At 49.3% G+C, this 142,105-nt stretch overlaps 3 protein-coding genes across 4 annotated transcripts; 1 reads left to right on the plus strand and 2 right to left on the minus strand.

Moving 5' to 3' along the window:
• Positions 1-11,707: 11,707 nt before the first annotated feature.
• RYK (receptor like tyrosine kinase) lies at positions 11,708-75,532 on the minus strand. Its single transcript, XM_086618169.1, has 15 exons — positions 75,253-75,532; positions 58,197-58,318; positions 56,350-56,449; positions 55,025-55,159; positions 52,914-52,970; positions 52,090-52,234; positions 47,546-47,646; positions 44,836-44,970; positions 40,885-40,971; positions 25,543-25,612; positions 23,492-23,624; positions 21,616-21,725; positions 18,273-18,432; positions 13,610-13,746; positions 11,708-12,774 (listed from the first exon to the last, which is right to left on the minus strand). Exons 1-15 carry the CDS (start codon positions 75,530-75,532, stop codon positions 12,663-12,665), a joined length of 1,884 nt encoding a protein of 627 aa, XP_086474295.1. The 3' UTR covers positions 11,708-12,662.
• Positions 75,533-99,431: 23,899 nt separating this feature from the next.
• AMOTL2 (angiomotin like 2) lies at positions 99,432-105,301 on the minus strand. Of its 2 annotated transcripts, none has more exons than XM_086618246.1 (9): positions 104,565-105,301; positions 102,731-102,971; positions 102,102-102,246; positions 101,883-101,975; positions 100,905-101,200; positions 100,337-100,629; positions 100,020-100,227; positions 99,732-99,906; positions 99,432-99,490 (listed from the first exon to the last, which is right to left on the minus strand). In XM_086618246.1, the coding sequence occupies exons 1-9, from the start codon at positions 105,299-105,301 to the stop codon at positions 99,432-99,434; spliced, it is 2,247 nt and encodes a 748-aa protein (XP_086474372.1). The 2 variants fall into 2 exon arrangements, with proteins under 2 accessions (XP_086474372.1, XP_086474373.1); XM_086618247.1 differs by having other exon boundaries at positions 99,732-99,887; positions 100,016-100,227.
• An 18,380-nt stretch (positions 105,302-123,681) lies between these two features.
• SENP2 (SUMO specific peptidase 2) lies at positions 123,682-141,207 on the plus strand. Its single transcript, XM_086618486.1, has 17 exons — positions 123,682-123,764; positions 127,087-127,142; positions 128,172-128,290; positions 129,061-129,136; positions 129,660-129,738; positions 130,459-130,603; positions 131,501-131,604; positions 132,986-133,080; positions 133,930-133,987; positions 134,971-135,034; positions 135,752-135,901; positions 137,210-137,341; positions 137,761-137,964; positions 138,116-138,195; positions 139,469-139,553; positions 140,315-140,410; positions 140,996-141,207. Exons 1-17 carry the CDS (start codon positions 123,682-123,684, stop codon positions 141,056-141,058), a joined length of 1,689 nt encoding a protein of 562 aa, XP_086474612.1. The 3' UTR covers positions 141,059-141,207.
• The last annotated feature ends 898 nt before the right edge of the window (positions 141,208-142,105 follow it).

The following is a 142,105-nucleotide window of genomic DNA, read 5'->3' on the forward strand; positions in this document are numbered from 1 at the left end:
ACGGGCAGAAACCAGGGGTTCTGTAGCCAGCCACGTAGTCTGGTACCACGTAAGAAAACATGCAAAAATTGGTTTAATTAACTTCATTTTGTTCCTTAAAGCTCCCAGATTTCACGATTAGAGAAACACACCCAGCATGGCTCTTGCTATCCAAAGGAACAAAGGAGCTTTCAAAGAGTTCTGGTGTTTCTATAGACCCTGAGACAATATCCACAAGTTCCTTCTTGTAGCAAAACTCAGAGCTCTGCAAGTACAACCGAGGTCATTAAGCTTTTTATTATTATTATTGTTAGAAGTTTTCTTTTTTTTTTTTTTAAAACTTGTATGGGAGTCATACTTCAGCTTTCCAGTACAGATAATTGTCCGTGATGAGTCTCACTCCTCATTACCCAAGGGAAAAAGGGCAACTCTAATGCAGCTTTGCAACCAGGTGTTAGAAACAGCATTTTAATTTATCCCTGAAGACTGAGTGTACTTCCAAAGCTCCATGAAAACGTCAGCTCACTCCTTAGCGGGGAACGGGGTGAGGTGTTGAGCAGAAAGGATCGGGGGTGGGGGGGGAAATCCAACCCAACAACAAATTTCATTATACTGCTAAGTGAATCCACAGTTCACCTACACCAGGAATTAATTGTGTGTCCTGGTCCTTGTCAAATGAGTGACTGATGGCATATCCAGAGCTCTTCACACTCAAGAGAGGACTGTGTTCACATCCTTCTCCGATACGGCCACCCCAGGGTGTCAAAGGAGAGGAGAGGGCAGGTTTGGAGCAAAAAAAACCAAGAGCAAACGAGATGGTTCCTCACTCAACAGCTGAGTTGCAGAGCTCCTCGCTGCAGGACACTGGGGATGTTAAACACCCACTGGGCTTCAAGGGAAGACAGGACAAGACAAATCCATGTCTTAGGAGCGTCATTTGGCGTGGAAAATCACCCAAGCTGGAAAGGGCTGGGGGCAGCAAGGACTCACAAGGATGCGTTGCACAACCCTGCCCTGCTCCTCCTCCTCTCCACGCAGAGGTGGTGGATGCTCCATCCCTGGAGACGTTCAAGGCCAGGTTGGACAAGGCCCTGAGCAACCTGATCTAGTTGGAGATATCCCTGTTCCTTGCAGGGGGGTTGGACTAGATGACCTTTGAAGGTCCCTTCCAGCCCTAACCATTCTATGATTCTATGATTCTACGTGCTTTGACCCAGGCTGGGGAAAAGACCAGGGCCTTCGATCTGCCCCAGGACGGCTGTTCTGAAGTCTTTGACAGTAATTTTTAACACACAAGGGAATGGGATTGTATCTGCTACGTTAACACGTAGCAGAGAGGGAGCAGAACAACAGCCTTAACGTCAACATTCACCCAAAACAAATATCAAAGCCATAACAGGTCAGAGTGGAAAGGTGGATTTTTATCACCGAGTTCTCCCAGAAGAAATAGCTCGTTCTTCTGCCAAGACTCCTCACATATCCTGGTAGGGGTGATACAATTTGCTCACTAAAGCTGAACAATAAAAGCAAAATATTCCAGGGAAAGCAGCAAAGCACCTGAGAAGGTAAGCTGAGTGGAAAAACATGCAGCCCCACCAGCACCATCGCCGAATTAAAATCCAGATTATGTGGAATATCTAGCCCTGAGCACCTCTCCTGTGGCTCCATGGAAGAAGTCAGTGCCGAGATGGTCCCAGCCGAAGTGAGCATGGCTTAAGACCCGTGACATTAACGTGAGGGCAGTGTGTTCTGACCCAGGGAAGTCCTCTTGTTTCTAGGAAGAAGCATTCGCGTTGCTCCCACGTACGTCTTTCTGGCTGAGAGTCCTGGGAGACCGCAACCGAAAAGCCAAGAGCGGAGTTGCGAGCGCAGTCGGATGTTGTGCGAAGTTGGCACCGCAGGGAGAGGGAGGCTGGGCTGCAGCCAACATCATCTCGAGCTGCATCGGTACGGAAGAGTCACCAGCGATTCCCCGAGGCGCAAGAACTCCCAGCAGAAACCCCAAACTGGCTCTGACGTACAACAACATTGTTTTCCCCAAACGCCGAGCGGAGCTGGAATTCACAGCTTGTCCCAGAACCCACATTCTTTGTTCTATCCCAACACTGCCAAAAAAGAAAAAAAAAAAAAGCAAGGGAACAGGCTCCGCAGACGGGACCGAGACATCCCTGTTGAAAAGAACACCGGAAAAGGTGACTGACCTGAAGCAGCCTGAAGTTTAACTTGTCCCCCAAGAAAACCAGCTGGGATTTCTGCTGGACACACTGACACTGAAAGAGCCTTTTTGGCTGGAGATGGCCTTGAGTCACACCCAAGTTGTTGCCACCAGGCTACAAATGGTGTTTTCCGAGACCGGCTGGACCCGTAACTCAGCTTCCAGCACCATCCTGCCTGGAGAGAGGACGAACTCCAACGAAAATAGTTTTGCTAGAAAATTTTTCAAAGGGTTTTCATCACCCCGGCGTGGCGCCGTAAGAGGCCAATGCTTTCTGTCTCCTCGGTCCCTTTAATAACCACTCCTTTGTTTCGGAGGCAAAGTTTGGTGAGTTCATGATGGTGCTTCTCCAGAAGGGCCACTGGGAGATGCAGGGCAGGTTTTCCCCCTCCCACCAGTCCCAAAGGAGCTGTCAGCAATTCCCTCTTCACACGCTCCGTTTCCCCCGTGGTATTACCAACGAACTGACTACTCCACCTGGGCAGAAGTTGGGAGCAACCACCAGTTTTCTTCCATCTTGCCTTTGCTCAACACCCCTGCGACACGGAGAAGAGCCTTCCGAAGCGGAAACCGAGGTCTCACGGGTTTGAGCCAGCTGTTCAACGTGGCAGGAGAAGCACGGAGCGGAGCAGCTAAAAGAATCCAGGTCTCCAAATCACAGGTCAGCTACTCCCACCCCCCTTTTTGCCTATAGCAGCCACGGAGATTTCGGCTTTTCCCCCCCTCCCTGAGTAGCAATTTCATTCCTGATGCACTTGGCTCCGTCAGCTCTGCCCTTAGACTTGGGTGGTATGACCCAGGCTGCCTTGTACCCCCTCATTCCTCCCTGCTCCTAGAAATCCTTCGGCGAGGGAACCTCAGCCACATGTTTCTTTCTCTTCCTCATTAGGTAAAATAAAAAAGTAAATTCAGTTTTACAGCCCAACCTTGGTGATCGCTGCTTCATGGGAGCCCAAAGATTGCAACTGAGGGGAGGACTCGTCCATCAGCTGCCAGCACTTTGGTCCTTCTCAAAATCCTCCTCTTCAAAGAAAACTGGAATTTTAAAGCAAATGAAAGGAGAACTAAGACTATTTAATCTGCCCACAACCCTCCCTTTGGCTCTCCAAAGCAGACACCACCAGCCTGAGCACGATGAAGCACACAAACCAAGCAAGCTCTGCAAGAAGAGTAGGGTGGGTGGAAAATAACGGGTGCTGCGCTCTCCTCCCGGGCAGAAGCAGCCCTACCTCTCCCCTCCAGCCTGTGCTTCCCGGCTGCAGATGCTCCTGCTTCAGGAGCAGAGAGTCCTGGTTCAGGGCAGAGCGTTCTGCTGCTCCTCGGTGTCCTCCACCTGTGCTCTCCCCTCCCTCCACACTGCCATGGCCTGAACATCTCGGCACACCACCGCTGAAGGCTTCTCACAGCACTCCAGCAGCAATATCCACCCCTGAACTTCAGGAATATAGAATCATGGAACGGTTTGGGTTGGAAGGGACCTTCAAGATCAACTAGTTCCATCCCCATAGGCAGGGACACCCTCCACTACACCAGGTTGCTCAAAGCCTCATCCAACCTGGCCTTGAACACTTCCAGGGATGGGGCATCTATAACTTCTCTGGGCAACCTGTGCCAGTGCCTCACCACCCTCTGAGGGAAAAATTTCTTCCTCAGATCTAATGGAAATCTCCCCTCTTCCAGTTTAAAGCCATTGCCCCCCTTTTCTTTTCACTACACACCCTTGTCCAAAGCCCCTCTCCAGCTTTCCTGTAGCCTCCTTAGGTACTGGGAGAAGCTGGAAGGTCTCCCCGGAGCCTTCTCTTCTCCAGGCTGAACAGCCCCAACTCTCTCAGCCTGTCTCCAGAGCAGAGGGGCTCCAGCCCTCGCATCATCTCCGTGGCCTCCTCTGGACCCGCTCCAGCAGCTCCATGTCCTTCTTGTGTTGAGGACTCCAGAGCTGAATCTCCCTACGTGCTTTTTGCCTGTCGACAGGTCCATCTCCGCCAGCTGAAAGAGGGCATTCAGAGCTGGGATTTCAGCCCTCTGGCCAGCGTTCAAAGCAGGAACGAAGTCCTGCAAGCAGAACCTCAGAGCACGTTACCCTTCGGACAGGCTCTACTTTTTTCCTTAACTGCTTTTGGTTTTACACAGTTTCTCTTTTCAAAGTTAAATGCTGGTTTAGTTTGGAGTCTTTTTTTGGTTGTGGGACTTTTTTGCAGGCTGTTGGGGTTCTTTTTCCCCCCTTTTGCTCTCTTGGGTTCAGTGCACCAGCAAGGACTACAGATCTAAACACAGTTTGGCCACCGGTACACAGCAGCTCTCCAGTGATTTCACAGCTGGTCCTGTGCATCGTCCAGGAGCAAGCCAAACTGGTTTCTTTCTGGGGAGTGTTCTGTCCAGCTGCTCCATGAAAACAGCTGCTTAAGCATCAAAAAAGACAAACTCCAAACATGATTATCTACCCAACACAAAAGACTGAAGCCTCCTGCCAGGCCCCCTGAGAAGAGGACCTGTTCTCACCTGGTATTTGACTGTCTCACTGCTCATATCACCCTTCTCTTGTGCCCATCGTATCAACACTCATTCAAAGCCACCTTGGTGCCTCCTCACCTCCAGGCTTACTCCTAAGACTCCTGACCTTTCTGCAAACACAAGTGTGGTCAGTCCACTTCCCTGTTCCTTCAACCTTTCCATCCAATGCTATTATTCCGTTTGCTCTTCAGGGAGGTGTTACCAACGTCTGTCCCACTTGCATCAGTGAGGACAGACAATTTGTTTATTTTTCCTCCTAGGGCATGAATCATCCCCAGCACTGCGCTTCCCCTATCCGTGGGTTGCTCTTAACCCCCAAAAATGAAGCTTGGAGGACAGTTTGATGCAGAGTCTCACCAGCTCAGCTCTGTTTTGGTTGAGGGCACGGCCATCGCTGAGGGACAGCCTGCTTCTCGGTGGGCAAAGGGGCTTGAAGAACCAAGTGCTCACAGCAGCGGTAGACCAAGGCTGCCTGGACAGAGGTGTGGGACACAGAGGGTCTAGAGGTGGCTGAGCAGCCCTAAAGCAGGACCTCTAGAACCAGCTAAGCTTGGAGACAGGTTTTAGATGTTAGCTACAGCACTCCCTTGGCATTCACGTCTCAAGCACATCCAGATGAGATTTCCACTTGCTTTCAGCCAAGCTTTGCAGCAGAAATGAATGCACTTCAGCTTCCAGCCTTCTCTGAGTCTGTTCCAGAGGCTGAAGCATCACAAACATCCTGCAACCACTTCCCCCAACCTTCATCCCTAACCCTCACCCTAAGAGAGCTTTCGTCGGGCAAGCAAGCCTGGGACCTGCACAGAATTTGGTATAAAAAAATAAAATAAAATACTGAAAATGCTTCTTTTGAAGGTGTTGGACAGCTCCAGGAGATGATCCCTGAGCAGTCGGACTCTGCTGCAGGTCTCTCCCGTGCAAGCTGCACAACGCCATGCTTCAGCAGTTCTCAGCCTGCCGGACCCGAGGGAGCCACCGACTTGCGTGCCACGGGGCCACAAAAAAGCAAGCAGGCTTTTGCTGCAGTCTGAAGAAGGTATCTGAGGAGGAAGGGGAGTCATTCTTGCGTCTGCAAGCAAGAAGGATTCCACCAGACGCAAGATCTCCTGCTGGAGGACAGGATGGGACACAGGGCACATGGCGGCAGGCCAAGGGACTTCCATCATGCAAGGTGACAGGGAGCCACCACGTACGTCCCCATCACAGTTGCGATATGTCTCTGGACACAGGTGCCGACATGCACCAGGACATAGGTCCGAGCCACTTCCATTGTCATCTACAGGATGACATGAACCACACCACATAGGTCCTTCTCTTACGAACTACAGTTCCACTAAGTTGACTCTTCTCTCACGAACGAGCCCAAGTTCTCGGATTAGGGGACCGCTTGCAGCCAGTGTCAGGGTTTCTGGTTGCTCAGTAAGTGTTTGGGCTCCACAAGGATGGATGCAAGGCACAGAGAGAGCTCTTGGATCTGAGAGGGTTACTCTTACAGAGAACCCTGCTTGTCCAGTCCAAAGCCCAGGAGATGGTAACGCAACAGGAGACAACAGAAGAGGCTGATCTAAAACTTGGTAAGCAAAGAAGAGCTGGGATCTACTAGGACGAAGCGCGTGGCGTTTGAGCGGGGGGAAACCAAGGTGGAAGCTGACACCATGGATGAGACTGAGCTGAAGAAGCAGCTTTGGGGCAGGATCAGGATCATCATTTGACGCATCCAGCCTCTCCCACCTGAGGAATGCACAGAAGCCAACAGCTGAATCAGACATACACTTGGGGTAGTTATTTTGTTTCACTTGGCGGATTTCTTGGGTTTCTTAGTGGAAAAGCGTTTTGATTTGAAGCTTTTACGGCTCGAGCAAGACAGTGCAACCAAAGGAGCGTTCAGCTGGTGCAGCTCTGCTGGGGCTGCAGGACACCAATGCAAGTCAGGACGCGAGAACACATTCCAAGCTTTCCCAAATCCTAAGCTTCACATACTCTCAGTCCCAATCAGGCTAATAATTGACCCCCAAACCCACCAAATTTCACAACCAAACCTCACCTTCTGCTACGGAGCTACCACACGGTAATACAAGTCGCTCCTTTTTATCGAGCGGGCAATTATTAGCAAGTGCTCAGCAGCACTACGCACGAGATGTTGCTCCAGGGCAAGAGAGAGGTCAGGAGAGGCATGGTCCACTCCTCATAGGAACAAGATGAGCCATCAGAAATAAAGTATGTTCCCTCCACCCCCAGCCTTTTCCCTCCCTGTAATGATATTTCAAGCTGGTATTTGCAAGGCGGCAACCCAGAGAGAAGATACCTTCTCCGCATCCTTACCGGGGAGGAAGCAGCAGCTACCAAGAGCATCGCCGCGTGGAGCGCACGGATGGCTGCAGGAATGTCCTTATCGGGTTGCAAGAACCTGGATGTGCAAGGGAGGAAAAGCCTCACTCCCCCAGTTGGATCAAACCTCCCTCCCATCAGTCCTCAGCAGGCTGCTGTCTCAGGAGGCAGCGTGCCCTTTTTCTTATTTTAATCAGGTTTCTTTTATTTCTTCCAACGGCTTCTCGCTAAAATTCCTGTGCCAAGATCAAAGGCTCGGCTGGCCTCACCTCGCACCCTGCAATGACCATCTGCCAACAGCCAGAGGAGGTGACAAACTCACCTGGCAAACAGAGGAATTGTTAAGGTAACACAGCCCTGAACACGCACGACCCTCGGGTCACAGATCAGTGGCACTACAACTCGCGTGGAAAAAACACACCGTGTGGGAGCAGGAAAACACGCCGAGGGCGCTTCCCAGGGCACGACGGTGAGGCTTGGATGAACATCCTGCGTGGATGTTTGCTTCCATTCGTGTCAAAAGAGGGGTTTTTTAACACTGGCATTTGTATTTGTGTGCGAGCTGGCACCATGGGATGTCAGGACTGAACTGTAGAAGATGGGCAAGTTCATACCTGGCCCCAAGTATGCAAATGTACCCATGAGGAACGTTACTGATGAAAAAGAATCATGGAATGGTTTGGGTTGGAAGGGACCTCAACGATCATCCAGTTCCAACCCCCCTGCCATGGGCAGGGACACCCTCCACTACACCAGGTTGCTCAAAGCCTCATCCAACCTGGCCTTGAACACTTCCAGGGATGGAGCAGCCACAGCTTCTCTGGGCAACCTGTTCCAGTGCCTCATCACCCTCAGAGGGAAGAATTTCTTCCTTGGATCTAATGGAAATCTCCCCTCTTCTAGTTTAAAGCCATTGCCCCTTTTACTTTCACTACACACCCTTGTCCAAAGCCCCTCTCCAGCTTTCTTGTAGCCCCTTTAAGTACTGAAAGGTGCTGGAAGGTCTCCCCGGAGCCTTCTCTTCTCCAGGCTGAACAGCCCCAACTCTCTCAGCCTGTCTCCAGAGCAGAGGTGCTCCAGCCCTCGCATCATCTCCGTGGCCTCCTCTGGACCCGCTCCAGCAGCTCCATGTCCTTCTTGTGTTGGGGACTCAAGACAAGGTTGATGCATTCATATTGCTCTGTTCACAGAGGGGTTTGTCTTTTTTTTTTTTTTAAATCTTCCTTCTCTTCAAAATGATTCATATCCATCAGCTACCACCAAAATGCTCAAAACTCAATGCCCTTACACAAATTCCAGGGTCTCAGCAATGTTTCCACTTTCTTCTGAAAAGCCCCAGCTGACTCAAGCCCTTTCCACACACATAGTTTAGAGCACACCACACACGTGTCTTTCCACAGCAAATAGTTGAAAACCTTCTCATAAATCCAAGGCCAAAGGTTGTCAGACAAACACTCTGGGTGGGGTGCCAATTCCTAGTGCCAAAGCCAAGCACAAAAAATTAAATAAATTTCAATAAAACAAGGTCACCTCTAGTAAAAACAAACAGCACCATCTTCACGTGCGCTTCCTTTTGCCATGTCAGCCTTGGCCTTCGCTGAAAACCTGGAGAGAGTTGCAACTGGAAACAGAGGGCAACCTGAATGCGAAGGCTGGCCAAGACAGCCAAGAAGAGTGCTTTGATCCTCCAAGGCATCTCTTGAGTTACCAACCACCATGGAGCAGCCGTCCTCCCAGCACTGCTTCCCAGGTGCCCTTCATATCCCTTCTGTAGCACCTCCACGGCTCTCAGCCCACCACTGTTGATGATTTATCCACTCTCAGCCTTCTCTTCTCTTACCATTGTTCTTTCTCACCATGACTTGATCCCCTCCATCACTCTGGAGCACTACTCCATCATAAGCCCTCCCAACCAACCCTGACCTCTGCTTCCACAGAGAGTCCCAGGACACCCTGCCCTTAAAGCTCAACACCTCTTGCCTTTTAACTCATCTTGCCTACTTTTTTCACTCAGCATCACACCCACCAACGAAAAAAAAAACCTAGAAGCCACAATCGTTCCTGTTTCCTCCCTTTCCTGTAGCCACAGGTTTCTGGTTTTACCCCCTTGACTTACCTACCAGTCAAGCTCCATCTTGCTCTCCCAAGGGTCACTCTTGTATTATTTCCTTTACTGCTCTACTCAGCCTCTCCTTTGGCTTTTCCTTAATACAGGAGCACTGTAATTTCCAAAACCCACCCTCATTCCACATGGTTTACTCGTTTTTTGTCTCTATGCCCATCAACGGAGCTACTGACAGCTGCTTCCCCAGCCCTCTCCCCAACACCTCCCATACAGTTTCAACATCTGCTCTCCAAGTGAAATGGCTCTGGTGAAGGTCTCCAGTAACATTGTTTTACAGAGGATCCACAGCAAGGAGCTATCATACTCTAGAAGGTTGGGTGCACAGAGACCTGGTCCACTCTCACCCTGTTATTTTCCCAAAAAATTTGATTAGGGCTTTCTCAGCTGCTTCTTTCTCCTCTAGCTCCCACCTCCTGGCTCTCCCACATAAAAAACATCTTTTCCACACATCAAGTCCACAGGTTGTACCTCTCCGCCAGACCGTTACCTCCTGTTCAAAGTCAGAGCTGTGGAAAAAAGATTGGAGAGGACTATTTGATATGTTTAGTATGGCCAAAACAGCCACTTTTCTTTCATCCTCTTCTTGTCAACACAAAATACACCTCCATTCTAGTCTGCCACTGGAGCTTGTAAAGCCTGAGGACTATCATCAACGTGCTCTTGATGCCCCTCCAGCATGAAGCACCGTGCCATACCGGAACTTGGTAAGAGGGAGTATATTTGTACTCAGGTAACAGGTATTGATCAATCCAAACTTCAACAGTGAGACTGTTATCAGTAGCTTCTCCTCTTACAGTCTCCTGCCAGAAAGTCTGGGTTTTCAACCTTCTACCCAAGTGATCTGCTCCTCAAGAGCTTTCCTACAAGGCCATGGAGCCAGGATACATCACATGCAGCAGTGAAGACAGATGCCAGCACAAAAGCTATTTGCAATCTGAGGTACCATAAATTCCTGCAAGGCACCTACTCGAGGCAGCTCTATCAGCAAAATCCCTATCTTCACTTTAACCCCTGTAGGGGAGGCGTGATTAAACGAAAGCAGAATTTCCAAAATTGATAGTTGTATCTATACCTTAAGACTCGGTCCCTACTGATGCGTACGCTCATCTGGGAGTGGATGAGACAGAGGCTATTGAAGGGAAAGCTGACATCATTTACCATTCCCACCGCCAGTGGTACCTGAGTGGAGCTGCTTGAAGCGCAGGACATCCCTAACCCACCTTAAGACTGTAGGGTTAGATGTCACGTCAGATACCTGCCAGATGTGAGCAGATTGTGCAAGATAAACGCCTTGTACGCACGTGACTACCACAATGCAGCCAGTGAAGGGTATGCCACCCTCTGAAGCACATACCACAGCATTTTCACCCCGGGCTGATTCCCAATCCCAAGTAAATCTTACGGCTATGACCTCTGTAGATCCCATCACAACACAGATCTGGACACGATAAACAGTGCCACTGATAGCTTGAACGACCAAGGAGTGGTAAACAAGTACTGACATTGCGTAGTTGTCCTGGGTCAGAAAGGAAAGAGGCCACAGAATTCCAGAGAACCAAAGCCTGGTTCTCTGGACAAAAGAGAATGACCCCAACAAACTCAATGACCCCAAAACCAACCGAATGAAAACAAGTTTCAGTTCAAGCAAACACAGCTCATCCTAACATGCCCAAACTGGACCTATATTAGAGCCAGCAGGAAAATTTCCTTCTAGGATAAAGCAAGACTTGCTTCACCAGCCACAGGCAAATAACACCAAAATGCAGCCAGGAAAGCTCCTGTGTTTTGAGGGATGCTCCATTTCAGCTCGGCAAGGCAGCGGGGCAGCCTGCGGGACTGAAAACAGACTGCACAGAGCTCTGCCTCGCATGGCACTAATTAAAAAGGATTAATTTTCTTTAGCAAGGTTCAGAACTCTGGAAAAAACCAGAAGCTGCACATCTGCATGACACAGCCAAATGCAGCTGCTCGTACTTGCAGACCCAAGTCTCCTAAAATGCTACAATTGCTACGGAGCCTGTCAGGGCAACGCTCCCAACGATGCAGTTGCACAAACACTGGAGGCTACGGGTGCTCTGCTCTGCAGACGGCGTGAGACAAAAGGCAATTTTTCACCTTTCACATTGTGCTGAAGTTCAACCTGCCACACGGTGCCACCACGCAGAGGATGAAACCTGCAGATCACTTGGAGAACTGGAAGTTATTCTACAAATAACTTTGGTGTATTTAGAATATGAAAGTTACTGAGGCTGAATCAATGGATCACCACACATTTTCCTGAAATACCTTGTTCATTCCTCTTAAGCAATGTTGAGCTCAAAATAACCTGGGGTGGAATGGTTGTTTGGGTTAAAGGCAGCAACGGGACCATATATTAAGTCTGAGGGACTGGTTTTGCAGGGAGGCAGGCAGACAATCCACCTTGTCTTCACACCAGCTCCACATGACAACCACCAGCCTGCACGTTCAACACACAGGGCAATGCGAGGGACCAAGCTTCCACATGAGATGTCATAGAAAAACATTCTTTACTCTGCAAGTGTCTTTACAAATATATATTTATATATTTAAGCCCATTTCAGGCCATAAAAGCCCATAAAAAAAACAACCAGTACCTTTTTGAACAAGAGAAACTGAGATCCAGAAGTCTGAGGTGAAAGACTCCCAGACAAGGGCTGCTTTGGCACTTCTCTGAAGGCCTCTATTTAGCACATAAAACCATCTTAAAAATCACATCAGCCTTTTATCTGCAAGGAGGGGCCCCATTACTACCCCACCTTTACTACTCTCTGTATGAGGTAAACTGGAATCACTTTTACATAATCACTTACTGCTTTAAAAAGGGGGTACTGTATCCTGAAGACCAGCTTTTCAAAATTAAAAAAAAAAAAAAAAACCAAACCAAAACATTCATGAATGGGTTAAAAAACGTAAGATGCCGCTTGTGGATCCAACCACAATGTGCTGTTGTCTCAAAATAGAAAAAGTTGATACTAAAAAGCTATTCCAGATACATACAAGTACAAACACTAGAGCTGGTCAGAAAGATTTAGTTTCAACAATTTTAAAAAGCAGGGAAAATTTGCTGCAGTGTGGCTTTTGCATTCATTTCCCCTATCCTCACTTTTCTACCAGTTCCATACACCCTTCCAAAAAAAAAAAAAAGAAATCACGTGTCTGTTGTAAGAGTGCAAAGTCCATCCAAATCTCGTGTTTAAGTTCACTATCACTACACTTTAAAAATCCTGATGGCAAATAAAAACGTCTCGATTTAACTTAGCAAAAGTGATATCTAGAAAATAGTCAACATCAAGAGGTCTTACAAAAAAAAAAAACAAACTTGAGACTACTAAAGCATTCTAAGGCACAGTGTTTTGGAAGAAGTGCTTTCTCCCTTTAGTGTTGCTTTATACACATCACGTGTGTGAGTCCGAGCGACGCGCGGAGCCGCGGACGTATGCCATGCCTCCTCCCCATCAGGGAATGGAATCTTCTGCTGCAGTTTCAGACGTAGGCTCCCAAGGCCGCGTGAAATTCAGTTAGACATTGCACCAGCTGCTGAAACTTGGGTCTTTCCTCAGGATCTAGGGCCCAACAGCAGGCCATCACAGCGAACCTGCGAGACGGAGACAGATGGAAGACGTGAGAACGTAAGGCAGGTGACCACCGCCCCAGCTTGAAAATGAAAACCAGCATTTGCCACTAGGAAAACCTGCTGATGGGGAGAGAAAAGGAACCCTGTGTCTTCCGATGCTGGACAACTCCTCCAGAAGACAAGACACCTGGAACGATCAAGAAGCGTGCTGCAACTGGAAGCGCTGGTTTGAGTGAGGACACGAGTCAGAGGCAACCCAGGAGGAGGCAATACATAGTTGATCAGAAATTGCTCAACTGCTGTAAAAGCATAGATCAAAGTGTTTCCGTGGTAGGTTTATGGGAAGGGGATTTGGAAGAAGACGAGGCAGAAGGTAGCGCCTGCGCACTTGCATGCTTGGACACCATCAGGATTACCCATAAACACCTCAAGCACTGCTGCTGAACTCCATTACACGCAGTATTTCGCTGTAGTCTTGCTGAGAAAACCAACGTTCTCCCTGCCCACAAACCAAGTGGCTTCCTACACTGCAGCCCCACAAAGGCAAAACCTGAAAGCTCCCAGCCCCTTTGCCTCCCTCCTCCCATCCTGCTGATCAATCCCATTTCTCCCATGTGTCAGAGTTGGGTCAGGATTAAGTGAAACTCAACAATAACCAAAAAAGAGTATTTCGTTTTAGCCTGAGTTCCTTGACGTAGGTCATTGAAGCCACAAACACCTCCATGAGGGTCAGCCTAAAAGGCAGAACAAACAGGCAGGGGAAGACAAACTGGGCTCTTCCACTGATCACACCGCCTCAACGCGGTTACGACCTAGACAATCACAAAATATCCTCTCTCCCAAAACAGGCACTTACAGTTCATCAGGGCAGTTGATTGGCTGAGCTATTCGATAGCCATCCTTTAAATAAGCAGCCATCTCGAAGGGGTCGATATCGACGTACGGAGTCTGGCCCAAAGTCATCAGCTCCCACAGCGTAACTCCGAAGGCCCACTGAAAACAAACAGCATCCAGCGTTAACAGAGCGCGCCGGGATTTTGAGAGCTCCTTTGGACATTCCACAAAATCAGGCACGAGTAAGAAAGCTTTACATAAATGCTATATACACCCCAGTTCACCATGACAATACTTTGTCTTGAATAAGAACAATTAAGAATGACAGAAAGGGTGTTAAGTTGACCGAAAAATCAAAATCTTAGTGCACTAAAATTTAAGTGCTAAAAAAAAAAAATAGTAACATATTTACTGCATTTTTCCCATATGACATTTCAAAACACTTGACAAATCTAAAGGATATTAAACACTAAACTCACTGTTAACAGTGCTTATTGAAAAATTTTATCTTACATTTTACCTCTCCAAAACACTACACAATTCCTCAGAAAAGATCTGTGAAATTCAAAGGTTCAGAAGAACAGACCGGTTTTTAAAATCACTGTTTTTTAAAAAAACACTGTTTTCTAAAATCCGTCATCTGTATATTTTGAGTATATGCTCAGAAGTAGGACTCGTGGGAAAAATAAAGATTTCATCTAAGCAAACCTGACAGCTGGATCAGCATCCAACACATCATTCAGCCGACAATACTTGCCAAAAGGAGCTTAAAGTGATGAAAAAAATAAAATAAAATCAATCGGTTCATGTGCAAGAAGAATTATTTACTAGCTGGTACGAAGAGACAAAACATCGATGGTGTTGATTCTGCACCCTGATGATTCACTGCTGAAGCTCCAAGAGCTGCAAACATGATTTATTAAAAAGGGGCAGAACTCCACAAGACTCAAGAGGTTTTTGGTTTGAATCAAAAGAAACTCTGCCCTCCTCTCGACTAGAGCCTTAACCTCTGCTCTGCTCTCCTGAGACCCCACCTGGAATACTGCATTCAGCTCTGGGGTCCCCAGCACAAGAAGGACATGGAGCTGCTGGAGCGGGTCCAGAGGAGGCCATGGAGATGATCCGAGGGCTGGAGCACCTCTGCTCTGGAGACAGGCTGAGAGAGTTGGGGCTGTTCAGCCTGGAGAAGAGAAGGCTCCGGGGAGACCTTCCAGCACCTTCCAGTACCTGAAGGGGCTACAAGAGAGCTGGAGAGGGGCTTTGGACAAGGGTGTGTAGTGACAGGACATGGGGCAACAGCTTTAAACTGAAAGAGGGGAGATTTAGATTTGACAGAAGGAAGAAGTTTTTCCCTCTGAGGGTGGTGAGGCACTGGCACAGGTTGTCCAGAGAAGCTGTGGCTGCCCCATCCCTGGCAGTGTTCAAGGCCAGGTTGGATGAGGCTTTGGGCAACCTAGTGTAGTGGAGGGTGTCCCTGCCCATGGCAGGGGGGTTGGAACTAGATGGTATTTAAGGCCCCTTCCAACCCAAACCATTCTGTGATTGTATGCTTCTATGCTGTTAGTGGGCACCGATGTGGAGCGCAGAGCTAGAGAAGGGCAGGTGCGGGGATGGGGCCCCGCTCTCAGCCAGCTGTTAGCAGAGTGGGAGGGCAGGGGAGGACAGCCTCTTTATTTGCAGTCAAAAATGTCAAGGGACGAGTGGTGGTGCACCTGGAACACGAGAACAAAGGGAAATTCAAGCAGAACTGCTTTGAGAATACAGCTATTTCTAACGCCGTAAGTAGCCGCATAAAAACGGCGTAACGAGACACAGAGCTTCAGGTCCAACAGAGGGGGAAAAACCACAGAATTAAAATTCAGCAGGAATTGTGTTTTGTTTTCCTAGGCTTTGGCTGACTGCTGTGACTGTTGGCAGAGGAGGAACACATCAGGAATGCTTCAAGCCAGCAAAACCATTTTGAAGGGATGCATCCACAAAGCAAGCGCAGAACGCGTGCCAACGGCATCTCAACAGACACCACCTAAATGGTTTGTAACAGATTTCACCACCGATTGTAAGCGACGTGCACTGGATTCCTAGATTTGTTCCTAGCAAGCAGAAAAAACAATATTAGACCATGCAGAATCATGGAATAGTTTGGGTTGGAAGGGACCTCAGAGATCATCCAGTTCCAACCCCCCTGCTATGGGCAGGGACACCCTCCACTACACCAGGTTGCCCAAAGCCCCATCCAACCTGGCCTTGAACACTTCCAGGGATGGGGCAGCCACAGCTACTCTGGGCAACCTGTGCCAGTGCCTCACCACCCTCAGAGGGAAGAATTTCTTCCTTGGATCTAATGGAAATCTCCCCTCTTCCAGTTCAAAGCCATTGCCCCTTGTGAAAAGAGCCCAGGTAAATGCAAAGATGGCAGAGAGTTGTTTTCCTCACCCAGAAAAAACGTCCATTTTTGCCCACTGCAGAACTCCGCTACGTACGCAAAGTTAAGAATTACATTTTAGAGGCCGCGTTGTTGCATTTTTCCCTATATAATGCCAAAAGGGGTTCAGCATTAACCAGCGTGGGCTGGACACTGAGTTGCACCAGTTTTCTGAAGCAGTTCTGATGCTGAGGTGCCTTCACCCCAATCAAATTCCACATTTCACTGCCAGCGGTACATAAGCTTCTATTGCCAAGTCCGGTCTTCACCAGTGAATGTGTTTGTGTCCCAGATTTAAAAAAAAAAAGTGTAAGAACTCAACATTTAATTGATCCCTTTTAGTGTTACAAAAACATGCTTTTACAGGCAACTTCTATTTCCTGTTCTGTCTTCAAGTTTGGTTTAACTAAACCCCCCACATTTTCCAATGAATACAGAAGTATTTCTGGAGCAGAGCTGACTCCTTCCCTTCCTTTTTTTTTTTTTTTGGTTTGGTTTGGTTTATGTGGCTTGAGCACTAATACAGAGACAGCAGCAATGACGAAAAAAAAAAACAACAAACAACCAGAACTTTTCAAAAGTTTTCGAAGCCAGCACATTTTAAGACACAGCTTACAAACTCTGGATGTAGCCAGTGATGAAAGCATCACCACCAAAGAAAATACCTCCTTAGCAGGAAGACATGGATCATAAGGGCAAGTGGTTTACTGTTAATTAGCACTCTAATTAATCAGCCACAGGTCTATCTTCAAGGACAAGCTCCTGTAAGCACCAGAACAGTCTGTTCTGACGGGCAGGAAGTTGAGCAAGCATGGTAGGAGGCCACCATGGATGCACTGAGCTCAGACACTACGGAAGGAAAGAGAGGGCGGAAGCAGGAGAAGGCTACTTGAGGAATACAGTGAGGATCCATCAGCGTGCAGGGATGGAGTCTGGGAAACCAAAGCTCAGCAGAGTTAAACTGCTAAGGAGAGGAAAACCTTTAGGCTGTGCTGAAGCCAAGCACATACACATCAGGCCACCAGATTGGACAAGATGTATCCAAAGGTGCCGAGGGAGCAGGTTGAAGTCATTGCAACGCTGCTCTCATCACCTCTGAAAGGCCGAGGCAACTGGGGGAGGTTGCTGACAACTGGGAAAAAAGGCACCCTCTTGGGATGGGATCCAGAGAACTGAGACAGGTAGTTTAACATCAACTCCTGCTCCCATGTGGAAGCACGTTACCCTGGAAGTAACTTCCATGCATCCGAAACATAAAGGCATCTGGGAACAGCCAGAACAGATTTATCAAGGGCAAACTGTGCCGGACCATCCTGACTAGTTCTTTGCTGAGAAGACAGTGTTAGAGGACAGAGGGTGAACAATGGATGTTCACCTCAATGTCAGCAAGACCTGTGACATCATCTTCCATAGCATCCTCATAGCCAAATTAGTGGGATGTTGACACTGAAGTGGCTGTACTGCTGGACTCAAACTGCTGCCACCAGCAGTACCAGTCCAACTAACAGCTGGTTACTAGTGGCACTACTCAGGGATCAATCCCGGTTTATCTTCATCAACAACCTGGACTTCCAGGAAGTTTGTGGATGATACCAGTCCAAGCAGAATGTCTGACAGGCTGGAGGACAGGGTTCTGCAGAAGGACCTCAAGAAGCTGGAGAAACGGGTTGACAGGAACCTCAAAGTTCAAGGAAAGCAAACGCAATGTCCTGCATCTGGGAGGGAACAGCTCCACGCACCAGGTCTGGCTGGGGCTGACCACCTAGAACATGGCTTCACAGGAAAGGACATGAGGGTCCTGGTGAATAAGCTGAACACCTCAGCAGCAAAAAAGCCAGCTGTGTTCCAGGCTGTGTCAACATGAGTGTGACCAGCAGGTCAAGGGAAACGATTCTTCCCCACCTTTCTCTATCTGTGAGACTTCAACCAAAACACTCTGTCGTGGACTTTGGATTGCATCCATTCAAATATCAGACAAGTCCCAAAACAGACTGCTCATGGAATTTAATTGCCTTTTTTGCTAACACCCCCAAGGAGTGCTACAGGGTGCAACAGACACTTTTGTCACGCAAGAAGGCTCTGCTTGACCTTTGAACTATCTGCCACGAGCAGCAAGTGCAGGAAGCAGGTGTACAGATGCTGTTCTGGACAAATCATTGTTATCTATTCAGTGCTATGATTCTCCAACGGCTGAAAAAAAAAATGGAAAAAGGTCAACAAAATACATTTACAAAACGTTACGAGGTGAACGAAACCAACTTACCACATCACTAGCACTGGAAAATTCATTGTTGACCAAGCTTTCAAGAGCCATCCATCGAACTGGTCTGTTTTCATTATCTCCCAGGCAATGGTAGTCCATGGGAAACAGGTCTCGGGAGAGCGCGTTGTCTGTAATCTTAACCTGAAGTGCATCGTCGATGCTGATGGAAGAGAACAGAGGTACTGAGCAAACTGGGCATCGCAGGTTCATAGAAAATATTTAGGGTCAACTTTTGGTTCCAGACTCAGGATTTAACTGGGGAACGCTAATCACACCATCAACGTTTCAAAGGGCTAGCTGCCTTCCAGATCAAGACACAGCTTATTCTGTGATTATCAAATGTTAGTAAAGAATGTATTTATTCTGCATTACAGATAAGCACCAGAAAAAAATCAGGAGTCTTGGATTAAATCAAAAAAAATCAAACATTTACAAGTGAAAAAAAATACAGTTAAAGCAAACAACTCCCTTGAATTATTCCTCCTCCCTTGGAGATCTCGTATCAGGTCAAATTAAGGAAGTTTTAGCTAGAGTACCTCTGGAGCAATAACGAGCCAAAAATTTAAGCGAAGCAAGATCTAGTAATATCTTAAAGCAACCAGTATAATTCGTGGCCTGCGAGCTTGTCTCTAACCAAGCAATCTGGTGAGATATTTACTCCTCTCAACAAGAGATGCTCATTCCAACTGTTGTCAGAAATAGGATACTGGCCAAGGGAAACTTACTTTTAATCAACAAAAGATGACTGGAAAAAAAGCACATGGAGCCTACTGATTTCCACCCCCCTCTGGGATGTTAATTCACATTCTTTTGAATTTAAAAAAGCACGTAATGAAGTTCACTGTTCTCATAAACAGCTGATTTTGGAACATGGGAAAGACGTTGGCTTTAACATCTGACAACAAACATACCGAAATAACGTTGGGTTGGGGGGACTGGATCAAAATGGTGTTTGCTGTCTTTTCATCTTGTCAATTTTTGCTTTATTTTGATGAGAGACATAGAAATGCTCGATTTGTGTGTGTCCTGCTTCACCATCTTCAGTACCTTCTGATTTATCTCATTTCTATGCACCTCCAGGTGAGTTCACTGCCCTCAAAATCTATAGGCCAGGAAATTTCCATATCTAATCACTCCTAAGAGTTCACAGGAATTCCTAAAAGACCTGTCTGTAAACAAATACAATACAAAGGGTAATTTTCCAGTGACTAGAGAGCTCTGACTTGTGTAATCCATATGTCCACTCTCACTGGGCCCAACTGTGCCATGGACATTCGAGACCAAAGGGAACTAAGGGTCAGATGAACAAAGCCCTTCAAGGAATTCTGGCTACTGGCACCCACTTTTTCTCTTTAGGCTAGCCCAGGCTTTTTCGTACTGCAGCACAGACCAGTAGATGCTCAGCTCCTGCCTGCATTTCCCATGAAGAAGTGGTGCCAGGAGCACTATGCATTGACTTTTATTGCCAGCATTCCGGATCACACACGGCAACTAAAGTGAAGCTGGACTCTGCTCCAGGAGGTTACGGAGTCAAGCTGTGTGGACTGCCCATCCTTCACACAGCAAGGGGACGAGGCCATTAATTCACTGCACAGAAACGAGAGGTTGTCACAAGGTGATCTTCCTGGAGCACTATGATCTTTGCCTCCTGTGGTACCGCTTCCTCAACACGTTCACCAGACAAGAAAAGCAATAGGAATAAGGAAAAGAGTCTCTAAGGAACTGTATCAAACTGAGCATCGTTACGTAGCACGAGAGCCAGGAAAGGTTCTCCTGGACTAGCTCGGTGGCACCAGTTCAAAAGCACAAGGGATGGCTTCAGGGTGGATCTCACCGCTCCCTCTGTCCCTGCGTTTGCCACACCAACAGTGCCCGGTGCAGTAGATAAAAGAGTATCTGCGGAGAAGCATGAGTGCTTGAGTGTCTCCCAGCTTTCTCTCTCAGCCCCTCGGATGCAAAATCAGAAGCTTTGTTGGCCCTGGTTGGGATGTTTGAAGAACTGGGCCAAAGACTGCACCTAAGAGGACCAAGTGGTTTTGTGGACAAAAAACGTAGCAAGAGTGACTGCTGACAAGGCTGAGGGGCTCGAAGGGGCACGCTGTCCATGAAAAGTGCAAAGATGGAAACTTGGGCTTCCACTTCAAGGACGCTGTGAGAACAGTCAAAGCAAACCCCCAGTCAAAAAGGGGCACAACAAGGTGGTTCAACAACTGTGCCTTGAAGATATTGGAGGGACTGATGCCTTGAGGATCCTAGGAGGTACTTCCAAGGGTATACTGGAAAACATGTTCGCAAAGAAGGAAAAACACAAACCTGGCAAAAAGTTGAAAGAGATGAAAGTCAAAGAACCCAAACTGAGACAGCAACCCAGTTGCTCCTGCTGCCTGGGCAACTGAGAACCCTGAAGATTCAGGAGCGTGCTCCAGTCTTTACACCCTTGCACTGGCTGAAGACAGGGCCTGAGAAAATCCTGTAGGCACTGCCCAGAGCCTTCTCTTCTCCAGGCTGAACAGCCCCAACTCTCTCAGCCTGTCTCCAGAGCAGAGGTGCTCCAGCCCTCAGATCATCTTCGTGGCCTCCTCTGGACCCGCTCCAGCAGCTCCATGTCCTACTGATGTTGGGGACCCAAGAGCTGAACTTGAATTCAAGGCTTCAAACAAGGTCTTGATTCTGAAGAGTAACTGTGTTACTTGAATCATGGCATTATTTGCAGATACCATAAGACTAAGCTCATGGACTAACTAACTGCCCCTTTAGGTATTTTCAGATGCAGAACTCTATTTTCTATGTTTCCCCTTAGTAGGTATGAAAGCAGGTGGCGAATGAGCTCAGTTGGTGGTGTCCGAGTGATTTGGTTTCTAGAAAGCTACCAAACACCTGAAACAATCTCTACAATTTGAGGGCATATCCCAGTCAGAAGATGGTCTCAAACCCTGCTTTGGCATTCCTACCATCTACAGAGCACATTCATATCTATCCATCATTTGACATCAACTGATCAACTATCCATCAAGCTACCAAAGTCATTAAGTTATTTTTTTAATGAAAAAAGATGAAGAAAACCAACTTCATACAAAAATCTATCCATTGGTAAACAGCCAAAGATATTCCAAGTTTTTATTAAAGTTTAAGGGAAGCATTAATATTTTTCAAGCCTTTGAAAAAATAAGGGTAGACAAAACCTGGCAAAAGCATTTAAGATGAGGATATTCTGCTTTCTTGAAAACCACACTTTCTGGTTCACCTCACGTTTAGAGGAAAACAACTTCACTGACAAGAGTATTCACCCAAAACTTGGAAAAACCAACCCAAACAGTGGTATATTTTGAAGTTGAGCACTCACACGCAGTTTCTAGCAGCCAGGTCTTTGTGAATGACCTCCCGTCGGGCCAGATAACTCATCCCACAGGCAATCTGAATAGCCATATGTACAAGATCCTGCTGGGAAATGGCCTACAAGAAAACAGAAGAACAATTACTGCAAAATTGCACGCCCAGTGCCTGCTAGGTTAGTATTTTTGTTGTATTCCAGCGCCCCTTCCGCTCTCCTTTAGTGCCTGATGCTTTCTAGTAGCTTATGACAGACACTACCACCTGGTGAAAACTTACCGAGACTCCTTATTCTAAATTTTAAGCTTTTTTTTGACATGCCAGGGGCAAATGTTTCCAGTTTTCCACTGCCTCACTGCTAAACAGCTTTTTCCTTTGATTAGTGATGAACATAGGCAAGAGTGGTCAATTTTACCCCCTTCTGCCACACTTTCTTCACTTTGTTTCTCTTGAAACCAACTCATTTTCAGGCAGCAGAGCAGAAATTCTTGATGCTATCTATTGCTGAAAATTAGTATTCATCTACTTTTACAACTTCACAGTCCTGTATAACTTAAACCCTTGAACATATTTATACCCTGGGTTCACTCTTCCATTTCTACAGTGTTTTCAGAAACTTCACTGTGTAGGTGGACACACCGAAGTTGCAAGACTGGCGTTAAAACAAACCAAATATTAAATTAAAACAATAACAAACTGGCTTCTTCATTAACAGGTTGTTATTAATAGCCAGGTATTATTTCAGAAAACTCAATAGTTTGCTTTAGGTATTTGTAGAAGAGTTCCATCTTAAAATTAAGTTTTTAGGACACCAAATGTCCCATTTTTGATAGTTAAGTATGGTTATACCTAGCTACTATGAGGCAACTCCTGTTTGACATAATACAGATTATAAACACAATTTTTGCTTAAATTCTTGGAAATGGATATTAGTGCATTGCATAGGGATTTATAACTTAGATTAAGCAGCAAAATAAGTAAAAAAATCAAATTTGAAAGATCCTAGCAGCTTATCACAACCTGTAAATTAACAGAAGTAGGTGGTCCTTGCTAGTTTGAAATCTGGTACGTAACAGGGACAAAGACTGACCTCAAGAAGCAAGATTTCATTTTGTGGTTGATTTAGTCTAAAGACAGAAGCCAAACCAAGGTGAAGTGGAAGAAAAGACACGGTAATCCTACAAGAGGGATAGTTTTCCTACATATACACATCCACCACTCAACACTTACTCAGATTTTTAGCACTAAGCAAAACATGTTCTCATCTAGGAATATTTTCTTTCTCACTTTTGATGAAACGTATGCAACAGCTTCCATGGAAACACAAAGTTATGAATGCTAAAGAGCACCTTACAGTAGCAAATAAAATCCAAATAAATATTGACAGGCTGCTTCCTTTAGTACCTGAAGTTAAATAAATCCAGTTATTTTACTTCACAGCAGATCTGCAGCAGTACCTTAAAAGTTGAACAAAAGTGCTTGATGCTTAAGAAATAATTAAGAACAACAGTAATTAAAGGGATAATCTATTACACTAAAAAATAAATCAATAAATCTGAGATTTCTCCATACGTAATTTTCCCCTGTGTATTCTAACTTAAATCCATTTTCTCTATTTTTTTAAGTATTTTTTAAAGATGTATTACCAGCTACGACCCTCATCAGAGTTTAACTCAGCTTAATGGTCTCTGAATGCTGGTGACAACGCAGCCAAGAACGTTCTCCTTGTATGAATCAAGACAAACACCTACCAGGGAAGCCACTTATCAATTCTTGCATTGTCACAACAGAGCAGGTGAATACTGTAACTGTTTCTTTTAAGGCACATACACAGACAACAAGCCAAGTCTAAGTTTGATGGGCAAGAAGTCACAGATTTCTGAGAGTACCTGAGGATTGTTGGCCTCCACCAGCTTGCACTGTCGCAAGAATAGTTTAAGGTTCCCCCAGTTCATGTATGGCAGCAGCACCATTGGTTTCTCTCCCTCTTCTATACAGACATGAGTGATAGGTAGCAGATTCCTGAAAGACAGGGAAAGAAGTTCCTCATTTTCTGAAACAGAAATTTGATAAAAATTTTCTTGATCCCCAAAGACATTAAGTGAAAGTAATTCAACATTGAAGAAAAGCATTAATCTTGCATTACAAACTGCAGAGCACAAGGTCTCCTTAGAAGAAGGAAGCCTTAGTCGTTTGTTGTGTTTGGTTTTTTTTTTTTGTTTTTTTTTTAATGAGATATTTGAGTACTTTCCCACTGGGAAGAACTCTCCACATTTTTTCACCTGGTCCAAAAGGGCTGAAATAAATTTCTGTGAATACAGGTTATCATTTATATTAGGAAGTGATACACCCTCAGCTTGGAAGTGCATCATTCCAAATGCAACTATAGATATGAAACACACTGCTTCATCACAGAGTGGTTTGAGAAAAGTGAAAACATCATGTTTGATCCACTTCAAAATGACAGAGCAGAAATTTCTAGTTTTCAATCAAGCAAGCATTAAATGCAGAAGTATCCCAGGAGTTTTGCCACAGGTATTTAACTCCTCCTTCCAGCTCAGATGACCCCCATGCTGCATTGCTTCAACATCTTCCTATAGTATCGACGTAGGAATGTGTAAAAACTTGAAACAAACTGTACATAAGAGTCATTTAAAAAAAAAAAAAAATCTATCTTCTATTGAAAACATATTAGGAAGTCTTCAATGCATTGTTATGGTTTTTAAAAGGGAATTTTGAGATTTCCTGTTCTTGCTCGAAGTCGTCTGACAGTCAGGTGTCACACCCATGAGCTCAACCTTCAGCCAAGACCAAGGTCCCAGGTTTATAGGCACTGCACAAAAAACCCACCTTTTCAGACTTTTTAAAGAGTTTGACTTGTAAGAGGGAGGATAACAACTGATTCTGAATGATGAGATGGGGCCAGGGGGGGGTTCATTTTGTTTCAATTTTAAGTATGCTTCCCCAAGAACCTGCTACTCCTCTTAATAAAATAATCCTGTATTTTAGGCCAGGTCATAACTATAATAATTCTTAGAAAAGCAGCTTTTAAACACACTGTAGGACGAAGAACTCTGCTTGAACTCTTCTCATTCCCTTCACATTATAAGCAAAACAAGATCAATTACCAGCCCAGCAACTTGACAATGAGCATCAGTTTCTTCTTACCTGCATCCTTGCCGGTAACGAAGATCTTTAAGGCCAATTTCAGCCTTTAATCGAAGCTGCAAAAACTGCCACTAACTCAAGCTGTTTAGGGCATCAATTTAAAAACTTAAGCCATCACCCCAACAACCCATGCCATTAATTCTTCAGAAATAAACCCATCGGTGATGTTACGATGCCGTACCAGGACAACATGCGTGCAGGAGCCCTAAAAAGCGTTCCCTCGTCTCCATGTGAGAAGGTCCCTAATCCCAGTACTTTTCTGTGCCACGCAGAAAATTCTGAACAATATAAACCAGAGTAGTAATTAGCTAGACCTGCACACATACTTCATCTCCTCATCACTACAATCCCACCACGCTTAACGACCAGCCTGTGCAAGAACCAGCACAACCCAACACATGCCCGCAGCGCCTTTTTCTGCAATAATTAAGATTCTATAAAAGGAATATTTACTCCTATTTCACTGCGAGGCTTGGAACACCAAACCAAAGACTTGCCCCATTTTCCAACATGCTGCTACTATTTGATTTTATTGAGTGTGCAGCTAGGAAAAAAGCTTATAAGCACTCTTTGCAGTAAGCAGCGTATCTAGAATTCTGTATTTTAAAGTGACACAAAAACAGTTTCAGCTCTTTACCACTTAAAAAAAAAAAAAAACAACAAGCAACTTCAAATGTCCAAAGTGTTGCTGAATTCCCCCTAGGAAACTTTAAGCACAAGTATTTTCAGCTGGCACAGATATAGTTTTGCTTATAAACACTGCGGAGCTTACCTGTGATGAAGGCCTCTGAGTTTACAGCTTTCAGTCAGCATCATCGTCACCTGTACCTCTGAGGCTTGATCTAATGAAAAAAAAAAAATAAAAATAAAGGAACCACAGATAGAACTTTGGAAACAAACCAATACAGTGCTCAAAACGTGGTCCAGCTTCGCAAGTCAGCTGAGGTCATTTGAGCACAAACAGAACTTGTTTGCCTGCTTTTGAAAAACGGAGTTTAAAAACCCCGAACGAGCGAGCCAAGTTCTAGGAGGTATTTCTGCTCAAACCAACGGGGTGAAGCTGAAAAAGGAAATCAAACCCACTCCAGGTGCTGACAGACTGTACTTTTGCCACTTCCTGACAGCTTCTGGGCAGGCATGAACTGCCTGTGCCTGGCACAGAAGTGCTCAGAAGACAGCGAGTTCTGCTGAATTACCAGTATCGGCTGCTGCAGATTGCTTCCACGCTGATGGAGACCATTTATTTCTAGATTTACTTATTTATTGCTCTTTACTTGAAACACTGGACTCTTGGTAACCTTAGAAATGTTTGCTGTTCTCTTCCCTTTCAAAAAGAAAAAAACAAATCACTGCTGTCAGCTAAAATTCAAGCATCTGTGATAACTCCAGTAACCCACAGCAATAGAAATATCTACTGGGCAGAAGTGGAAGTGTTGCTTGTAACCCCCACCCCCGTCCCCATCGACATTTTTGTTTTGGTTTGGTTTTTTATTTCTTCTCTGGTGGCAAGAAGCAACAGGGAAGCTCGACGCGATGCAAATCAGAGCTCTCACCATCCCACCCTCCTCATACCCGGGCGCATTTTCTGTCCCTTTTTCGTGCTAGAACTGGTACCAGTGTGCCTAGGCAGCAAGCTAAAACAGGAGAGAGTCCAGCAAAGGCCCATCAGTTTTCTTCCCCGCATTAGGATGGATTTACATATGACAGATGAGTCAAATCAACATTTTACAGCCCTGGGAAGAAGAGGGGGAAGAGAACTCAGCTGCTCTTTTCCCTTCTTCATGGTCTTACCCTCCTCCCCATCCCAGCTCTGACCCCTTTTCCTGATTGAATCCAAACCCTGCAAAAGAAAATATGACTTTTGACTGAGTTAAGAGTGGTGAACGTGGGCAGTGCAGATGGGCACAAGGTAGGGAAAGACAGCACAGATCCCAGAGGGAGAGCACAGCCTCCCCGCCATGGCAATGGCAAGCTACGTAGAGAAGTTCTAACCATAATATGCAAATTAGCATTTAGCTTTCCAGATCTGCTGGAAGCCGAGACAGCTTCAGGCACAACACAGCTCCTGCCTAAGAAGGGTTGATCAAAAGAGAACAACCTGTGAGCCACAAAACATCGGCTGGATTGAGAAAGTTCCCCTAAGCCAGGGGAAGGAATGATATCCCAAGGCAAACTACTTCAAAGGCTGCGTTACCACCGCAGCTCAGGAGAGATTAAAAAGGAGGCATGCCTTCCCAAAAGCATTCCGGTACCAAAAAAGGAGGAGATGAGAAAATGGAGGTTATAACTGCAGGTACTAGTTCCATCCAGAGCCACTGAACCCTGAGCATCCTTGGAAACCCCTACGGAGCATCACTGCCTAGACCATGTTCAGGCTGGAAGGACCAAGACCCCCAAAAGCCAAAACACAGCGCTCTAGAGAAGTCCAGACATAGAGGTGCCATGAGATCAGTGACGATTACAGCTGTGGTATATTATGGGATGCAGCAAAACGGTGCGTTTCCTTGTATTTGATAACAAGTCCGTACGGCGGGGAGGGTATGAACAGGTTCTTGCAGTGCAGGAGACATTTAAGCAACGGTCGGCCACAGCCTCGAGTTTGCACTCCACCACAGAGGCACGAGAGAGAAGGTCCTACCTACCACGCAGCACCAGCACTTGAGTGTTTTACACGTGCTGAGTCTGCCACGTAGGAGACAGGCTCCAAAAAGCTCGTAAACAAGCATGGAAAACCAAGACACTACATTAAAAAGAAGTTACGTAGGCTGAATCATCCAACTGTTATAAAGGGCAAGAGGCATTAAAAATAGAGGTGTAAAAGCATGATGACAGGCTGAGAGAGTTGGGGCTGTTCAGCCTGGAGAAGAGAAGGCTCTGGGGAGACCTTCCAGCACCTAAAGGGGATACAAAAAAGCTGGAGAGGGGCTTTGGACAAGGGTGTGTAGTGACAGGACAAGGGGCAACGGCTTTAAACTGAAAGAGGGGAGATTTCGATTAGGCATGAGGAAGAAATTTTTCACTCAGAGGGTGGTGAGGCACTGGCACAGGTTGCCCAGAGAAGCTGTAGATGCCCCATCCCTGGAAGTGTTCAAGGCCAAGTTGGATGAGGCTTTGGGCAACCTGGTGTAGTGGAGGGTGTCCCTGCCCATGGCAGGGTGTTGGAACTGGATGATCTTTGAGGTCCTTTCCAACTCAAACCATTCCAGGATTCTGTGATTCTATGTTATAAGGAGTCAGAGGAAGTGCCAGCAGGCTGCTCACACACAGCTTCAGCTTTAAATGCATTAATTACTAGAACTCAAAGGCCACCACCTCGTCAACCCAGCACATGACGAAGGGAGGAAAGATACTACTGGGTGTGAGTTCAAGCCGATTAACTCGCTTACACGCTCTCTGGCCCTGTGCTTGCTTAACTGGTTTGCTTGTAATTATAAGAGCCACCATGCAGTTAAGTCGAAGCTCTAAACCAGAGATTATTTAAGGCTGGCTTTGAACTCTACGGAACGAGTTCCTCTGGTTCGGACAACGCACCCATTCTTCACGCTAGTGCTGGAAGAGGTGACACTCTTCTGCCGATGCCTTTCCCTTTCCACCACGCCGGGTGTTTTCCAGCAGGTCACTGTTACCTTTCTTCGTTTCCTTCCAGCTCGGAGACACCAGGCGATAGCCGTTGAGCGCCCAAACGGATGATTGACTCCCAGTCAAGTATATACAGAAACCTACATCTTATCTTGTGAAACAGTCCCAGCATCCGTATTGTGTTTTCTTACAAATATTATTTCCTTGTTTTCTGTATGGAAAAAAACTTACACAACGCTAACAAATTCAACCTGCTCAGAACAAACAATAGCAGTACAAGGCCAACCCTCCTCTAGCTTCGACCGGTGCCAATTTACAACCACCACACAATTTGAGTATTGTGGTTTTGTACCAGATATAATTCAAAACAGAATATAAATTACTACTACTTTGAGTGATTCCAGTCAAAAGGGAGTCAAAAAAAAAAACCCAGAAAATAATGCTACTGCAACAGTCCCCATCACAATTAAGACTTCTTTTTATGCCCATTTTCTTTAGTTACATAACAAAAAGTACATTGAAACAAACTCTCAGTCACATTTAGTAGCCTGGAACCACTTTAGAGCATCCAACAGAGAGGTTTTCATAGATTATGAAGGTGATTTTGATAACAAAACATTTTCTTGTAGAAGACCTAGTGAATCCCACCATCCTGCACTGAAAACCCTTAAAAGCAATTCAGAAAAGCCACAGTGTTTCTGGTTTTGATACGAGACACACGCAGTCCCAGAACAGAGCTGCGACTGCCGTGACCCAGCGATTCCGGCTCAACGAGACGCTTTCATGAGGACATCCTAAAGTGAATCCCATAAATTTCAATTTTCCTGCCTGGGCTGGAGCGGAGTCCTGTACCAAAACCGTACATCAAATCTCTCCGAGCATTACGTACAGCACACGCACGTGGGCGTTTTATTCACAGAACTGTTTGCGGAGCCACACAAAAGGAGACGTGGGCAACGATCTCGTCAAACACGCAAGCGTGCCCACAGGCTTTTGTGGCTCGTTAGTTCTGTACCGGATCTTGGAAGCCATTTGATATGAACAACAGCCACACACGCAGCTAAAGAGGTGGGAATGGGGCGAGGGGGAAGCCTCCCACAGAGCCAGAAACCTCTTAAATCACAACAGCAACTTAAAAGCCATGAGAGAGGGGGCTGTCGTCTCCCATATATTAAATGTGCGCATCAGGAAACAGTCCCCAGTTGAAGTCCACCACCCCAGGGCAAGGCAACGAGGGCTCGTTGGGCAACTTCTTCAAAGCCCTCAAAAAGCTCTGAGATATTAACGCTATTTGTGATGAAGAACACGTCAGTGCTCAACAATTCATGCAGTTGCAGCTTGATGATCGCCAGGTGTAGCCAGGTAAAGCGGTGCTTAGCCCGGAAAGAGCATCACCTATTTCCACACCACTCCACCAACGGCTGAGTAACAACGGCAAAGACTTCAGGTCACAGGAGTTAGGAAGGAGATTTAACATCCAGTAGTAATTCTAGATGTTCAATTCAGACCAGAAAGATCCAACTTAAAACCAAGACTATTTGAGATAGATGAAAATGCATTCCAGAACTATGAAGATGCTTTTAAAGCACTGGTTTTACCCTTTCTGTGCCAAGATCCTGGCTGTGAAAGCCCACCCGAAGGCACCGAGCGAGAACGAGCTAGGATTTCAAGCAGCTCTGATAGGCTGCAAGTTTATCTCATGACATGATGTTATTCGTATATAGCCAGGCACAATGGGGCCCTTGGCACCGCTATTTTTATCCCAGAGGCTAATCTCTCCACACAGTTCTGGCACACGTCGTACGTGCTGAGGCCCTTCCCGGTTCACAGGAAGAAAAAGCACCTATTTGGTTTTTACCAACTTCTAAAAGGCCACCTGCAAAACTGCATTTTAAGACTTTGTTTACCATCACTCGTCATGATGAGTGATTGTATGAATCATTGTGACACTCACAGATTCACAGAATGTCAGGGATCGGAAGGGGCCTCAAAGGATCATCCAGTCCAATCCCCCTGCCGGAGCAGGACCACCTAGATCAGGTCACACAAGAACGCATCCAGGTGGGTTTGGAACATCTCCAGAGAAGGAGGCTCCACAACCTCTCTGGGCAGCCTGTCCCAGTGCTCTGTTCCCCTTACTGGGAAGAAGTTCTTCCTCATGTTTAAGCGGAACCTCCTATGTTCCAGCGTACATCCATTTCCCCTTGTCCTATCATTGGGTGCCACTGAGAAGAGCCTGGCTCCATCCTCAGGACAGTCACTCTTTCCATATTTATAAACATTAATGAGGTTCCCCCTCAGTCTCCCCTTCTCCAAGCTAAAGAGACCCAGCTCCCTCAGCCTTTCCTCATCAGGGAAACCATCGCTGGGACGTTTTGTGATGACACCAAGGTTGCAGTGATTTGCTTGCCACGAGCCTGGGCGCCTGTAACAACCGCCGAACGTCACGCTCGACGTTCACTAGGTCGTAGTGTATCGGGAAGAGAGTCACTCCACACCTCCAATTACCCACCAGAGATGAAAAGCAGCAATTACCTGGATATTGCAGTGGGTTACCCCATTAGCTGGATGACTTTCAAGAACAACATTTTAAGTCAGACCTCCTAGAATCTCAAAAGAGCAAAGCACAGCATTACAACTCCAAGATTTTAGATTGCAGCATGGTCACTGAAACCTGTTTCTTCAGACAGACGACACGGCAGAATCTTAAAAGCAACATAACCAAAGGTTTTCAAAACTGAAATATGCCATTCCAGAGCCCTTTCACAGCCCAGTAGGGGTAGTAACACACAGCAATTTCTTCCAGCACTCCTATCAGAAGCAGCTCCGCAGATACTATGGCTAGGAAGTGTAAGGCTTCTGATAAACACGTTTCCTGACAGCGATATTTGAAAAGATGTTTTAGCTGAAGCTTTTCTCACCTTTGGACCATTTGTAACATCTTGTTCCCACGCGAACTTCCTTCTGTCTCGTATTGCAGGCTAATATTCCCCAGCATCAGAACACTTACGCAATCCATTTTCTACATGGCTACCTGTTTTCACAAAGCTTGTCTTACCCTTATTAGCTTTCAAACCCACGGGCTTTGCCAAATATACTGTGACAAAGTCCACAAGCTCAGCTTCTTGAAGGGTGAAAAGCATCCAGGCAGCACAACAGTCACAGACTCCATGCCCAGGAGTCTGGAGAACTGGAGAAGAGGACCAGAGAGTGTAGTACCAGAACTGCCCTAAACGTTCAGCTTCAGGTAAGAAACGCTCCTAGCATCAACACATCCTTTTTCATTACTGTTGCTTCTGCAGAGCAATTCACGATGGAAAAATCTTTCCCAAGGCGGAATTCAATCCCAGTTCAAACAGAAAACATGCCTGAATACTGCTTTAACCCTTCCACACAGGTCTTTGGGGTTTTGGATGAAATTCAATGCTCAAAGATTATCCTGAGTTCACGCCTGTTGTACCTGATATTTTTAATGCTGCTAGCAGATATTTTCAGAACTTTCCTTCAACGGAAGGATGAACTGCTCAAGGAACACCAGTAGTCATGATCCAATCTGCTTTTTTACAGGTAGAATCATAGAATCGTTAGGGCTGGAAGGGACCTTCAAAGCTCATCTAGTCCAACTCCCCTGCAAGGAACAGGGATATCTCCAACTAGATCAGGTTGCTCAGGGCCTCGTCCAACCGGGCCTTGAATGTCTCCAGGGATGGAGCATCCACCACCTCTCTGGGCAACCTGTTCCAGTGTTCTACAACTCTCATGGTAAAAAATTTTTTCCTAATATCCAACCTGAATCTACCTCCCTCTATTTTAAAACCATTACCCCTTGTCCTATCACAACTGGCCCTCCTGAACAGCCTCTCCCCATCTTTCTTGTAGGCCCCCTTGAGGTACTGGAAGACCGCTATAAGGTCACCCCGGAGCCTCCTCTTCTCCAGGCTGAACAGCCCCAACTCTTTCAGCCTGTCCTAAAGAAGTACAAACACAAAAACATTTACGCTTTAAAACTTCAAGAGGTCCTAACAGTTAGATGGTGACAAGTCACCGTGGAAGCCAGCAGCACATCTGATCACCTTCTGCCTCCCCCAGCAGTGAAGGAAAACCATCCCGCTCCCATTTAGCCACTCTGTTGCGTGCACAAGTCCTAGACAGGTGCAGAGGCATTCAGGTAACGGCTCTACTTCCACGCATCGACGGCTACCTGCTTCACAAGGCAACCCTGCATCCTGCAGGATCCCAATCTTCCGTACGTTAAGGCAGACATACACAAATGACAACGGAAGGAGGTTACACCAGGCTTAGTCTTGTGAAAATTTCAAGAGAGCGGGATTTCTCCTCCAATCTTAATATCAAGGCTATTTATACTGAAACATTTGTTTCCACCCAACGACCACGCAAGTTTATTTTCCAAAGCAACCCAGTTCATATTTTCAAATTCAAGCCTAATTTTAATATATTCTGGAAATGATTCAACATGACACTGCTAGAATGGGGAATGCTGTTCTGGTTCTCCTACATGACGAACGCACACGCAGTTTGAAAGCAGAGAAGAAGGGCTATTTCCCTACATAATAAGATTAGAATCCAAGTAGCAGCAGCAAAAAGCAGCAAGGAAAAGGCTCCTTGCTCACTGAAATTATGCTGAAAGTGTAAGACAACATGAAGTGGAACTGGAGAAGACACAACTGATTTAAGGTTTCAAAGCCTATCAACTGCTAAAGGGCAGCAGCTAACAAAATTGAAATACAAGTTGTGATTTTTAACTGTACGTAACTGAAAGTTCACTGTAGATTCTGAATTTACTTTTTTTTTTCCTGTAGAAGCATCTGGAAAAAGCAAAATCTTTACCTTCAGAAGCGCAGTACTTTGGACATCAATCTCTGAAAGCTGCTACTCAATATTTTTAAAACATATATTGTACTATTTTAGCTCTCAGGATACTTGCTAATGAACTATTATGAATGACAAATATATTTTCTTGACTTCTTTTGTCAGAAACTTTCTTCTACAGAAACCGGATCCCATACTCTGATTTTGGGATGTTGAACAGTTTTAACAATTAACTTAAATACCGTACATTTCAGGCAAGAACTTAAAACTTACAATTCTTTTCATAAGGCAATCCTTTGACGAATGAAATGCCCAGAATATTAAATTAAATGCAATTTAAAAAAGGAACCTTTGGGACAACTGTGCGTGCTCCCGGCTGCGGTATGCTGTATGTTCTAATACAAACAAGAAACCCTTCAGCTTGGTTAGCCCTGAGCTTCTTACACCCACGTAACTCACTAACTACACCTGTCACTTCTCCTGCTTTGCACGGCCTCAGTTCTCAGGTCCTCCATTCCCACACCTCTGAAATGTACTGAAGAATCACAGAATCCTGGAATGGTTTGGGTTGGAAGGGACCTCAAAGATCATCCAGTTCCAACCCCCCTGCCATGGGCAGGGACATCTTCCACTACACCAGGTTGCTCAAAGCCTCATCCAGCCTGGCCTTGAACACTTCCAGGGATGGGGCAGCCACAGCTTCTCTGGGAAATCTGTTCCAGTGCCTCACCACCCTCAATGTAAAAATTTCTTCCTTGGATCTAATGGAGATCTCCCCTCTTCCAGTTTAAAGCCATTGCCCCGCGTCCTGTCACTACACACCCTTGTCCAAAGCCCCTCTCCAGCTTTCATGGAGCCCCTTTAGGCACTGGGAGGCTGCTGGAAGGTCTTCCCGGAGCCTTCTCTTCTCCAGGCTGAACAGCCCCAACTCTCTCAGCCTGTCTCCACAACAGAGGTGCTCCAGCTCTCAGATCACTTTTGTGACCTCCTCTGGACCCATTCCAGCAGCTCCATGTCCTTCTGATGTTGGGGGCCCCCAAGCTGAACACAGCACTGCAGGGGGGTCTCAGGAGAGCAGAGCAGAGGGGCAGAATCCCCTCCCTCGCCCTGCTGCCCACGCTGCTTTGGGTGCAGCCCAGGACACCGTTGGCTTTCTGGGCTGCCAGCACATGGTGTCGGCTCATGTTGAGCTTCTCATCCACCAGCACCCCCAAGTCCTTCTCCTCGCGGCTGCTCTCCATCCATTCTCCACCCAGCTTGTACTTGTGCTTGGGATTGCCCCGACCCACGTGCAGGATCTTGCACTTGGCCTTGTCCTACGAAGTTCTAAAGGGTCATCAACTTGCACTCAGCTAGGTCGTTAAGCAGGCCAAACCAGACATCACATGAATGACAGCAAGAACAAGTCTGTAAGCTATGGGTAGTTAAGTCACAACTGTTTTAACATAAGGCTTTTAACATCCAATGGGTTTTCTCCCGTCTACAACACAACACACTTGCACTGCCGGGCCTGTTTTGACTCGTACTAGAAAACTCTTGCGTACTACAAATACTCTGAAGGCACCTGCAGTCCTGAGATGTACCAGATGAATTCATGGTAAGGTCCTTCTCCAAGGCTTCCACTACAGCATCATAATCTGTACTATGCACACGGGTGCACTCTGAGCATCCCCCTCTTATTAACAATACATAGAAATTTTGAAAACTACATTGTTGGAGGTAGCCAAGAGTGCTGAAAGAGTCCTTCAGCGACCTATAACGATATGAACAAAACTGAAAACTTTGTTAAAGTTGGTAAAAAACGATGAAGTCTTAAAAGTTAATCTTCACTTACTCTACGACTTTGTTTCCAGTGCTTTTCATGGGTGGTTTGTTTTCAAACACTCCTTCCTCGTACGTAAGAAAAATTAAGTGGTTAGAAAATGAAATGGAAGCAGTCAGGTTATCTTGAACAGCACGATCGGTTGTTTTTAACAAAAATCTACCTTGGCCAGAACGTACTAAATGAGTCAGGGCTCAGCACAACTCACACTCATGGCGTATGTTCCTGGAATAATACAATTCCATTTGTTCTGCAAAGAACTTTCTCCTTCACAGGAAAAGCCCCATTAAACAATGTGTTCTTTAAATCAAAGGTGAAAACCTCTGTTTTTTTCCTCTTCTGACATAAGATGACCTAAAAGATTCACAAGAAAGTCTACTTCACACCATATAAAGGCAGAGAGATCTGTCAATCACTGCCAAGAGATGCGATGCCAGCTTGGAGAAACATGCCAACCGAGACGCTTCGCCAAGTTGAGAGTGATTGGAAACCTCCTATTGGAAAGGAAAGGGAAGCATTACAACCTCGTAAAACAATTCTACTGCAGAGCAAAACACACAACGAAGAAAGCAAACGCCAGCAAAGTCTCTTGTCTTTCTAACAAAGAACTTATTCAGGTTGTGCTGATCCACAGATTCCAATATCCCAAATACAGTACAGACAACATGTTCTTGTTCTTACTGGTAATGAGACACATCCTTCACCTTCATCAACGTCCATCTACAGACACAACAAAGGTGAACTATCCATAGAAAAGTCTAAACATGAAAGAAGCCAAAACTTCTACGAGGATGACTGGCAAATTAACACACAGTGAAACTGTAAACTGCAAACTAGAGAACACGTGGATGGCCAACATGAAGGATCCAGAGAAAGTGCCACCTTTTGCCCAGGACTTGTGATCTTTGTACTCCCAAAGTTATTAGAGCTTCCAGAAACCTGGCTCTAGTCTTGCCAACTGATAACCATTTTTTTCTTTTAAGCTCTCCTCTTTGGCACAGAGCGCTGAACATAATGGAAGACTCCGGCATCCAGACGCACTCTAAAGTGTTAGATGATACAGCATTAAAAAGCAACATTATAAATTACTGTATTTCATGAACATGCAGGTAGAAGCTTTGTCACTACCCAGGGCATGTTACAACTTTTGTCTGGAGTGCTCTACAGTTAGGTGAAAGAAAAATTTCTTCCAAGGGATCTGTCTGGAGCGAACTTCTGGCACTCAGGGATGAATTCTGCCTTCAGATTGTATCTTTATAAAAAGAAAGACGTGGCGTTGAGATCTCAAGAGAAGTGTCTCCAACTTCTCAGTCATATCAATTTACAAGCTACGGAACAAGTCGTCACTGAATCGACTGAGAAGCACTTCAAAGACTTAATGACTGGTTCAGATGAAAGACCTCAGACAGTAGGAGGAACTAGACAAATAATGCTAAACAAGCAAGCAGACTCCAATTTATTTGCCTCCTGCACTGATGTTGCTTTATTAGGATCCAACTTGTCTTTTGAGAGTCGGGAGTCTGACCTAATAGGTCAATCCCAGCTTGAGAAAACAGGGAACACAATACATTTGTGGAAATTAGTCTCACACTCTCTGAATGGCCTCTTTCACTCAAAGAGCTTCTCAGGACAATGGTAGGCAAGTCCAAGCCTTCTCAGTTTTTAGGTATTACTGGTTCCTTTAACAGGAGATCACTTCAGAAGGGAGAACGAGTACTAGGTTCAGAAAAATCGAGGCTTCCTGATTTCAGCCAGCATTCTTCTGGCTTATAGTAATGCCCAACACCTTGCCAGAAGGCTAGAAAACATCAGAGAAAGGAAGTGGGAAGGGCTGCTGCAGTTAACTGCCATAACCAGGCAAGTATCTTTGCTTTTTGATCATTTGGGGAAAAGGAAATACTGACAGATCTAACTATTGTCTGATGAGCATGTCAGCCACAACATTCATCTTCTCCAGAATATGAAATGAGAAAACTGACAGCACATTCTCCTCCATCCACATTATTAGGAAGTAACCCATCCTGAAAGGTTATGGATTTTATAAAAGACATTAATATGAAGAAAGAATATAAGAAAAGAGATTTATTATGATACACGCCTGGTGTTCTATCTATAGCACAACCTTTCTTCACAGGCTTTCTTAATGAGAAGTAGTCAGAAACCATTACTCAAATGGCACAATAACCCTTCTTCGAAACCTTTCCTAGCACAGCAGAGGTCCTCTCCTAAAAGCCAACGCACAAGAGCTGCCCATGGCTCAAGGAAGCCTTCCAGTCCCATGTACGCTACTTGTTGGGCTTTCTTGGGCATGTCCAGCAGAAAATTCAAGCGTTCAAGGTCAGGTTCTTCAGGGCGTTGAGTAACCTGACTTCATAAAAGATGTCCCTGCCCATGACCTTTAAGATCATCTTTAAAGGTCCCTCCCAACCTAAATGATTATCATTCTATGATGTTAATATGAAGTTCTAGTTTGGGCACAAGGGTACTGATTGTATTCACCACATCCAGGCGTTCTCCTTCCAAAGGGTTTCTTCTATTGGCAACTCCAGATTTAAAGCTGTAGCAACCACCCTAATATCAAAACAGCCAATGAAATGTCTTAAGTTTCTGGAGTTCTGATCCTGCTGAGAAGGTGTTTTTCCTCTAAAGAAGGTTAGTCTTCCTCACAGCACCTGCTGAAACAATTTCAGTTCACGTTTTTCAGAAGATCTGGATCATCCCACACTTTTCCCCCATTATTTTCTGCCATTTGGGGTACCACTGGACTTTATTTCATCAGAGCACGCCACTGGGTAAAACAAGACAGCTCGGGAGCAGCCCATACTTTTGGGTGGGGGGTAACTTGGCTACATAGCCAAAGCCTTTTTCCCTTGTTTCTTTTCCATGACCCTCAGGCTCCTTTCTTGCCTTCAGCAACAGAGATACTTAAGTCAGTTTAATAGTTCTCATATCCATCTCGCTTTTGTGGTCCTGCCCTACTCCTGTGTTTGTGCCAAAACAGCAGTGTGTGTGTGGTCACAGAAAGAATGAGATCAAGGAAAAAAAGTCTGCTTAAGTGAGAATTTTTGCAGGTTTGTTTTTTTTTTTTTTTCCTAGCAGATCAAATTCCCAACTTATTACATGACCCAGCTGCACACACAGTTATCACAGCCAGGGTACGAAGATGGAGCTGCTTAATATTAGCACCACGAACGAACTGCTGCGCGGAGAAGTGGGGATGTTTATGGTTATTTTCCTAGCAACCTTCTGCTGCCCAAACCAGTATCAGCAAAATCTACTCTCAACTTTGTCCATATAGATCCTTTTTAAAGCTGGGAAATTCTCTACAGACAACAGTTATGTGAATACCATTACTCCCCTAAGACCACGCTCCAGTTCAGCGCAGCCAGCAAATCTTGCACTGCGAAGGGAAGGGCTGGAGAAATCAGGATGTGCGCTGTGTCAAAGATCCACGCCGCTGCAAGGGAGAAACGCAGCTTTAAGAGCAGCTTGGAAGCCCCTTTTTGGTAAAGCAATTAGACAAGTGGTGATGGGAGGCAGCTAAATTCAGATCTGTTCTCACAAGTGTTGCCTTGCCATTTAATCCGAGGCTATAAAAAGAAAGCGTGCTTGAGTAGCGCGGCACGGGTGTCAAACTGCCCCAGCTCACGACCATTTTGGGGCTCACAAGAGCCACAGCGTTGGTTGACTCTGAATCAGGGTAGAGAACCACCAAATAACACCGTGGAGGAGGTCACAAGTTAAGGCAATATTGGGGAACGATGCCCCAAGTTAGACAGCCTCGTCATACACAGAGGAGCATCAGGCTCACACGATATGGGATAAGACTTTTGGAAACTATGTCAATCAAAACCGAAACGATAGTCAGAACTGTTTGGCAGGGAGGCGCAACAGAAGAGCGCAGAATTCGGGAGAAGTTCTCCAAATACTGCAAAGAATACACTTTTTTTTTTAAAAAAAAAAAAAAGAGGATGGTCTTTTACTTCTTGCTAGAAGTCACTACAAGAAAATACTTCCCGTTGTACAGGAGGACCGTTACTTTTGTTATGGCTTTGACTACTTCAGCAGACGCAGTTCTAGCTACCACCACCATGCTAACTGGTAGCTACCAACGTCCTCCAAAGCGGCAGCGTATCTACTTTTCAGAAGTCCTCTCTGGATTCAACAGGGAGGAAGAGTGCTACAGAATGAAAATGTGCCACCTTGGAGGCACTCCTGAAGAAACAACGGAAGCATCTTGTGACGAGGAGAGTAACCATCACTCTGAATCTAGGAAAGCCCACGAGGATGTGCAAGAGAAGCGTGGGGAAAAGGACAGCAGCAAATCCTCACCGTTCAGCCCTCCATGGATCCCATTAGCAGAAACACAAGCGATTGTCCTAAAGAACAGATCGAGCTCTGCTGGTTGACTCGATAGTGAGACAGATCTACTCACAGGTTACCCTCCTGCTGCTCACAGAGGAGTAGCTCGGCACGCATCCCACCGAGGTGGAGGGACCTCACCGTTCAGGCGTACCAGGCTGATGAGGAGGTAAAGGATGTGTCAGGCAGGAAAGGAGGGCAGTTTCACACTGCCCCTGTCCATTACTCACAGCTGGCACCTGGCTCACAGCTGACAAGTTGGACCTTTTCAAGTTCAACAGATGATGTCAGAGCAGCAGGTATGATACCAGGCACTGCCCTGTCTTCAGGGCCAAAGCACACCATGCTGCTACGCCTACATCACGAACAACGTGGAGCTGAAGAAAGCAAGAGCATCCATCCCAAACTGCCACTTCAGGATGTTTCAAGAAGTATGGACTCCTTTTTCAGCTACTTGGATTCCAAATCAGGCTAAGAAATTCCTCCCCTTGAAGAGAGTGTGAACCATTTCCCAAGTGGCTTTCCACCTAAACTTTTTTTTATCACAAGCACACAGGATTTGTGTGAGAAACATATCCAGAATAACAGAAGGTCGCTTTAAGCAATGTATTTTTCTTAAAAACAGCACAGAATAAATGGGTACCAGCAAGATTCAACGAGAACAAAACTTAGCAGCTTCACCAGTTCCCACCTTCTTTAGAATAAAAACTACTAGCTAGGCCAAAAAAAAAAAAATAAACCAAATTGAAATTCTTACAGAAGCCTTTTTTTTTGTTAAAGAAAGAACCGAAGAAGTTGTAAAATGGAAAACCAAAGGCAATAATACACCCAATAGAAATGGCAAGTGAAGCAACTACTGCGCAGGGAATTCAGCAGAACTGTTGTGAGCTACTGAGAACTCTCACAGCTCCGAGTGCAGAGCAAGGGATACGTGCAGGATACAAGTAACATCCACATAGGATATGTAATACAGTTTTCATCTCTATTTACTTTGTTTAACTCTACCTATCGTGATTTAAACGGCTCCGAGAACTATTCCACGAACAAAGACATTATATTTGTATAAATTAAGTTTTAAATGATAATTCTCACGCTTCACTAGAAAAGTTTAAGGACCACAGGAACTATGGCTCATCTTTTGTACAGCCACACATGTTTATAAAAGATTTTAAGATGTATTGCAGGTGCCTTTTTCAGCAATTTGCAGGGGAAAAGGCTGTGGACAGAAAGAACAATGACATCCCAGGGGAAAAAAGCAAATATAGTTTTTACTTAGGAGAATAATAAGCAAAAGTATTCAAGATGAAGACACTGGTGGAGAACACATGCATTTTTCTTCCATATAAGATTTCTGCTCTCTCTGGCTGAAGGCAGCATCCAAATTGCTTCTGCTTTTTAAGCAGCAGCTATTTGCATATTTTGAAGGAGGAGGGGTTTGTTTTTAAAGACAGATTTGACACACTCCGTACGCACCACAGTCCAAACAACTGGACACAAACCCACTCCTTTACGTCAACATACCTTTAACAGTTTTGACAAAAACTTGTTTCTCTTTACTGGGGTCTTTTTCTTCTATTAGAATCCCATGGAAAATGCGCCCAAAGGTGCCTACGAAGAGAACATACAATTAGTGAGTATTACGTGGTTAAAATACACTGATAACATTAATAGAATTTAATATTTATTACAAAAACACTACCTTAAAACATTCTCAGCCACAGCAGAATGTTAGGAACAACAGCAGTTCAAGCCCAAGTCCTGAATGCCCTGTTAAGTCAACAATATATAACCCAACCACCTCTCCTGCACCAGGTGGACTCAGAACTACACGGAGAAAACACTGAAATTTTTAGGTAGCTAAAATTTAGGGGGACAAGTCTGACAGTGAACTAACAACAGCAGCAGAATCCAGTTAAATTATCAATCCTGATGATGGGTTTTGCTTGTGGCAGTTCAGTCTGTCAACTGTCTGCGCTAAAAACTCCACCTCCGTCCTTTTCTCATCCAGCAGGTCTGGAGTTCTCCAGGTGAAACATTTCTCACAAAGATGAAATTGGTTTTGGAAACGTTCATGGGGAAATACTGGTTTCAGCCAACGTGTACACATAGAACAGTTGGAAAAAAACACAGCAGCACACATTCAAATGTTTCACCTCAGCTGGAAGGTGTTGGGTTGGTTTGGGTTTGTTGGTGTTTTGGGTTTTTTTTCAGTCTCTCCAACATTTTTCCATTCACAAAATTTTAACGATGCCATCGCACAAGAGGAGCTACACTGACCAGCTGCTGTAAGAACAGGTGCAGCATGGTAACACGCACAGAACTGACTTTTTACACCACTCGGGTTGGCAACGCTTTTCTGTCACGCTATCACCGCGACACCAACGCGCGCATCGTCTTCACGCAGCCTGTTCATACGTCACATCCCTTCCCCGTCCATCCATCCTGCCTCACAAGGCTGAAAGATCTTTAACAGGGATTGCCTCAGCCTGGCTGTACATCTCCTGGCAGGAAGCATGGGTCTCATTTGGTTTCTAAACACTTAACAGGGGACAGTGTGACACCTCTGTCATCTGCCCTGGGACTGCAAGTAAACCTGCAAGACGGGGACCGTCAAACTGTAATCTCATTAAAAAGCTATTTCACTAGAGACTACAGGCAACCAAAGATGCACAACGTGAGTTATTTAACAGAATCACAGAATGGTTTGGGTTGGAAGGGACCTTAAATACCATCTAGTTCCAACCCCCCTGCCATGGGCAGGGACACCCTCCACTACACCAGGTTGCTCAAAGCCCCATCCAACCTGGACTTGAACACTGCCAGGGATGGGGCATCTACTACTTCTCTAGGCAACCTGGTCCAGTGCCTCACCACTCTCTGAAAAATTTCTTCCTTAGATCCAATCTAAATCTCCCCTCTTTCAGTTTAAATCCATTGCCCCTTGTCCTGTCACTACACACCCTTGTAAAAAGTCCCTCTCCAGCTTTCCTGTAGGTCCCCTTTAAGTACTGGAAGGCTGCAATAAGATCACCCCAGAGCCTTCTCTTCTCCAGGCTGAACAGCCCCAACTCTCTCAGCCTGTCTCCAGAGCAGAGGTGCTCCAGCCCTCGCATCATCTGCGTGGCCTCCTCTGGACCTGCTCCAGCAGCTCCATGTCCTTCTTGTGTTGGGGACCCCGGAGCTGAACGCAGTATTCCAGGTGGGGTCTCACGAGAACAGAGCAGAGGGGCAGAATCCCCTCCCTCGACCTGCTGGCCACGCTTCTTTCAATGCTCCTATCCTGGTTCTTGAAGGCATCATAAGAGTGCCTTAACCACACATTTCCAAAATGCAGATATATGTAGAAGTCAAACGGAAGACAGACAGCACCTTCTACTGCAACATGTTATGGTACCAGGCTATCCATATCTTTTTAAATGCTGGAAATGAAGAGAATGGGGAAGTGTGTACAAGCAGTTACGACTAGAAAAATAATTTTCATGCAATGCAATATCCAGACACAATGAGACTTTAACACAGCATGCTTGTATGGTCCTTGGGTTGGGGTTTTGTTGGTTTAGGGCTTTCTCATGATACCCTGGAAGACCTCTATCTTAGCAGAAATCATGTGTCACAGGTGTGCTGTGACATTTAAAGACAGTGCTGTGAACACGCGACTTCTGCCTCGCTCTCCTCTGGGCTTTTTTGCATATTATGCTGTTTATATTCCAGACTGGACATCTAAGTCATTTCTCATCTTCACCAGAAAATGGTAAAGGTCCACTTACTGCTAACACTGGCTCCGTGTGCTAAAATGTAGCTATTCCATTAGAAATATTTTTTTTTTCTTTTTTAAAAGACATCTACATTTTTGTCTCGCATCTAGAACCATAAGAGCTTGATGCACGTTCAGAACCAGGTGCTGCACGAGCCCAGCAATACAAAAGGCAGGTCCCTCTTCCTTCGCACGCTCTCTGACCTGGTGCTTTGCATTTTCCAACTGGTTACACCACAGCAGAACCATCATCTCCTACATTTATAGAAGGTTAAAGTAGGTTAAGTTATGGAAGCTTCTTGAAGTTTATAATGAATCTCTGGCCAAGACCTGTAAAATACTTTTAAGTTCCATTGGCAGCACTTTGGAATTCTTGAAAGTGTTATGCAAACATTTCTATTATTCGCTTCTTCTCCTCTGGAGCTCTTTTGTTCTTAGTTGACAGAGGCTCAGCTCTGCTCTGATCCTGAACTAAAATTGTTGATTGTTCATCAGGATCTGCTTTCTAGTCCTTCGACTTAACTTTTGCAGGTTTTGACGCACTCATACACCAGCTGGAGGCCAAGAAACAAGATCCCAGCATTAAAAAGGTCCACACTGCATTCGACAGCCGCTTAAGCCGCATCCTGTGGAACAGGGCAGATCTGTCACTTGGTGCTAAACATCTGAAGCGTAGCTGGGGTCCTGAGTCACTTCTGTGGCAAAAAACAGCACAAAGGAACACGAAGCACATCCCACGCGCGAAGGAAGCTTTCTGCAGGACTGATGGTGGAGTTGAGCACAAAGCTACCTCCTTAGAGACACACATTAAATGGGGAGTGTTAGCATCCTCCCATTGTTCTTCAGACAGTAACGCAGAATGTTTTACAGTTCTACCTCCACAGGATGAGCTTCTCAGATCTCCAGCTTTGCAAAGTTTGATTGCTCGTGAGGCTCAGGGAACACAGATTTGAAGTTGCAGCAGTAAAGAATAATGACAAAAAAGTCCCAAATATTTACGCCTACTTCCTAAGTTCAACACCAACAAGAATCAATTAGTGTTGTGCATGAACATTCCCAAAGTAAACACTGAACAAAACATAAGAATCAGGTAATCGCTGAATTTTTCATATCAGAGCTGTAAATGTTGCATCTGCTGATTAGATTTCCAAACCAGAAGCTATTAAATTGAGACAATGAGTTTAGACAACCGAGGTTTTTGTGGGCTTTGGAGGGTTTTTTTGTGGTTTTGGTTGTTGGTTGGGGTTTGGTTTCTTTTGTTGTTTTGTTTGGGTTTTGTTTGCTTGTTTTGTTTGGGTTGATTGTTTTTGTTTTGTTGTTTGTTGTTTTTTGTTTGTTTGTTTGTTTTTAAGAGAAGCTCTCCCATAGTAACTTACAGAAGTGAGTTACTTTGTCACTTACAGCCCCAACTGTTTACCTCATTCCTTAGCAATCTAACCCTTTCCTTTATTTAAGGGACGAGATTATTAAGACAGACAAGCTGAACGATTTACTGAGCACAATTAGTTGCTCCCTCTGTTCTAATGAATTCTGGAGAGTGCTTTCCTCACCCCCCTACACCCCAAATGCAAACATCACTCATCATTCTTCTCCTCTACCAAAGATCAGAAATGTCATCCATGATTAATTTCAGAAAAAAATCTAGCTATGAAATATATATATATATATACACACACACACTATGCTGTAGCCAACAAGTGTTCGAGACCCACAAATACCTTCTTGGAGCACATCTTTTAGAGTTATCCTCTCCCTGGAGATGGCTATGTCCTTCACTTTAGCTTTTGCTTCCATTAGAGTGACACTTTTAAGATCATTCTTCTCTATCCGTAACGTAGGATAACCTGAGGAGCCAGCAGAGCCAAACAAACCAATATAAATACCCTTATAATGAGAACACAAGCACACTGCTTCACCTCAGCACCACCTACAGGTATAAAGACACGCCAGCAGCATGTGCTTAAACAGATCATGTATTAATTTTAAAAAGATTATAGTGTTAAACAACGAAAAAAACATAGGAGTCATATGAACATAATCATCTGCAGAAAAAAAAATTAATCACACAGGAATTCTATATAGTGTCATGCAATCAAGTCTCATTATGACCATCCAGTAAATAAAACTCCTCCTTACATAGGGAGCTGATTAACATGGCACTGCACTTCCCTGACAAGGAAATAAAGATCAGGGATCAGACTGTCAGAAGATTTGTTGGAGTGAGGAGCATGCCTTGCCCCAGCAGGACTAAAACTACCAGTGCCCTCTTCTGGCACTTCTAGATATCCAGATACACCAGTACAGGCAGAAAGGCCTGAACACTTTTGTATAAGTTTATGAATTATTAGAGAAATCTTCAGAATTATTTTGATTAAGTTTTTTTTTTAATTTATTTAAACAGGAAGAACATTATTAGTCCTTCCACAGTCATACTAACTTGGTTTTCAGTAATGTTTATTTCATGCATCCAACCTTTTTTCTTCTTATATTTGTTTTCACCGTTACCTGTGCTACCAGGGGTGTCCCAAAACAGGTAAGAGACATTTGGAAACACCACAGATGGAACACAGCCAACAGGGGCCATTTGGGCACAGTGGCTACAATGCTCATCCAGGTGAGGAGGGGTTAATCATCACTATCAGCTTCGTTTGTAGGCCACCTTCATGACAAGTCCTCCTCTCCCCTTTCGCTCACTAATGAGTTTCCAGGGGTCATATTTTAATTAACCAAACAATGCCAGCTAGAGGGCCAACCTAAAAACCTGAGGTTGAGAGAACATCAACAGCAGGACGTGGTCTGGGAAAAGAGATGGGAAATAAAAAGGCTGGGGAAGGACTTCAGGTGGCAATGGAGAAAACCAGCTCAAGAATTAGTTGCATGCTAAGGTCTCTTCCAAACTTCGTGAAAAGGAATTTTTGTATCTATTTATACTTTACAATTAATGCTTCTAAATAAATTTTAAAGGCAGTTTTTTGCAAGGGAAAGATGAACTCAGATGACAAAAAAATATCCCTTTTGTTTGTTTAAGGAGATACAGTACAGTTTAGAAGAAAGTCAAAACTTTGCCAGAGTTGCAGGAGTTCAGTCTTAGGTAAAGCCCTGCTTCCACACGTGGGGATGAAATAAGAAAACACAGTCAGGCTGAACCATCATGACCTTTGTGCTGTGCTCCCTCGTGAACTGCGATGGTCTGTATCACTATCAGAAGAAAATGGGAGAGATTTTTTTGTCTAAAGCAACCAGTAAGACCCAAAAAAGTCAAGTCATTAATCATTATTTTTACCTAGCTCTAAATGAAGGACCTACATTGACATTTCGACTCATTAGATCACTGAACAAAGTCTCTTCAGGCAATTTACACAAAACTATTGAGTATTGTGGAAGAGAAAATCAGTGGTGGCAGATGAAAACAGGGCCTGTTTAATTGATGCCTTCTGAAAAGGTCAGGAGAACCAGGGTACTATTTCAGCGTGGCAGTTCCCACTCCATTGAGAAAAAACAGCAATTTAACAGCCAGTTCATTCCTCTGGCCGGGCCCTCCTGTTTCTCCCACTTTGTCATATAAACCCTTTTACCTCACTTTAGATCTTTTAAAGCAGGTTCTCCAGCAGTAGCTTAAGCTACCTGAGTTTGGGCTAAGTCCTGCCTTCCTCCAACGCTCAGTCGCATGGACCCTGTAGCCTCTGAGCTCTGATCTTGGTGCTCATACAGCCAGAGACCCGAGTCAACCAAAAACCCATCACTCTACAAAAAGAGGTCACTTTTTGGAAAGAAATCACCAGTTTTGGGCCCCTCACTTCAAGAAGGACGTTGAGGTGCTGGAGCAGGTTCAGAGAAGAGCAACGAAACTAGTGAAGGGTTTAGAGAACTTGTCCCATGAGGAGCGGCTGAGGGAGCTGGGACTGGTCAGTCTGGAGAAGAGGAGGCTCAGGGGGGGACCTTCTCGCTCTCTACAACTACCTGAAAGGGAGTTGTAGGGAGATGGGGGTCGGTCTCTTCTCCCACGTTAGGAATGACAGGACAAGAGGGAACGGCCTCAAGTTACGCCAGGGGAAATTTAGGTTGGATATCAGGAGAAATTTCTTTCCAGAGAGGGTTGTGAAGTATTGGAACAGGCTGCCCAGGGAGGTGGTGAAGCCCCCATCCCTGGAGGTGTTTAAAAACCGTGTGGATTTGGTGTTGAGGAACATGGTTTAGGGACCCTGACAGTGCAGGGGGAATGGCTGGACTCGATCTTGAGGGTCTCTTCCAACCAGACGATTCTATGATTCTGTATCACCCTTGTAAAGGCTTTTTCCCCCCCATTCATTTCCTTTGCAGGTTACAGCAAGAAGATGAAAAGACTAATTGGTGAGACCCCACCACCAAATACTCCAGCTGTGTCCCAGAGGGTCCGTTGCAGGGGTCTGTAATTAGATTAACACTTACTGGTTACTGGCGTTGCGTTGTTTGGCGTGTCAGCTCGCAAGTACTGGGTCGTCTGCGTGGAAGGTTGGGATAAACCTTGGGAGCTGCTGCTGTCACTGATGCTGTTTTAAAACAAAAATGGACACAAACATGACTGCCTGCCACTGTAATAAACTCAAAAGTAATGTATCAAAGTTAAAACTAGAAGATTTTTCCGGCTAGACTTTGAAAGAATGGCATTTTTTAAGTCTCTCCCACATTAAAATGTCCATCAGGTCATTCAAAAATCTTAGTGCTCCTGTCCTTTGAGCGTAAACAACCTCCTCTTACGTTTCACAGAATTTGCTCTCTTTTCCAGTACTTTTTCCCCACTTTTGAAAAACGGAGGTGACCAAACATTTATTGCAAGAACCATCCTGTCACAGCAGAAACAACAAAACTATTACACTCCAGAGAAGACTCGTACGCGTTTGCTTTGTGGTACCAACACCCCGCTGAGAACCAACGATGACGACGGAAGTTTGGAAGCAGTGCCCTGAGCCAAACGGAGAGGCACCGTAACACCCTGCAAAGCTTAGCCAGCTTTTTCGGCCACAGCCATCTTCTCTTGCCTGCTCTGGGCATGCCACCTGCTGCCTTTTAGCTCCTGTGCTGGAGTAAATATGGGAAAAGGCATTCCCTAGCTGACTGTGCCAACGGTTGTTTGCTCTATACCACTGTACCTGTCCCAGCTCTCCTTCACAGAACAAACTGCTCCAGCCTACGTTGTCATTCCTCTCTCTAAAGGATACTTGTTCCCCCTTCCAGGGCGACCTACAGTGTGTTTTTAAGATATTTTCTTTGGGTAAAAGGACCATAACTGCACCTAGTATTCAAGAGACAGGCAAATCACAGCTTAAACCGTAGCAAGATGTTTTCTGGTTTATCCTCAGACAAAACCCTACAAAAAGAGTTGTTGTAGCTGTAACAGCCTAAGAACAGGTAAGAAAGTTTGCAGGCAAAGGCAGCACCTGTTACTAGCTCAGGTAGCAGGGCTGGAAGAAGCCTTTTTGATCTCCCACCCAAATACACACAAACATCCCCCCTCCCCTTCTTTTGAAACTTAAAAGCTTCTCCACTTCTGCTGACTGTATTGGAAGAACAAAGAGGAGATTGTTTTGGGGTATAACCACCTGCTTTGCCAAATAATCAACATTCCATTTACTTCTTGGACTGCTATTGACCAGCCTTGTAGGATTTTTAGAAATCCTTAGTGATGCCCTCAAGGACCACTGTTAGTTTTGAAGCAAGATTTCCTTTAAAATTAAAAAGAAAGCCAAGTCAACTTTCCCAATTATACCCCGATGACAGAGGTATCTACTGATTTTCTTCTTTAGAACAGAATTTACCGATTCTCACAATACAAACATCAGGCTTACTGATTTATAGCCAGCCTCGAGCCCTCTGGAAACCTTTCCAGAAGTTATTCCCACATTCACCGTCTTCCAGGTGTAGCGTTCCAGCAGTTTTTAGCACGAGGTCAAGAGCTACCATCTTGCTACTCCACTTAACCTCCTTTAGAGTTAGTGAACGAATACTCTCTGGTGCTGGTAACTTATTACTGCTTATTTTAACTGTTTGCCCTATTGTGTCTACAATCTGCTTCAAAATGATCCACTCTCCAATGGTTTCCCTGGAAAGAAGCATCCTGGCACAGTCGCTGCATTAAACACCAATGGGGAACTTGCATTTCGTTTTCCTGCTACGGCTGGAAACTCCTTTTGTAACTTGATCATCGAGCAGTCCCACAGATTTCTTTGGCTGGCTTCCTGCTGCAGGCGAGTTTGAAAAAGGAATAATTCTTTTTAAGCCTGTTACAAGTTTGGAAAACTACATTTTTGGTTGGCTTCATTCTGGTTTTTAGGTTTAACTTGCTCATGTTTATGAGCTTTCTTAGTTTTCTCGCTTGCATACTACGTCAGTTCTTTGAATGATGCCTTCTTGCTTTTCCTAACCTCCATTATCCCGCTGTTAAGCCATGCCAACTTTCTTTGGCACTTTTTCAAGTGTCCTCGATAGGAGGAACACAAGCATTTGCTCTCAACTTCCAATACAATGTTCTTAAACAGTCCATAAGCAGCCTGTAAACTCAGCTGTCTGGTTTTAGCTACTATTTCATAGAATCACAGAACGGTTTGGGTTGGAAGGGACCTCAGAGATCATCTAGTTACAACCCCCCTGCCATGGCCAGGGACACCTTCCACTACACCAGGTTGCTCAAAGCCTCATCCAGCCTGGCCTTGAACACTGCCAGGGATGGGGCAGCCACAGCTTCTCTGGGCAACCTGTGCCAGTGCCTCACCACCCTCAGAGGGAAAAATTTCTTCCTTGGATCTAAAGGAAATCCCCTTTTTCAGTTTAAAGCCATTGCCCCTTGTCCTGTCACTACACACCCTTGTCCAAAGCCCCTCTCCAGCTTTCCTGTAGCCCCTTTAGGCACTGGAAGGTGCTGGAAGGTCTCCCTGGAGCCTTCTCTTCTCCAGGCTGAACAGCCCCAACTCTCCCAGCCTGTCTCCAGAGCAGAGGGGCTCCACTCCTCGGATCATCTTCGTGGCCTCCTCTGGCCCCGCTCCAACAGCTCCATGTCCTTCTGATGTTGGGGACCCCCGAGCTGAATGCAGCACTGCAGGGGGGTCTCAGGAGAGCAGAGCAGAGGGGCAGAATCCCCTCCCTCGCCCTGCTGCCCACGCTGCTTTGGGTGCAGCCCAGGACACGGTTGGCTTTCTGGGCTGCCAGTGCACGGTGCCGGCTCACGGTGAGCTTCTCATCCACCAGAAGGATTTAATTATTATTTAGTCCTGGTTTTTGAAACGAAGAGCAATGGCAGTGGGTTTTTCAGCCTCTGTTGCTCCTGGAAGGTCATAAACTCTAATGGCATTATCATCTTCGCTTCGGAACCCCTTTACAGCATCATTTTGAGCTTGTTACTCAAAACCAAATCAAAAGTCGTTTCTTGTCTCATGAGTCGCCACATCAAGCAGCCACTGATCGTACGTAGCACTGGTGAGTAAGGCTGGGACTAAATTCTAACACTGAAACATCACCTCACAGTCTCTTTGCTGGCTCTGTGCACGCTGCGTCTTCTGACTCCACAGATCCTGATCTTCAGGCACATTTTGCCTCTCTGTTACACCTTTGCTACACTCTAGTTGATCACAGCTCCTACCCAGGAGCCCATCCAATGTTTTGTCAGCTCTGGCACCTTCAGACTCAAAAAAACAAGCCACTACCTGGGCTCTCTGACAAACTAACTCCCACTACCTGCACAAACTTCACAGAAATTATCAGAAGGCCACATACTGATTTAAAGCAAACTCTTTAATACCTGCAAACCACAGAGTATTAACATTAGATGAATTTTTAGCTTGTACCTCCACAGAAATCAAGGACAACGAAGTGGATGAAAGGACATTTGATCATACTGCTAGGCTGAGATGGTCTCTCAAAAACTCATAGATGATACTATTCACGTACTCTATAAACATAATGCTTTTCCTTTCTGAAGTAAAGCAAGCTGCACATCCTTTAAGATCTTCTGTTGATGAAAAACCCTCAGTAGACAACAAGGCACAAACAGACTGAGGAAAGCTGACAAGTCATTTGGTTAGTCAGGCACTGAGAAACCATTACTACTTACTACACTGACACCCTCCAAAAATCAAGTGCTCTGGGGACACCAGACAAGTAAATTGTAGAAAGAAAAACACAAACAGATGAACAGACAGAGAAGAGGATGAAAAGACAGAGCTGCTCTGAGAGGCTGCAGGCAGGAACAGAAACTGTTCAAGATATCCTTTCAACAGGGGTGACCACCCACAGGCCCGACTGTTTTTCCAAAGTATTTCGTTTCCAAACTGCCTGTGTCTGAGCAGTTGCATCTGATGCAGATTGTTCACGCAGCCTCAGCCCACCTGCTTGTTCAGCCTCAGTGTTTAATCCCCACTCAGCTGACCGTACTGCCCTTGGGTTCATGTTACAAGTTCTTTTTGCACACCTGTGCCAATTTGGTTTTTCTGGATTGAAAATACATTTGGGAGAGCGCCACGTTTTCAGCTTTACAACCAATCAGTTGTAATTCCCAGACCTTACCCTAAGGCCAAAAAGTGAATACTGGTAAATCAATCAAAATAGAGAAAACTGAAATTCAATCTCCTCTAGAACCCAGTAAAAAAAAAACAAGTATTTTCAGCGTGCCCAGCTATCCATCAAATAATCTTCCTTCAATCCTGACAATCCTCGTAGATCTGATTCTGTCAAAATTTCCCCACTGTGTGTCCTCCACACAACTATTCTGGCAGAAACCCAACAGCCACAACCCTCCCACCCCATAAACAGCGGAGCACCTGCAACTACTGCCTTTCTGCAGTACAGCACTTACCACAACTCTACACAGGTAGTAACTGCTACGGCTTGACATCAAGGGCAGAAATTGCATGCTACTACAGAGAGCTCATTTTGAGACCAGGACTCCCACCAACCTGAGTAATCGTGTCCCAGAAATGCACTTGAAAATCCTGAAGACATACCTGTCATCCAACTCGATCCTCTTCATGCTGTGGAGATGCAAGACAGCTAGTATTATTGCCACCAGGAATATAACAGCACAGCACACGCCCACGCTGATGTAAAACACACGGGTAGAAGTGGTGGGAGCTGCGTTTACAGGATCGACTGAAACAGAAAGGTGAAAAGTCATTGAGCCTTCCTCAAAAACAACCCACAAACTCCACAATAAATGACATTTCGTTAGCTCCCAGCGGGCTGACATGGCAGGAGGGCAGTGCTGCTGTCCCCAGACTCGCCCCGGGGGGCCCTGCCACCCACATCCGACAGGAGCGGGGAGCTGGAGCCAGCGGAGTTCTGCAGTGGCACCTCGGCAGCGGAGGGCTGTCTGCTGCGGGGGCCTTCAGCTGGTGCTGAGCAGCAACACGGGCACAGGGACTGGAGGCACGGAGGGGCAGCAGCCCTGGACATCCCCAATTTTAAATGATTCATTGTGGAGAAGGAGCAAAAGAACCACCTCATTCAATCCATTCAATACTGACAAGTCACTACAGTGAGATAGACAGGTCCTAAAGTCAAGAAAATAGATCAGAATCACGTACAGAAACCAGAGCTCCTCAGATGTGATAAAAACCCAAGTTGTTAGGAGACTTGGAATAGGGTTTTTTCCTCTAGTACATACTCTTAGTTAAAATAATTAACTACAATAAAACCCTACTAAAATACTGGGTATAGTACAGACTACATAGGGAGTGTTTTCATAAGGAATGCTGTGGAAATTGAAAGAATACCGTACGTTTTTCCATATTTTACACCGAAATTAAGTTGTACACTCAAAATTACTTACAGATAGCCTTGCTGCTGTTTTTGTCAGAGGCTGGAGATTTTACTTCTGGTTCAAGCTCTAAACAGATGAGAGAAAACGATACGTATTTATTATTGTAGTCCTTCACAGGAAGGCAATTGCTTCATTTATGGAAAAACAAATCTACTTTTCCAAACAGGCAAGTTGACTATAGTTATCCCTGGATTTTCCTTTTAAATACCTAACCATTCTATAATAAATATCACACTTCAAGGCACATGGGTCAGACATATTTCATCACCGATATATACATCCGGCGAGGCCATGCTTGAACCCACTGAATCTACCTACCTCCAAAAACCCTCTGGCTTGTCCACCAAAGTCCAAAGCAGCAGAAAGAGGAGGTGCAGAGTATGTGAGTGTATGCTAAGACACTAAACAACAAAGACCTCACAGAATCAGTTATTACAGGACAGAAAATACAATTTCTTGAATGTCCAGTCAATACTACCCTGACCTTTTGGCAGAAATTCCAATTCTATTCATCCTAGGAAAATGGTGGAGATGCAGCCGTGGGCACTGTGCCTTCTCAGCTGATGCTACAGCCATGAGTGTTTTTAAAACTGAAGGATGAAAAAGGTAATGCCTATTTAAATACTTATTAAAAGGGAACTAAAGGTACAAGGACAATACTCAGGGTCGTGTGTGAAAATGGTCCTTGAGAAAGGGAACAAATCTTCTCTAAGCTTACTACAAGTCTGGTCACTAAGAGGAGCAGCGCCAACCGAGGGAAAGCAGGCTGTGGAGATGGCTTCAGAGGAACCTCACTGAGGATTTGCTCCCAGTTGAGGCAATAGAAGGGATTTCTGGGGCTGCAAAGATGCAGTCCCACTTTCTCATCCCCCTTCCAGCTCCCAGCTGCAAAGAGCTGCTTCCTCCCCAGCACAGCCCCTTCCGACTCCTTGGCAAGCCAGTTCAGCCCGATAAACTTGTGAAAAAGTAATCTGGGGAAGGAGGAGGGGAAATCTGAGAATTTTTCTTTTTTTTTTTCCCCTTTTGAAACTTTACAAGGAACTATCACAAATGCCTCGAGCAAAACCACTTGCAAGTTCCTGCACATTTTTAACTTACGCACTAAATTAAATCAGAGATCCCCAGATGCTCTATACCAATCAACACACTCCAAAATTGACATTTTTATGAACCTACAGAAACACTATCTTTGTAAGAATCATTTCTCCATAACTTAGGAAGCAATCTTCGAATTAAGGAGGATCTTCCTGTAACATGGATGCAAGGAACACGAGTATCACAACATTACCTGTTAAAAAGCCACACTAGCTCTTTCCCCCACACCTTCCAGCAGCTCATCTTTAGACATTCATACTCAAGAGAAGTGACAAACTCCCCTCTGAAAAGCCAACTACTGTCCTCAAAGGCTCCAAGTAAATCAGAGATAGAAGAAGCATGGAAATAGAGAGGTGGCCATCCTCAAACGCTGCCTGAGAACAGGCTGTTTTTAAGGAGGGTGCAGTTCTTGGGATTCTCCAAAATAATTTTCTTCTGCTGCCTATGAAAAGACTTCTCAGAAGCAGCAATAGGAGGTAGTAACAATCCAAGAATAAATTGTGCTTGCAGATTCCCAAGTCAAGAGAAGAGAAGATTGACACAGAAGAGTCCATCTGGGATTTCTGAAGTCTGCATTACCTACCAGGATCATTTTGTACTCCGAGTCTGAAAGACCAACACCTGCTTACATTCACTAAAGAGCCAATTTTATCACAATTTGTAAACTAAGCAGATTTTGTTGGCAATTCTTAGAACAATTTGAATGTTCATAGCGCTGCAGTTTTGAGGAAACCAGTTCCTTCCTTCCAAGCACAACAGAGAAAATGCTTTTTGCTATATACATCAAAAGGTCAGTCGACACAGCAGAACCCTTGGGGAATTTGTTCATCCATCAGCTTCTGCTTTTACCAAAAGTTCCCATTAGTCTCTGAATGGCAAAATTTTACCCTGGTTTCTTCCTGTCCTCTCCAACATTCACTCTTGGGAACTGTTCCTCATGTCCTGCATCATACACCTTCCCACTCCTTCTTCCTACCATGTTTTAACACTAAAAGCTTTTCAGTATTTGAAATTTAATGTCTTACTTTTGTAGCACATTTTCCTTCGTTTGAAATTTAAAACTGTGATGTTTTTTGATGAATTTATGGTCAAGTTGAGCTGCATTAGTATCGTGACCTCAGAGTCAAGTCTGCCAGTGCAGGAGAGTTCGACGCGAAATACTGCAAGCAGATAAGAAACAGGAATTGCAATTCAGTTCGAGCACTTTCCAGACATTGTGGTGAAATATTTAAATAAGGGTCTTTTTAAACGATGTCCATAATGTACATTTTTAAAGAACTTGCTATTAAGAAATGCTAATTTATGCCTTGTAATTTCAGACAGCTATTAATGCATTAAAGGACACATTTAAAATTAATTTATGTGAGTCATATTAAAAGTTTACAGATGGGTAAAATTGTATTTGTGGATAAATGCCCATTAGCCATCCATTAGCTCTGGAATTAAAGCATTGCCACACGAGATATCTCTGTTATCACAGAAAACCACAAAATTTAGTTTTCCTCGTTGCTTTTCCAAATGCTATGAAGGTAAGGTTTTTTCCCACAACCATTAAGTTGAAATATTTTGGTCTCTGCAAATCTGGCTGGAATCAAAGCTTAAACTATCATGACATTATTCACCTTCTAGCTTATATTTCAGTATTATTTAGGCCAACAGAGCAGACACAACAAGCCTAATTCCGCTCCCCCCCCCATGTTTGCTTCCACAAAAAAGTGATACACAACCAAAACATCAATATATATTTTATTTTATCACCCCTTGAGTATCTAACAGAGTAGAAGACAGTGAGGAACCATACTGGAACAAGCATGAATGATGCTAATTTGCACATTTCCTGAAACAAATGCAATTGTTTCCAGTATAAATTCTACAGAGGAGCTAGTACATATTTCAAAATAGTTTTCTCAGTTTTAAACTTACCGTAAACACTTTAATGTATTAACATCTCCCACACATCTTGAAATGTCATCTCTACAGGCTAGAGAAATTAGAAGCCGTGGATTTTTAAATCCATGTAATTATTGTTTATTATTTTTGAAAGGCAACAGGAACCTCGTATGGGCACATACACATAATGTTACATTTTCTTTCTAGGAAAAATCTCTATCCTCCACTAAACGAGGGGAAAAAAAAATATTACTCTCCAACTAACAGTCTCAATCTAGAATAACCTTTTAGCAATGTCATAACTGTTGCAGAAGGCCTGTAAACACATGATGTTTACTAGAGAAAAATGATGCTCTTACACAACACTACACACATTTTGGAAAAAAAACCACAAAGTACCACCCAAAAGCATTATTAGTCTCAGCACTAGCTGTTGCACTTTCAAGGGTGGGGACTTTACCTGAAAGGGTGCGAGGAACTTCTCCTTGTAGAGAAATGTTGGCTTGGGGCATGGCCATAGCCATGGGATTATCCACCTGAAATCCCAGTTTATACTCAACCTGTAACAGTAGTTAGGAGACAGAAAACACATTAAGAAATCTCTACAGTAGTAAAAAGAAATTTTACATACTTTTCATAGTTCTTCTGAAAATTAAAAAAAAAAAAAACTATCTTATTTTCAAAGAATGCTGGTGATTTTAGGTGCCCAAATTCAAGATTTCTTATACGAAGACTAAATATCAGACTTCTGGGACAGTTCAAATTAAGAAAGCCAAAACAGAAGCCACTCTTGAAATCATTCCTGAAAATTCTGGGCAGAATTTAAAGTGCTGTATTGAAAAAAAAAAAAAACAAAACAATACCACAAACCCCACTTGCTGATACTGTTAAACTTACTTGTTCAAAAGTCAGTTTGTTAAAACCATAGGAATTCAAAAGATTTCCTCTCTTCTAGTCAGTTTTACAAACTACCCAGCCAAAATTGCTTACAAACAGTTTCTTCAATCATAGTCAAGATTTGTTTCCACTTAAGAAGCTAATTCTGCAAATATTCATTCAAAAAAGTAGAGGACATGTAACTAAGTCATAAGCTCCTGTTGGAAATTCATCCTGGCCCTCCACACTCAGTTGAATGAATCTGAGTTGACTTTGTTTTCCCTATTAGTTTCTCTTTTTTCCCCTCCTTTCTAAAACATAATAGGATGAATTTATGTTATCAATTTATTTTTCAGTCAAGGTGCCACAGGGAGAAACATAACCCAGTTTCTGAGCTCCTGCAAACTGCACTACACCCATCCTACAGAGTCAGCACACAAGATGTCGAGTGGTGTAATCCTGGTAATGGAAGCAAGGTTTCACAAACTCAAAAATTCCTATTCAAAATTCACAGACAGGCCCAAGGAAACTCAGGGCAGGGACAGCGATGCAGGCAGCTCATAGCTGAAGTGGTAACAACAAGGAAATTCCTTCAAAAGTCCTATTGAAATGGCAAGTTTGAACTGCCTGTGAGGGTGGAACGTGATATTGAATAAAACAGCTGGCCAAAATTCACATCTCCTAAGAGGTTACACCCCAAAGGGAAGAACATTGGCAGGTGGAATCTTCCAAAACTGAATTGGTGGAGTTGTTAAAGATTACTATTCCTACAGCAGTCTTTCTGACTTAAGGACAGAGGAATAACCATCACTTAAGTTCAAAAGAAAAAAAAGAAAAAGAACATCTGGCAGAGACTATACAGATCATCTCATACACAAAAATCAACTGTTAAGTAATTGGAAATCCTTCAAAATGTAAGAGCATACGCAATCTTTATGACAGCTGCTGCTGCACGCTCCAGCCATGGTGATTAAGTGAAATAAGAATCCCTTTCCATTTAATCGGAACTCAGTAATAACATACTAGATGCTGCTTTTATAGGTTCTCCTTGTCTCCAAACATATGTTTCTAGAAATCTCTAAAACATAACTGTTCTACATTTGATTTCCAGAGGCTTCGGTTCATGGCTGCCCCTTCTGTGTCTTCAACACACCACCAGAAGGGACTCCACAGCCAGTAGCGTGCATGACACGTAGCTTGCCAGAAGCAAGAAGAATAAAATACTTCCAAAAAAGTGCTTAACCTTTCTAAAACAAGAAAGGAACAGTTTGGATACTTATCATCTTAACCTCCTACCTGCAATCATATAAATCTTTTGCACCTAGAATTTGCTCATTTCTGCAAAAAGCCATTAAATCACAGCAGTGGGTATTCACTAAGCAATAGAGATCATGTCCCAAGTACTCAGGGGCAGGAGTTATTCCTGCTTACCTTGGATTTAGCATGCCAGCTGAAGTGAAGATTGTTGGTCTCGCTGGGTATTAAGAGATTGAAGGACAATGCGTAGTGATTAACCACGTCATTCCTCACGTAAGACAACTCTGCATCAAGACCTGTAGTAAAAAAGGAAAGAGTAAGATGGGAAAGAACAGGACCAGTGGTAACACACCAGAACAAACAACTCCCAGTGCCACCAGCTCCACTTGAACGTTTAAGCAAATGCTTCCCCAAGTCCGCAAATTCAACGGCAGGGTTGGAGATCAGTGCTCCAGCGTGTCAGCATCAATAAGAGCGCTTCAAATTCTTACAAAGCAACAATTTCAGAGTGTTGCCACAGCCTAATAAACAGGGAAAAGCTGGAAAGTAGTGGAAAGAAACACAAGTTTTCACACAGCCCTCCAAAAACGTCATTACAGACTCTCCTGAACGTACCCCTGTCTGCTTCTGGGTATCACAGGTCCAGTTTTGCCCTTATTTACAACTGTGCACACTCAAAACAAACTGCTTTAGATCGTCAGCTTGTTAATTGCAGGTAATTGATCCTGCAAGAGCTCATTTCTTGAGCCGGAGACACATAAGTGCTGCGGAATGAACTTCCAAGTAATTAGATCGTAACACAAAGCACCTAGTGAGAGGAGGAGTGACATCTGTACACTAAGTAATATTAATATATTTTATATCCACCCTTTGCTTTCTGAACATTTTAATAAACCTAGAGACTTGAAAGACCCACAAAACTATTTCTTACAAAAGCACTAAAGTGCATTTTCCCCAAACAAGACGCATACTCCAATATTAAAACGACTGAAGCTGCCGTTATCTTTGCTGCAGACATTGCAAAGTCCCACTGGGTGGGATTAGCTGGGTCCTGGGTGTCATTAGCAATTAGTGGTAAATTAAGCATTACAAATTAACTCCCCCATCCCTGCAGCTAGGAAAATTAATCCTCAGGACAAAACCATACTGTATTTGTGAGCAGTACCGTTTTGTCTGGTCTCATACAGCTTTTCCTCCATCACTCCCAGTTAAACTGGGAGCAGGCTATCCAGGCTCAGCAATATACTGACACGCTGAGAGAACAACTGGGCAAATCGGACACAGGTGCAGGCTCCAACCCACGCAGAGGGAACTGAGTTCAATTAAAGCACTCGCAGTACAACTGGGAACGTAAATAACGGAGTGATTTTTATTATGGCTAGAAAAATCAAGAAAACTCGAGAGGCTCTGCCTCCAAGACGACAGCATTTAAGGCATCCTGAAGTTATTCCAAGAATCTTGGGAATCATGAAAGGTGGTTTTTTTCCAAAAAGGAAAAAAAAAACCACAAACAAATCAAAGATAACTATTGAACTGTGTCGACAAGCTGCATTTGAAGAAAGGGAGAATCAGCTGCAGAGCAATAATTCCTCCTATTTAGTGCAAAAACTGGGCACGGATCAGCACGAAGTGATAAGCGCTCTCTTATTCCAGAACTTGATGTAATCCACCTTGTTTTCACAAGATACAGAAACGCAGCCAAGACATTCCTCTTCATTTTTGTCGCCGTTAACCATTTTTCCTCCCTGCTGGCTCATTAGAGTCCTGAAACTTAATCAAAACCCAAGAGTACCAAAATCAAAAATACTTAATCAAAACCTTAATCAAAACCCACAGACACTGAGGGGTGACGAGGGGAGAATCCTGGAGACTGGATGCATGAAAGGAATCAACAGAACTGAGTAATGCCAGGGAGAAATGCTCTCAAACAAGATCTTGAACAGAGCAAGACGCAGGTGATTCCTTATGTGCCAAGTGTAATCCGTCTGAGATAGCGTAAAAAAGAAAAAAAAAAGAATAAAGTTAAATCTTTCTTCTCCAATTTGTCCATTTTTCCACTTGAGAATAAATGGAAAGAGCAAACATAGTAGGGAGGAGGGGAAAACATACACACACACCTTGAACCAAAATAAAACTTGGAAAGCACAAAGAGAAACAGCAAACTTCCAGAACAGTTTGCCCAGATAACTGACATGTCTCCAGGTTTATATATGAAATTTATCTCAGATTTAGAAAACATGGGAGGAGCACCGAGAAGAGCTCACAACTATCAGACACTTGCCACTAGATCCAACCAAGAAGATGGGAAGATTTACAGGTATCAACCTATTGAAGTATTTAAATCAAACCCAGTAAGTACAAGTTATTCCAAAAAAAATTAGGAGGACAATAGGATGAGCAGGTGAAACAATGCAACTGGAGCAATGAATCTGCTTCTGGAGTAAAGAAAACCTTCTCTTGCTGAACTGTAACACTACAATATTTTCCAGGTGACAGCCCTCCATTTAATATCTTTGTGGAGAAACTGGTCACGGAAAACAACTGGATCCACAGCAACAAAACTGCCTTTTAAAAAAAAAAGTTCCAAACAAAACTGCCTGTTATAAAAACTGGCTTTTACAAAAGCAATGGGAAAGGCAACCCTAACTGAAGCTGTCCAGCATAAATATCTTGACGTGCAATAACACCTAAAGCTGTACAAAACCAAATTACCTCACAGAAGATGGATGAAATCTTGAAGCTTGAGTAGTGGTACAACACTGAGTAATTTGGTTAGAGACCACTAATGTTTTAATGCCTGCACTGCCATAAAAAGCTACACGCTAACAGGCGAGGCTAATTTTAGGAATTTAAACAGCCCTCATGTAAGAGCAGCATGAGAATCAACGTCAAGTTTTATTGCTTCCAAAAATGATGCTCTCATTAAAAGACTGGCATATAAAAATAATTTAAGAGGTTTTGCAGTACAGCTCTTAAGTCATTAAAAAAAAAAAAAAAAAGCAGAAGATTGCCTTCCTGTTTCTATCCGGGGTCTACGGAAAACGCCTGGGGAAGAACATAAAACTGAAGTAAACACGCAGTGATGCTTGGCCAGCAGATCCTCCGTGCTCCTAGGGCTTGTGGATCACAAACCTTCCTGAATTCCTGACACACTTTATCCACGTAATTTATCTCAATCAGCCCAGTAGAACACACAAAAAATTGCAGTTGAACCTGCCAGTCAAAAAAAACTCAAAGCACCTTGTCTGTGCTCCGGGCAGGCAGCCAGGCAGGAAGGGCTCAAGGGAGCCCAGGTGCCAATCCCAGTGATGCCAGGAGCTGCACCATGTCCCGGCTGTACGGGAGGGCACTGGGAAGGTACGTACAGGTAAGTAAGAGCATGGCGAGCAGTGGTGAAGGCCAGAGCCGTAGCTCACCGTGACTGGAATATTCTGGATGCAGGCTGTGCTCCTGGGCATCCTCCAGTTCCTAAGTTTTCCACTTTGAGGAAGAGAAACTCTCCCCATACCCACAGAAATCCCTCGGGCAACGCTGCAGCACTGTGCGTGCTCAAGAGCTCCACGACGGGTGGACTCCAGGCAGAATTCTACAGTCAGCACCTTCCAGCCAAAATAAGGGATGCTCTTCCCAACGCCACGCGGGATGCACGGGTTAAATTCTCACCGAGAATTTAACTGCTGCTGACGACAGCGGAGGAGGATCCCGCTGCAAACATGCTGGGCAGACCACATCCAACACCTCTCCTGCCGCAAACCGGGATCAAGATGACAACGATCAGCCTCCGTGAGACGTCAAACAGGTTCAGATACATTCGTTGAGTGTTGGCTGAGAACCATCCCTGCTCCACCAGATACTTTGTTCCTCCTTATTTACACACTTTTTCCACCTCCCCCCACACCATGACATCTGCCTCCTCACTGCTCCGATTTCCAGACTGATTAAGTGCTATTATTAACTCTCTCTGGAGTAGATATTAAAAATCGTTAAGGAGTTTGTGGAAAACCTGTTAGGCTCCATTACCTTGACAGTTTAAGCCTCACCCGGAATTGCTTTAATTCTGCACTTTTTTCTTCAGACATGCACAGTTACACCCGCCTCGTCGCGTTACTTAAATCTTCAGCAAGCCAAGTTCAGGGAGTCTAAGTGGCAAAGCAGAAACGCAGGGGGTAAAACCAAAAAGTGGGGAACACTTCTCAGCCAGTTTAACTCCCTGAATTAGTGGGGATGCTCAGGAGGGCCAGACTGCAGCAGCACTAGCTTGGAGCTTATACTAAAATATTACTGTTACCTTACACAGATAGGCTAGGCTTTTCTTCAAAGCATGCTTTGGGGGAAGGAGCTTTGAATCATAGAAACATAGAACGATTAGGGTTGGAAGGGACCTTAAAGATCATCTAGTTCCAATCCCCCTGCCAGGGGCAGGGAAATCCTCCACTACACCAGGTTGCCCAAAGCCCCGTCCAACCTGGCCTTGAATATCTCCAGGGATGGGGCATCCACAACTTCTCTGGGCAACCTGTGCCAGTACCTCACCACCCTCAATGTAAAAAATTTCTTTCTTCTATCTAACCTATATCTGCCCTCTTTCAGTTTAAAGCCATTGCCCCTTGTCCAAACACTACACACCCTTATAAAAAGTCCCCCTCCAGCTTTCCTGTAGGCCCCCTTTAGGTACTGGAAGGCTGCAATAAGATCACCCCGGAGCCTTCTCTTCTCCAGGCTGAACAGCCCCAACTCTCCCAGCCTGTCTTCATAGCAGAGGTGCTCCAGCCCTCGGATCATCTTCGTGGCCTCCTCTGGCCTCGTTCCAGTAGCTCCATGTCCTTCTTGTGTTGGGGACTCCAGAGCTGAACACAGTATTCCAGGTGGGGTCTCACGAGAGCTGAGCAGAGGGGCAGAATCACTTCCCTCGACCTGCTGGCCACGCTGCTTTTGATACAGCCCAGGACACGGTTGGCTGCCAGTGCACATTGCCGGCTCATGTTGAGCTTCTCATCCACCAGCACTCCCAAGTCCTTCTCCTCAGGGCTGCTCTCCATCCATTCTCTGCCCAGCCTGTCCTTGTGCTTGGGATTGCCCCGACCCACGTGCAGGACCCTGCACTTGGCCTTGTTGAACTTCATGAGGTTCTCACAGGCCCATCTCTCCAGCCTGTCAAGGTCCCTCTGGATGGCATCCCTTCCCTCCAGCGTGTCCACAACACCACACAACTTGGTGCCATCTGCAAACTTGCTGAGGGTGCACTCAATCCCACTGTCCATGTCTCCAACAAAGATGTTAAATAGCACTGGTCCCAGTACCGACCCCTGAGGAACACCACTCGTCACTGGCCTCCACTCGGACATTGAACCATTGACCACAACTCTTTGAGTGCGACCATCCAGCCAATTCCTTATCCACCGAGTGGTCCATCCATCAAAACCATGTCTTTCCAGTTTAGAGATAAGGATGTCATGTGGGACAGTATCAAATGCTTTTGAAAGACGGCATTAAATCAGGCAAGTCACTGTCAATACACAGCCTAAACCAGCAACCTTTTTTTTTTTTTAAAGATTTAAATCTTTCAAACACAGCAGCAGCATAGGATGTAATCAGTCTAGGTGGCAGGTTGCTGAGGAAAAGAAGATACAAACAAGGTTAGTTTTCCCAAATGTTTCCCATTTCAAGAAATGTTTAGTGAACTACTACACTAAAACCTATTGAGTGATGGAACGATAAAAGGAAAAAGCAGGTGGCTCTAGAAGAAAAGCCAGATGCATTACAAACAGCTAGAGAAAACGGGCAGTTCTTCCATAAGGATTTTCTAAGCAAAGCAGTAAAACTTAAAGGGGAGGAGAGCCTTACACAGAAATCAAAAAAAACTGTTGGGTTACATACACTGCAGAGGAGGAAAAGGAGCTTTTCAGAAATGCTTCTATAGGTTTAAGCAGCATATCAGCAAACAACGAGGAACAGCTTTAAAACACAGGCTGCTGTTTTGCTTTGGCCTTCTTAATCACAGAATGTCAGGGATTGAAAGGGACCTCAAAGGATCATCCAGTCCAATCCCCCTGCCGGAGCAGGACCACCTAGATCAGGTCACACAAGAACGCGTCCAGGTGGGTTTGGAACATCTCCAGAGAAGGAGACTCCACAACCTCTCTGGGCAGCCTGTTCCAGTGTGCTAATACCCTTACTGGGAAGAAGTTCTTCATGTTTAAGCAGAACCTCCTATGTTCCAGCTTATATCCATTTCCCCTTGTCCTGTCATGGGATGCCACTGAGAAGAGCCTGGCTCCATCCTCATGGCAGTCACCCTTTCCATATTTATAAACATTAATGAGGTCCCCCCTCAGTCTCCTCTTCTCCAAGCTAAAGAGACCCAGCTCCCTCAGCCTTTCCTCACCAGGGAGATGCTCCACTCCCTTCATCATCTTTGTGGCCCTGTGCTGGACTCTCTCCAGCAGTTCCTTGTCCTTCTTGAACTGAGGGGCCCAGAACTGGACACAATATTCCAGATGCGGCCTCACCAGGGCAGAGTAGAGGGGGAGGAGAACCTCTCTCGACCTACTCACCACACCCCTTCTCATACACCCCAGGATGCTGTCCGTATGCACGACACTGAAGGATCTAGTTTGTCCTTCCTTAGGTTTGACTAACCTACACCAACCCACGTGAAGACAGCAAGACCAACGCCTTGCTTTGATTTCAGGGCAAAACCATCACCCTTCTACCCAGGCAACTCCTAAGTCTCATTATTAACTTCCACATCTTTGTACCTCCCACCCTTGGGCGCGAGCTTGAGAGAATAAATTCAAGCTGAACACAAACAAAAAGGTAAATTTAAGCAGCACCATAGAGAAAGTCTGTCATTCTTTGCACTGTTTAACATAACAAAACATCTGAAGAAGCTCAGAAAGGAAGGGGAGAGGCCAATTTTCACTCCCAAATGCAAGAGATGCTGAGCAGCCCTTGTGTTCACGACGAAATTGGATCATGTCAGTCTAGCAGCCCAACAAAACACCTCTTTTCAAATGCCCTTGTGTAAATGCAGTCTAGCTTCAATTCTCTTTTTTTTTTCATTATGAAGCGCAATATACAAAAGAAACTTGCTGCTATCAGCATGGGAAAAATCAGATTTCATTCTTACGAAGCAAATCTATCCCACAACACGCACTAGTAGTAACACATCCTCCTTAAAGACGACAGTATTTAGGCACCCGTTACCTCAGGTAACAGACTTCAAATCATCATAATTCTGGAAGATTATGTCAAAAAAAAAAATCAAGAATGATTGTGCAACGTAAGTTAGATGTGATTGCTCTTACTGAAACAGAGCTTGCTGCAATATGAACATTAGCCCTAGTCTAATAGCAATCTGCTAACAACAGCTGACATAATTGGCTTTCCCAGTTGCCTACCCAACCCTCTGGTAGATTCCTGTCTGTGTACAGAAATGACTGAAATTAGTATCTGTTTTTTTAACACCCCAGCCTGTGATTTGTAAGTATTTCTTCATAAGCAGCTGAGAAATCTGCACAGCATGCCACAGCCCTCATGCAGCAAGCCACTCCTGCTCCTGACTCACAGCCACTGAAATAAACTAATTGAGAAGAGTTACTCAGTTAAACAAGTTATCTCTACATAAATATTCTATTTGTTCAGAGGTCTACCTGCTCCAGGGAACGATGCCTCTGCTCCCCAGCGTTTCATCTGGGTTAGCCCTCTGGCCAGACCAGACACTTCCACTCCAGGGTGAACATCCAGGTGAAAGAGTATGAACCTCAAGATTCAGCATCCCTTCACCACCGCCCACTTCCCAAGTCTGTGCAACCTACCCATAAAGACACAGGATTCTCCCAGCACTGGACAATTCACCTTGCTGAAGAAAAATATCTTTTTTTTTTTTCCTTTCACTAAAAGTACACCATAAGTCTGAAGCACTGACTTCAAATCCTAAACTTTTTTTTTTTTTGCAACAGGTTCTGCAAATATGCACTGGAAAAATTCTGCTATTTTCATACCATCAGTCTAAGCACAAGAAATGTGGCTGAAGAATTAAAAATCAGCTCTTGACTACTGGAACTTTTTTTTTCCAGGGTAGAGAGAACACTTTGCCAGAGCAAGCCTTCCTAGTTCGAATATATTTAATTAGTTCACTTCCAACAATCAGCTTGCACAGGGCAGAAACTAAAACTGGGAGTTAAAAAAAAAGAAATTGAATACAAACTGATCCACATGGATCAATTTTATTTAGAAAAAGAGTAAGCTATTAGAAACATAATACTAAGCATCTGAATATATACACAGATATAAAAAGCTCCTTATATCCTATTTGTACATATCCAGCACATACAGCAAGAGAAGCAAAGTTTCCTTTAACGAAACAAGTGACAGATTATAGCCTTCTACTTGCACTTTTACTTCAGTTTTCCACAACGCTACAGTCCACCAGTTAGAGCTGTTGGTCAGGAATCTGGGAATCTGAAATCTTGCTTTTAAATGTCTTACAGGCCATAAGGCTCTGGAAAAGGCAGCTGATTAAAAACATCACAGGGCAAAAAAAAGTTAAATTTTAAGTAACACAGAGATGATGAAAAAACAGCTTTTCACTCTCGTAACACAGGTGCCAGAGAACCTCAAAGGATGTTGTTAGGTGTCAAGCTTGACAAATCCATCTGTACCCACTAACACGCTTTGTACCTTTTGCTTATTTGAAACTTCCAAAAAAAAAAGAATAAAACTCTCAACAAAATCATCAGTCACTTCACTACTAATAGCCAGAACAGTTCACGTGAGCTACCTGAAGTACTGATTCCAAAGGAAAGATGTGCAACACTGAGATACCTAAAGGCAGGAGAAAATGAGTGATAGGTCCTGATACCAGGACCTTCGTAGCTGGTATCATGACCAGCGAGTAAGGGCAAATGGGACAGACAGGAACAGGAATGGTGCAGATCAGGGTTAGAGGAGACAGAAAGAACTCACAGGTGCTCATTCAAGTCTGCTTTACATTATAATAATATAAAAAAATGTTATTCTTCAGTTATCCCAGTGCAAAAGACAATCATAGAATCATGGAATGGTTGGGGTTGGAAGGGACCTTAAAGATCATCCAGCTCCACCCCCCCTGCCATGGCCAGGGACACCCTCCACTACACCAGGTTGCCCAAAGCCTCATCCAACCTGGCCTTGAACACTTCCAGGGATGGGGCAGCCACAGCTTCTCTGGGCAACCTGTGCCAGTGCCTCACCACCCTCAGAGTGAAAAATTTCTTCCTCATATCTAATCTAAATCTCCCCTCTTTCAGTTTAAAGCCATTGCCCCTTGTCCTGTCACTACACATCCTTGTCCAAAGTTCCTCTCCAGCTTTTCTGTAGGCCCCCTTTAAGCACTGGAAGGCTGTGATAAGATCACTCCAGAGCCTTCTCTTCTCCAGGCTGAACAGCCCCAACTCTCTCAGCCTGTCAAATAACCATCTTTAGTTTATCAACCTGCTCAGCTTCACCATCGCCACCTCTGGCATTACGTACTCAGAGCGGCTGCAGCCTTTCAAGCCTACTAAGCAGCAGCTCCCAACGTTTACGTTACCCCTCTTCTCTTTCCCAAGCAGCACGGTGGAATCAATATCCTGGTTAATTTAATTACGGCTATTCAACACCCAGAAGTGGCAGCGGAATTCTAAAGCATCGCATTAGTTTCATGCTGTTGCCTCTGCTCCCAGATCTCCAAAGCAGGCGGTGCAAATATGTGAGTTATCCGCTTGAAAGAAGGACAAAGGCAGAGATGGAAGGGAAATAATGCGTTGGAAGCCTCTACCGTCGCGCCCTTTGTAACACCACAAGGCATTTCCAGAGAGTGTGAGCATTCATTCTTACAGGGAGCTGCTGGTGCTGCTGCCATTCAGGGGGAAGAAAAAAAAAAAATTCAATTCATCAGGCACAACTCATTAAATGCACTTCACCCTTTCCGCCCTCCCAGCTTTCAGAGCCGAGACCTGAGGTACGATTTAACACTGCACACTGGAGGAACAGCCACTGATAAAAGCCTTTCCACTGCAAGAAAAATATGATCCTCAGTGATATTTCAGTCTGGGTAGTTTCAGGTAGGAATTAGTCATGGAGCAATCCCATTTCACTAGAGCTCAGAACAACCGTGAACCAAGATACATTTGGAATCTGACTCATTAATTCAGCTTTTCCAGTATGCAAACACAACTCTGAATAGCAGAAGGGGAGGAGAAAAAGCGCAAGACTTCCCCAAATGCTTCATCTTTTCAAGTACCCACATACCAGTGAGTACAGTACAGCTGCCTCCACAGCTCCCACTCTCAGCAAAATGCCACCCTGGGATTTTTCCAGGATCGTGCCTGTGAGCATGATCCTTATCTCTTGTCTTTCCCCTCTGCCCAGGTGGTGTTTGGGAGCAGTTTCAGTCCCTGCCTTCCTCCCAGGACCTTCTTGCTGGCTTTTCTCATGCATGCAAGGAGCTCTCTGCCTCCATTTCCTCCCTCTTGTTCCCATTCTGTCCACAAACTGGAGAGAGAAAGAAGAGCACGTCTTCAAAGAGGCCAAACAATCAACAATGATAAAGAAGATGCTGCCAAGCAGAACACAGGTGTAAAATCACAGCAGTGAGGAATGCAGCTTTGGGATTTTTTTTTTTTTTTCCCCCCTCCTCATCAGGCCTTCAGTCTCAGAGGTCAGATTTCTTCCAAGTCCCTGACACATGAATGTTACAAGAGCCACACGCATTTATCACCAGACAGACCTTGGCCTCCCGGGAGCTGAAATGGCTGTTTCCTCCCAGGGCTGAGTGCAGGCGGAGCAGCACAAGGCAGCCAAGCTGCCTGCTGCCCATGCAGTCCCTCCCGAACTGCCCCAGGAAGGATGCAGGCAGAACCCCCAGCATTTTTAAATCCCAACACACACGCTGGTGTGATAAAGCAGGCTCCAGAAATCAACCACCCATCTCAGCAACACGGAGTACATCAATACACACAGGACTAAAGTATTTTCCAGACTTCCCTCTTAATGGCAGTCACACGTAATAAATTATTTCAAAGCAATCCTGACCCAGGCTAGGAGCTGCCTCCGCTGGCATCACCCCCGATGGCCTTCCACTGGGGATTTCAAACTTCTAGAAGCATATTCTTCTGCTGGTCTGCAATCATCACAAATATTGCAGAAGGTTTATCTGACCACACACATCTCTGAAGAAACAGCTATCACACGCTGTTTGAACTTTGCACGTGAAGTGAGGTAATAGATGGAAAAGGGCAGAGGAACCCCGAATGCAGTTTGTTCTCATAAACCTCAAAATAAGACTGACATGAGCCACGGTATTCCATAAATCGGACGGACAAGCATCCAAGGCTCCAAAACGAAAACGGATTGCTCAACCCCGACTCGTCACCACCTGCAGCGGCTCGCCAGCGCTCTCCCAACGCCCTGCCAGCCTCACCTCTGCTCCCCCAAAGCGGGCTCGAGGGATGCTCCCCTGCAACACTAAAAAGTCCAGCACTTCCAACTAAGTGGAACAGATCAAAGTGTTTTCAGGCCACCAGCAGCAATCCAATTGCACGGTGTCCGTGGAGATCAGGAGCCTGCTTTCCATCCAGCGGTGTAATCTTTAAGTCCCTTTCAAGTGGTAAAAATGAAGCATTAACACGCAGGTTTTTGCACCTCTGCAAAGACAGGTGTGTGGACTGCAGCAACGCAACGCTTCTCTTTGCAGAGAACATGCAAAAAGCTACCATTCTTCAGAGACCAAGCACTTAGAAGCTAGAAATCAAAGATTTAAGAACATGCATACAACAGAACCAGATTCTGAACTGTAGGTCATGTACAACATCGACACTTGCTTCAAGATGTTGGGATGCTCAAACATCTGCTTTTCAGTGGACGTCTCATTCATCCTCCTGCAGCTCCACAGAGGCTCTTTGCTGTATTTCCTCTGTCCTAACAAGGCACCATGTACAAGCACCTGTAAGTCACCCATCCCACATGGGAATTTATCTTGGGTGCTGCTAAGAGGCATTTCAAGACTCAAGAAATAAGTACTTCAGCCTTTCAATAATTTGAACACCCAGCTCATCCCAGCACTCTGATTTTTCAGCTCCCTTTTCTAACAGGGACAACTAACCAAGCGACAGACAAAACAAGAGGATTTCCAGTCACTACAAACGCAGCACAAGTGCCATAAAGCACTTTTGACATCAGCTCCTGGTGCCAACTCTCCAGGACAGTGACATTAAGAAAGCTGGTCCACAGTATAAAATTAAGACACCACTTAATCAACTGCCGCAATAAGCAGATGTTTAGTCTCCATCTCAAATTCACAAAACTGTTTGGTCTATAATTTACCAGGGCTCTGCTCAGCCCTGGGCAAGGCCACACCTGCAGTACTGGGCTCCCCAGAACAAGAGAGATGGAGCTACTGGAGAGAGTCCAGCAAAGATGATTAAAGAGACTGGAGCATCTCTCCTGTGGGGTGAGGCTGAGCGAGCTGGGGCTGTTCAGCCTGGAGGAGAGAAGGTTCAGGGGGATCTCATCAACTTGTACATGGCCACCATGGAAACATGGTGCTTGTACATGGCCTACAGGATGGAGCCTGCCTCTTCTCACTGGTGCGCAGTGACAGGACCAGAAGCAACGGGCACAAACTGAAGCAGGGGAGGGTCTATCTGAACATCAGGAAAAACTCACAGTGCGAGGGTGACTGAGCACTGGCACAGGTTGCCCACAGAGGTGATGGAGTCTCCATCCTTGGAGATGTTCAAAAACTTCTGGACAACTGGCTCTGGGTGGCCCTGCTTGAGCAGAGGGTTGGACCAGAGGACGTCCTGAGGTCCCTGCCAACCGCTCTGTGAGTCAGCTGCACAATTTGGAAAAAATAAACAAACAACTCACCCTCTGCTATAACAGATTTTGCATCTCACAACTAGACAACTCATTTCAGTAAGCTGCACGCTGGCTTCAAATGAAATCCAGAACACGTAAGAAGTCACATAAGTGATAATTAATATAACTCTGTAATTAAGCAAGTGCCAATATAAAACCAACAGAAGACAGCATTCAATACGACCACTCAGAAGAAACTAGGCCAAAGAACACTAAGTTTGCAAACTCAATGCAAACACTGCAGAACTTCTGACTTTAACATTCTCCTGCAATTTTAATTTAGCAAACACACACACCCCCCCGTCACACGTACACATTATGATAGCCCTTAGTTACATGATAACGTGGTCTTTTCTCCCCCATGGGACACAAGTCTCCTTTAGTGTTCAGGCTAGACCTGTCTCTAAAAAGAACCAGACCCATGTGAGGAGGAGAGTGGCGTATCGATGAGACCAATTCCACAGCTGAAAGGTATGCAGTCTACAAAAAAAAACCTTGCAAGAACAGAAAGGATTATTGTCCTCGCTGTCTAAGCATCTTCTTGCTGCTGTGAACAATTAGATGCTATCAGATGAATGCTGCAAAAGAACTGCCTGCAATGCAAGGAAAACTGCTTAAGCCAAGTTTTCACAGGCAGCTATTGATAGTGGTCCTCATGCTCCGAGGGTGTAAGCCGGGGTCTCCTGTGAGGCTGAGCGCAGAACTGCTGGGAACTCATGGCTGAAGGTCTAAGAGATATACCATGAATGCATTAAGTGCTAAATAATGCTATGTGCTTTAAACAGATCAGGTCAAATCTTCCATTATTCAAGCTAGCTACCCAACATTAACAGACATTTTTTACCTTGTTCTCTAAACCTCAGCTCATTACCTGCCAAGCAGGGATACGTGTGCCCTTATGTCACAGGATCTGTGACAGGCAGAGCAATGGACCACTTCAACATTAGGCAAACCCCACATTCCGATTTCACAGGAAAAAAACGAATGAAAGTCACTAAATCAAGTACAGACCCTCTGCTGAATAACCTGACACTGATTTAACACCGTGTGCCCTGCATGTTCAGCACCACGGGGCGGTGGCTCAGAAGTGATACGACGAGGTGGTGGTACCACGCCACTCCGTAAGATGAACACCACTTTCTCCAAGTTTATGCGCAGGCCCAAAAAAGATTGTCCATACGAACCAAATCCAAAAAGCTATGGATCACAGTGTTGAGAGAGTTCATAGACACCCCTAAAAAGGGCTGTGGTCCTCTGGATGTCTCCTCCTCCTCCCCGACTCTCCATCACCTTGTACCTCACCCTGATCTCACTCAAGACACCTCTGGCTCCCGCTGCCATCGCTGAATTCTTCTCAACCAAGTCCCCTTGACTAAGTCCTCCCTCTCCTGCTACCCCTATCCCATCTATCACTGAATCCTGCCCAGTGTGAGCAGAATCTGACACATCAAGTATGTGTTTTTCCCCCTTTTTTTCCACAAAGGCTTATAGTTTGGATGGCTGTGAACATTTTTCAAGGGAATAGCAAGAGATATTTCTGACAGAGACACCATCTGCCTGCCATATAGCAAGTCCTGCTTTCAGACCGTGAGAAAGCTAAAGCTTTTCAAAATAAAAACCCATCTCACACAAGAAGACAGGCCAGTTGTCTCTAGTTTTCTTCTCTGTAAAGTTCTGAAGAGTTCAAAATTGTCCCTCCTAAGGCAGACACATGGTCAGAATCCCATTGCCTTACGGTGGAAATCTGGCACAAGCCTACAGGAAAGCAGCAGGCAATTTTCACTACAAACCATAGTATCTGTCCTGCCTCCACACCACAGAAAGACCAGCAGCCACAAATAATCTTAAGCAAGTCACTATTTCATTTACAAGAGCCGCAACCTAATTAAAAACACAGGCCATGGTTCCGTAAGACACCGAACTCTGGTTTTGAGGAGAGCAGCAGCACTGCAGCGCTCCGCTGAACTGGCTGAACTGGCAACACCAGGCACGGGTACGGCCCCGCAGACCTTACACCAGGCCCAGCAGATCCTCCAGCTTTGCACGAAGGACGCAGCGTGTCACCGTCCATGGCTGCTTCAACGGACACACGATCCCACGCTTACATTTGTTCCAAATCAAATTCGTGACCTAAAGATGCACGGGGATGATGTTAAGAAACACGAAAACACCCCACAGGCTGCAGTAACTCCATGTGACGTTTGGGTAATGATGAGCACTCCAGAAAGCCTACGAGTTTTCCGTTCACCCACAGCAAGACAGTAGCAGAGTCAGAGTTGGTTTAGAAAAGAAAAAAAAAAAAAAGGTGAAAGAAAGTAGCTTCTATGTTTATATGAGAAGCTTCACTGAACCCTAACAGTTCCAGCCTCCTATCTGCTGTGAACGACCATTCCAGCATCCCCTGAACCATGGCTTTTCTCAAAGAAGTCATGGAAGCTGAAACACCTCCCTGCACACCCATACGAGCGCTTAAACCATAAACTTGATTGTACAGAAACACAATTCAGATCCTAGAAAACTGAACATTTTACATCAGTTTGGTTTGTTTTCAGGAGCGTGAAGAACTGGAACAAACACGTCTGGCCCTTTGGACTTTCTTCTGCCAGACGAATACGAAAAAGTTGTCGGAGATTTGATTGCCCGTGTCTAGGTCCCTCACTAATCTACATCTTTCCTACAACAGCTAGTACATGTAAAGAAATACCCCTAAAAATGAAGTCTGCTCATGCCAACAACATAAGGTAAAATAAACTTCCAGGATCTACAACAGACTTCTAGTGATCTGAATCCCACTAACTGAAAAATGTGGGAGTTTTTCTCTGGATTAGACTCCAGTTTACCCAAGCCTCTGGGGTCGCAGAAGCGGAACAGATCATTAAATGTCAGATACTTTAAGTGATAAAAACCAGCTACAGACAGCTTGAGTAAGAAGTTACTTTAGCCACGTTAGTAACAGACACCCGTAAGGGAGGTTTAGAGGATGCAATTTAACCTACTAAAAAATAACAACGGCAGATCTTCCCTCCTCAGTTGTTACTTCAGGATGAATAATTTTGCTAGTGGACCGTGGAAGTCTGAGCAAAACCAACTACTACACATTTCAGGCCCTAGACTGGGGATAGCTCAAACCTTACCATTCAGAATTTCCAAGATTAACTACTTGTTTAGAAACTTAGCTAAACAGCACGGCTGACATTTTTATCCTCTCTCTGTAACAGAGCATCTGGCAGCGAGCACACGTAATGTAAAAACAACGGCAACAGAACGCTAATCCCCAGAGCAAGCCATAAGGGAAAAAATGTTTACAGTTGTTATTCACTCCCCAGGTCCCCCGACTTTGGCTAGCTATGTGTTTACAGAGTTGAAATTAACTGGAGATATTTTTATTTTGTCCGTTTGGTGCAAACAAAGTCTTGCACTGCTCGGTTTTCAGCTTACAGAGATACAGGTCACTCCCTGAAAAACAAATCGCCAGGGATATTTGTTTTCAGACTCCAGTCACCAACTCTAAACAAGAGTCCAAGAAAGCCAAAGCCTACAGAAAACAAATCCTTGTTTAAATCAGAGACTCCCCAAGCACAAAACTACTGCAAAAGCCTTCCGCAGCGGGCCAGATGGGTGACTTCACAATCTGTCTCCAAGGGCTTGCACGGCAATTGTCAGCCTGCCTAGAAATTAAGATTCCTTTCACACAGGCAACTGGTTAATGCCAGGTCTCCTCTCTGCCCTCTGAATTTCACTCGCCTCGCTAATTAGGCCTGAACTCACCTCTTCCCTCCCACGGGACACCATCCCCAGTCACTTGAACCTAGGGAACCCCTCCCCATCAGGGTAAAGCCCAGGATTCTGTTCTTCCCCTAAAACCCCAACAACGCATATACACGAGGCAGTGCAGAGATTTCCTCCCGGGTCCTTAGACTCCTCCATTCTCCCCCTGACCCCTTGCTTCCCGCAGTCCTACAGCACCCCACATGGATCCCCAGATTTACCCAGCCCCACCTCGGTCCGCCAGTCTCTCCTGAGCCCCCCAGTCCCTTCATCCCTCCTCACAGACCTCTCCACCCTCCCCCGCACCCCTAAATCAGCCACCCTCACAACAGTCCCACGGACACCCCCAATGCCTCCCGGACCCGCACATCCACCACCCCCTACAGTCCCACTGCCCCCCCCCCAATCCCCTCAAATTGCCACCTCAGCCCCACAGAAACCCCCTCGGCCCCTTTCCAGCACTCAGACCCCCAACACCACCTCAGTCCCACAGACCCCCACCCTACCCCCCGGTCCCACAGGCCCCCGTCTCCCCCCGGCCCCCACCGCCGGGCCCGGCGCGGCCCCGGCCCCCACTCACCGATCAGCCGGCGCACCTCCTCCTCGCTCAGGTAGAGGCTGAGGCTGGGCCCGGGGCCGGCGGGAGGCCAGTCCGGGGGCCCCGCGGCGTGCGGGCCGGAGCTGGGGCCGGCCTGGCCCTCGGCGCCGGCGGGCAGGAGCAGCAGCAGCGGCAGGAGGCGGAGGAGATGGCGGCGCGGGCCCCGCACCCGGCACGGTGGCGGCCCCGCGCCCGCCTCCCCCGGCGCCGAAAGGGGCCGGCCCCGCCGCCACCGGCCCCCGCCCCGGCGCCCCGGCACCATCGCTCCGCGGGGAGGGAGGGAGGGAGGGAGGCAGGGACGGGACGGGGGGGGGCGGGAAGGCAGCGAGGGGCAGCCCCCCCCCTCCCGCCCCGCCGAACCCCCTCACACGCCGCCGCAGCCGCCGCTCCCCGCCCCGCCGCTCATGGCTGCGCGCGCGCGCGCCCGACGCCGCCGCTGGCGCCGCTTCCTCCGCGGCGGCGGCGCACGGCCACGCCCCGCGCACGCGCGCCGCGCGGCCACGCCCCCTCCCATCTCTCCCCCCCCCCCCATCTTAGGAGCCGCCTCAGGGCGGGCTCGGCCGGGGAGAAGGAGGGAGGGAAGGAGGGAGGCCCTGCCCAGCCCAGCCCCTGGTTCCTGCCGGCGCCTCACGCTCCGTGCCCGGCGCCCGCAGGGTCCCAGGGAAGGCGGGAAGGGGGTGACCGCCGCACCCCGTTGCCTCACGCCCGCCTTTAGGTCCTCCTCTGCTGTCAGCTCCTCCATCCCGTCCGCTTCCAGCCCCACAGTCTGTCGCGATCATCTGTCACGACCTGTCCGGGTCACCTGCGGCGTGCCCGGCCCGGTGGTTGAGCGTGTGGGATCTCTTCCACATGGCTGGAAGTATCTTGTCAAAACATCCCTGGGAAAAGATAGCCTGAAGTAACTGACACGGAGCAGAAAGTTACCCGACTGGAAATACTTCTCGAAATACCTTAAGCAAATTGCCCTTTTTGGTAATCTTTTTGAAATTTGCACACGGATGTTATGTTTAATGTTTTAATCTGCTTTCGACTTTTATCTCGCACTTAACGCCCCTTTTGGAGCTGAGAAATGGCAGCGTTTCGTTTCCCTGCAACAAAGGAGGGCCTTTGATCTACAAAGGATGGTGATTTCAATCCCAGCCAAGCCCTTGCTGCCTATAACGATCCTGAAGTAAAATCCAAACTGTAAACACGTCTGCTGTTTTGTTAGAGTACGGAATGCCAGCACGACAGCTGATATTTTTGAATGAATGCAATAATAATCAAGTCAAACGACGAAACGACATTAAATTCCAGCTTGAGACTTTGAATCGCCTATACAAACATTCCTGACCTTTTCCCAAAGTCCTCTTGCGCGCAGAATTTCAGAAGTATTTCTGTTGCAGTTTGGTGCAAAACCCCCCGTTTCGCCACGTCCACCTTTCCTCCGAAACGCAAAACCTCTGATGCGATCGGCTCGGCGAGTGGATCTTGTTTTTCCGAGCTGTCATCTGACCTAACTGCGCCTGGTCCCTCACCGCTCCGGGCTGATGATGGAAGAGCCATCTCCATCACCACCGTCCTACCTGCCTTCGGACCTGGCTGCTTTCCAGCTCCTCTGGATTCCCCAAAGAGCAGTAACAGCTTCAGGCTTAGCAAATTCATCGCTGGTAGCTGCCTGCTTGATAGAGCTTTTCAGCAGATGTGTCACAATATTCATTTATGACTATTAAATCGCTTAATAGCTTTGAAATATACGCTCCCTTTGGACCTGCCAGGAGGAATTTTGTACCTACACGGGACGCCGTGATGGGAGGACACTGCAGGCTAATTGGCCACGGAGGGTTTTGAATCAGTGAGTCTTTGAGCTCGTAGCCATAAGAGCGGAAAGCGTACAGCGAGTTCTGCTCTTCTGATTGCTGCGGTGAAAGAGAAATTGCTCGTGCACCTCCCCACAACAAACACCGCTTGCTTAGCAGCATGAAGTGCGAGAAAATAAAATGGCAAACTGAAAATGGAGCAGCAAATTATACGTATGTCTTGAGTTGGGTGGACGTGGAGCGGTGCTGGTAGCTGAGAGAGAGCCCTTCGCACCGCAGCTTCGCCACAGACCGTTTGCTCAGCCTCTACACCCGGAGTCTGGGCACGTGTGTTTGTTTGCTGCTCAGATACAGGCGAAATTTCAGACACTGGGTATTGCCTAATGCGCCTCACTGACGGATTCAAGGACAGACAGGCAACTCGTGCCTGCCAAGTGATCAAAACCAAAACTGAGGCTCGTCTCTGGCTCAGGATTCCTGAACTGCACGATGATGATCGTCACGAAAGCTTTGGCAAAACTAATGCACTAAACGAGCGCAAATTCGCGCCGAGCTCTGCTCGAGAAAAGCAGAGAATATGAAATCAGCCTGTTTCAGCAGCAATCCTCGTTTCGTCTCTGAAGCTGAAGAACCTGTTTGCAGCGGCGATAACTCACCGTGCTTCAAGTTGTGAGAAGAGAGGGCTGTTGACGTCCTAATAGTGTATCACTCAAAGATAACTGATGCAGCGTTACCTCTTCCAGTTATTTTCTCTGGCAGAGCTGCTCTCACCTGGGCTTCAACAACGTGCCCCAAAAAGGCTTGCCTAAAGCCCAAGCAGCCTTCTGATGGCCTTCTCTGGTGAAGCGAGCAGGCAGCTTGCATGCTGAGATGCTGCCAAAGCCACCCGAGCCTCAGCACGGATTTATCACTTGGAGAGATCCCTGCTTCACTCGCAGTCTTTTTGGAGCAATGAGGGGACAGCAAGAAACTGTGGCTGCTCTCTGGAGGTAGGATGAGCCCAGCGAGGCTGGAGAAGGTGGTGTAGGCACCAGGCAGGAGACAAACAGCTCTTTTTTTCCGTGGGTTTGTCGAAGACTTGGCAGAAGAGACAGGAAAACGCCGGCACTCCTCAGCTATAAAGCAGCCTGTAGTGGTGACTGGACCCGTAGGAAGCCCCATGCGGTTGCTGGGCCCCCGTTTCCCCATAGGCCATTTTCCGGGCTGCCATTCTTCATTAGGAGCAAGGGGGCAATATCCATGTGGCCATCCTGTCCACCGATAACGTTGCTTTAACCTTAACCTCGGTCACCTCTGCCTTGGACGCAGGGGTGTAACATTCAGCGGAAACGTAATATTCAGCAGAGGGGCCCATGCTAGATTATTTCCCTGCATTTTTTTTTAGTGAGTGTGTAACTTGCCTCCTGGAAGTCACTGGCTGCTTTTAACAAAAGGTCACCAAAACCACACAAACCAAATGCAAATAAATACATTCTTAGTATACATCTGCCAGCCTGCACTGGACACTTTGAGAATCATGGAATCATCTGGTTGCAAGAGACCCTCAAGATCATTGAGTCCAACCATTCCCCCTGCACTGTCAGGGTCCCTAAACCATGTTCCTCAACACCAAATCCACACAGTTTTTAAACACCTCCAGGGATGGGGACTCCACCACATCCCTGGGCAGCCTGTTCCAATACTTCACAACCCTCTCTGGAAAGAAATTTTTCCTGAGATCCAACCTAAATTTCCCCTGGCATAACTTGAGGCCATTCCCTCTCGTCCTGTCATTCCTAATGTGGGAGAAGAGACCGACCCCCATCTCCCTACAACTCCCTTTCAGGTAATTGTAGAGAGTGATAAGGTCCCCCCTGAGCCTCCTCTTTTCCAGACTGACCAGTCCCAGCTCCCTCAGCCGCTCCTCATAGGACAAGTTCTCTAAACCCTTCACTAGTTTCGTTGCTCTTCTCTGAACCTGCTCCAGCACCTCAACGTCCTTCTTGAAGTGAGGGGCCCAAAACTGGACACAGTGCTCCAGGTGTGGCCTCACCAGTGCTGAGCATGGGGGGACAATCACTTCCCTGCTCCTGCTGGCCACACTGTTCGTGATACATGCCAGGATTCCGTTGGCTTTCTTGGCTGCTTGGGCACACTGCTGGCTCATGTTCACTCGGCTGTTGACCAGCACCCCCAGGTCCTCCTCTGCTGTGCAGCTTCCTAGCCACACTTCCCCAAGCCCGGAACACTGCAGGGGGTTGTTGTGGCCCAAGACTTTAGGGCTTAAGTCATTGCTGGTGCGTCTGTTCCGTTCTGCCCATGAAGTTGATTGCTTGCTGAGCCCCGAGGTTGTAATTAAAATGCAGCCTGCTACACTTAGGAGAATAATCAGGGGTATTAGAAGACACATGAAGGTTTCGTGGACGTCAAGAAACGTATCATCTGAAAAAGGTGAAAAATGCAACTCACAGGCCAGCTCAAACGCGAAAGATCTTCTGTTGATTTTTTTTGGCTGCACGGACTATTTTTGGCAGGCTCGAGTTCACGGTCTTTCAAAACCATTCTGGGTAAGATTATACTGCAAGAGGATCCACAAAGTCTCTCGGCGGAAAGCTGCTAGCAATAGCTGTGAATTCACAGCGCTCGTATGGAACAGTTTTGCTTGGCCAGGCAGCGGGACGCAGCGTTGCTCGTGCTCCGAGCGTGATTGTATCAGCCTTTACCACCACGGTGTCCCGAGAGGCGAGGGAAGAGCTGGTATTCATTTCTGGATGTAAAACAAAGCTGCAAAAGCAAATAGCTGGCAATTAATAGCCCCGATGAGAATTTGATCTGTGAGGACCTCATGGAAGACATACGATGTAGGGATATTTACGTGGGTGCTGGAAGACGGGTGACAGGGCTTTGGTAACGACCGCTCCATGTCCGGACTCGCTTACACACACTGCTTGTGATAAAGAGTGGCTTTTCCCACCTCCCCTTCCCGACTGTAAGTGACTGTGTACCATACCCTATAGAGGAGAGCTGGCCCCTTCACGTAGACACAGGAATGAAGTCGTTCTGCCTCCTTCAATCACTCTTCCAGCATTATTTTTTTGCCTTCAAACAGCTTCTCTTCACGAGTCCCAGGTGACCTCAGCTCTTGGATGGTTTCCAGCGACGCTGCACGTTGGTTACGTGGCCCAGGAGCCTTCATCTCGTGGCTTGCACAAAGACCTCTTCCAGCTGGGCTTCTCCGCAGCAGTGCTGCGGAGCTTTGGCTTTGCTCACGGACAGGCGTCGGAAATGGGCAAAAAAGGGATTTTAGGAGACCTAGGAAAAGATGTCACAGCTGAGCCTGCGTAAGCACTCGACTTTCTAAGCTGTTTGGTCTTTCTTTTCTCAGGCAACTTCTAAAAGGGTCTGTAATGGCACCGAGAACCCCTTTCCATGGGCAACGACATGCACGTACACTTCTAAGTAGGGATAAACCCCATTCATTTGCTGTGCTTCACCGTTTCCTGAGGGATATCCCACTTCTATCTTTCACAGAGCAAGGTGTCCCAGGGCTTCCAGTTCTCCTCTCTCATCTGGGTGGAACAGACTGGGGACTTACTGCTTTTTTTTCTCCCGTATCTTTAAATTTGCTGTCTCTTTTCGCACGGCCCAAGGAGGAGAACTGAGAATGAGGGAATGGGCTACGTATTGAATTGTATAAATAGACAGATGGCTTCACTCAGATGAGATGGACTCTCCCAGGGTAGGGAAGAGCTGAAATTTCAAAGTCGAAGATGTACAGAACCACCCCCCAAACTCTCTGTACCCCATCTCACGAGCCATAAACAGGAGGCAGTAGCCAGGAAGGCTGGTGTCCCTGTTTCTGGAACAGCAGAGGCCCTGCACTGAAGCAGAGATAAAAAACCTCAGACTTCCAGCCTTCTCCCTTTGCAATGGACGTCTACTTTTTCTTTTATTTATTTCTAATTGTGCACACAAGGTCCATAAAGCTGCCCTTGAGAAGGACGGATCAGTCACCGCGGAGTCGGACTGCAATATATAACGAGAGGAGAAGTCACTCCCACAGCAGCAGAGGGAAATGCCATGTACAAGTTCCTGGAAATGTAACATTTAATGGTAAAAACATCCTGGCAACATTAAGCTAACTGAGAGCATCCAGCGAGCAGAGGCTGGAGGAAAGCAGAGCATCAGAAAACAGTGTCAGCGTGTGGTTGTTAAGGCACGTGCACGCTGTGATATTGCTAAACACGAAATAAATTGTGTTCAGGGGCCGGTCATCTCGCCTCTTCCCTCCTCAGGACACCCGAGGGATGCTGGCTGGGGGTGTGTGTCATCCAAAGCGTTTTCCTTGCCAGGATTTTGGGCCGTTTTAAGGCATGGGTTGCACAGTGAGGCTTGTAACGCTGCTGCGTTTTATTCTGCGCTCAGACCATCGGAGCTTCATGCTCAGGTGAGAGCTGGGATCTGGACAGGCCAGAAAATGGCAGATAAAACCATTTTGATGACAAAATTGAGGGGTAATTCCTGTAATTAGGATCTTTCATTATCACTCTGCTGTTGTTGCTCTAATGCTATTCCCAACGGCACTGAGGCAGGCCAAGAGCTGGATTCAGCTGCCTGAACGCACCTACTGCTTGAGAAACCCTGAGGGATCCCCCAAGCTCCAGCTGCTGCTCCAGAAAGTCCTCTGTCATGTTGGCCAGTCCCATTCCTGCTCCCCTGCTCTTACATGGGCAGAGGTCCAGAGCCAAAGGACAACGACACGGACTGTGACAGTAGACACAGGATCTAGAGCATGGATGACGTGCGCTGAGCGGCCTGAGTAATTGCCACAGCGTGGACATAGCTGCTGCATTTTGGGAAGATGTCTGCTGGAAGGAGCAGAGAAAGCTACCTCTCATCGGATCTTGGGAGCTGGCAATGGATACTGCCAGCCCCAGCTTGGTGGGGTCACTTCTCATCTTATGGAATACCCTGTCTCACCTTGGGCCAAAGGGTTTGTCTTCAGTATGGCTTTGTCTGGATGTGTGGCTAGCACAAGCTGGATGAGACTGAAAAAGTTTGGGGTTTTCTAGCTCATTAAAGGGCTGTTGGTGTTAAATCCAACCCCTGACCACCCCGGACCTCTGGTGTTAAAACCACCTTGGCACAAACATCCTGAGAATCACTCGGTGGCAGAGACCCCGGACCAGCTCGACGGTGGTGCAGCCCAGAGAACTGCCTGTGGGGCAGCCTGGTGCTCCTGGGTTTCTGGCTCCTTTTCGGTCTTTTGTTGGCTTTTCAGTGCAAATGAACCTTCAGAAAACACATTCAGGGGCTTATGTCTCTGCTGAAACAACAGACCTTCCGCTGTAGTTCAGCACATGACTCCAAATGCAGCACCCATCCTCAGAGAGCTCATTCCTTGCTGTGCCTCTCCCTTTTCCCTCGGGAATTCAACTGAACAAGAGTTATAAATTTATGTGGTCATGTTTTACAGATCACTTATGCAAGTTTTTCCTTGTGCTCTGGCAGATTGAGCTGTTTTATGGCTTACCAGGGTTTTTCAGATCCCACACATGATATAGGAATGGAGATAATTAGTTGTGGGAGTCACTGTATCCCATCCTCCTTTTACAAAAGCACAGCTGGAGCATTTGCCCAGAAAGTGGAAAATATTTATTTGACTTCCTTTCTGAGAAAGTATTAAAATCCCTGATTCCACTAGGATAAAAGTTACTGCACATGAGAACCAAGAAGAAGTACTGACCAACTCACCTAGTTCACTGAATCCCACTCCCTCTACAAGAAGCGGTTGTGGAACCTCCGGATCCATCGCAGGAAGAAGCACGAGAGAGCATGACTCCCACCCTCCTCTCACGGTTTAGCTTGTTTTGGGGTACAGCAAGTCTGAATTTCTTTAGGCTGCAGAGATTTAACTCTTGTCTCCCATTTTCTGGTCAAGTGGCTTTACAGTTCTCACGATGTCACCAGCACTGGTCAACAAAGTGGGTGAGAAAGAGCAAACCCTGCTCACACCTTGCACGCAGGGGATGAACAGCAGGTGTTTTAGACTCCAGATCCTGCGTGGATGAAATCTCTTGCCTACAATTCCAATTCAAATGCCCACAGTCTCCCTCACGCTCCATATTAGCAGTTCCTGGGTGACTCCTACTCCGCAGGAGGAATACTTGGGAGGTTTTTGCCTCTGCACACACACCGGAGAGACGCCTGGGCTCCAGCTCCGGTCTGCAGGCTGGGTGCTTGTGGTTAGATACCACAGGTGGGTAGTGCTCAAGTTCTTGGCATAACTGACTGTGGCGAATGCAAGGTGATGCTAATGAACTTTCTGGGACAACAGGAATCTTCCCGTCGCTTCTGGTGGCCTTTCAACCAGAACAGAAGGTGTTCAGACTCACCAGAACCTGCCCATGGAGATGAAGGAGAGCACTGGTATTGAATTCCTCAGCCACACACAGGATCTGAGTCACTATTATATCGTGGCCAAACAAAGATATCTGCTGCTCTGCCCAGCACTGGGCAATACTGTTACACCCTGAGCTCAACTGGACACCTTTTACTGAAGACAAATATATTTTATTTCTGAAAAACAGATTCCTGTAGCTGATATATTCTCATATAGACAAAAATAGATCCGTTTTAATCATGCTTATGTTCCAGATCCCATAAGCCAACTATTTTAATAGATTCTTTCTGAGTCCTTTTCTTTGGGCTTGGAACGTGCTCAACACCAATAAACCGAAAGACTTAGCAGGATGTTTTGCCTCGTTAAAATGCTTTTGCTTTTGACTGTGTTCTGTTCTTTCAGGGGCGCTGTGTTTGCATAGACCCTCGTCTTGAAAACAAGGTGAGGGTGGAAATCTGTGGAAAGCCAACCTGGCCTCCTCCCATCCAACTGTTCCTGGGTGTTTTCAGAGTCCCTGCTGGAGGCTTTGGGCAACCTGATGTAGTGGAAGGTGTCCCTGCCCATGGCAGGGGGGTTGGAACTAGATGATCTTTGAGGTCCCTTCCAACCCAAACCATTCTATGATTCTACGATTCTATGACTTATTCATTCTCCAGCAGCTCACACAGCATGGAATCATGTATCCCCAAAATTCAGTGAAAACTCCTACTTCCAAAAACAACCACCAAAAACCCCAAACATTTTTTAAATGCTTTTCATAAAATATCCCATATTCCCACATAGATTTCAGTGCTGAAAAACCTTCCAAGGTGCCAGAGTCAGCGAGGAGGGATGCTGTAAGCAGGCACTTGCTTGGGCCATGTCTCACCCCATCTTGGACGACAGCTTCCAAGAGCGGTAGAGAAGTGATCTGCAGGATCCTCACACGTTTTCACCAGCTCGTTCCTCTGCTGGTTAAAACTTTGTCACTGTTGTGACAAAAATCCCAAGCCAGGCCATTTTCTCGACTAGGTGATTCAGCGGCAAGTCACCGACTTGACGGACTGCAGAAACAGGGAGAGTTTCTCTGCTGGATGCCTCCGTTCTCCCCGCAGGCTGGATTTCAGTCCAGTTGGGAGTTGTCCCCAGCTGCACGGCTCAGAGGTTATTTCCACTCTTTGCCCAGCATTTAGTCTTGATAGTCAGGCAGAGATTTATTGAGAAGGGCGACAGAGGCAGGAGACCTGCCTTTGTTGGCTTTAAAGATCACGGGTTACCAGGACCTTTCTTGTTTTGTGATCACCATGATCAGCCATTTCTCTCACACAAGCAAAACAAGCTACATTTCCTTGGCATCTCCCTGTAAAGCAGAAGCCTGACCTTCCGTCGCTTCCACGGGTCTTATTCCAGCATTTTCCATTTATTCAACTTCTTTATTGAGCTACAGATGACAGAACTGGACACAGCACCCAGTGATGGATCACAGAAATTAATTCCATCTCCCGTTTCCTACTGGAGGCATCTCCGGGCTTCCCTCTGTGGGTCAAGGTGAGGGTCAGGTTGGGTGGAAACCAGCTTTCTGCTGCAGGTTGGGTGGAAACCAGCTTTCTGCCGCGAGCGTGGTGCCCAACGTCTCTTGAACGTCACTAAAAGCAAAAAGCTGTTCTCGGAATACCATCTACAGGCGTTTTGATGAGGTGAAAGCTGTTCAGAAAGTTCAGTTTCAAGACTGCTTTTATTTTGGCAATATTGGCATCTTGCAATTCATGTTAACGATCCCTCCTGGAGAGGGCAACAGATTCCCTATCCCGAATTTATAACTTTTATCTCACACGTGCAGGTGCGGGCAGCAGGGTCTGCCTTAAAGACCCGTTATTGTGAGCAGAACGAAGCCAGACAAGGAGAAAAGCTCTTCAGTGAACCATAGGAAAAAGCCCTCGGCTGGAAACCACCATCGCCCCACCAAGGCCCGGAAAACCGTTGGCTACACATGGTTCTTTAAGAGCCCTCCTGACATCTACTTCACATTTCCAGCAAGGAGGGTGGTACGAGGGAATCATAGAATCACAGAATCATGGAATGGTTTGGGTTGGAAGGGACCTCAAAGATCATCCAGTTCCAACCCCCCTGCCGTGGGCAGGGACACCCTCCACTACACCAGGTTGCCCAAAGCCCCATTCAACCTGGCCTTGAACACTGCCAGGGATGGGGCAGCCACAACTTCTCTGGGCAACCTGTTCCAGTGCCTCACCACCCTCAGAGGGAAGAATTTCTTCCTTAGACCTAACGGAAATCTTCCCTCTCCCAGTTTAAAGCCTTTGCCGTGGCGGGGCGCGAGGGGGCGCTGCTCGCCCGGGCTGCCGCCGCCGGGGCCGCCCCCACGAAGCCGCCGCCGCCGCCGGCGCTTTGCCCTCGCCGGGCAGCGCGCAGGAGCGCCGGGCGGGTGGGAAGCGCCGTCCGAGCGTGGCCGTGAGCCGCGGGGACCCCCTGAGTGCTGGCAGGGCTTCTCACACTGGTGTTAGGGTGCCTCGTTCCCCAGTTCCACCTTCCGCCGGGCAAAGCTGACTTTTCACTGGTTTCACCCCGAGGGAACACGCTCCCGTGGGTGGCCACGACCGGTGTTGCGGAGCAGAGACTGGGGCACCCTCGTTCCGCGCCCGTGTCTTGCAGTTAACGCCAAGGATGGGGAATGCCAGGAGAGACCACGCGTCGCTGCGGAGCCGGAGCGCTCCCGGGAGATAACGAGTAGAGCCGCAGGTGCCATGGCGTTGTAGGGTTTGGCCTGCCTGGCGCTCCCCGAATCGGCGCTGCAGGGGCAAACGTGCCAGGCTTGCACCATCTCGGCCAGAGTGAGAACTCCAGGCTCCCGATGCCCTGCGTTGCCTCGGCGCGAGGAAGGGATGCTTTGCCGGAGCGTCACGGACACAAAGCGCGGAGAGCGATGCCTCCCCTTCCGCGTGCCGAAACCTGCTCGTAAAAAAACCTGCCTGTGAAGTGATTTTAAATACCCAGCGCACCGCTAGAGATGAGTTCCTTCACAATCAGAGGAACTAGGTTTGCATCCCGCCTTCTCTCCATCGACGGTGGTGCGGCGTATAACCGAGTCCTGCTCCAGCTCAGCCGCGTTCTCACGCTGGAGCCAGCCACCAGCCTATCCATGCTTAGCCTCTCCAAGGATTTTACCTTGCCCGTAGTTTATAGCCCACATTACTCCACTTGCCAGCTCTGCACCGGGTCACGCTTACTGGGTACACCCCTGCTGCCATCCTGCCAGCAGCTCGTCTGGAAGCGGACTGCCTGCTTGGATGGGTTTCTCCCAGCACCTCTCAAGTGGTTCTGGAGCCCAGAACTAGCTTTTAATAATGTTTCCGAGCGGCATGCAGTGCTGTTGAGCCCCAGCCAGTGCCAGGATCACGGTTTAAACACACAATAAATATTAGAATAGCCTGAGCTACGGAGAACTCCTCAGACACCAGTTCCTAAGGATGATCTAATACATTTCTTGGCCTCGCTAGTCCTTCTCATTACTCTTCTACATTTTTTCCCCCTGCTATTTTTCTTCCCTCCCAATAAAATGTTTTGGTTTTCTCCTTCTTCTTCATTTTTTTTTTTTTCTTTTTTTGCTGCTTGAGTCTCTGAATTATGCAGCCATGGCAACAGGCTGGAGGAACGAATTCCCTGGGTCCGCCCGCGTGTCCTTGGGGTCTGGCAGAGAGCGAGGGGGGTGAATTCCAGCCATTCCCTCTCCCCGGGAGCAATGTTTAGTAAACACACGCGAGCACACACATGCTGACCCCTGCGTGGTTCTGCCGCACGCCCGCCGACACGGCGCGCTGGGGGCCTTTATGCGGGCTCCTCGCATCCCGCCGGACCAAGCGTCACCCCTCTCCCCGGCACCGTTCTGGGCTGGCATTTTTTTGGGAGCAGCGTCCGGGAGGAATGCAAGCCCCTGGCGTCGGGACAGGAGCTGACATTCCCAGCCTCTGGCTGAAGAATGTGGACACAGTGTCCGCTCCAAACTCCAGCGCTGGAGTTCGTTCACCCTGCGCCCCAGACGAGGGGGATGCCGGGATTCGAGCAGGGCTCGGCCCTCCATGACAAGGCTGCTGTAACCTGGGAGGCTGATGCACCCCCCCATCACCTCCAGACACTCAAAAGGATCTCCCCGTGTGGGCCACATCTTCCTAGGGCATCTAGGGAATTGTTTCTCCTTGTTTTGGTGGCTCCGTGGCCTCTGCGCCTCCATCTGCGGATACATCAGCCTTTTCCTGGAAAAGCTGGGAGAGCACGAGGTGCGCTGGAGGCTGCTGGGTGGGCTGGCTTCAACGCAGCAGGCAGCTGGAGACGTGGAGAAGGCAGGAGCGAGTGGCAAACCCCTCCTCAGCGAGTTGGCGGCAGGGATGCTGCGGCCGGGCAGCAAAGCAGGGACCACCGTTGAGGAGCTGAGCACCCTGGTTGGATGGGTGCTACTTGAAGACTTGGAAAAGGCAGTGCAGAGTGAAGGTCCCGTGACCGGCTCTGCTGTCTGTGTTGTGGCAGAAACCCGAATTGAGTGTAAATTCAAGGCTTAAACCCCTTGCTAGCTTTGAGCTCATCTTCCTAAGGCAAACACGGTGTTGTAATTCCGTCTGCCCCTCCGACACACCCAGCGAGGACTATTTATACACTTTATAACATTACACACCGCTTAGATTACGGCATGGCATCCAGTTTGTTCAGAGCAGGGTCTCACAGACCAGAATAGTTTTGCACTAAAGCAGTTCTCACCAGTTCGTAGGTCTGAAATCGGATATGACAGCGTTAACTCGCCGTTTACGAGGGCTTTGAGGCTTAAAATAGCAAAACTTCAGCAACACCAATGATACACCACGGTTCGGACAGAAAGATCCCCCGCTGATTCACCACCCTGTTACATCAGCGTTACGACACCAGGGAAATGCTGCTCATTCCACTGGTTCTCAAGAACGGTGAAGCCTCGAGATTGCAGGGAAGCTGAGAAAGTTGGGGAGTTTCGAAAGAATTCGCGGAAGTCTCACTTTCCAACACCAGAATACAAGAGGAGGGTTATTCCCAGCCCCTGGAAAACTGGTTCGAGACCAGGTGGATAAAATGAAATAAGGTAACGCAAAATCCACCTTGGTTCTGCGCCCAGAGTGAGGGTGAGTGCGGTGAGACCATCCCAACCTGCTTGATCTGGGGATGGAGCTCAGCAACAAACACCCCGCGCGGGATCGCAGGCTGAGCCGGCATTCCCGGCGGGCTGAGCGGCGCAGGCTCCCGGACCTCCCCTACCTGCCCCAGCTTCTGGAAAGTCTCCAGGTGTTGCACAAAAGTGAAGCACCAGCGGTTTGTTGCAGAACCTGAAGGAAGAGGCAGCGCTTGCCTCGGCACGTTAGAGCCAGCCAACGCTTTCTAGTCATGCTCATAAACTCGGGGAGCATCCAGGCTTACCCGGCAAATTCTCATCCGCAGGAGCACAGACCGATGTTTCCTGAGCTCTGGATATGTCTGTGGGTAGCACAATCAAGCCCACGTCTTTCAGTTGTCAGATCCCACTGTTGAAACACAGGGGTTGACCCCTGTCCGTGGCCATCGAGAACATCTGAGCTGCAGAGAGGCCCGTTACCCCAAAATGGTGTCTTTAAGAGAAAGAAAAGCCCCAAAAGCAGATCCATCGCAAAGACCATCTGCTCCCATTCCTCCAGCAAAGGAAGGGACTGAGCTCGTTTTGGACCGACCGTGGGAACAACCCACCCCAAATGGAGATGCTTGGGAAAGCTCTGCCCGTGCTGGCTGTCCTCGTGTTTGTTTTATGGTGGTAGGGCTCACCCTGGCACTGCTGCTGCTTTGTCATCCCAGGATTTTGTTCCCTGGCGCGTGAGCGAGCGCTGACAGTTGGGGAGATGCACAGCTGCGCTTCGGTTGTGCAATGCAGGGCTGTGTGTGGAGGCAGCAAGAGGGATCCACAACACAACAGCAGCCTGTACGCTCGTGATTCCATTCCTAAATATTTGTGCCGTGGTCACGCCAAGGATCCCTAACTCCAGTGCTGGAGCCAGGACAGGTTGTGGAGCTGGAGACGCTCCAGATTCAGAGCAATTTTCAAGTGCTCCTCTGCCTTCTGGAGCACCAGCCTCCAAGGACCGGTGGGAGTGGAGACGGACTGTGGAATGGAGATGGTGCTTGAACCATGGGAGTGGAGATGGTGTTTGGTGGAGCATGAAGAGCATGTGGTTTGGAAGGGCTGGGACTGGTTCTCCTGCCTGGAAGCAAGCAGAAGCCAGGAGGGGTGATGTGATGTCTGTCTTGCTTTACCACACAGCCACGTTCTCTGCCTCCCTGAGCTCAGCTGCAGCTGTGGCACACGTGCCCCTCTCTTGCGTGGCTCATCCTCTCTCTTATGGTCCTCTCGGACCTTGCAAAGTGCAATTGGGCTCTCCTGCCTTAGCTGCCCGGCTTCCCTCACACCCACCCTCCTGGCTGCAGCTCCATGGCAGAGCAGGGACTCACCACCAGCTTGGAGCCCACCCAGCAGCACTGCCGGCAAACGCCTGGCATAGAAGAGGACAGCAGGGATTACGCCCTGCAAGCAGCGATAAACAAAAAAGCAGAGCACCAAAAAAAAAAGCGGCTGGGATTTGTGATCTGATCTTCCCATCCTGCTGGTGAGCCATGTGTGAGGAGGGCTGAGGTGCTGGGCAGCGCTGAGCCTTCCTCCCCGCCAGCCTGTGGTCCTTTCCGAGACGGATCGGCTCCAAACATTGCTCAGCCTCATAACCAGCTGGCCATGGTGAAGAAAAAGCAACACTACTGGTTAAAGCCAAGCAAGATGGGGGGAAAAATTAAAGGAAGAGGAGCGAGAACCAAGCGGGAGTGCTGGTTGATGAGAAGCTCACCATGAGCCGGCACCGTGTGCTGGCAGCCCAGAAAGCCAACCGTGTCCTGGGCTGCATCCAGAGCAGCGTGGGCAGCAGGGCGAGGGAGGGGATTCTGCCCATCTGCTCTGCTCTCCTGAGACCCCCCTGCAGTGCTGCGTTCAGCTCTGGGGTCCCCAACACCAGAAGGACACGGAGCTGTTGGAGCGGGGCCAGAGGAGGCCACGAAGATGATCCGAGGGCTGGAGCACCTCTGCTCTGGAGACAGGCTGAGAGAGTTGGGGCTGTTCAGCCTGGTGAAGAGAAGGCTCCGGGGTGACCTTCCAGCAGCCTTCCAGTACCTAAAGGTGCTCCAAGAAATCTGGAGAGGGGCTTTGGACAAGGGCCTGTAGTGACAGGACATGGGGCAATGGCTTTAAACTGAAAAAGGGGAGATTTCCATTAGATCCAAGGAGGAAATTTTTCACTCAGAGGGTGGTGAGGCACTGGCACAGGTTGCCCAGAGAGGTTGTGGCTGCCCCATCCCTGGAAGTGTTCAAGGCCAGGTTGGATGGGGCTTTGGGCAACCTGGTGTAGTGGAAGGTGTCCCTGCCCATGGCAGGGGGGTTGGAACTGGATGATCTTTGAGGTCCCTTCCAACCCAAACCATTCCATGATTCTATGAAAATATACAGCCTTTGGGGCAGAAGCAAGATGTGTTCGGGCCCTGGAGAAGGAGCCTCCCGGGTGCTGGAGACACACATTTAACTTTGCAGCGACACGACCTGAAATAGCTGCCATGGAGTAACGTCTCCATGGTGGCTCTATTCCGGGATGGAGCCGCTCCTGGTCTGGCCCATGGGGCAGTAGCTCAGGAATAGCCCCGGCCGGCGAGCACGGCCCTGGTGTGCTCTCCTGCGTGGAGAGGACCTCACTGTCACCACGAGCATCTTCCCTTCCCATCTCCAGCCAACATTCGTCAGGAAGGGCCGGGGAGAGGGACCCGCCTGCCAGTTTTCTGGCTGATTTCATTTTCTTAGAATTTGGTTCCGTTTCTTTTTCTTTTTTTTTTTTTTGGGGCGGGGGGACAGCTGGAAAAAATAATATGTTTTGGTTGCCCTGGAAACGCGCTCCTAAACTTTTGATGGGTCCAAGGCATGCCAAGAGTTCCAGGACGGCCAGTCACGGTGGCGGAGGCTTGCCCTCGCTTCCCGAAAGCGGCAGGGGCTGCTCTCCAGCGGGTCCGGGCACACGTGGCCCTGACCGACCCTCCATCCCGACCCCTGTTTGCTCGGCAAACGCCGTGTTGCTTACAAATTCCTGGGACGTGCCATGGGATCGCAAGACTGGGCTCCGCCGGCATCGTGTTACTTCATGCTGGACCCTATGCAAGAGGGAGAAAAAAAAAAAAAAAAAAAAAAAAATACGGATCGCGCTTTAAGGCTGTAAAAATGCGGGTGGGAATATTTTCCAGCCTGTGTCATTTTCCGTCGAGGCCAAAATTCGCGTTCTGCCTCTCGCTGTTTTGTGGTTTTCTCCCTGAAACTCGGGGGCTTTTTTGGTTTGAGGCTCTTCAATGCCTTTGGCAGCCCCGCTTCCCCGCGGGTTCCAGCCTGTGCCGGTGGGAGAGAGCGGGACGTTGGGCTTCCAAGATCATAGAATCATAGAATCATAGAATGGTTAGGGCTGGAAGGGACCTTCAAAGGTCATCTAGTCCAACCCCCCTGCAAGGAACAGGGATATCTCCAACTAGATCAGGTTGCTCAGGGCCTTGTCCAACCTGGCCTTGAACGTCTCCAGGGATGGAACATCCACCACCTCTCTGGGCAACCTGTTCCAGTGTTCTACCACTCTCATAGTAAAAAATTTTTTCCTAATATCCAACCTGAACCTACCTCCCTCTATTTTAAAACCATTACCCCTTGTCCTATCATAACTGGCCCTCCTGAACAGCCTCTCCCCATCTTTCCTGTATGAGACACGACTTTCTCCACTGAAGAATTAGGAAATTCAAGGGCAGCGATTCTTGCCCACCCCACCCCGTGTGAAAAATTTCAAGGAAACCTTGTAAAATTTCAAGCATCTGGAGTTAAAACTTCCCTTCAGCCTGAAGCCGATTGTTTTCCCCAAATTTGACTTTCCTAAGCATGAGAACCATGAGAAATAGGGACCTTCTCTTCGGTTAACTAATACAAATTCTTACTCTAAACCTCTTTTTTAGAAGAGTTTTAGCTTTAAAGTGGAGAGGGAAAGAAAATGACGATGAAATGTTTCCCCCACAGCAGGCAAGAAGGCCAAACATCCAATTTTTCCTGGAAGGAAGAAGTCAGGTTTTTTTATTAAAAAAAAAAAAAAAAAAAGGAAAAAAAAGAAACCAAGGCACTTGTGTATGAGGAAATGTTTCACTTGAAATTTCCAGAGTGGTGTTACTGTGCAGTGACTCAGTGCTGGTGTTAAGACCTGGGAAATGAAATTCAGCGGCTTTTCGAAGCCCGTTTGAAAATTAAAAACCTTTGGAAAACAACTCCTGCCTGATGGGAGGTCAGGCTTCCAAAACGTCGTGGTGAAACACTTAAGGTTGGGGTTTTTGGTCAAAATAAATGAAGAAATAAAAAGGTGTCTTGGGCCATGGACAAGCCAAACACTGACGGGACGATGTGAATAATGTTTAGCCAAAAAAAAAAGAATTTTGCTCAAAAACTCCATCCCACTTGCCGGCATCTTCTTGTTACCCCGAGGGAGCTGTCGGTCCCCAAGCCTTTCATGCAACACTTGCCTTGACACATCCATTGGGTGCTCCTCCATCCCAGAGCTGGTGTCTGGACCCACTGTCCCCCAGCTCCCACCCTGGTGCCTTCCCAGCATGGACAGACTCCCCTGCAAAAGCCCAGCATGGGTTTTCCCTGGAGATGCTGCACGAGGATGAATTCATGAGCTGCTCATAGATCATCACTGCCACCATCCGACCCAAGCCCTAGCTCCAGCTGGGAACTTGAACAGAGATCCAGCCCCACCATCACCTATCGGCATCAAACCTCCAACGGGCAAGAGGCACGGCACAGATCCTCCCCGTCCTCCAGCTAGCACCGACCTTCCCTTCCTCACCTCCTCACCACCATCCATCTGGGCCCACCGTTGCTCCTCAGCTGCCGGAGCATCCGAAGCATCCTGAAAATGTTGCTGAGATGAAGCAACCTGGGGCTGAACGTGGAGCTCTCCCTGCCAGGCATCTCCTCCTCCGGCAGGCAGGGGTGCAGCCGAGCGTGGACCCAACGCTCCATCGTGCCAGACTCATCTTTCATGTGAAGTAGTGTACCCAGGTGAAGGAAAGAAGCCCCAAAACCAAGCCCCACGCACCAGCGAACCTGGGTTTGAGGAGCCAGAGGAGCTGGCAGGGACACAGGAGCCCTGACTCGTCCCGTGCCCCTTGCTGCCAGCTCTGACCTCCTGGAGACACGCAGGTGCTGAAGTCCAGGCTGGACAAGGGCTTTTGGACAACCTGAAGGCCCCGATATTGGGTCCAGGGAGGGTTTTCAGGGATCACACTTAAGAGTGAAGGTGGAGGAGTGCCTACGAGGCTGCCCTGCTAGAGGATGAGGAGGCTGGAAAGGTGAGGAAGGAGTCCCAGCCCTGCCAGGAGAACTGTGGAATGAAGCAGGGAATCCCTGCTGCCTGCAATGGCTGGATGGTCAGGCTGCTCTCCGGCTCCCCTTGGCGCCCAGCTGCCTGCATCATGCCCGGATGCACGTCTTCCAAACCCTGGGGACACAAACCGAGGAGCCCAGGCACCGTCCTGCACCCCTGCTCCAGCTGCCTGCATGAGCTGCATCCTCGGAGCATCCCTAACCACCTCGAGCATCTCCAGCCTCCTTGAGCATCTCCAGCCTCCTTGAGCATCCCCAGCCACCTTGACCAGGCGAGGCGATGGACAAGGTGCCCAACAGGCCAGATCCTGCCCGCTAGCACCAGCCCAGGGCTGCTCTGCCACCAGACTTGGCCCAAAAATTCACCCGCTGCCGGCTGCGGGGAGCAGCAGGAGCGGCAGCCGGACCACGGCCGGGGAGCGGGGAGAGCCGGCAAGCTCGTCCGCCTGGTTTTTCAAGGTCACAGAGGTGGTGGGAAGGAAAGAAAAAAGAGGGAGGAGGGGGGAAAAAAAAAAAAAAAGTTGACTCAGAAACCGCAGGGAATTTTTTGCCTTTTTAGAATACTGGGAAGAGAAAAAAATAGCCGCAGTTATTCAAAGCATCCGGGATAATAACAGCCTGTTTACTGTTTGCAGGCAAAGATGGCAGGCAGGCGGCACAGCGCAGGGAAGAGGAATGAGGAATTTGCCACGCTCGTGCCGCAGCCCAACCGCTTCTGCTTCGCCTGGCAAAGCACCAGGCGGCTCTCCCGGCCCGCGAGGGCAGGAGCTGGGCGTCCCTGCCACCACGCCTGGCCAGTCCCCACCACCGAGGGCTTCGGGAGAGACCCGGGACCGGGGAGGATGGAGAAGGAGCTCCCAGTGCCGGAGGATGCTCGTGCTGCTCCGCGGCTGGGGGGATGGAGCATCCTGGAGGGAGTCACGGCCACCCCCGTGCACGTGGGGCCATGTGTCTCCCCTAAATAACGGCACCCACCCCCAACCCATGGGTCATGGCTCTGCTCTGATGCTCTGCAGGGACGGGCATCGTGGAGGTGGCTCATCACTGTGATGGGACGCAAAGCTCAACGCAAGGACTTCGGAGGGGGGAGGCGCTGACCCCCCAGCAGGATGCCAGGGGAGAGCCCCCAACAGCCCTGGGCACAGAGAGGAGCTGGTGGGCTTGGGGGTCCAGCAGAGCCCCGGAGGAAGGCGATGGGGAGAAGGACGGAGGAAGAGGGAAGGGAAAGGTTCAGCAGGTTCGGTGGGGAGAACTTCATTCCTGCCGGCCCAAAGAGCAAGCTGGGACTTGATGCGGGAGAAAGCACCGCGGTTTGCCCAACTGGTTTGCTGGGAAGCCAGCTGTGGGGCTGGCCCACAGCGTTGCCAAACTTCCCCCACAAGAATCGGGATTGTTTGGAAGAAGAGTGAAATTCCCTTTCTCCCAAATCTCGGTGGGGATTTTTTGGCTTTTCAAAGAGCCGTTTTCCATTGTAAGGGGGTTGTGATGAGCTTGTTTTTCCCCATCCAGCTCTGGCAGTTGGCAAGTGGAAAAGGAAAAGAGACACACAAGGAGAGGACGAGGAGGACCCAGGGCCAACAAAGGACCTGCCAAGCTCTGAGATGCTCCAAGGACCAAGCTCCAACCTCCAGGCTCTAAGGAGAAATGAGGAAAAGCAGGAAGCAGAGCTGCAGAGATGCTGGTGTGGTGTGGCACCAGGGGAACGAGGTGCTCCTGGCTGGGAATGGGACTTCATGGATGGCCACGGGAAGATCCTCAGCCTTGGCCTGACTCAACGTGACCACGGAAGGGACCGTCCCTCCCCGAACAGCCCCCAGGCCAGACGAGCCATCTCCCTTTCACCCGCGAAAGAGCTGCTGCCCCGGGACAGGGTGTCTCACTCAAAGGCACCCAGGTGACAGTGGTGGCATTGGGAGAAGAGCCCGCTGGCCCTTTCCCATCTCTCCAGGGCTGTGGATGTGCAGCCCACGGAAGGAGTTGCATCCAGACGCCAGCCCAGCCAGCAGCTCGGCAGCCATCTCCAGCCACCCTGTCTTAGGGTCCTGGGGACATGGGGACACCAGGACTGGGGACACAGGGATGCAGGAACACAGGGATGCAAAGGCTGAGGACACAGGGAGGTGAGGACACAGGGATGCAGAGATCAAGCACACAGGGATGCAGGAACTCAGGGACTCAAGGATCAGGACGCAGGGATGCTGGGACACAAGGATCAAGGACAGAGATCATGGACACAGGGATGGGAGCAAGAGCATGAGGTTTGGTTCCCACCTGGTATTTTGGCTGAAACAGCTAAAGAGTCACTGGCAACTGTGCCACAGTGACAGAGATGGTCCTGGCTTGGGCAGGACCCACGTGGGATAAAGGAGTGGGGGTCCAAGCAGTGCTGATGGTGAAACCCAGCGAGATGGTGGGGAAAGAGCGGAGGGAAATGCCAGTGATGATGGAGCCGTAAAGCAGGTGATAACACACACCCACACCAGCCTTCCCTGTGCCAAGGTACGGAGCTCCATCAGGCTGTTTCTCCGGCTGAAAAGCAACCCTACCAAAACAAACAAATCCGGGTGCTGCACCGCATCCTCGGGAGCGTAGCAGGAGGAGCCGTGACCTCCTGCCCCAACCTGCTGGGCTCAGGCATCCTCTCCCCACGGCCTGACTCCCACATTTACCAACAGATTTTGGGGTTTTCCTTTCCCCTTCCCATTTTTTTGGCAGCTCTTCTCTGCCACCTCGCTCGTAGAGGGCTGTGCTCCCCCATTTTCTGGCTCCCGGTAACTGTGATAGCCCCGGGAACTGGGGTCCACAGGGGGATGGGCAGGATGGAGGATGACCAAGCGGTGGGCAAAGCTCTCAACAAGAGCCCGTTCCCTGAATCCCTGGACCCGGAGAGCTGCCTGCAAACAGCCAGACCTGCCGCAAGGTCGCTCCGCATCCGGATTCGGGTAAATAAAGCGTCGGGGCGTGAGAGCTGCAGTATGCCAGGAATGCTGCAAGCCTTCCCGGGGCGGCTGCCTGCAGCTCCCGGGCAGCAGGAGCTGGGGGAGGCAGGGCAGGTATGGCCCTGGCCGGTGGCCACTGGGACCTCCTGACATATTCCCAGCAGCTGAAGCTCCCCTTGAGCTTCCTACTCAGTCCGCCTCATCGCTGGCCCCGTTTTGGGGAGAGCAGAAGGGTCCCCTTCAGAGCACGGGGTGAGCTTGTGTCCTTGCTTGCAAAACCCAGGAGAAGCCATGGGTGGAAGGAGGAGCTCAGTCTCTTTGACCTGGTCTTGTGGGGGTGGAGACCTGTCCCACGGCCACAGGAAGCTTCAGATTTTCAGCCACGCTCCTTCCAGGTGGGAAAGGTAGAGCTGAAGCAGCGTTCAACATCGCAGTCCCACCAAGATCTTCAACGGAGTCCTAAGCCACCTTCCAGGGAGGAGTTGGTGGCAAAGCTGGTTTCTTACGCCGTTGTTCTGCATAACCCGAGCTGAAGCCTGGGGCAGAGACTTGCCCAAAATCTCCCGGTCCCCAGGGACAGCAGGATAAAAAAAATAAAATAAATGAATTGCCAATAAATGCCAAGCGATGCAGAAAAAGGGAAAGTCCTGGCCCGGCTGGTGATGGCTCCAGCCACGCTACCAGCACCCAAGCAGCCAGAGCAGAGTCCCCAGGGATGGTCCCTGGGAAAAATTAACGCGACAGCTGTTAAAAATAAAAGTCAAAACACAGCAGCAAACCAAAAGCTCAGAGGAGAAGGGCTGGGGAGCGACACGATGTGGCTGTGGAAGTCCTAAGGCAGTCCGAGCTCCAACACCAGGAGAACTTCTGCTCTTCCAGCAGACCAAGGAGCCAAGCAGGGTGGGAAGGGCTTGGAGGTGGCTGACAAAGCCGAGGGAGAGCTCGGGGGCCAGGTCCAGCCGTGCTTGAAGATATGGCCATCAAGAAGTCTCCACAGTGGGGGCTGAGGTGGGCAGGAACGGGTCTTGTGAGGAAGAGGAGGAGGATCCCATCAGTCTTGCGAGGAAGAGGAGGAGGACACCATCAGGATGGAGTTACCGGAGCACTACACGCAGGAAGGAAACTACATCGACATTTCTAGGCGATTCCATCCTTTTCACCCCGTCGAGACCCTTAGACCTTTTCCCCTCGACGGTCCCTCCATCTCGCTCCATCACATGGGGAAAAAAAGAGCAGCCGTGGGTCGATATTTGGGATTTTTTTATTAAAATATTGTTATACCAAGTGGAATGCTACAGCAATCTCGGTATAGGGCGGCAGAACGAAACAGCCAGGTTTACGTTTAAATACTTCAGATAACTTAAAACGCACAAAACAAGAACTCCTCGTCTTTGGCAAGGGGGAGGAAAAAAAAAAAATAGTTCACAGCACGAGAAAAAAAAATACTTCAAAAGAAATACCAATATTAATATAAAATATATTAAGTTGGGGGGGGAGGGTGTTTCCTCTTTCATAATTTTTTGTTTGTTTGTTTGTTTTTCCGCTTTGTAAACAACGCACGAGAACCGAACGCATTTTTTACGTGTCTGGGAGAGAAAAATAAAAAATGCAGTTGTCCAGCAAATGCACACATGTTCGGAGAAGAAAGAAAGAACAGGAAAAAAAAAAAAAAAAAAAAAAAAAAAAATATATATATATATCTACATAGACGAAGGGCAAGGACGGGGAGCATCCACGCTCGGGGGAGCGAGACGTCGGGCAGAAACCAGCTGCCAGTAGCTGGGGGATGCGGTGGTGGGATGAAGGGCGGCGTGTCCCACCACCCTCCTCAGCCTCCTCAGTTCCCTCCGAGCGTTTTGCCTCCGCTTTCAAGGGGATTTCTCTCCATTTTTCCTTCCCTCCATCCTTATTTTCTCTTCTGCTTCCCCGCCGCCTCGTGGTGAACCCGCAGGCCCACCCGTCTGAGAAGCCGGAGGCAGGATGCGGGTGATGGAGGGTTGGGGCTCCCAGCTGTGGGCTTGGCCACGTGGATCCGGGCGGTCAATGGGATCCACGGAGGATCCTTCCCGGCTCTGCCCTTGCACGGAGATGTCGGATTGTGGGTACAGTTCGGGCGAGCGGAGCGGGAAATTCCAGTCGGAGGCTGAGCACTTGGGTGGGTGCGGATGGGCAAGCCCAGAGGTGGGACAGGGACGGAGCCGGGATGGGGATGGAAGCGATGATGAGGAAGAGGATGGGAAGAAACATCCCCCCGGCCTCGGAAAGGAGAAGAGGCTGAAACGATAAATACGTTTGCTCCCGTCGTACAAAACCCGAGCGTATTTACAGAGGGGTCGCCGCGGGGGGCCCCGGGCTCCAGCGCGCCCCGCGCAGCCGGGGACCCTGCGGGCTCCGAGCGGGGACGGTGGCCATCCTGCCCAGGAGGTCACCCGTTGAGACCGGCCGCCGGGATGCTGTGGAGCTCCAGGCTCGGTCCTCCTTCCCAGGCAGGTGCAGGCAGGGCGGCTCTGCCCGTGCGGCGGGCAGGGAGGGCAGATGTGCCAGTGTGCAGCCCTCGGGTGGCCTTAAATCAGGATTTCCACCATGTCGGAGACGTCTGGGGCTCTGGCAGTGGCCGAGGTCTCTGCAGAGAAACAAGGTGAGAGCTGGAGGAGAAGCAAAGAGCATCCACCCCACCTCCCCTCAACGGTGTTCCAGAAAAATAAAAAAAAGCACAAGCGATTGCGGGGATTCAAACCCGCCGGACTCAACTGGGGCTTTTAAAATGCCTTAAAAAAATAAAAATAAACCAATCACTGACGCTTGTGCAAAGCCCGTCTCCGGAGTCGCCGGCTCTCCCCCCGTGCCGTGCCCGTGGGACTCACCCAGCAAAGCGGCCGGGCGCTCGGTGCCCTCGCCCTGCCCGCTGCTCTCGGCCGCCCCGTCCGTCTGGGTGCTGCCGTCCTTGCTGCCGTGCTTGGAGTGGGATGGCGGCGGGAGGACGGCGGGCGCTGCTGCTGCCGCTTCGGCGGTGGCTTTGCCTGTTGGAGGAGACGCCGTTAGGGATCGCCGGAGAAATCCCCCGCTCTCCTGCCGAAGCTGCAGGGGAACGGCAGCAACTCCATGCCACCGAGCAAAGGGCAGGGAATGGGCAGGTGCCTCAGTTTACCTGTGCTGCCCCGGGAGTTGCCCTCGGCCAGCCGGTCACTCTGGCCGGTCCCCGGCCAGCTTGAGGTGGCCGAGGCGGCGAAGACGGAGGGCACGGATTTGGCCGGCCGCAGGGAGCCCTGGAGGGTCTTGCTGGGGTCCCTCCGCGAGCGCTGCTGCAGGACCTTGATGACGGCGTCCTTCTCCAGGATTTGGGCATGAAGGGCTTTTAACCTGGAGAGGGGAAGAGGTGGAAGATGGGAGAGGAGCCGGAGGGGGAGAAGAGGACTTGGGCACCAGCCAGCCAGACCCCGGTGCGTGCTCGTCGACGAGGTGGGCCTACCTGTTCTCCATCTCCTGGTGCTTGTGGCTGGCCAGGAGGAGGTCCTCGTTGAAGCTGCTGTTGGGGGAGTGCCGCGGGGAATGGCTGATGAGGGTGGTGTCCCGCTGCGCGGCGGCGGTGGCCGCGGCGTCCATGGCGAACTGCCGCATGGTGCACTCCTCCAGGTACTTCTGCTCCCACTTGGTCATGTCAGCCTCCAGGGCCAGGATCTTCTCCTCCTTCTCCCTCAACTGCTCCGACAGCGTGTGGGCGCTCAGCTCCGGCGTCCCCCCGCCTGCAGCGCCCGCCTGTCTCTGCAGCAGCAGAAAAAAAAAAACAAACCAAAAAGTGAGGATGACGTGAAAGTGAGGATGAGGAAAAGTGAACGTCTGGAGATGTTCAAGGCCAGGTTGGACGAGGCCCTGAGCAACCTGATCTAGTTGGAGATATCCCTGTTCCTTGCAGGGGGGCTGGACTAGATGACCTTTGAAGGTCCCTTCCAGCCCTAACCATTCTATGATTCTATGAGGAGGTGCTGGGAGCACCTACAACGGTTCACCAGCACCCACCGTGGTTCACCAGCACCCACCTGCTGAGCCCGCAGCATCTTCAGCTCCTGCTCCAGGCGGGTGCGGAGCCGCAGCTCCAGCTGCTCCCGCTTCTCGCAGGCGGCCTGGAGCTGGCCCAGGGCCGCTTGCAGCCGCTCCACCTTCTCCACGTAGGCTCGCTTCTTCCGCAGCTCGGCCTCCGCCTTGGCCGCCCGCGCCTGGGCGCTGCCCAGCGCCTGCTCCAGCAGCTCTGCCCGCCGGCGCTGGTCCTCGTTGGCGCTGCGCAGCAGGGAGACCTCCCGCTCCAGCTTCTCCTTCTCCTGCTGGTGCTCGTAGCCTGCGAGAGAGTCCCCCCCGAGGTCTCAGCCGAGGGAGCTCTGACACCCTAAGGATGGTCCACGAAGCCCCACGGAGGCTCTTTGCCCCCCAATACCCGGCTGTGCCATCCCTCCCCTGGCACAAAGGGTGTACGGGGGCGTGGGGCATCCCAGCTGCTCGGGCAAACAGCCAAAAGCCTCCGTTTCCCACGTTCCAGCCCAAAGTTTGGCTGGCGAAGGAGAAAAGCTGCCCGGCGCGAATCCCGCCACCGTAGGGAAGGGGATTCTTCCCGCGTGATGCCAATGCCGCGTTTTCCCTGCTAAACCCACGGCTGTAGGCAGGGTTTTGCCCCAAACAAAGCCTGGGCCCGCGCCGCTGCCAGGAGCCGGAGGGAGGAGGGAGGGAAGGGCCAAGCTGGCGCGGGGCGGGAGTGCGGACTCGGTGCTGGAAGAGCCGGCGCGGCGGCAGGAATGCGGAGAATGCGGGTCACGCCGCCGGCCGGCCGGCCGGCCGGGATTAATGGCTCGAGTCCAGCGCCAAGAGTGGCTCCATCCTCCCCGGGGAAGGGCGAGAGCTGCCGCCCGCCACCCGCCTCCTCCTCCTCCTCCTCCAGCCGAAGAGGAGCGTGCCGAGCCTCGCCGTCCCGCTGACGGATGCCACCGAGTGCCAGGAGAGGACGGGCGGTGTCCCCAGGGACTTACTCTGCGCCAGGAGTTTGGCCACGCTGCTCTGGTTGCTCTCTTGGCTCTCCTGGGTCTTGTTGGCCAACTGCTTGTTCGCCGACTCCAACCGCTCTGGTCCAAAGGCAATTAAACCCAATTAAGATTTAAATACGAGATTTTGGCCGAAGGAAGCGGCCTCATGGAAGCACCCAGGGATGGAGAGCGCCCATGAGGACGGGGACACGGAGGGTCCCTCACCTTTCAGGTCCCGGTTGAAGTCTTGGAGCCTCCTCATCTCGCCGTCTCTCTTGTTCCTCATGGCTTTCTCCAAAGCTTCCCGCTTGGAAGACGCCTTGACGAGGTTTTCGTAATCCTCCGAGATGCGCTGGATCTCGCTCTCCAGCTGGGGCGGAGGAAGGGACAGGCCGGGGTTAGATATTCATGGAATGAGGAAAGGAGAGGGAGACGCCGGCCAAAGCTCAGCCCAACCTGAGCCGCCAGCGGAGCTCAGCGCACCCGCGGGACCCCCCCCCAGCACACGTTTTTGGGGGAGAAAACTCAGTTTTGCTGCTTTCCTCCTTGCAGAAGAGTCCCTCCAGAGGGTTTTGGCTCCGCCGCAGCCCGGCCAGCGGGGAACAGCCGCCCCTTGTCCGCGGCCGCACAAAGGGCTTTCTGTGGCGGCCGGGGCTGGTGGAGGGAGGGGGTCACCGGAGAATGGGCCCCTTCTCCCCCGGCCCGGCTGCTGCGTGGCCCAAACGCAGCTGCTCGGAGGGGAACGGAGGAGGAGAAGGGATTAAAACCCTTCGAGGGGGGGTGAATTTTCACAGCAGCCGGTCGCAGCGGTACGGGGGGGGGGGGGGACACGGGAAGCCGCGGCGGCCGCTCACCTTCTGGATGCGGTTCGCCTTCTCGGCGCAGCTCTCCAGCTCCCGCCGCAGCTTCTCGCTCTCCCGCTGGAGCCTCTCGTTCTCCCGCAGGACCGCGTCCGCCCGGGCCAGGCGGCTGCTGGCTGAGGTTGGCACCACCTGGGTGCTCACCAGGGTCTCCACGCCGCCGGGAGCCAAGGTGGCCGGGCACAGGGCGCCTGGTGGCGGCAGGAAAGCGGCGGGGACGTGGGTGGGCAGCACCCTGCGAGGAGGGAGGAGAGAGATAGAATCATAGAATCATGGCATGGTTTGGGTTGGAAGGGACCTCAAAGATCATCCAGTTCCAAGCCCCCTGCCATGGGCAGGGACACCCTCCACTACACCAGGGTGCCCAAAGCCTCATCCAACCTGGCCTTGAACACTGCCAGGGATGGGGCAGCCACAGCTTCTCTGGGCAACCTGTGCCAGTGCCTCACCACCCTCAGAGTGAAAAATTTCTTTTAGATCTAACCTAAATCTGCCCTCTTTTCAGGATGCTCAAAGGGTTTGGGAAGGCAGGAGAGCTGACTGCATCTCCAGCATCTCACCCACCGCTCCAAACCCACAGGCCACGTCGGTGCCGGTGCCTCCGGGTCACCCCAAAGGAGGAGGGAGGCTCCGGGAAGCGCCCGTTTGGCTTTTCGGAGCTGGGAAGCGCTCACCGGAGCACCCTCAGACACAAAATAAACCCCATCTCGCAGGGATGCCTCGAGCTGGCAACTCCAGGAGCCGGCTGGTGGGTCAGGACGGGCTCCCGGACCCCCAGACCCACCCCATCGCTGGGGATGCTGCAGGTGGACGGCAGCCTGGCAAAGGATGCGCCTCGGGAACTGGCGCCGCTGCCCCTTTCCCTTGTTTTCGGGGCAAAGCGAGGGCTCCTGGCGCAGCTCCTCACCACGGAACCGTTCACACGGCCTCGCTGTATTCGGAGGAGCCGGAGCGCAGCGCGGCCGCTCCGAGTTCCTCGACATCCCGCGGCCGCCTCGAATCCCCCCCGCGCGGCCTGGCCCCGCTCCGCCGCGGGCCGCCCGCCAAGGGCCTGCATTCCTGCGGGATGATATAGGAGCGAGGAAGAACAACTACATCTTCCTCGTGGCTCCCCTTCCCCTCTTTGTTCCCTGGAAGGAGAAGGTTTTCCTGCCGGAGATGCTATCGCTCTCCGCCCGGATAGGGCAGCAGGGCTGGGAGAAGCGTCGAGTCCTCCCATCGAGCTGCCAATTCCCTTCTTCCCATCGTTTCCCGCACTGGAAAAAGTTGCTTCCAGCCCTTCCCAAATGCCAGGCAATGCCTGGACCTCTGTGCTCCCTGGATTTCTGGGCTCCCCAGACCTCTTGGAGACAACCTGGGGCTGCTCATTGTCTCCGCTACCCACCCAGGTTCGGCTCGGCAGCAATCCCGAGGCACCGGGAGGCAACCGGAATGGGTTTCCACGGAGCGGGGAGCGTGTTTGCCCTCCACCCATACCTATTCCACATTTAGCCTTTTCCTGAGCTGGTTCCAGCTCCTAAATTGCCCCCAGATTCCTCCCAGCACATGGGGAGGGGGCAGGGTCTGCAGAGGCAGCGGGATTTTCATCTCCATTTGGAAAAATCCAATGGTGCTAGGGGAAACCAGGGAGAGGAGAGGACTGGGGGGTCCCCACAGACCCCCACGGGCTGAGCCGGATCCAGCCCTGCAAGGACAAGGGGTTCGATAACGGCTGCCCCCAGCCCCCCACCACTCCCCACATCCCACATCTTCCGAGCGTCCATCCCAGCCGCTCCTGGAGGGCACCCGGTGGGCACCCCAAAAGTGAGGCCCAGGGGCCAGGGGTTACCTGATTTCGGGATGCTGATATCCAGGACCTTCCCGGGAGCAGGGTTGGGGTTCAGCCAAGTAAGCGTCCTGAGAAGGGATGATGTAGGGATACTCCGGGGGGGGTCCCCGCACCTCCGGCCCCTCGGGGTGCTGCCCTCGCAGGGCAGCGAGCTGGTGGTGCCGGGAGAGCTGGGGGTAGCTGTGGGAGGCGCTGATGGGGCTCTGCGCTTTGGCCCCGTTCCTCTCCAGCGACAGCCGCATCAGCCGCTCGCTCAGCGACCGCACGTGCCCGTGCTTCAGGTCCTTCAGCCCCTCGTCGGGGCGTCGGGCGCCGCTCTCGGCTCCACGCGGACCGTTTTCGCCCCGAATCCCCGGGCCGGCCACTCCGGGTTGGTGCCCACTCCGCTGCGAGGCGTAATATTGGGAATGCGCCTTGGCCTCCTCGTAGGTCGGCAGCTCCTCGCCCTTGTGCTGGGGCTGGCAGAGCCGATAGACGCTGTTCTCCAAGTAGACGTGGTCGGAGTGATGCTCCTGGCCCTGGGGCTCCTGCCGCGTGGATTGCTGCACCATTTGGCTCTCCTCCGGGCTGAGGCTCTCCAAGGAGGAGCCGCCGGTGCCGGTGCCGCCGCTGCCGCCGCGCAGGGCCTGCTGCTGGATGGCCAGCAGCGTGCGGTTCTCCGTCAGGTTCCCGTAACGCAGCTGCTCCTGGATCAGGCGGTGCAGGACCGTCCCGTTCGAGTCCTCCGCCGTCCTCATCTCCGCCCGCGCCGTCGGTAAAGCCACGTTTCCACCGGAGAAGGGCGGCCCCAGGGACTTTAGCAGCAACTGGCCACTCCAAGGCACCTGCGCAGGGGGGAGGGAAAAAAGGGGGATAATCGAGAACCGGCCTGAGCAGGATGCGGCACAAACCATGATCCGCAAGCGTTTGTTTTCCAGGAATCCCGCTCGGCACGCTGGCCGGGACGTGCCGGCCAGCCGGGAGCCCGTGGCGGCGGTGGGAGCGCGGCCGCAGCCTCGCCGCTGCCATGGCTGAGCACTGCCGCTCTCATCGCACCCATGGCCGGGGCTGGTTCCAGGGGACCAGTCCGGTACTGGAGACCGGGAATGAGACCAGCTCCTGAACCAGCCCGGTACTGGAGACCGGGAATGAGACCGGCTCCTGAACCAGCCCAGTACTGGAGACCGGGAATGAGACCGGCTCCTGCGATAGAGTCGAGGCTCCGGTGCTGGCTCCCCACGGACCCGGGACCTCCCGGGGCTGGGGATCGAGGCGACCCTGGGGTCACTGGACACGGAGCCACTGGGGGCACCGGACACGGAGCCAACCGGGAGGCGGCCACGACAGCCCCCCCACCCCCACCCCGCCGCCTTTCCCGTGGCCAGGACGAACCGAATCGGCCCCGCACGGAGCTCCCGGTGCCGCTGGGGGTCCCGGTGCCGCTGGGGGTCCCGGTGGCGGAGGGAGCCCCGTCGGGGCGGCCACTTACCGGGGCATGGCGGAGCGGGGCGGCGGCGGTGCTGCCCGGGGAGCTCGGCGGCGGCTCTGGGCGTCCCGCCGGCAGCGGGGGCCGGCCCGGGCGCTGCTATGCCCGGAATGCAGAGCCCGGACCCGCCCGCTCCGCTCCGCACCGCCCATCCCCGGCCCGGCGGGGCGGCTACCGGTAGGGGGAGCGCTGACACGGGCACCGGCACCGGCCACGGCCACGGGGGTCGTGGGGCTGCTTCAGACCCCCCGGGAGGGGAGGGAGCGGGTCGGGCATCCCCAATCCCCGCGCTTGTCCTCCTCAAAATCACCCCAAAACATGCCCCGGGGGTTTCTCGCCCCCACCGGAGCCCCCCCCCCCCGCCGGCACCGTCAGCACCCCCGGGGGTGTCACTCCCGGAGCCACGAGCGTGCAGGGATGCTCGGGGTGCTCGACTGGCCTGGGCGAGGGACCCCACGCGTGTGTTGGGGTGGGCAAGGGACTCCACGCGTGTGCCAGGGGTGGGCGAGGGACCCCACATGTGTGCCATGAGAGTGCAAGGGACCCCACGTGTGTGCCACGAGTGTGCGCAGGACCCCACGCGTGTGCCAGGGGTCGGCGAGGGACCCCATGCGTGTGCTGGGGGGTGGGTGAGGGACCCCACGTGTATGCCACAGGTGTGCAAGGGACCCCACGCATGTCCTGGGGTAGCGCGAGGGACCCCACACGTGTGCCAGGAGTGGAAGAGAGACCCCACGTGTGTGCCATGAGAGTGCAAAGGACCCCACGCGTGTGCCACGGGTATGCAAGGGACCCCACGTGTGTGCTGGGGTGTGCGAGGGACCCCACGCGTGTGCCAGGGGTGCATGAGGGATCCCACGCGTGTGCCAGGGGTCGGCGAGGGACCCCATGCGTGTGCTGGGGGTGCGTGAGGGACCCCACGCGTGTGCTGGGAGCGGACAAGAGACCCCACATGTGTGCCATGGGTGTGCAAGGGACCCCACGTGTGTGCTGGGGTGGGCAAGGGACACCACACCTGTGCTGGGGGGTGGGCAAGGGACCCCACGCGTGTGCCATGGCTGTGCAAGGGACCCCACACCTGTGCCATGAGAGTACAAGGGACCCCACGCGTGTGCTGGGGTGCACGAGGGACCCCACACGTGTGCCACTCCACGGGTGCCCATGGGAGTGCGAGGGGCTTGTGGCGGGCAGAGGCAGAAGCGGGCCAGGGGCCTTGCGGGTGCCCCACGCGTGCAGGGAGCTCGCAGCTGCCGGGCTGGGGTGGGGGGGGGCGAGCTCTGCCCGCCAGCTGCCCGCCGGCATAAATCTTCCCGGTTAATTGCAGCTCGGAGAGACGCGCCTTTGTGTGCGGGGCCAAGGCAGCCCCACGAAAACCCGGCGGCCCCATCTGCTCTGCCCTCGTGCCCCCCCTTTTGTCGTGTCCCCCCCTCCTCGCCTCCCCTCAGCTCGTCCTCGCGGCCGTCCCTGCTGGCTCAGCACCTTGGGGTACCCCCTGCCTCCCTCGCAGCCTCAGTTTCCCTTTGAGAGCAGATGCCGGAGCTTGGCCACCCGCTGCGGTCGGGGACACGAGGGGATGGAGGAAGCCACCGAGGACCAAATTCCTTTTTCCCTTTCAAGCCCCAGCTCGTCTTCGGGGGGACACCGAGAACCCCGACCCCAAAGCCCCATCTCGGTGCCGAGCGCCCCAGGCTGCCGGTGCGGAGCCCGACGCCGGGTCCCCGAGACAGCAGATGGTCGGAGGGGAGGTGGTGACAGCGGCGGCGACGGAGAGGCAGGTGCAGGGGAAAATCGTTAATTAGCTACGGGACATTAAGCTCCCAGTCTTGCGAGAGGGAATTCGGCATCTTCCGCCCAGCGCAGAGCCGGGAAGTGGGTCTGGGGAGGGGGGACACGGTGGTCTCCAGCCCTGTCTCTGTGTTTCGCTGCTGCTGTTGGGGTGAAATCCAGCCCATGGCACACCGGTATCGCCCCTGGGCCACCCCAAGCCCCTCAAAAGCCATGGGATGCGATAGCTGGCAGCTCTCTCCCTCTGGATTTTCTTCCAAAACATAGGGAAAAAGAATAAATCATAGATTCATAGATTCATAGATTTCTAGGTTGGAAAAGACCTTAGAGATCATCGAGTCCAACCGTCCCTAATCCCCATTAAACCATATCCCCAAGTAGATCATCCACCCTATTCTTAAACACATCCAGGGATGGGGACAAAATCACCAACGCGGAGCAGGTAACAGACTCTAAGGGACACCCCAAAACCCTGGCGAGGGTCCTGCTGCTGCCTTCCTGGGGAGGAGAGGAGGGCACGGCTCTTGTCCCGTGTCCCCAAGCACGTGCCGAGCCTGGAAACACCAGCTCAGGCCCGGCACCGGGCAGATGGATGGATGGAAGGATGGATGGATAGATAGACAGATGGACGGATGGATGCACTGCTCCCAGATACCAAGCATGGCAGCAGAACTTCCGGAGGGACCCGGCTGTGGCTCTGCCCTGCTCTTTCCCAAGGGGATGGGGTGACCCACTCCGAGCGCCGAGGGAGCCGGCTCAGCTCCCCCAGCTGCCTCTCCTGGCTCATCCACCAGCCTTATCTCTGCCTGCGTCATCCCGCTTCCCTTCCTATCTTAACACCACTCTATTTTTGGCAGCAGGAAACCCCTCCTGGGCTGATAACACCCTTTTGGAAAGTGATCTGAAGAGTTTCCTCTTCTTCTTTCTAACGCTAGAGGTAAGAAAAGCTTCAATCTTTTCGTTTTCCTTTGGAAAAGGTGAAATAGCAGCTGGCAGCCCCGCTCCGGGCCGGACCGGCTGGCAGCAGGCAGCCCGCACGGACCTTCTTGCCACGGTGGGAGCGGGCAGGTGGGAAGCCCGGCTGGGACCGTGCCACGGGGCAGGGACTCGCCGCTCCGGCTGGATCCATGGGAGCGGGGAGCGAGCGCAGGTGCCGGTGTCCCGGGCTCCGCGGGTGACACACGGCTCCGCAATGCAAAACCCTCCCGCTGACCTCACCGCCCAGCCTTATCGACGAGGCGTTGGAGCGAGGCGAAGGAGCCAAGAAAATACTCGCGGGATGAGATCACCTCGGCTCTCTTCGTGCCTCCCAAAACGCCTCGGCCGCGCCGGGCCAGGATAACCGGGGCACTGTGGGCAGTGGAAGGTGCCTGCGATGGAGAGGGGGTTTGGAGCCACGGTTCAGACGGGGAATGCGCCTCAGTGTGCTTGGGGAGGGTCCGGGTGGGAATGGGGTGGTCGCTGCTGGCTTTGCCTGGTCCCCTCCCTCCTTTTCTTGCTGCTGGTGGCTGATACGGCCCTTCCTCAGTGGAGGAAGGAAAGGAAAGATCCCTCCCTGCTCAGCTGGAGGGGGCTCAGCTGGAGCAATGGAGGGACCAGGGCTGGTCCCATTGGAAAAAGGCCGATGGGGACATCCCCATGGGCAGCCATGCCCCAAGACGTGGCTCCAGTACCGCTCCTACCCTCCCCATCGCTCCGGGAAAGAGCAGGTTGCTTCCGCACCTCGAAGCCAGAACCCTGAGACTCCCCCTTGTTTGAGGGGACACTGGGTTGGACCCCAGGTGAGGATCACCCAGGGTTGGGGTGCTCCTGCTCCACCCCTACTCCTTGTCCTGGGTGCTCTCCTCTTCCCCTGGGACAGGGCAGGACCACCTGCCAGGCAGCTGGGACATCCCAAAGCCCTGCTCCCAAGCAAGGAGACTTCGGACACCCGCGGAGGTGATGCCATGGGTGCATTCATGGAGCCCCTTCTCAGGAATTTGGAGCATCTGGAACATCTGGAAACCCTCCAGTTGCTGCTCATCCACCGGATAACGCGGATTCGTGACCATGACGCAGTTGGGGACGTTCTCTTGGGTGTGCGCACCCATGTCTTCTTCTCCTCCTCCTCCTCCTCCTCCTCCTCCTCCTCCTCCTCCTCCTCCTCCTCCTCCTCCTCCTCCTCCTTCCCTCTGTGTTTTAAACCCCCTGAGTCATTTCCATTCCTGGATGTTAAATTGTCCTTCTCTGCTTTCCTTTATTTCCCCATTTCCTGAAAGGGGCTCGTTGTTCCTGACCTCCCGGCGCCGGCGCGGTGGGACCAGGGGCTTCGCTTTTAGTTGCCGGCATCTGCCAAGGAGATGCCAGCGAGAACAAAGGTGGAGCGTGGCCACCCGCCGCGTCCCAGTGAGATGCCGAGAGCCGCTAGCTCCAGGGGACACGCGGCTCGGCATTTCCATGGCAAAGCCCTTTGCCGATGTTTGGCCACGTTCTCACCGTTTGGGGCATTTTCACTCTTTTTTGAGAAATACCAAGTGCCAGGTGCGATTTCCTGTCCCCGCGGGAGGGCTGGCAGGGAATTCCCATGGCTTCAGCGTCGCCGGGAGAGAGGGCAGCTCCGTCCTCCTGCCCCAGCACCGGGTGGGAGCATGGGGTGATGTGGTGCCAGTGGGGAAAGGGCCACGGACAGGTGGCCACGGGCAGCGTCTCCGTGCTGGCCACATTTGCACACTTGTCTCTGCTCCGGAGCAGACGTGGCCTCCTTGCCCGTCCTCCTTCCCCATGGCCAAGCTGGGGATCAACACCCTAATTGGGAGGCACCGACTGCAGAAGGAGGGGGGTTGCACCCAGAGGGACACCAGCCACCCCACTCCCCATCCCTCTTTCGTGATGGACATAAGAGAACATCTGGACCCCTAAAGAAGCTTTGTGTCTCCCCAGCTGTGAGGATGACCTTTTGGGGATGCAGCCAGGGCGAAATCGGCTTGGCGCTGTGTTCCCAAACATAGAAGTGAGAACTATCCATCCTGGAAGAGCAGCCCTGGCCAAATCATGCTGGGGGGGTGGTGGAGGAGAGAAAAGGGCTGTTGACTCTTGAGTCTAATGATGACGCTTTATGAAGCAGGTTGTCCAATAGCTGTCTCCAATGCATGGACAGGTTATGTGAAATAAGAAGTGGGAAGGGGAGCGTTGGATAGGGGTTGTTCTTCATCGCTGGACCCCAAATGCAGCAGAAACTTGTCACCTCCTTGCTGCTTTTCCTGCCTCCTGCCTGCCCTGGTACAGACCTCATGGTCTGTCTAGAGGGATTTAGACCACTCTGGGGGAGGAATTTGGCTCCCTCACAGGGTGTCCAGGATGCCAAGTCCTACCTCATGCCATGCAGCTTTACCCAGAGGCGCTCCCACCTCCAGGCATTACCCACAGGAGGAAAGGAAAGGGATAACAAGGGCAGATGCGTCGGACAGCATCAGCCTGGGAGCAGCGCAGTTCCTGGGTACCGTGTCGGGGTTTTGGGGTGTACCCTCCAGGGCAGCCAAGGTGGGCACCGAGCTCCTGGAGTGAGCGTGTTGTTCCTGTCCTGCTGGAAAAGGGCTCCACCACGGAGTGGGGCACTGGATTAGGCTCTTCCCTGGCAGTGGCTCCAGCCGGAGAAGAGGAAGTGTGTCCGGACCCAAGCACCACAGCCTCCTGGAGCAGCTCCCACCAGGTCCCTGCCACCATCTGCCCTTTGCTCAGAAGCTGTAGGAGATAGGGATTTGGAGGGAGGACTTTGCTTTGCCCATCCTCTGGTGAGAGCAGAAGCACCAGGTGCTCTTTGGATCTCCTCTCTGGGCGAATCGGTGCCTGATGCAAGGAGCGTGTCCCAGCACAGCCACATCTGTGTCCGTGTCCTGCGTATGGGGGCGGACAGCTACGTGGGATCTTGGACCTGAACCCACAGCCCTGTTTGCTGTTTCATCAGCAGATGTGTGAGGTGTTTTCCTACAGCATCAGCAATTAGAGCAACAGCGGCCACCGAACAACCTGCTCTTAAATTTTCATGGAAATATGGAATAACAAAAGCCAACGAGAGAAAGATCAGGTGTTCCTCCAAGCCCTCACCACACTCCTCCACCAACAGACCTTCTTCTTGGGGGCACCTAGGCTGGTCATTTTGGCTAGCAACAGGTTAACTGCCTGAGAAATCGTAAAGACAAACTTAGAGCAGAATATGGAATATACAACGGGATGGATGGATGGATGGATGGATGGAAGGATGGATGGATGGATGGATGGATGGATGGATGGATGGATGAAAAGAAGGAAGGATCCTCCTTCTTCCCTCATTTAAATGCCATAGAGATAATTATGTCTTATCAATACGCCAATAAAAAGGCCAAACTCTTCAAAGCTCTGATGATGTCTCCATTTCTCCAGGGGCTGCTTGGCTACCAGGAAAGGAGGAGATGGATGTCAGCACTTCTCAACAGAAGGAAGCATCAAGGGAGAGGCACTGGGACAAGGCGCAGAACAGGGCAGAGAGGGCAAAGGACGCCCCAGAGGTCAGTTCTTGGCCTGCCATGTGTCGTGCTCCCCAAATTGGAGAAGAGGGAGGTCAGTAGCATTTCTGTCACCTGAAGGTCCCCCAGGATGATGGCCATCCCTTGGGGAGAGGCATCTCTGGGGACCAGGCTCAGTGATGTTGCTGGCTCTCTTCACAGGTCACGTTAAATGATCTCCCCGGGGCATTGGCTGTGCCCTGCAGGGACAGCAGAAACTGCACACGGAGGGTAGAGGAGGGAGGGAAGGGAACGGAGGAGGTCGGGAGGACAGAATAGCCCAGGTTGGAAGGGACCTGCAAGGATCATCTGGTCCAGCGTTTTGTGGGAAAGGGAGCCTAGCTGAGGTTATCTAGCACCTTGTCCAGTCTCATCTTGAAAACCTCCAGCGATGGGGACTCTGCCATGTCCCTGGGGAGGCTGTTCCAGTGAATGATTGTTCTCGCTATAAAAAAGTTCTTTTTTACATTGGGATGAAACATCTCCCCAGGTAACTTGTACCCGTTGCCCCTTGTCTTCTCCATGTGTCTCCTTGTGAAGAGAAAGCCTCCATCCTCTTTGTAACCACCCTTGAAGCACTGGAATACTCTGATGAGGTCCCCTCTGAGCCTTCCCTTCTCCAGGCAGTAAAGACCCAACTCCTTCAAGCTTTCCTCATAGGCCAGGTTCTCCAGCCCTCTGATCTTCTTGGTGGGCCCTCCTTTGGACCCTCTCAGGTCCCTTTCAGCAAGGCTGCTCCCCAGCCACACGGGACGCCTGGGATATGTTGTCCCAGCTGCAGGACTTTCCACTTGTCTTCATTAAATTTCATTCCCTTCCTGCTTGCCCGCTCTTCCAACCTGTCCAGGTCTCTCTGTGAGATGGCTCTCCCTTCTGACGTGCCCACTTCACCAGCCAGTCTGGTGTCATTAGCAGACTTGGTGAGGGTGCCTTCAATCCCACCATCCAGATCATTTATAAAGATGTTAGACAGTGTGGGGTGCAGCGTCGATCCCTGGGGGACCCCACTAGTGACCGGCTGCTGGCTGGAGTCAAGACCATTGGTCACCACCCTCTGAGCACAGCCTGTGAGCTCGTTTCCTACCCATCTTGCAGACCACCCAACCAGCTTGTGTCTTCCCAGTTTGTCAAGGAGAAAGCCATGGGTGCTGAAAACCAGCAGGATTTCAGGAGGATGGCAAAAAAAGTCTCGGTAGAGATAGCACCTCTTAGTCTGATGGTCTAAAGGAGGAGGAGGAGGTCTGCAGGAGCTTCCCTGGCTGAGGGCTCTGCCACCATGCTCGCTCCTGCTCACTTGGTCTCGTAGCAGTGCAGAGGGCTTCCCAGCTAATCTATATTAATAAATTAGATGTGTCTGGGAATGCCCCTGGCACCGAGGCCACGCAGCACGGGACAGACCAGTTCTGTGTCACCACTGGGATCAGCCCCAGCCCAATCCAGACACCTGAGCCATGCCTGGGAGCTGTGTTGTGGTGAAAACACAAGCGAACGGTGTGCCAGACGTGAAAGTAACACCTTGATGGCGTTGAACGTCCCTGGCATGGTGACAGTGACGGTGTCACCAGGTTGGGCACTGCTAATACGCAGCTGGATTACCGGAGGGCTCATCGCTCAGATGCAGCACGAGGTGAACCCTGCGTGGGCACAAAGCGGCCGTGAAACATCCCATGACCCGCCTCATCATGAGTTTTTGAGCTTCTCCTGTTGCACGTGGTGACGGTCATGAGAACAGCTGGGGTGGCATGGGGACAGATGTGGAGAGGGGACAGCAAAGAGCATCTCTATAGCTTCTGCAAACGTATGGAGGAAACCCTGCTGAGGCAAAGCTGGGTGTAAAGGTGGAGGGTGAAGCAGCAGCAGCAGCTTCCAACCCAATGCTGCCCAGGACCTGAAAACGATGGGTACTGATATCTCTGGTGGCAAGTTTCCACCAGACTCCCACGCCGAAGGTCTTCGTGCTTGCGTTACCGAGTTTGTGGCTGGCCCTGTGGCTCTCAGCCTGCAGCTCTGCTCTCTGAGCCAGCTTTTTAGCCAAGGAGAACCTCCTCTGGGAACATGGGGGCATGGGGACACATCCACCCCGCACAACGCAGCATCGGTTCAGGAATCCCACAGCCGGTTCTGGGCAAGGACGGGGACGACACACTGAAGTTCAGGTGTCGGAAGAGCGATAGCTGCATGAGTTGGGGCAAATCAGAGCCCTTTTGGCCAGGATGCTGGAGATATTTTTGTTGTTCTGGAGGTGACTGGTTCTTCAGAGCTAACTTGTGCACCGACGAGGTGGTCTTGGTCTTCTCAGCAGTTTCCCCTTTTGCCACGTCCCGGGCCTGTCTCCTGGGGAAACCTTCATCCGTGCATGGGATACACCTCACTCTTCCCCAGCCCAGCCCGAAATGGGAAGGTTAGGTTGCCCACTGAGCAAAGACCTTCAAGAGGAGCCCCGCATTTCAGCCGTGCGCTCGATGATACAATAGAAAATGCCTCCGAAGTCCCGGCCCTCTGGAGCATTTCCTGAGCTCGCTGGAATTTCCGTTCATTTCTTCCTCTCCCAGGCTCTTACCGAAAACCGGTGTCACCACATGCATCTCCTCGGTGGGTTCTGGAGATGGGCCAGCTCTCTCGGTCCTGCTCCCAGCTCTCTCCCCGACGTGCCGGGCATTTGCAAGGAGCGAGCTGCCCGAGGGTGTCAGCTGCGGGTTCGCCCCTCGATTAATCACCGAAGGCGACTCTGCCAATCAAGGAAAGATTTACAAGGCAGGCAGGAAGCTCTTGTTTTTACAGGAGTGCCTCAAACACACGCACACAGTAGGAAAAGCAAACATTCCAGGCATACCAAGGGATCCGCGGGATAAAAATTCCCCAAACAGCCCAGATTAAGATACTCGGCGGCACATGGAAACGCTAAAACTCGGACTTAAGGATTTAATTGTCTTATTTAGCAGAGAGCCCCGAGCGCTGCGTGGAACAACCTGAGCTGCTGGGGAACAGCCACCCCGGAGGGGCAGGGAGAGGGTCAGCGGCGATGCCCTCCGTACAATAAAGGTCAGGGTTGGCCCCCACCCCTCTCCCAGCTCCATATGGTCACCAGAGCCTTCTGGTAGAGTTTAATGGGAGTTTTCCTTTGGAAACGCGCAGCCCTGCTCCTTAACAAGTCAGGCAGGGGTCACTCTGAATCAATGCAAAGCCGAATCTGATCCCATCGGAGCAGAGGCTCCGATCGCTGAGACCCCTGGCCTGAGAGCAGCGGTCGTCGCGCTGGGTAGGGTAGGACCCGCTACCTCCTGTCCTACTCTAAAACCCTGTGAAGCGAGTGGAAACATCCATCTCTGGTCCCAAATGCCAACCCAGGAGATGTGGTGATGCCCACGCAACTGGTTGTCTCTACTGAAATGCTCCTCGAGCATCATCGAGGTTGAATGAGAAGGCTAGAGAAGGTGAATGAGAAGGTGAAGAAGAATGAGAAGGTTGAATGGCTGGGCTAGAACAGGTCCAGTCCCACCGGTGGGTTCCACCATCCAATAATAATATTCAGCCAACAGAATAACCCATCTCCAGGGCTGCTTGACCAGCTTACTGGTCCCCGACCATCGCTGTTTGACGGATTGATCAGCAGCAATATTTTTCATGCATGGGCTTTCAAGGGAACATCAGAAAGGCGGGAGAGAAACAGCACTAATTAAAAAAAAATCAGTCCAAATGATGCGCTTCCCCTTTCTCTGATGCTCTTTTGAACTTCCTCTAATCAATTTGAAACCATTTTTTGAGGGAGTTCACTCTCTGGCTGCATTTTTCCCAGAACTTGCTCCTGTTTGTCGAGTTATCTGGGCAACAAATTCACAGACGTGTGGTTAGACCCGACTGTGTGTTGTGGGATAATGTGGACTCTAGGCCAGGCTTTGAATCTCTCTAGGTGAAGAAGAGGAAGAAGCTCTGAAGGACAAGACAGTGAGAAGGCTCAGAAATTTGAGTCAGCTGGAAATACTCTCCCCTCTGAAAGGACTCGTTGCTGGATAAAGGCTCCTTTTTCATCTTCCTGCAAACCACCCCACAGAAAGTGGAATTCTACCTCGTTTAGTTACGTATGGCTTGTCTTTTTCTGCTCTGACTCCAGCTGCCAGTGGCTTGTCCTGGCAGGAAGCTCTGGTTCCCACTCCCAGCTGGGCGATTTCTGGAAGAATGGTGGAGAGGACTGATAAGGAAATAAGTCATCTGCTGAAAGTGAGAGTTAAAGGGAAGCACGTGCTTGAGATCATTGAATCACTGGATGGTTTGGGTCAGAAGGGACCTTTAAAGATCATCTTGTCCACCCCCCTGCCATGGGCAGGGACACCCTCCACTACATCAGGTTGCCCAAAGCCTCATCCAACCTGGCCTTGAACACTTCCAGGGATGGGGCAGCCACAGCTTCTCTGGGCAACCTGTGCCAGTGCCTCACCACCCTCTGAGTGAAAAATTTCTTCCTTAGATCTAATGGAAATCTGCCCTCTTCCAGTTTAAAGCCATTGCCCCGTGTCCTGTGACTACACGCCCCTGTCCAAAGCCCCTCTCCAGCTTTCCTGTAGCCCCTTCAGGTACTGGAAGGTGCTGGAAGGTCTCCCTGGAGCCTTCTCTTCTCCAGGCTCAACAGCCCCAACTCTCTCAGCCTGTCTCCATAGCAGAGGTGCTCCAGCCCTCGCATCATCTCCATGGCCTCTTCTGGACTCACTCCAGCAGCTTCATGCCTGTCTTGTGCTGGAGGCCCCGGAGCTGGATGCAATAATCATCTTAAAAACAAAACCCTCACTTACACACTTGACAAGTCACCTGCCGTGCACTGGGTAGATCCAGATTGCCCTGAGCTTTCGTCCCAAATTGCAGCCCACGCTCAGGCATGAGTGGGGCCACCTGTCCCCAAAGCTCACCCCAGCTCCCCTCCTGCATCCCGAGCTTTCACAGAGCTCCCTGCGGCCGTGGGGACACTCCACGGGATCCAGATGTGGGAGCGTGACTCGAATTATTGCGAGTTTGCACCTCAGGACGTCGTATCATTACTGCAAGCAGTTTCCCTGCGGTCCTCCTCTCTTTCCCACCTCCATTCATCCCCAGCCAACACACCAAAAGTCCAGGAGACTTTTCAACTGCTAGCTCATGGCTGGGACATGAACACAATCCTTCAGAAACTGGTTTTGTCCCAGTCAGTAGGATTGGCTTTAATGGCTCTGCATCTCTTCTGCCATGGCATGTGTCAGCGCCTGCGCCCTTCCAGCGAGCAGCCGGGTTTGACTTTGCTTCCACGTCAGCTTTCCCAGCAGCATCCTCCTAACGTGGCCACGGCTGTGCTGAGTGTGGAGTTCCTTCCCAGGATCTTCCCTTTCCGGGGCTTTTGCAAGGCTTCTAGCTCAGCAATTTGCATCTGCAAAGTGCAGCATCTGTTTAAAAAAAGGCAAACCAAAAAGCTGGCTGTGTTTAGGAAGTTGAACGTGGCATCGCAGGGGCGTGAGTCATCATCATCCGACATCATCGCGTCGTTTTCTGCACCGCGGTATTTTTGTGTGCCCTCCACCGCAGAAGAATGACACAGCTCAGCTCGCCGCATCCCAGTGGCACCTGGCCCACTAGTCGCAGCTTCGTCTTGTTAGGAAAAGATAAATAAAAGTCACTATCTTCCCACCAAGGCTTTCCCAGGTCCCAGTTGCAGTCATTTTCCAAACGTGGCTCGGAGTGGAGAGGCCTCTGGACTCTCGCAGAAGCCTCCAGCACCGGGATGCCCATCCTGGGCATCGCCGCTGCCCCCCAGGGCCTGTGCCCTGGCTGGGAGTGCATGGGGGTGGGGAGGTGAGGGACCATTAGTGCAGGTGGGACTTCCCATCCTGACCCTAAAATGCAACTGGGAGACCTGGCCAGCGTACTTCAGGTGCCCTCTGCCCTCCCTCGCCTTCCCCTTCTCTTAGGCAATGTCAACCACCTGCCCTGAAGACACAGCGGGATGGGGGTGAGGAGGTCCTATGGCCACCACGGGATGGGGGTGAGGAGATCCTATGGCCGCCACACCACCAGCTGTGTTCAGAGCACTGGGGATGGCACACCAGTTTCCTCATGGAATGCATGGGCCCAGGGGGTTGCGAGCGGGATCTGGGTCTCTGGGCTTGGGTGGGAGTGTGGGGTCACAGCGCGACTCCCACCACGAGCTGTCACCCCAGGACGAGGATGGTGGAGAGCCAAGATCAGATGTGGACCAGACACCGTGCTGTCACGCAGCTGGGGTTCGGTGAGATGATGTGCCACCTCCACACAAGCCTCTGCAGCGGCAGTGGTGACGGGAAGCTGAGGGACCCCTACTCTGCGCTCAGAGTCCTTCTGGGGCCACGGAGTGGTGGTGATGGTGTGCACGAGGTTGTGCAGGCGCTTGGGTGAAACACACCTCACCGTGTGAACTTAACCTTCAGCGATGTAAATTACAGGGGACGAAAAATGCAGCTGATGCGAACCAGGATCATAAATGCACCTTAACTACAGGCACTGCACTATAACCTTGCTCGACAGGGGCACTGGGAAAAAAGTGAGTAACTTTCAGCCTCGGAACCATCTTCTTCCACAGAAGCTATTTTTTTTTCCAGAAAAAATGCGATCCCACTTGATAGTGACGGTACCAAACAGGCTGACCGGCTAAACACACGAGTCGTACGGCAGCGATGTCGACAAACCGAATCACGTTCAGTGGGACGACACCCCAAGCAAAGAATCGCGACGATTAGCGCAAACGCACGCAGCTGAGACTGGAGGTGCTGGTTTGGGAGCGCCGAGCCCCTCTTTGTAGGCAGTAAGTAAAAACATGGGCAGCGGCAGCTTCCAGAGGGCACGATGCCCAGAGTCGTGCAAGAACAGGCATCGCAGCTGCTGAGCTAACCTGGGCCCTCTTGGTTTCGGACTGAGGGTACGGTGGGAGGAATGGGGAAACATCTTGAGTCCCCGACACAAGAAGGACATGGAGCTACTGGAAGGAGTCCAGAGGAGGCCACGAAGATGATCCGAGGGCTGGAGCACCTCTGCTATGGAGACAGGCTGGGAGAGTTGGGGCTGTTCAGCCTGGAGAAGAGAAGGCTCCGGGGAGACCTTCCAGCACCTCCCAGTACCTAAAGGGGCTACAGGAAAGCTGGAGAGGGACTTTTTACAAGGGCGTGTAGTGGTAGGACAAGGGGCAATGGATTTAAACTGAAAGAGGGCAGATTTAGGTTAGATATAAGAAAGAAATTTTTCACTCTGAGAGTGGTGAGGCACTGGCACAGGTTGCCCAGAGAAGCTGTGGCTGCCCCATCCCTGGAGGTGTTCAAGGCCAGGTTGGACGAGGCTTTGGACAACCTGGTGTAGTGGAGGGTGTCCCTGCCCATGGCAGGGGGTCGGAACTAGATGATCTTTAAGGTCCCTTCCAACCCAAACCATTCTATGATTCTGTGATTCTATGATCTTTTTGGCAAACAGCGCTCTGGTGTAGCACTGGACATCAGCCTGAACACATGTAAAATAAAAAGATTTAAATGGCAGATTAAGTATATTATGCCTTATATACCTCAAATTAGGTATATTTACCTATACATGTATTTATATATATAATATATATGTTTATCTTTTTAATATATACTTATATATACCTATATATACATATTTAGGTATATACCTAAAATTACCAAGCATTCCTCTAGCCCCCAAATAAATTATTCCGTGGAATTACTTTGTTATCCCACTAATTTGAAGCACGCTGCTTTAGTGTCCGGGTACAGAACAACATTGCTTTCACACCGAAGCTCCTCTAAAGGTTGGGACTTTGGGTAACACACAATTAATGAGCCCAGATCCTGAAATTATCTGCATTCTCTATCAGATCGGAGATAAGGCACGAGTCATCCGCATGTATTTACATGGCTGGTAACAGGATTCTGGATTTACACTCACCAAATCTCATAATTTTGAGTCATTACACCTCAATGTACTGAGTAGAGAATGAAGTCATGGAGTTAACCATCAGCAGCATAAATTGCAGGGATTGAGAAATGTAACCAGTGGAAAACTGCACTGTAAAGGTGCTCCAGGAGTTAGGACATCTCCCGCACATCTATTGTTGTATTTTCCCTCAGGAAAAAAAAAAAAAAGGATTTTTTTTCCATATACAGAGACCAAAAAAAAAAAAAAAAAAAAAAAGTCATTTCATGTAAGGTGCGACAAGACACCCAACCCCCAAGAAGAAAGGTTCTCAGTCTGGTGGCCTTAGTTTAATGAAATTCTTCAACTTCTTTATGCGTTTGGTTCTATTTGAATTGATGTTTTAGAGATCTTTGTACCAAACACCACGTAAAAAAGAATCAGCTCGTGTGACTCCACGTCAACTGCCGTCACACGCCGGGGACAAAACCTTCGGGCTGTGCAGGACATGGGATGGGCACCGCAGCTGCGCTGGCGCAGTCGGGTACTTTCCCAGCATGCGTAAAGCCGTCCCTACAGACATCCCAAAATCATTTAACAGCATTTAAATCGCTTTCCTAGTGAGGGTAAGGAAGCGGTGTTATCAGGAGGTACGGAGGAGGTTTTTTAAAATAGCAAACACAATTTCTGAGAGGATTTCTTGGATTTTTCCTGAACCCTGAGACTGCTCCTATACCGCACGGTGGAGGAAAACGCAGCTGGGGGGGGGGTACATGGCTGTCGGAGGAACCCTGAAGCCCCAGGGCTGGGTCCACACCTGCTGGGGGGGGTCCCAGGGCAGGAGAGAAGCCTCAGCACCACCACCTCAGCACCTCAGCACCACTCCTGCCCCTGGCACAGCACCTGTAGAAGGGAGCGAGAGGTGCAGGGCAGCTGTACCAGCCTCACGCGTGCCATGTCTGCCTGGCAGGTGGGGAAGACCCCTTCCCCAAATGACCCTCTTTCCTCCTTTCCTAGTTGGTAGGATATCGGCCGGTGAACCCCCCACTCTCGCTTTCTCTCCGCAGATTTAGCTGCGGACAGAAACAGCGGATCGAGTCGCAGACGGGTTGGCTTCGCAGAGCTAAACGGAGGAAAAAAGAAAAAAAAAACACAAAAAAAACCACCAAACCTCGTATCTTTCCTTCCACAAGAATTCAAACAAACACCCTGCGCCAGCTCCAGGCTGCAGGATTCAGCTCCAACAGGAGGGATGGGGAGAGGAGATGAAGGGAGAAGCCGAGGGAAGCATCACCGCCGGCCCTGCGCGGGGCTGCCGTGCCCTCTGCCGGGCTGCCCCCGCCGGGCCTCCGGCATCTGCCCTGCCCAAAGCCCTGGAGCCTTAAGCGGAGCGGTAATTAACTCGCTAAAGTAATGAGGAAGCGGGAAACATCTTTTTGGCAAACAGCTCTCTGGTGTAGCACTGGACATCGGCCTGAACACATGTAAAATAGCAAGATTTAAATGGCAGATTAAGGATATTACGCTTTATATACCTCAAATTAGGTATATTTACCTATATATGTATTTTTGTATATTATATATGTATACATTTTTAATATATACTTATATATACCTATATACCTACATATACACCTATATACCTTTCTCTCTATATATATTTTTATATATATATATAGGTATATACCCCAAATTACTAAGCATTCCTCTAGCCCCCAAATAAATTATTCCAGTCCCTGTGCCAGCTCCAATGGGGAGTCTGTTCCAATGCAGTTTGTTATTAGGATTGTGCGATAATAATAATAATAATAATAATAATAATAATAATAATAATAATAATAATAATAATAATAATAATAATAATAATAATAATTACACCAGCCCCTGAAGCCTCCCCGCAGCCGTGAGAAGCCAGCGGCACCTCCATCCGCCCCCCATCCCGCTCTGCTCCGCACCTTCCTTCTTCCCCGCTCTCCTCAGCCTTAAAAAAATCAGCTTCCCTGAAAAGGGAAATGGGAAAAGTCCCTCCAGCACGCGGCTGCAGCAGCTTCTCCCCCCACCCATTTCCACCCCAGAGGCAACACCTGAGAAACGACGGGGAAACGCAGTGTTTAAAAAAAAAATAAAAAAAAGCCTTTTTAATAGCGGGGCAGGGGGAGGGATGGCCCCACCAGCCACCAAACCCGTCGGGAAACGGCTGAAACGGGAAATTTGTTCTCCAGCCGCAGCGCGAAGGGCCGAGCGGGACCCCCGGGGGTAGGGGGGGGGGTGGGGGGTGAGGGGGGGGTATCCCTGCGGTCGGGCGCTGCCGTCGCTATGGGACGCTCCGCCGTTCCCTGGCAATCGCACCGGGCGTTCCGCCGTTCCCCGGCAGTCGCGCCGGAGCCATGGAGCAGCCGGCAGCGGCGGCGGGAGCTCCCGGCATGGGAGGCAGAAAGCGGCGGCCGCGCAAGCGGGCGAACGCTCGGTAAAGCCCAGACGGGCGTTCGCTCAGCACCCGAGGGCAGGGGAGGCGGGAGGGGGCGGGGGCGGGCGGGCGCAGCCGCTCGGTCTCGTCCGCCTTTGGCCCTCGGGACACGGAAAGGATTCCCCGGCCCGTTTGGGGCGAGAGAGGCTCCTCCCGGTGGGCAGCACCGGCTCCTCCCCGAGGGCAGCACCGGCTCCTCCCCGAGGGCAGCACCGGGGACGGTCCCTCCGTCCAGGCAGGGTCAGGTTTCCCCCTGCGGGCAGAACGGCTCCTCCCCGAGGGCTGACCGGCTCCTCCTTGCGGGCAAGCACCGGGGAAGAGCCCAGCAGCTCCCTGCGCCCAGGCAGGGTGCGGTTTCTCCCTGCGGGCAGCCCGGCTTCTCCCCGAGGGCTGTCCGGTTTCTCCCTGCGGGCAGACCGGCTTCTCCCCGCCGGTGGCACCGGGGAAGAGCCCAGCAGCTCCCTCCGTCCAGGCAGGGTCCGGCTCCTCCCCGAGGGCTGACCGGCTGCTCCCCGAGGGCTGACCGGCTCCTCCCCGAGGGCTGACCGGCCTCTCCCCGTCGGCAGCACCGGGGACGGGCCCGGCAGCTCGCCGCTTTTTCGCGCTGCCGGAGCCGCGCTCCCCGCCGTGCCGACGCCCGGGGGACGTTCCGACGGCACAAGCCGAAGGGGAGGACCCCGGTGGGCGGGACCGGACCGGCCCAGCCCCGAGGGGAGGACCCGGGGGGGGGGGGGGAGGAGGGATGTTGGGACGGCCGCGGACTGGGCGGGCCGTTAACGCCCCGACTCGCTTAACGGGGAAAAGCCGCGCGCGCGCGCGCTCCGTTTGCCCCGCCCCCTCCCCGCCATGTCAGCGGGGCGGGTGTGGGGGGCGGGGCTAAAAGACAGCCCCGCCCCCTTCCCGGCGGCGGCAGCCAATGGGAGGGCGGTCCGTGCGCGCGGCGCGCGCCATGGGCGCACTTCCGCCGGCGGGCGGCTGGCGCCTATGTACCAATGGCTGCTGGGGGCCCTCGGCGCCCTCCTCGCCGCCGCCCGCCGCCCCGCGCCGCGCAAGAGGCCGCCCCCCAGGTCAGCGAGCCGCCTCCCCGGGGGGCCTCGCCCCGTCACCACCCCCCAACCCTCCTTCCGCCGCCGCGGCCCGCGGGACCCCCCCGGGGCCCGCTCGCCGCCGCCGCCGCTCGCCGCCCCGTTGCCTCGTGAGCCCGGCGGCAGCGCGGTGTCTCGCCCCGGGGCCCGCCCGAACACCCACCCCCGACCCGAGCCCGGCGCTGGGCTCCCGGGAGATCCCGTGCCAGCTGCCGCCCCTTCCCGCTTTGGCACGGGGGTGGGTGAAGCGGAGCCGCACCTCCCGTGCCCCACGCTGCCGTCGGGTCACCCTTTGCCCGCCGTCGCGGCTGTTGCCGTGTGCTGCCGAGATGGTTGTGGGTGGCAGGTGTTGCCGAGAAGTGTGTTGGCAAAGCCCGTGCGCCGCGGCGGGGGTTTGGGAGGAAGGAGAGGGTTTGGGAGGAAGACGAGGGTTTGGGAGGAAGACGAGGGTTTGGGAGGAAGACGAGGGTTTGGGAGGAAGGAGAGGGTTTGGGAGGAAGGAGGGGGTTTGGGAGGAAGGAGGGGGTTTGGGAGGAAGGAGGGGGTTTGGGAGGAAGGAGGGGGTTTGGGAGGAAGGAGGGGGTTTGGGAGGAAGGAGGGGGTTTGGGAGGAAGGAGGGGGTTTGGGAGGAAGGAGGGGGTTTGGGAGGAAGGAGGGGGTTTGGGAGGAAGGAGGGGGTTTGGGGTGCGTGTGTTGGAGGCACAGAGAGCAGTACATACACGGACAGAGATAGATGGGATGGAGGAAAGTCGTGGCGTGGGGATACGCGGTGTATGTGGGGTGCTTCCCAGGCGTTAACCATTGCTGGTGCCCCAGAGCTCCCAGTGACAGGTGGCTGAGCCATCTCCGTGCTTAGAGAGAATCACGGAATGGTTTGGGTTGGAAGGGACCTCAAAGATCATCCAGTTCCAACCCCCCTGGCATGGGCAGGGACACCTTCCTGGTATGAGGTAGAGGGAAAGTATGGATTCCATGCCATGTTTCGGGGAGCGTGGTTTGCTCCAGGAGGCTCTGCTTAGTGTCTTGTGTTCCAGAGTGAGCAGGAAAAGCGAACTTCTTCTGGAATGAGCCACTTGTTCACAGTTGTTCACAGCTGCTGTGCAGGGCACAGTCCCCAGCTGAAGAATGCGCCTTTGTGGGCGCTGCAGGCTGTCACGGCACGGTCTGAGCGGGAGACCCAGTTTTGCTGAGACTGGGAATGTCACTGGGAACGAGAGGCGAAGCGATTAGGGTGAAATTCAAGTGGAACCGCGTTAGGTGGCTTCGGAAGCTGTCCTGCTGAAAACGAGTTTTCCAGCAGTGCTCACTGAGATGTGCTGTAAAATGGCAAAGATGTTCCCAGGACCCCTCCGTGAGTCTCTCCAAAGAAATCTGAACCACGGGGTGGTTGTTGTTTCTGCCACTTGGAAGTTTTCCCACGGTAGAAAAATGAAAAATTGTGGGCATGGATGGGGAAATTGATGGGGAAAGTAGATAAGCATTAGCTGCTCTTGTACTGCACCACTGGCACACAGTGTGTGATTTTTTTTTTTTTTTTTGAGGGGATTAATCTGTGAAAACTGGAAAGTTTTACAAATTGAACTTATGCACCTTAATGAACTGTCCTCAGCACTGGTGGGGGAGGAATTTTTGAAAAGAACAGGGCCTGAGCATGTATGGGTGTGTGCAGAGTTACTGAGTTTTATCCCAATACCTTATTTTTTTTTTCCCTGTAGTTGCTAAGGAAGCAAGTAAGATGCTGGGCATAAATAGGTGCTGCCTTCTCTAGAGTGTAGGGAAGGACCTGAACACATCTTTACAGGGAGAACAGTCTCAAATTGCATTTATTTTCTGGCCCATTTAGTGTTTCAAATATTACTCATCTCCCTGTGTGCTTCCCTGTTTCTCCCAGGCCCTTGGCAAAACCTCCATTTCAATGACACAGTTTAACCTTCTCACAGGGTTGTGTATCCCGTTGGAAACGGAGGTAGCTAAGCACAGATTCATTTTTTTTTTTTCCTTGCCTTTTACCCATCCGTGTTCCCTGGCCAGAACATCAAGGATTTCCCAATTTATTTCTGAATTCCCAAAAGAGAATTCATCTTGCCTTGTGATCAAGCTAATTCTAAACCACCAAGTGGCTGGTAAAACAAAAAAGGGCGAAACAACACTCTGGTGGGTGTTGGGTGCTCTGGTAAAGCTGGAGAAAGAGTCACTTCTGTCCACAACCAGTTGTTGTAACCCCAGTCAGGCCTTTAAACTGGTGAGTGTCTCAGAGTGTAGCCTGGAGGAGGCTGGGTTGTGCTTTATCCCTGCAAAATGCTGATGCTGGAAAGTTTGAGCGAGCTCTTGCTGAAAACTGAGCAGGAGGACAAAAATATTTTGCTTTCTTGAGTTTTACCTTCTGAAATAACAAATATGCCGAGGAAAAATGCTGGTTTTGGAGGAAAAGATTTCTGTTTAACAGCCACCCCGCAGTATTTTCTGCCTGACCTTAACGGGCAAATATTCTCTGCATGGTGTGGAAGGTGCCCTTAAGGATACCAGTTACTTTTTGTGCTCCTGACACAGACACAAGACAGCCCAGAAGCAGCGTTTGGGACCATAACAGTTTAAAAAAAAAAAAAATAAAATCTATCCTGGTGGTTTTGGGGGCAAATAGCAAAAAAAAATATGGAACTAGGAACAACCTTTTGCGCTCCGTCCCCAAAGTAAAAATCTCTACTGGGTTTTATCGTCGTTACCAACTGGTGTAATGCTTGGACTCACGCTTAGTGGGAAAGGGTGCAGCTGAGAATTATTTCAGGAACTAGTTCAGGAGCACTGATGGAGCAGTGAGATATTTAAGTGGGTGTAGGCATGAGCTGCTCTCCCACCTTTTATTTCCTGTCCTAATTAGGCTTTTCTTTGCAACTTGGTGTGGTGACTCGCGAGTTTGGATGGTTTAGTCATGGCCAGTGGTGCTGCTGCTTTCCTTGGGGGAGGAGGAATACTTTACATATTAACTCAAGCAAAGTTTTTTGGTGCTAGGAACCAAAAAACCATGAGGGAGCGGTAACAGAACGAGAAAATGAGGCCTGATATGCGTTAGTGGGGTAATTAGCTCTCCGCCAGCGGTGTGTTGACTGGGAGAGGTGGGGGGGTGTTGATAAGAGATGCTCTGCAGTGGCAGTTGGTGGGGGAAGCGTGTGTCTGAGATGATCCCAGGGGTGCTTGGAGGGGTATGGAAGCGAACTCTGGAAGTTTGGGCCCTGTGGAGGGAATTGAGGCTGGTGGAAGCTTCACCTGTGGATGCAAACGGCTGTTCTGTGTGTTCCTTCCTCAGCGCTCAGCTGCCTGTGAAAGATCCTGACGAGACTCACCCGAAAAAGAAAAAACGAGGTATTGCATGTGACAGGAGTATTTAACACGCCTGATTTTTCCAGTTTTGGTGTTGTTACTGAAACTGTGGCTTTTCAAGCCAGCCTTTCCTCGTGGCTGTCCTGTGGAAGGTGACTTTAAACCGATGGGTACCAGCTGCGTTGGCCTTGGTTTGAGGTGGACACTTCCCCTTTTCCCTCTTTGCTGATAAAGAGGGTGAAATGTCTTTAGGCTGCACGATGTTTCCTAAAACAAGTTCTACGGGGGGATGCAGAGCTTCCTCCCCACTGCTGGGTGAACGATGCTGCCCCTTATTTAGTGGTAGGGGCTGCTGGACTGTTAGAGTGCTTGTCAGGCATAAGAGCACAAAAAATTGAAAAATAAGGCAAGTTAATATCCTGCTCCTCTGTCCCTCCTCCTTTCAGCAACACAACCAGCTCTTGGTAGGAACAACTCCCACGTCTTAGTAAATAGGGCACATCTGCTTCTAAGAACGTGGTACCCTCCATGCCCTTGTTGGCTCAAATGTCATTCTCTTACCCTTCAAACCAATGCTGTCGTCTAAAATTTTTTGATTTCACGTCTAACGCAGCCCCGTTTTTAGGCTCGTTGATGTTTGGAAATGCTGTGTGAGGGCTTGCACGTCTCTGCTGCTTTAATCCTGAGGAGAACAGGCTTGGGTGGCTTTGGTTTCCAGGTCTCAGCCAACAGCTGCTCTCAGCTAAACATAATCAACTGCAAGAGAGCATGCATGCGTGGAGGGGGCGAAGAGGATGAATTGCACCCCGTGCTGCTGCTCGGGAGACAGGGAATATTCCCAAAAACAGGGTGTTTTAGCAGCTCTGGCTGGCAGGTTCATGGGGTAGCAAAGGACTGCTCTGGGAGGCAACTAACACAAAACCCACCCCCACCTGCTGTTGGTGGAAAGGTGTGTAGCTTGAAACGTTTGACGCCGCTTTAGGTGGGATTAAGGAGATGGGCTTTGATGCAAATGGAAATCCTAATCCTCTTTTAAATCCCGTTCTTATATGGCCTGCCTTTGTGTTTTAGATGACGCCAAGAAGGTTGAAGAAGTTTCTGCTGCGGTGAAGTCGCTAGCCAAAGCACCGAGGAAACACCAGCAGGCTTCGTTCAGCAATGCCGCTCGAATCCGGGAGCCTGCTAAAGAGGTTAGCCAGGACCTTGAAATTGGGTAGAATTTGTTCAAGGTGAAAGAGGAAGCATCCTGGAGTTGGGTTGCCTTATAGCTGGCAGCTCGTGTGTTCTGGGTTTGCCTTACCCAAGCGTGAGGAAGAAGCAAAATGGTTGTGGTCTTCCAGGTCCTTCACAGGCTTTCAAGTTTATAGCGTTAGTGTGTTTGTAAACTGTTACTCAAGCTTGTAGTTAAGGAGTCAAAATACATTACCTTACAAGAAAAACTGCATGCTTGCTCTGGACAAACCTCTTTCTGCTCCTTTTATTATCCACCAGTCCAGGACAGGATTCCAGTAGCTCTGTAAAAACGGGTCACAAACCGCTCGACTCCCTAGTTTGGGTCTAAGGTGTAGTGTTAGTTTTGTTACTGCCCCGTAAGACAAGAGGAGTAAGGAACTGTCATGCTCTAGTTATTCCTTCCCAAAGAGTCATTAACTCTTATTTGTACAAAATACATTTTTGAAGGACTCAACTGTCACGTTTTGGAATGTTGAGGAGCTGGTCGAGGTGAACTCAGTGATAAGCTTCCATTGTTTTAATAGCTGCACCTATCAGAGCCCGTATTAAAAAAAATCAAGTGTACTTGTCAGAGGTTCTGCAAAGGTTTGCGTTCTGCTGCGGTCTGAACCGGCAAACCGTGGTCCCCAAGTTGTGACAGAGCTGGCTAAATTTCAGGAATTTCATGTTTGCTTGGATTCACCTTCAGGTTGTACTCACGTTGGTACTTTTTTTGTTTTTCCTTAAGACTCTGTCCACTTCTTCTGACTTTCCATCTACAAGACCAGCACATTCTGCGGTCGACATAGAAATGCCAGAAATTGGTAAGGCTGACATCAAGTTATGAATTCCTTTTTTTTTTTTAACCCTTCCTTGTGCACTGTGCAACTCTACCCCTGGGCTTACGGGTGGATTTTTGAAGGCACAATATCTAGGAATACTTGAGTAGGAACTCTGTTTCTTCCCTGCATCCTTGCATTGCTCCTGGGCTGGGGACAGGCGTTCATCTTGTCATCTCAGTGCAAGAGCTGCCTTGGATGCGGTCCTTCCTTCAGTGCTGGTCTGTCCACTGTTAGCTGGCTAGAAGTAAACTGTTTTAAATGTTTATTTGAGGTAGGACATCCTGATAACCCTTTTTTCTTTCGGCATTAGGCTGGTGATATGTTGTGTACACAACTTGCTGTAGTTGTCAGTATGAAAATATCCTAAAGTAACGTGACACAAATGATATTACGACGGAAGAGAGAAAATGAAAATAATTTGTTTGGTGAAGCTCTTTACTGTAAACTGATTGAACTCTTCTGTTTTCTTTTATAATTACTGATGGCTTATGCTCTTCTCTCCTAGATGAAATGCCTTGTGGATGCACTACTTGCTTGAAGAAGGAAACACTATCCCTTCCTTACAAGACAATTCCATGTTTGAGGTAAAAATCCTGTTTCCTTTGACGATTTCCCTGAAAGCTTTACTATCTTTCCATTCATTCTTGGAACTTCCTCTGAGTTGCCTAATGTTTGGATCTGTGTCCACATAATAAATATTTTCCCAAGGTATTCTGGGACTCCTCCAGGCTGCTTTACAAAGGGAGGTCTCCAGCTGCTTTTTGTTTCTTTTTTTTTTTTTTTTTTTCCCCACCTCCAACTCGGTCCTGGGCAGCCTGCTGTGGGTGACCCTGCTTGAGCAGGGCGTTGGAGCAGATATCTCGAGAGGTTTCTGCTGGAATGATTCTGTGAGGAAAGCAGCAGCTATGCTTTGGTGCCAGTGCAGTAGCTTTTAGAAGAGCTGAGGGTTGGATGGTACAGATAACACACCTGCATGGTTCTTTAGTCTTGTGTACTGACTCAGGGGCTGGACTGCCATGGACATAACACGTGCCTCTGAGCGCAGTCGTGACGTGCAGATCAAACAACAGTGTATATTCAAGGCAGTTGTTCTGATTTTCACTTTTACTTCTCTTACTTTACTTTCCCCTTAGCCTGGTGAAGGCAGCAGGTCTTCATCTGAAAGTCATAAACATCTCATGCTTGTCTCCATCATCACCATCGGTGTACATCCTTTACAAAAGCGTTGGTGGTGGGGCTGGAATCGGGAGGTGCGTGTTTGAATCTTCTCTTGATACTATTTTTTTTGCTGTTGATGTTTTTAGCACAAGCTGGAATGGCAAAACCTACATGAAACCTGCTCTAGATGGCATCTCAACACAGAAGCCACTTATTAAGGAGAGCACTGTGCCAGAATCCCCGGCTTCAGAAGTTGGCAAAATGGGGAGGCTTTTCTGCACTGCTGAAGAGGTATGCTGGGTGAGAAAAGTGTGTTTGGAAAGGAAACGATTTAGCAGTTGTAACAAAGCTGTGTGTAAATGCTGGAGTGGCACTTTGTGGCACAGTGGGTGTAGTGAGTGAAGTGGAAGGAATGCTTCTGGAAAAATCAGCGTGTAGCGTTTTGTTTGCCTGTACCTGCATCAGATCTTGGAACAGAGCAGTGCTTTGTTGCCTAAAGACTGAATTTTAAGCAATTTTCCTGGAAATAGTGTACTGGGGGGAGACCCTCCAGCCAGTTTCACTTGTAAGTGGAGTTGTGCCTTGTCACTGAGTGTGTATTTGTTGCAGAGTTGTTTCACTATTGTGTGCTTGACCTAGCTCGACTGTGATCTTTACAGAGCAACTTTAAAAAGATGACATAGGCAAAAAAAAAAAAACACTCAGTTGCTGATAATCCTTCCTTACAGGACTATCTGAGAGGTCTTTCCCTGTCCTTTCCTTCCAATATCTGATGCAACTATTAGAAAATTCCTGATGAACCTAGCGTCCGTGGGAACTGGAGCAGCAGGCTATGGAGTGTGATTAAGATACCCTGGGGGCTCAGAGCACCCAATCATTATGTATATTGATAGAAATGCATGTTATCCTGAATTATTACGGAAAAAGTACAGACCACAGCTGAAGAGAAGAGGCCTCCAATTGAGGAAAGAGTTGCAGAAGGAATTTGGAGGTTTATAGTGGCACACAAGTTCCTAGAGCAGGGCTAACGCAAAACGAAGGAGTGGGGATTTCTGCTAAAATTGAATAATTTGCCAGCGTTTTGGGAGCAATCTTTGCAGTCTGCAAATTGTATCTGGATTACAAACATTTGCTTCGTGTGCAGTGATTCTGATCTGTTTGGTTTTTTTCCCTCCTCTGTTCTGCTAGGATGTTAAGCGAGGAGAAAAGGTGAAATACCAGCAGCTCTTGGAACTGGCAAAGGGAAAATATCCCAGAAGTTACCCTGCTCCGCTGCCGACAAGCTTCTTCAAGTAATTATAGGAAAAATAACCATTAACTTTGTAGCTGTTGTAGGTGGAAGTGGGGGGGAATTAATCTTTCCTACTCGCAGCGTTCTGGATGGTGTTGCAGGACAGGTGTTGGGGCAAACTGATTTTTAAAAGCCTGACACCCTCCTCGAGCCCCCTGCGATGAAGCATGAGTGTTCTCTGAATGTATATTGTGAAAGTGAAGATCTGGATGTGTTTCTCTTTCCAATACTCTTTTCTTGTCCCCGTGTTAGGAAAGGTGGTGTCTAGTTGTGGTGCTGGCAGTGTAACTTCCAAGTATAAAAATCCACAGCACCATTAAAAGGAATTTATCTTCCTCTCGTTTGCCATTGATGAGTTTTTCCTTGGTCAGGAATTCTGCCTTGTCTGAGAATGTGAAACTCAAGGTAAACGCAGGGAATGCCAGAATTTTCTCTGTTCCTTTCCTTCTCCCACCATCCTTCTCACACGAGTTGTAGGAAGTCAAGAGATGGCACAAAGTTAACGACGCAAGTGAAAACCACAAAAATAAGAGAAGCCGTTGTCTTAGTGGAATAATTACACTTCAAAGCCGTGCAGAAGGGGCCTAATTCTTGTCAAATAGTGATGCCAAGATGGTGCTGAAGTTCCAGCATGCCTTTCTATCTCAGAGCAGAACTGGAGCATGTGAAGGAGATTCCTTTCAGATGAAGCTAAACCAGAGAGTGGTCCTGTGGAACGTGTCCAATGTGCTCCAGCTGCTAAAGAGCATGTAGTCCCTGAGGTTAGAGTAGAGCAGGTCTGAAGTAACATATCCCAGGAGTATGTATGTTGTGGATGTTGCATCCTCAGTGTCAGCGTAATCTTCAGTGAGGAGATTGAAAAGAATCGGGCAAGAATGGTTCTGATGAATGCTGTCTTGTCCCATAAGATAAAGTGGTCTCCTCAGGTTAATCCAGGTATTTGCAGGATGTGCAAACAATTCTTTTTAAAGAAAAAAAAAAACCACAAACAAGCCACCGATTTGCTGGCGGAAAGGTAAAGGAATCAGATTTCATGATTGATTTTGTCTCTTTTGAAATGCTGGAGACGGAAAATTTGACTCCTGTATCTTCAGGATGCCCGAGCTGAAGGTGGCCAAGCTTCTGAACGTAAACTGCCTCCTTGTGGAACTGCCCTTTGCGTTTTGTCATGAGAGCAGTGCAGGAGACAGGATGTTTTTGTCAAGGAACCAGCCTAATTTTACTTGACTTGCTTTAACTACGGCTTCCAGCTCTAATGCAGAACGTAACATGTTTCGTACGAATAAACTGTGTCCTTTCTCATGAACTGCTGTGCACTGGTGACAAATGCCATCCATGTACAAACTGTGATTCTTCTCTGTTGTTTTTTTGCTGCACCAAAGCATTCAACGCTACTCCAAGGAACCAGCGGTGACTGCAAGTGCCCTGGAGGAACCGAGACGTGGAGATGTCTATCCGCGTGCGACACTAAAGACCAGTGAGTATCCCTGTGATTCACGTCTGCTCCGCTTTGTAGGTAGACTTCAAATCAAAACAGGGTATTTCCTTGAGCCTCGAAGGTATAGATGATGCTGAAAAGATTTTTTTTCAGTGCTAGTGTGTCTATTTGTAAGGAAATCCAAGTCAGCCAGCGTGTTTATACTGGTGTAGCTCATGTCAGCTCTTAGAGTGAATTGAGTTGACTCTGGAAAGACAGGGGATAAAAGAGAGAGGGGAACACCCTCCCCCCTGCCAACAGACCCTTCTGTAGGTCATCTTAGTGAGTTGAAGACACGTAGCTACCGAAGGCGACCTTAGTTGTCCTCTGCAGAATGGGCTAAACTGGTTTGCTGACAAGCTGTTTTCTTTTTTTGCCAGCAGTGCATTGTAAACTCCTGTTCCTGTGTATACATTTAATATGGTCCCAGTTGGGCTTTTTATTCTGTTCTTGACTTAAATAATTTTGCATCCATAGTTCTTTTTACGTATCTAGGACTTTATTATGCAGGTTTGGGGGTTTAAATTATTTCTCTGCAGGTGCTAGGATTTGGGGAAAGCTTGTTTTGTCGTGGAAAACGACAAGCTCTTCTTCGGAGCCCGGAGGAGCGTCTGGTTTTGCCAAAATCACTTTAGTCAAGTGTGCAATCTAGGATTTAAAACTTAATAAATGCCCTGCTTCAGCTCTCATGTGCTCACACGTGACACTCGAAGTTTGAGCTGTCTGCCAGAGTTCAACCTTCCGAACCGTACGGTTGGCATTAAAAGTGGTTTTTGTGTTATCGCTCCCGACATCTGATGGTAACTGAAAACTGACTCCTTGTTTTCCTATCACTGCTTTTCTCTGCAGATGGCAAACGCCCAGATGTTTGTGGCCCACAGGGGTCTCAGAGAAGTGATACGACCAGGTAGAGTCTCTTTTAATCACGATTCTTGTTTCTTTTGGCTCTGTGTGCATGGCTCGTTCGGGCTCTGGTAGCATCCAGAAGAAGACAATCCATGTTTATCGTCTCAGTGCTGTGGGAGAGGAGCAGCTAGCTCGTGGCTCTGGAATTGCTCACGAGCCAGTTGCCTCTCAAATCCAGCTAATTCTGTCGCTGTTCTCCCTGCTTGAAACACTAGAGCTATATTTAGCAGTGCAGCACTGTTCTGCTTAAATTGTCACTGGTTCCCCGAAGCTCCAGGGGAGAGAAGAAATAAAATAACTGATAGAGTATGATGGGTTCAAATAAAAGGAACGTTTTCTTGCCTTTTTTTGGAGGTTTAGCTACTAACTAAAGTCATTTGACCAGGCTGGTGACACCTACTCTTACCATGCTGGACTGAAAGCCTTTAAAGCACAATGAGTGTAGGATACTGTGGGAATCTGTTGTAGGTCTTGTATGTTTTATCTCTTGTGATAATCCTTTCCAAATGGGGCTGGTCACTCTCTTGACTAGCCTGTAGAAGGCAAGTAAACATCCCATAGCTGTCCCATTTTTAATTCAGTGTGCTGGTTTCTGTAAGCTAACTATATTTGGGTGCAAGTATATTTGCAGATGTTCATGTTCTACCTAACACCTAGCACGCAGTATTTATCACAAAGCACTTGATAGAGGAAGTGCTGTTTGCTTCCCTGTTTTCCAAATAATAAAACTGATAAACACAAGGAGTCTTGCACATGTAGATGGGAGAAAGTTTGCAAAGCACCCAGGTCTTCATTCTATACCAGTCTTGCTGCTACGAAAGAACGGTGCTGGAAGCTGAGACGATGTTGTCTGTGCAACTGAGGCCGTAGTCAGAATCAGCCTTGAAAAAGCCTTTCTTATCCAGAAGGTGAATTCCTGAGAATTACATGGGACAGTATGGATATGCAGCTCACTTCCCTCCCTCTCCCTCTCTCCCCTGGCAGGTACTACACACCAGCAGAAAACTTTAACGAACAGGGAAGACCAGTGAAACAAGCCATTGCAGGGGTAAGCTTGTGTTATTCATTATTTCACTTTTTAGGAAAATACATCTATTTGTGATCAGAAATTTTTACACTCTTCACTTACATATTGTGTTGAGTAAGCAATGTATTTGTCCTATTTGTTTTTCCCAGGGAAAGCAGGAGCATTGTTTGATGAGTGGCACTATGACAAAGGGTTTCCTGCTGCCATTCCTTTTTTTTCTGGACTAGTATGAGCATGCTACACTATCCTATTTTTATTGTTCCCTTTTAATGTGTCAGGTATAGCTTCAAAACCTTTAGTGCACAGACATAGTTGACCTGCAAAGCTGGACTGCAGTATCTTTAGTTTTGTCTTGTTTTGTGAGATAGGAAGTACATCTCTTGGACTTTCATGTCTGGTCAGGATTGAGATAAAAAATAACAGTTTAATCATGGAAATCCAAAATATTAATCTCAATATCAACTTGATACCTACAAGCAGAGGCTTTGCTGTGGCTCTTGATGCTAGTCCAAGCCAAACTAACTTTCTGCCTCTCTTGCATCCATGTAGTTTTGAGTTCAGCACTACCTGGGTGCACAGTTGAAATGTAGTCATCAACAAAGAGAAACGTTGGAGTTTGTTAGCTGGATATGTGTACAAAAACCCTCCTGGTTTCATACATGAGCAAGATTTTCTGCGCTATTCCCCAGTAAAAACATCTGTGCTTGCTTGCTAGCTTACTGTCCTTTTGTCTAACAGGGACAGTATGGAGCTGAAATCTCAGAGGGGAAGTTATTCGAATTACACCTGGGACCTATTCTGCCCAAAAAGTTACCTGCCCTTGATGTGGAAGAAAAGAAATTCCCAAGCTCAGAAAAAACAGTAGAACACTTCTCTCCGCTCACAGAGGTACGGTAGCTAACGGTCTGTTGGATCAAACCGAAGGCTGTGAAACAGCTGCCAGGAGCTCCATTTGTTATAGGTGGTTCTTAAGTGCTTTTTCAAATCTTAAGAACCTGCAGCCGTGACTTCACAGCACGAGGGTCAGCAATAAAGCTGCTTTTAAAGATTCGAGATGCTCCACACCCTCCTTCGGTTGTGCCAACCTAAGGGTTTGTGGGGCTTCTGCTACCAGGACAAAAATTAGTCCAGGTTTAACAACAGTCTCCCAGAGCAGTGCTAACGTGATTCCTGCAGTTATATTGGCTCTGCCTCTTCACCTGTCCTACCATGGTGGCAGAACATGAAAAATGACCTTTTGCTGATCCACGGTGTTGCATGGCTTGTGGGAGACCTGAGCATCTCGTGTACGTCCCCAGGATCCTGCACTGGGCACGTTGGCACCGTGTGTAACAGCGGCCACAGGAGGTAGTGGCGTAGCTGTTCAACTGGGAGTGGGAGTTCAGGTTACCCTACTGGTATGAATTTTGGCTGCTTTTATTCTGGGGAGTTGCAGTCGTGCTGATCTCGTTGAGCGCCTCCTTTTTTGCCCCTTGGGGATTGACTTGGAAAGGGCTAGCAAATCCAGAGTTGGCAAAGTCTGAGGAGTGATGCTCAGTACAAGGAAAACAAGGTGGTTTTCTTACTTCACTAGCCCAGGGACAACCAAGGAGATGCTCTTGCAGATCAAAGTGTTTTATCTAGCAGACCTAGTGGTCGATGTGCATTCCTTGAGCACACTGAGATGGAAACATCCATATTACAACCAGTTGCGCGCGCAACCCGAACTCTTCATTGCCTGGCTTCAGTGTAGCTGCCTCAGTTTCCCTTTTTGCTGTGGCTTCGGTTCCCTTTGAAGTCTCCTGCCTGCAGATTCTTTCAGGCTCCTGGCTTAGCTGCCTTGGCATGGAGAATTCCTGCTGTGGCTGGCTCGAACCTCAGTACTGCGAGGGCTGCAGCATCACGTGGGAAAGGTGTTTGTTTGCTGCACTTGCCGTCGTTTTTTCAGCTGCTTTAGGGTGTTTGCTACTCCAGGTGGTTTGTATCAGCTTGCTTTGTGAAAACAGATGGAAGCAAACCTGCCCTCTAAAAGTTAGGGTGCTGAGACACGCCAGCAAAGAAAGGAAAAAGGTGCTGTTGCTAACTTAGCAAAAACCAAACTGGCAAAGCCAGTTGCTCCGTCACATGAGCTGAATTTGGGCTTGTTTGGGCTGAAAGCTGCCCACAGGTTGGCGTGCCCCGTGCTCGGGTTCACGAGTCCTTCCCTGTTCGTTGCAGGCCATGGAGAGAGAGGTGGTTGCCGCGTTTGGCAGAGGTCAGCCAGACGAGATCATGAGCAGTGCCTTCAAACTCAAGGTCACTCGGGAGGACATCCAGACGCTGAGCAACCTCCGGTGGCTCAATGATATGGTAAAACTAACTGCAGCGCATTGATGTTCTAGTTCAGAATGGATTTAAAGATTACCTCTTCACCGTGGACAGAAGTCTTTTCCAAGTTATTTGAGGACCTCCACTGCAGAGTCTGGAAACATCTGTACAGTTCTTATTTTAGGTGCTTAAGGGTCTGGTGTTTCTGGAAGTTCCTTTACTTCTTTTGTTTACGCAGCTTCCAGGAGTTAGTCTGGGTTACTGGAGTGGGTGGCAGGTGGTTTTATCAAACTGTGGAAGTAACCAAGTGCCAAATTCTCCAAACAAAAGCTGCCAGCTCAAACTGGAGTTCTCCCAGCTGCGTACCTAAGGGTGGCCAGCAAAGACACATTGCTGTATTTTTTTTTATTTGCTAAGCTAGTGTCTTACTCTACATCTCAAGTTTCTTCTTTATGGTACAGGTCATTAATTTCTACATGAGTCTTCTGATGGAAAGAAGTAAGAAGGAAGGATATCCAGCAGTCCATGCTTTTAGTACTTTCTTTTATCCCAAACTAATTTCTGGAGGCTACAAAGCAGTAAAGAGATGGAGCAGAGATGTGGATCTCTTCAAGCAGGACCTCATCTTCGTGCCTGTTCACATGAGATTGCACTGGACACTAGTGGTGAGTCAAACTGACTTTTTGTTTAGAATTGGATGGGATTTATTTAGAATTTCTGTTAGAATGGAAAAAACAGGCAATAAAAGTCATTTAGGTTTTGGGGTGTGTGCAGCACAAGGCTGTGCTTTGTCTAACTGTCACCTTTTAATAACAGGTCATAGATATCAGAAAGAAGACCATCAAGTACTTTGACTCGATGGGACAAAAAGGGGGCAAGACTTGTGAAACTGTGTTGTAAGTAACTGCTTAGTCACTGCCTTTATGTTGAGAATTCTGAGAAGGTTTGGGGATTTTTGTCCCTGTAACACGACTCCCAAGTTTTCGCGTTTCCTGTAGATAACAAAACAGGAATCTTTGATTCGCTTGCTGCGAGTTGTGTGACACTGACTGCTTCTCTCGTCTCACACTGTCCCCTCCAGTGAAACTGGACTGTTGATGAGGGGGAGGAATTTCAGGGAAGTGTTTCAAAATACCAACCTGACTGTAAAAGAATCACAGTTTTCCAAGAGCTCTTCACCTCCCCTTTCTTTAAGAACTTCCAGATGGCAACTCAGTAACGTTGGTGTCCTGGGATACACACACTCCTGTTCGTGCTCAGCCACACACACGTGGACTTTTACTCTTTGTTGCTCGGCTCTTTTATCCTTTTCTTGTATTGAGCTAAGCAATAAAGGCAAAAAAGCCAAAAATTTCCCTCCCCCTCACTTGTAACGTTCATCATTTCTACTAGTGAGCTACGTAACATGCTCCTCCTCAGTTTGTCTGAGGAGACATTCGAGACAGATGTCTTGTACGAAGCTTTTCCAGACGTATCAGCTGGCATGGCACGCCACCGTCCTTAGATGTCTTTACCACTGATGCAGAAGTGGTCAAAACCCTTAATCCGACCACTTTGCAGAGCAAGAGTGGGAGAGCAGCCCCGCAGGAACAAAGTGAGTGGTGGTTTTGTCCAGTGCTGTCCTGAACAGTTAACAGCAGGTGCCTAGGAAAGGGTAGAAGAACCTTACAGGTTCTTACGAGGTCTGCATCGAATAATTTTTTTCCTCAAGAGTACTCTGCCAGCAACTGGTGGCCTGAAGACTTGCTCAGCCAGAGGTATTAGCCCAAAAGTTTTGTTCTTCCATAGGTGCACCCAGTATGTGGGATTAAGGCACACGGTGGAATTATGGAATTATGGTTCCTTGCTTGGTTTTTCTGTTCCTTCTCTGATATCAGATGATTTGAGTTTTTTTTGACCCCTACTAAGCAATGAGCTTATGCTTTTGTGGAAGTCTCTATTGGAATTGTTGGTCTCATTCCTGACCAGCAACCATCAGCTCGCAGCCTCTCACTGTGTTTATCAATTTAAGATTTGGACTTTTTCCTCCAAATGCCTTGAATCAGCTGCTGTGAAGATCCTCTGACACTTTACCGTCCTGCCATCCAGTTTCCTCCAGCAATTTTTGTTTCGTTGGCCTAAATTACGGAGATGAAGAGTGATTTTTTTGTTTTGTTTTGTTTTAAACAGCCAATACCTGCAAAACGAAAGCCGGGAAAGAAGAAACCTGGAGCTGACTTTTTCAGAGTGGACTCTCCGCAGCATGGAGTCATACGTACGTGAGCACTACTTGGGTTGGAAATGTGAACTTTAACTCCTCGTCATGAAGGCCAGGTTGGATGAGGCTTTGGGCAACCTGGTGTAGTGGAGGGTGTCCCTGCCCATGGCAGGGGGGTTGGAACTGGATGATCTTTGAGGTCTCTTCCAACCCAAACCATTCTGTGATTCTTTTTCATCAGTAACGTTCCTCATGGGTACATCTGCATACTTGGGGCCAGGTATGAACTTGCTCATCTTCTACAGTTCAGTCCTGACATCCCATGGTGCCAGCTCGCACACAAATACAGATGCCAGTGTTAAAAAACCCCTCTTTTGACACGAATGGAAGCAAACATCTGTTTAAGAATCAGAGCACGTAGGCTTTGAAAATTTGGATTTGGGATAATTATTCTCGCTTGGAGCACAAATCCTGGCGTGGGACGAAGGCAAGGGTTGAGGTGCTGTTTCTCAACGAGTTCATAGTGAGAAGCACCATCTGAAGCCTGGATTTCAGAAACACGGTGCTGTGCAAACCTGAGGACTTTGCAGGGAGGAAGGCTGCCATCCCTTCTCAGCCTGCCCAGAATTGGGATAGGAACATCCCAATAAAGGGAGCAGAGGGGAGGGATGATGGGGGGGCTAATTGGGTCTGGTCCTTGCGTGCAGGAGGGGTGAGCATCTGGTTAGTGCATCGTTGGTACGGAGAACTTGTGCTCCTTCCCAATTGTTTTGCTTTTGAGATAGAGGAAAACTCTCCATCTTCTTTGCACTCATTAGGAAATTCCTCAGCAATCGAACGGAAGCGACTGCGGGGTTTTTATGTGCAAATTCGCCGATTACATCTCCAGAGACAAACCCATAACCTTTACTCAGGTGAGCGAAGGTCATGAACAGCTCCAGATTTTTTTTTTCACATGGATAAAAGAGCCAGGGAAGTGATGCAGCAGCAGTTCATTGTGTCTGGGGCAGGGGCTGAAGTTTTGTACCTCGCCCCGTTTTCGGTGCCCAGTTGGTGAGGTTGGAACTTCAAAGTGCCCTCAGCAGGGCAGAGCTGGAGTCTCCATCCTTACACCTGGTATCTGCTTCCTACCTGAAGCCGTGAGATGTTCCTCTGGGGCAGGTGCTGCAGCCAGAGGGTTTGTGATGTCTGACCTTTGTGTCTTTTGGCGAAACGGGTTTCGCCCTTTGACCAGTTAAAACACTGGTTGTTTTCCAACGCGGTGGTCTCACATCAAAGTGCTTGTCAGTTGTCGGGTGGCCAAGTACATCTGGTTCTGTTGGGTTGTCCTGTCACCCTCTTAGGAGCTGGGTGGGTGAAACTCAGGATGTACCCAGCTGGCAAGTGTTGACAGCTCTTAAAAGGAGCTTCATGTTAAAGAATTAACCGGGTGTTTGTGTGTGTTTTCTGCCTCTTTCTGCCGTGACTCCATATTTAATGGCTTCTTCTTCTCTTTCCAGAGTCACATGCCTTACTTCCGCAAGAAGATGGTGTGGGAGATAATCCATCAGCAGCTGCTGTGAAACGTGCACTATTGGAGTAACACTGTGATCACCTAGGGGTGACAAACTCTTAGTTATTTTTCTAATACCTTATTTGAGAAGGCAGCAGGCACACAAATTTTCCTTTTTAGGCTATAAAGTAGTGGTTAAGTTGTTCTGTTGTTTGTCTGTGTGTGTTTTTTTTTTTTTCCCCGCTCCGATTTCGGAGACAGTCAGTCCCTCTCTTGGAAATCAGCTGATGCAAGGCAGAGAGATTGCTGGGACCTCACCAAGGGAAGGGTTAAGAACAAACGCTGTGAACCTCCGGCGCCGAGCTGGGTGCTCCCACCTCGCAGCACACCTGGCCACGTTCTGGATGAATGGGACTCTCGGACGTGGTGGTGGGAACAGTTGTGTCAGCTCAACTTATCTTCCCTAGGACGACGCACTTGGCTACTCTTTCCTCAAAGAGAGTTGGTTTTTTTTTTTGTCTGTTTCTGAAATATCTACTTGATTCCTAAAACTGGATTTGTGATGACCATAGAAAAGAAGCATTTTACCATCTTTTGATTTGTAACAAATCCATAGTGAAGCCCCTGTAGTTGGGGTTGGTTTGTTGTTTTGTTGTTTGTTTTATTTTTCTGTCTCCAGGGAGTTATCTAATGTGAAAAGAGAAGTATTTATTTCTTTTTATTAAAATAAATATGTAAATTATATAAAGAGCTGTACTGGAATGAAACTCTACCTGTTAACGAAATACAGTGATTATTTATTTTAATTGAAAACAAAAAAGTTTGATGTATCAATGTGGTTTTTAGCTTATAATGTAGGAGGAAGAAGACTCTAGCCAGGATGAGTATCAGAGCGGAAAAGCCTCTGAGTGATTGTCACAAAATCCTGGCCGGGCGATCAGGATGTCATTCAGCAAGGCTGGAGGGAAGGGATGCCATCCAGAGGGACCTGGACAGGCTGGAGAGGTGGGACCACGTGAACCTCATGAAGATCAACAAGGCCAAGTGCAAGGTCCTGCGTGTGGGTCGGGGCAATCCCAAGCACAAGTACAGGCTGGGTGGAGAATGGATGGAGAGC

Source organism: Tauraco erythrolophus, chromosome 11 (genome assembly GCF_009769465.1).
Source record: "Tauraco erythrolophus isolate bTauEry1 chromosome 11, bTauEry1.pri, whole genome shotgun sequence".
Classification (NCBI taxonomy): Eukaryota; Metazoa; Chordata; class Aves; order Musophagiformes; family Musophagidae; genus Tauraco; species Tauraco erythrolophus.

Bases quoted from the DNA above. Each gene is read 5' to 3' on its own strand.
- RYK (XM_086618169.1), bottom strand. From the start codon at position 75,532: ATGGTGCCGGGGCGCCGGGGCGGGGGCCGGTGGCGGCGGGGCCGGCCC. The intron at 52,971-55,024 runs GTAAGACATTAA...TCATCTGTTTAG, and splicing joins AAGGAAAATGTGCTACAAAA to AGCTTGAACCAGAAGTAAAA. The intron at 12,775-13,609 runs GTAAGTGCCTGT...TCCGTCTCGCAG, and splicing joins ATCAACTGCCCTGATGAACT to GTTCGCTGTGATGGCCTGCT.
- AMOTL2 (XM_086618246.1), bottom strand. From the start codon at position 105,301: ATGAGGACGGCGGAGGACTCGAACGGGACGGTCCTGCACCGCCTGATC. The intron at 102,972-104,564 runs GTAACCCCTGGC...CCCTCCTCGCAG, and splicing joins TATCAGCATCCCGAAATCAG to GGTGCTGCCCACCCACGTCC. The intron at 100,630-100,904 runs GTGGGTGCTGGT...CTGCTGCTGCAG, and splicing joins AGATGCTGCGGGCTCAGCAG to AGACAGGCGGGCGCTGCAGG.
- SENP2 (XM_086618486.1), top strand. From the start codon at position 123,682: ATGTACCAATGGCTGCTGGGGGCCCTCGGCGCCCTCCTCGCCGCCGCC. The intron at 129,739-130,458 runs GTAAAAATCCTG...TGATGTTTTTAG, and splicing joins AAGACAATTCCATGTTTGAG to CACAAGCTGGAATGGCAAAA. The intron at 140,411-140,995 runs GTGAGCGAAGGT...TTCTCTTTCCAG, and splicing joins AACCCATAACCTTTACTCAG to AGTCACATGCCTTACTTCCG.